The sequence below is a fragment of the Phalacrocorax carbo genome, chromosome 4 (assembly GCF_963921805.1).
Source record: "Phalacrocorax carbo chromosome 4, bPhaCar2.1, whole genome shotgun sequence".
NCBI classification, from domain to species: Eukaryota; Metazoa; Chordata; class Aves; order Suliformes; family Phalacrocoracidae; genus Phalacrocorax; species Phalacrocorax carbo.
This window is the reverse complement of record NC_087516.1, coordinates 73,006,203-73,150,381: the sequence shown is the minus strand read 5'-3', so window position 1 is coordinate 73,150,381 and position 144,179 is coordinate 73,006,203. Positions and strand designations below refer to the sequence as shown.

The window sequence follows — 144,179 nt, the reverse complement described above, 5'->3', positions numbered from 1 at the left end:
GAAGTAAAGGCCTCAAAAGACATGGTGGGCATGCGTGGTTATTTACATGATAGGCAAGGAATTTTAACCAATCATTTAACAAAATAACAATGAATATGTATTAGATGATTAACATCATCTGTATAGTTTCCCCCAGCAGTGTGCTGGTTTGTATCTTGCACCCGTATCTGATAATTTACATAATAAAAAAAAAAAAACCAAACCTGACTTTGTGTGTAAATTGGGCGACACACACCGGGTAATGGACCCCAGTTTTGGGGACAACAGTATTGTTTATCTACCTATTGTCTAGTTTGGTTTCACTTCATAACAAACTTGTTTATGACTTCCATTATTTTAATGTATCAATACAACGTATTACTACAAAGGTTTTAACTCAGTAATATGGCTCAGCACTTAAGTAGATGTGCTGTTTTGGCTGAGAAAGGGTTAATTCTTCATGACAGAACCTCTCCTACCCTAATCTAGAGGCTAACTCCACAAACCGTAGCATACCAAATCCTGTCATTAACTGTAATTAGTACCAGATACAGATCGAGCTACACTCTGAAAGGAACTGCAAACACCTTTAGTCAGTTATGTTTCACTCAAGGGATGGAGAAACAGCAACTACCAGATGAAAACATGTGGAAAAGCTATGTCAATCTGTATATCGCAAAGTTCAAATCACACAAACAATCAAATTGCTTTGAATCCTGTTGCCAAAAATTTGTTGAATCACAGCCTTACCTGCATAAGAAATGACAGGTTTCAGGATGTTCCTTGAGTTGCATGGACCTGCAACGCACCTTTAAATATTCAGCATAGGCATATCAATACAGGTTCATAAAACACAGGCCTAAAATAGCAATGCTGATAAGCCTTAAAAATATATAATTTTATTTTAATCATGTTTACCTTTCCAAACAAAGTCTGTGGAAGCATATGTTTGTTCTTCATAAAAAATTTAGGAGACTGAAGCACCAGGAGGAAGAAATATTTTTGAAATCAGAAAAATCACCTTGGGGAAAAAAAAAGAAAAGGATGGGGACAATTGACAGTAACAGGAACGTCTCTAACTTCTGAAGCAGTGAATTTCCTAGACAGGACTGAATAATATTCAGAGGATCTTTGATCTGTTTATGAAAAGGATGGAGTGATATTGCTGTCTGAGATAGCAGAATAAAGAGCCTGATGACCCCTTGCAGTTCTGTGCGGCTGGTGTTAAAATAAACCAATATAAAGAGCATTTTACAGATTACTCTTTTAAGAGTACCACAAGCAAAATATCATGGAAAGCAAATTGTTAATGCGTTTGCACAACAAAACATTGTGCAGAGTTGTAGTTTAAGTACTGTATAATTCAGGATGAGCTGGCACTTTCATTATGAAATCTCTGCTCTCAGCTTTAGAACGAAAACCTTCAGCACATTTTGTGTCAGATGTGTGAAACACTTTTTTTCCCCACTCCCACTGAAACACTGGCCCTCACTTTTTTTGGGATATGCAGGTACCATATTTTCCACAATGTGGTTTAGTTTATGTTCACATTATCAAATAACGGTCCTTCAGATAAAATGCTGTCACCGATTATTGCATTCGTGAAGAAGTATCTTCATCTGCTAGGAAACACAAAATTCATATACCTGATATCCAGCAAGGTCACTCAATGCGGCTGCTATGTCAATACCTCTCTTTACTCTGATTAAATTATTTCAGTGTTCTACGTAACAGTTGCAAGCAGCAGGTCCCTTGGAAACTAGCTGAAAGAAATGTTAACTTATTTAGTTGGGTCTTTTCACAGTGCATTACTCACGGGTGTTGTAGAGGGTGTGATGGTTAAAAATATAAGTATCTATATGTATATATCAAGTGCTGACTAGTCTTTAACATATTTTCAGCCCAAAGTTTATGCCAACAGTTAACTGGGATCATAATCATGTGCCCAAACACATTTGCTGTATATTATGTATATTATATTTGTCAGAAGACCCTGAGGAAGTAATAAAGTACCTAAAAGTGGTCATGTTCCCTTTCATTGGCTCCTAAATACTGTTTACTATTAAATTTTCTGCTATGCACTTCTTTCTTTCCTTCTTCTCAGTCTCCAGAAGAAAATTAAGGAAAACCTAGTTTCTGGACTGCACATTCCTTTCTTTTTTTAATGTCTCCAATTTGTCTGTGAGACACATGAGTTCTCAACTGGATGCTAAATATCAACCTACATACAGGGAATTCTTCACTTTAAATAAAAGGTTGCTTAAAGTCTACAAGGTGTGATTCAGATAACTTTAGGTATAACAGAGTTTTAGCCTATTTAAGTGAAAAGTAGACTTCCTTGGGTGGCTAAAAATGGTGACCAGCATCACAGCATTAGTTACTGATGCCTAGCCTGAAGAGCGCAATTCTTGTTCCTTCTGAGAATTCACATCTTCTTGTGAATGAAAGCCTAGGTCTCATCAAAGAGTGGTCTTATTTTGTAGGTATATTTGAAAACAGTGCTCACAATATTTGCATTATTCTTCAGAAAAGTTGCTACTTAATTGAGTTGTCTCATATTTGGGCCCTCCAGTCCCCATTTGGTAATATTTTAAAGCAAATATGTATTGAAGAAAAGCTTCGCTGTGTCATTTCCTTGGTAACATACTTCCTAATGAATCCTTTCATATAATCATGCATATCTTTATAAATATATCCTGAGCAATAAAACATGACTGAAATTAAGTAAAATATACTCTTAAGGTTGATTTAATCTCTTTTACCAAATACCATTTAAAATGAAAATTCTCTCATAGGATGTTCAAGTCAAAATGAGGAACATGATAATAAACATTGAGTAATAAAAATAAATTAAAAATCAAAGCTTTATGATATATTTTCCTATGAAAATGAAAGTGGCAAATTGAAAACAATAATGATGCTCATCCACAGCTACAACAGAACATCTCAGAATTTGATTTACGATCAGTGGCATCTTGAAAATGAGCCCTCATTTTACATTTAAAACCACTACCACTCAATCCATCAAGTATTAAAATCTTGATGTTGATTAATGACATTCTCTCACGCTGTTTCTCTCAATGAGTCTTCACAGAAATCAAAGCAATATTATTCAGTATGAAACTAGCATGTTGTAAGGTTACACACCTCCTCCATGGCCAGTTAGTTGCTATCACTGTGTTCATACGCAGCAGGTATTTGGTGGTTTGAGAAGCGTTAGTATCTTCACTGGAATACAAGTACAGGACGCACACTTTGGTGGCATTCAATGTTATGTTGGCACAGGCTTCAAGCACTCGGAGCAAGTGGGCTGAATGCAAACACTGACTGCAAGAAGCAGATTTCCAGCTGTGACGCTTTTGCCTAACAAGCTGCAGTGATGGAGCGGTACCATTCTGTTTTCCTATGGAAGCATCGATACAGAAAAAAAAGGCTCAGGAACTACTAAGATGCAATACTTTGTACCCCTTGTGCAAAACGAAGGTATAAGGTCCAGTAGCATACAGGCTAGTCTAAGCAATTTCCCTAGTGTCATTCCAGCTTTATTCCTACCACTCAGTTTTCCTTAGGTTCTGAGCTATAAAGTTTTGTATCTCATCCAAACTGCTACTACAATGGCTGATGCTCATCCTGCATATTTTTTATTCACATCGATGTTCAGTCCCACTTGCTGTTTGCATCATCCCTACTTACTGACAGACTAAAAGGAATGGAAAACCCAATGTAATTTTTGATTCCTCTTTCACTTATTCTATTGCAGATCCTCCATCTTGATCTGGAGAACAGTGAGGAGAAACTAGAAAGTAGCAAGGACAGAATATAGATAACCTGAAAATCGTACCCGTCACATCAGTTCAGACTATAAGTAATGCAGTTTCCTTTAATTTGCAGAAAAATAATTAACAGTAAACACCTTTTTTAACTGTTATTTCTTTTAAATCTGGATATGACTGAGAACATTTGCAGGGTGCCCATTTCAAAGAAAATCCAGTGTAGTTAAAACTTTTGACTTGGCTCCTGGGCTGCATTAAAAGGAGTGTGGCCAGCAGATCGAGAGAGGTTATCCTCCCCCTCTACTCTGCCCTGGTGAGGCCACATTTGGAGTACTGTGTCCAGTTTTGGGACCCCCAGTTTAAGAAGGACAGGGAACTGCTTGAGCCAGTCCAGCGGAGAGCTACCAAGATGATCAGGGGACTGGAGCATCTCCCTTATGAGGAAAGGCCAAGAGACCTGGGTTTGTTCAGCCTGGAGAAGAGAAGACTGGGGGGGATCTTATCAATGCTTATAAATATCTAAAGGGTGGGTGTCAGGACGATGGGACTGGACTCCTTTTGGTGGTGCCCAATGACAGGACAAGTTGGAACACAGGAAGTTCCACCTAAACATGAGAAAGATCTTCCCTGTGCGGGTGCCAGAGCAGGGGCACAGGCTGCCCAGGGAGGCTGTGGGGTCCCTTCCCCGGAGACATTCACACCCCGCCTGGACGCGTCCCTGTGCCCCCTGCTCTGGGTGTGCCTGCTCAAGCAGGGGTTTGGACGAGGTGATCTCCAGAGGTCCCTTCCAACCCCTGCCATTCTGTGATTCTGTGATTCTGTGATTCTGCGACTTGTGTGATGACTGGGACTAAAAACTGTCTTCTGTTAAAATCTTCAGGAATCTTTAGTACATAAGAGCAACTAGGCACAAGCACTCCTATTCAAATAGTAAAAATTAAAAAAAAAAGAATAAAACCTCTATAAATACTACCATAGTTGCAGGCTATTTCATACCTTTAGTCTTCAATGCTGAACAACATTTAGGTGCCAAGTCTTTCCTTAGAAATACAGTTATTTAAATTGGACAAAATGCATGACTTTTGCCATATGTAATACTATGTAAAAATAAGCTTGAAATAGAATATTTAGATGGTAACATTTATTTTCAATAAAATATTTAAAAGGCACTCAACAATAGGTTAAAATGCCATTCCACACTAAGTATTATTTACTCATTTGAAGTGGCTTTCCCAGACTATAAAAAATAATTAAAGTGTAAAACCAAATTAGTAAATATTAACCAAGGTCTTACACAATCTGACAAATTGATTTTTTGCATTACATTTTGACTGGATCAATTAGTATAAAATAAAAAAAAAAGAAACAGCCTATTAACGGCTCTGGAAAAAGCTCTGATTTTTTTTTTTTTTTTTTTTTTTTTGAACCTGTTCCTAATCCTCAGGGAGTTTGGACATCAGCTTCAGTGGATAGATGATGGGATCTTTAGTGCTTTGAAAATGGCTCTTGTAAAACCTTTTTCAAAAGAATAATCCAGTTTTTTAAACAGTAATATGGAATAGCTGTGACTAAACAAGCAAGAAAACACCTTCTGAGTTTAAATCAGCTACGCCCTTTTGTTTGAAGTGACAAGGCCTATCATTAAACAGAAGAATTTTGCTTCTCCACCATAACAGACACACTAGCAATCCGTTCTCACATTTTCACATTATTACCTTTTCACGTATAATTGGTTTCACACGTTTTTGAGGAGTCTCAGCTGAAAGTCATTTGTTTTCTCCCTAACATGCCCAACCCTGCACCATCACAAAAACTTTTTAAAAAATTCCAGTGCTTCAGTGTTCATCTTATGATTATATTCCACATCCCCATCTACTGCCACACTGCTTACCTCTGCAGAAAGTTTTCCTTCAATATCATGCATCCTAATATAAACCTTCCTTTATATTGTTTCAGAGTACAAAACTGGCCTCCAGCATTGTCATATAGTGTTTCTCTCCTTTAATTTAATCACTCTTTCTTAATCTTTTTAAAAGAAACAAAAAGGAAAATGACTGTTAATTGCTGAAAGAAAAGATAATTTGTAATATACATACATAAATTACACAGAGCACACATTAGTCTTCGGCCTAATTCCTTTCAGAAAACAAGAAACTTCAGAGCCAGAGTGGTGGAGAGAAAGAAGGGATAAGAGGAAAAGCAGAGGAGGAATCAAAGAGAAGAACAGTCTTTATTTTTTATTTTTAATAATCCAAAAATTGCAGTACAAGAATTCAATTAAAAAAGAGGGGGAGAAATTAGAAACTAATTTCAGAAATTAGATAAAAAATTGAAAGAAAACGGATGAAACCAAAAATCCTCCAAACAGAACAAATATGCAATCAGAGGTGCACATGAGAAGAAATGGTCCCCTGGAAGACCATGGCGGTAGTAAGGAGGATGGCGTAGCACCAGGCAGCATGTTCTCCTGAGCAAGGAATAAAAACACTCCAAGGAAGTGTTGGTTGTGGCCTCAAATCCAAATGGGAATGCTCCAACGGTATCTAATACTAAACTTTCTCTTTATTCATAGGGTGTATGGATGTATAATTAGGGTTAAACCCATAAATAGGGTAATATCTGATACAGACAGTAACACATGCATGCAGGATCAGATATTGTGCATGTTTAAAATATAAATAATGTATATGTCAAAAACTTCTAACCTTCATGATATAGCATATACTCATTACTTACATATATTATTAACATATGTACAGTCCTCCGGTGATTGATTGCAATGAGAATTTTAATGCTGGCACGGTGCCTTATTTGGAATCTAATTAAACCGAAAAATCTTCAATGTAATTTAGTAAACTTGAAATGGGGATAGTGCTGCTACTTGGTACTTAATAGTAGATGGGCATGCCAAGTGCTCCGCCTGAAGGGGGAGGACACAAACACTACTATAGACCCTGGCCAACATAGCTAGGAGAGGCATGGAGCAGGCAAGTGAGTCTGGGACCAACGAAGACAGCAACATTCCTGCAATTCCTCAGCCCCGCAACCAACACACGTCTCCTTCACTCAAAATACAATAACCAAATGAATTTTATTATCCCCCAAATGCCTAAATATGTGTCTCCACGTGCATGCAGAAACTCACTACTGTGGGCTGTGGGTACAGGACGATGCTGTTGCACTGCAAGTCCCAGACGAAGACCGCCAGATAGCTCCAGCCACAAAAAAAAGGGAGAAAAGACGACTCTGACAAGAAGGCAGGACCCACTTTTGTTCTCACTCACTATCGACAGAAACATGAGTGAGGCAGCTGGATAGACCCCAAGGGAGCAGAAAGAAGCAAGAAATGTGATAAACCACAATACGTGAGAAAGAAAAGCCAAGGCTGTCAAGGAAATGACAGAGACTGCAACTGGACGGAGGAGGCTCCACAGCAATTACGAGCCTAAAAAAAGTCTGAATGATAACAATGAGAAAACACAGAAGAAAACAGAGGGAAGGTCCTGGCCAAAGAACATCAAGCGAAAACACAGGTATCCAGATCCCACTGCACAAACGAGTAAAATTTAGTCAGCCTTGCTGAACTATATCTTATTTATTAACTTGCTTATTCTAGAAGTTATCTGTCAGTGCTTAAGAGGCATTTGGACAATGACAATAACCAATAGTTGATGTCTTAACTTTTGGTGAGCCCTAAAGTGGTCAGGCAGTTGGACTGGATAATCATTGTAGGTCTCTTCCAACTGAAATATTCTATTCTATCTTAAAATCTTCGACTTTGATAACAAATTCATACTACAGGTGACTGTGTCACTCTGTGTATCACTCCACTTCCATTTCAGTGTCTGATGATAAGCTAAAATAACTGTTTTGCCCTTGTAAGAAGGATTCCCTTGACATCTTCCTTTATGGAAAAGGGTAAATGAATCTGAAGTCATTTAGAGTGGGAGGCAAACAGCAGCGGTGCTCCCCTGGTGTGCAGCTGCCCCAGCCACCACCCTTTGCAATGCTGGTTAGAAAATTCTCCTGCAGGAGCAAGTGGAAAATCACCTCTGTCATGTCTCCCAGCTGCCATATGGCACAGCAGCTTGAAGAGACAAGGGTTGTTATCTGAATAGCCTCACTAGAAAATAAAATCAGGATACAAGCAAGGGAGAAGATGTAGGATTGAATTTCCTGCCTGCAAAAGGTGTAAACCTCAGGATTTTCACTTGCAGGTAGATATCCTAACATATACAACCACTTAGTGGATAATTATCCAGGAGTCCAAATTCATAGCAGGGGTCATTATCTCAGCAACAGCATCCTATTCATAGGGTAACATGGTTTCTGAGAACCTCAAAGAAACCTTATGATTTCTGAGAACACTCATTTGAATAGATATGCTCTAAAATTACATGGCAAACAGAGCAAAGAAGGGGTTGTCAAATGCTTCCAAAATGCATATGAGACCACAAAATCCCCAAGCAGCAGCAGGTGCTTTTACACATCAGCATTAAAAAAACAGAAAAAGAAAAAAAATCTGAATGAATACAGTCAGTGTAGCTGATGATAGAGAAATATAGCATTATGACTTTAAATTTGTGAAACTAGCACTCCTTCCCCACCCACGCATCCCTTTAAGTCAAAAAAACATTCTCTAAATTATATACTGGTGACACCGGGAACCGAAGCCACCCAATCATCTTTATGTTTCCCTGTCATGAGATAAAAGAATGCCTATAGGGCATATACAGCCACCTATTCAAGCTATCTATCAAAAAGTTTAATAAAGTAGAAAATTTTAAAAAAACTAAATGCCATTTTGTAATCAAGAAATTAGCATTTCTGCTTTTCTACCCACTTCTCAATGTGGAGTTTCATTTACTCTCTCTTTTCCTCTCTAGCACCTGTTTTGTTTCATTCCTCTTGCTAGCTGCTTAATTTCACCCATAAGGATGATTTTTCCCTTCTAAAAAAAAAGAAAAAGAAAAAAAGGAGAGTAATCATTTACTACTCATTACATTTCCTTAAACCTCATCATTCTTTTCCCTGTGTCAACCATTTTGTCACCAAAAGTACTTCCTCCTATACTCTTCCTTTGCAAGTAATAGTCCAAATGTGATGAACTTTTGGAAAACATTATCTTGCATGATGGCATGTATGAATCCATTACTTTATCTCTCCGGGTTATATTATCCCATCACATATGTGCTGGTTTTGGCTGGGATAATAGCTAGCAAGGGGCTATATTTTGGATTTGTGCTGAAAACAGTCCTGTTAACCCAGGGATGTTTTAGTTCCTGCTGCGCAGGGCTTACACAAAGCCGAGGCCTTTTCTGCCCCTCACCCCACCCACCAGCGAGGGGCTGGGGGGGCACAAGGGGTTGGGAGAGGACACGGCTGGGACAGCTGACCCCAACTGACCCAAGGGGTGTCCCACACCATCTGATGACGTGCTCAGCGTATAAAGCTGGGGGAAGAAGGAGGAAGGGGGAACGTTTGGAGTGATGGAGTTTGTCTTCCCCAGTAACCGTTACGCGTGATGGAGCCCTGCTTTCCTGGGGATGGCTGAACCCCTGCCTGCCCATGGGAAGGAGTGAATGAATTCCTTGTTTTGCTTTGCTTGTGTGCGTGGCTTTTGCTTTACCTGTTGAACTGCCTTTATCTCAACCCAGGCTTTTCCTCACTTTTACTCTTCTGATTCTCTCCCCCACTGGCAGGGAGTGAGGGAGCAGCGGTGTGGTGCTTAGTTGCCAGCTGGGGTTAAACCACCACCACAAGAAACACAGTGACTTTTGAACTTCAAAACTTTTTCAGCCCTACAGGAGCTGATGAGCAGGGGGTTTTTGCTTTGTCTTTCTTTGCACTGAATCAGAATAGATTTAACATCAGCTTGACCTGGAGACTGAATTGAATCATTAAGTAAGATTGAAGGCTTGTAGAAAATATGTGAAATAGTGTAGTGATATATAATGTAATGGACTCCTTCAAAAGCTCTTCTGTACAACTCCACAGATGCTGAGGAGATAATTTATTTCACTTCAGACTTTTGCTCTGTTTGTTCTTTATGAAAACTCCAGATAAATTCATACAAATTATAGGGAGAATTTTTTTTTAATAATTTTTTTTGTAGCATTGTCAATTATAGTTCAGCATACTTTAAAGACTCATTTTCTCTCTTTCAAAAATCTATTATTTCCAGGAATTATTCTTTACCACAATTAATATCTGTAGAAGTGTATCTTCAACATACATATGTAATTTTATACATTTCTGAAATAGAGCTTTAAAATATTACTAAGAAAAAGCAAAAAGTATGTTGCATTCTGTATAAGATACCAATTTACCTGTCTGACCTTTGGTTAAGTATTTCATTAGTCTATCGCTCCTAGCAGGAAGTGTTCTTTGGATATAGCATGTATGATTTAGTTCAGGACAAGAAATCCAAGTTAAAACAATTTTTACATCACTTAATGACTTGGCATAGTGGAGAATATTCCACAGATCACTTGATGGCAACACAGTTCTCTGATTATTCAGTGGTGGGAGTTTAGTTGTTATTCACAGAAGATTTTTTTATTGATTTCTTTATTTTTAATTTGTGGTGGCAGTTGTGGTAGGATGATGTACTTTTCACAACTTTCTAATCAATATGAGTTTTGGAGAAGGTGGATAAGGCGGGGATGCCTTATGCAACTTCTTTTCCCACCTAAGTCACTAACTCTGGTTTTGGATGGCTTCAATGACTTCTTGGAGTTGAGTGAGAGGAAACCACAACACATTTGCTGCTGTGTTTAGTCCTTCCTCAGTTTTGCTTTCGGGGAACATTTGGGATTCTTCAAGCAGTATTTTTTCTGTCTATACTGAGAACAGCAGCCAAGCAAAATATCTCTGCATATTTTAGAGTAAGCGTGAAACTGCATTAAATCTATTAACACTATTGCCATAGTTGTGGGTTTAATTTTTAAGCGTTTCCACCCAGCTTTTACTTTCCATCTTGCTTCTTTATTACACTTCATTACAACACCTTCGGTATTCCCTACTTTGGTTTCTGATGCCTTCTTCAAAAAGTCTTTATGGCACCTTCTTTGACACAAGTCTTTTGAAAGCTTTCCTGTCTGGGAAACAAATAGGAATTTCTCAGATCCTTTTCTGGGTGATACACTGATGAACAGCCAACCTACCTTCAGCAAACAAGTTGTGCTTAGGTTCTTCCAAGCAAGTACTGTCTTACCTGTTGCGGTACTTGTCACATACTGTGGGAAAGTTAACATTCTCTGGAATTAGGCTGAGCTTTGTAGTCTGAAATAAGTCATGTAGCATGAAGAAAGACTATAATATTAAATTGAAAATCTAAAGAAGAACATACCACTTTTTAGAAGGATATTAATTTATCCAGCTTTCAGCAGTTGCCCTAAACATCTGTATCTATCTTCCTATGAATATAGACAAGGAAGATGGTTTACTTAGCTTCATTACATTAGTCTACTGAAAGTTATTAACCCTTCCATAAAGAAGGGCTTCTGTCAGGCTCTGCTTGGTAACAGTTCACACAAGTCTTCTCAAACAAGGAGGGCTAGAAAATGCTTCTATAAATCACAAGCATCACCAACCTAAACTGCCAGTTCTTGGGAAAACTTGTACAAGGTTGTTTTCTGTTCAATGAAACTGAAACATAAGGGACTGGACTACTCATTCCTGATTGTGAGGACATATTTTAACTAAAGTCTCTTGGGTTCATTTACATTATTTTCACCTGTGATTGTCTTCACTTCTTCAAAGCCAATTGGGTTTTCTGGGAGGCAGGATGAGTTTTTCCCCTCGAATTGGCTTACAGGTAACTAAAATAACAGACAGTTCCTTTGGCTTGAAAAAGAAATCATTAGCTCTCCATGTCCTGATATGAGTCAGAATAAGCTGTGCAATTAATGCATTTTTTGAGCTACGGGAGTTAACCAGATGGACTATTAAAGTTCTTCCAGTTTGAGTCTTGTATCCTGTTTCCCATCTCCTCCTCTCAATGAAGAACAACTTGGCTCTTCACCTTAGCATATCTGAGTTTCCCCCTTCCATAAGGACTTCTTTTTTTCCCCACATCTCCTGATACGAAGATATAGGCAAATTCAGCAATACAAGAAAAATATCAGGGGAAAAAAAAATGTTTGTAACAACAAGTAAACTTAGTATAACAAAGCACGTCTATTGTACTTACCAGATGCTAAATAACTGAAAATACCTACAAACTATCCACCTTCCAAGTTATGTTTTTATGCACCCTATAGGAAATTGCTTAACTGAGGCTGGTATTTTTACAAAGCTTTCTGTCATTTTTAATGTCAGCCACTTCTTCAAATCCATTTGCATTTTCTAAACCAAACCAAAAGCTGAAGGTGTATTTGAGAGATCTTTTTCCAGCTGTTTGAAATTACTACTCTGAGCTGAAATCAATGTTCTATCAACAACCTGTTTTTTAAAAGTAATTTTAAAATATAATTTCAGCTGTTAACGTCAGGCTGCCCTTATATTCTTTCTCTATGCCCTCTTCTTTCCTTAAATCTGCCACCCATTCTATCTCAAAAACTGAAAATTAAACTGAGACATTACTGCTTAAACGCACTGCTAATTATATTGTTTAGATTTACAGTGATTACCTATTGCCTTCTCACAGACAAATAGGACTGGAGTTTGTTTCTTGTCAATGCTTGCCGTCTCTCTGAAAACCTGTATTTCCAGCCGTGAAATAACAAATAACCAATCTGCACCCCTTCTCTAACTCCTGAATTTCTGAGAACTTTCAGATATGAAAATTAACTATCTTAAGTGTGTCTGCAAGCTCTCATCTTATTGAGACTTTTTATTTTTTTAGTAAATAATTGTGGAAAGCTGTAATGTCAAATGTAAGTATGGAGGGGAGCGGAAGGGAGTAGACAAAGTGTGGAAAGAGATCAGCTGAGGAAGACTCTAATACTTAATAATCTTCCACCTTCACAGGTAAAATTCAAATCTTCAGTACCTACTTTAACATAAAACACCTCTGCCTAGCTTGAAAAAATATATTGATCTCATTTTTTCACACCCTTACCCTGTTTCTCATATTGGTTCAGAGTTGGTGGTCAAAGATATCTGCTGTGATTGCTGATGGAATTTCACTGCATCACCTGTAAGGACTCCAGCTACTCCATATTCTCCCACATACTGCCCTCACACCCATCTTTCCCAACGAACACAGGCTCTCTTGCATCCACAAGTGGAAAAATCAACCGCTTTTTCTGTATGTCCTGCATAAGTCGAGCTCTGTTAAGTTGAAGTAGTTGCCTATGTGCTGCCTACCCTTACAGCGCTAGTTGCAGAACTGAAATATGTATCAGTTGAGTATAAAGATGTTTTTTCTAAATACACTTTTTAAAAAAGGTACATGTGAGAGTATTTAGCTGTGAAAGCCGCTTCATTTTAACATGTGAAAATCAGAGTGAGATACTGTATCTAAAGCCAGACGATGATGTATCTGTACCTCTCTTTATAAAAAGAAGTCTTTTAGCACCCAGCTTGGAAATGTAACAAGATTTGTGATCCTTTAGCTTTAGAACAGCCCAATATTGTATTTTGCTGTATTTAAGTGTTCAACAGCTAACTGGCAAACTGACTACTTGATTGAGGAAAATACTTTCATGAGATGATCCTCCAATAATTAAAATCCTTAGCTAAGGGCCTTGTCCTGTGCCTGCATTTATAGAAGAAAGATGCCCACATATTATCTTTTAGCTGCATTTTAGGTACTTTTTTTAGCAAGTAAACCTGCCTACAAAGTAAGCAAGCTCCCTGTACATTTTCATCATCCCTCATTTTAGCTGTTGCTTAAGGCGTCTTTGAAGAATTAACAGAAACTGCTGTCAGTGAGAGGAACCAGTGGATTGCATCAATAAACTTCAATTTTACTTCCAGTGGTTGAAAAGAAGACCAAAACCTGTTTCTTTCAAACAAATGATTTTTTACTCAGCTAAGATGAGAACTCTGGTTGAGTCACCACTGTGAGTCTTGTGATATCCAAAAAGGAGTTAATCAGCTTTCAGTAGCACTAGAAGCATCATGTTGCAGCCCTGATACTATCAGCAAGTGACAGTATGGCCTGATGATGTAATCCTTCTAACTTTGTCTTACACGATTACATCAGAGCACCCTGCCTACACAGGTACAGGTGTAGGCCAACTGCATTTCCAACTCTGTCATCAGTTGTTGGTACGTAAACATCCTCCAACCCCCGTAGCTCTAGTGCAACATTAATTTTGCAACATTAATTATGGCTGATAAATATACTTGGAGGAAACATATTTTACTGCAATCGTTATTAGCACATGTTAACTTTTATCTAGAATCAGTGCATATTTTCATATTTATAAAGATCAAGATACAATATTTGATCATATTTTTAATTGTGTTTTGGAGAAAAATGTATAATTTTTCTTTACCATTTTACTTATTTTGCATCTTATTTCAGACACAAAATTAAATTTAAAATGAATTCTCAAGAAACTGGCTTAAAAATACCAAGCATGCAAAAAAATCTTTTATGGAGAAGAAGAAATTCAGAACTGTGACTTGAGCAGGACTTGGGGGGAAAGAGCTGTTATTCTGATAACTACAGAACATCCATAAGGTTCTAAAGAAGATAATTACAACAATTCCCACTTTTTCTTCACACCACTTCAAAAACCTGCAAATAAAAATGAGGATAAGTATCTCCTTTTCGGAACCTGGAACTCAAATAGACCAGAAGAGGCACCAGTACTATGTCATTTACAACATTACTTGTACAGGAGCTACACTCTTGTTTTTTAAATGGAAGAAGCCCACAGGCAGATATTACAAAGAATTCTGAAACCAGAAGTACAATTAGGCCTAGGGCCAACAGCCTGAAGCATGACTCAGTCAACGGACATAAGATCATAGATCAATATCTCTGATAAAAAGAACAAAAGCAGAAGTAAGCAGGCTGCATACAGGCAAAGAAGTAATGAGTAACAATATTTTCCTAGCCTAAGTTTGAAGAGAAAAATAAATTGAGGAGTATGATACATCAGTCATACGTTGATGTTATTGCTATATTCTTCTGGGGGAAAAATCCTTTAAAAATCAAGCTAGAACTGTGCTTTTTAATGCCTCTCTATTAACTGTGAACCTCAGTGATTTAATGTCATCTTCAGACCCTAACACTACATACCCATATATATAACTTTACCCATGTGAATAGTCTCAAAGATTTCAACAGGATAGTACATACACAGAATGCACAGCCAATATTTTATCTGAAAGGAATAAGTACACTGTAACATGAATGAATAATGCTTAAGGAAAGGTTGGTTTTGAGGCAACCTTATTTTAAAAAAAAAGTTATTGGGTCATTTCTAAGACAAGCATGTTCAAATGCGAACAGGCACAATCTGTTGGGGTCATTTCTTTTTGCCTCCGTGGCCTCAGCCGCCAGCTCTGAGGGAAGGGAAGCTGCTGAGCCTCCCCTTCCCAGGACACAGCTATTGCATATAAAGGATCATCTGCCGTAAAGACAGCATGCTTCACCCAGTGCAAGTCCTCTCCCAGGCTAAGAGACCGCAGCAGCAGTAGGCATTACAAAGCCAAGTGAATTTTTGAAAGAGGCAAGTTTCTTTTTCACTCTATGGAAACATGACAGTATTCCACTTTAAATAAGCGTTGTGGTTTCAAATCTCTTTGTTTTTGAACTTGCCTTAAGCTGCTATTAGAGTATTATTTCCTTTTTTGACAATTCGCTGGCATCCTGCTAGCACGGGTGAAGTCATAACTAAATTCCCTTCTCAGGACTCACTCTAAACGCGATGGGAAAGTAAACACCTTTGCACAATATTTTTTTGCTTGTGTGTTTCTCTAGTTGCTTTTGCAACACAAGCAGCTTTGCTCAGCAGCAAATCCTATTCAAGCAGTTATTGTGATTGCCTGCACTAACATGAGACACTCATTTAAGAAGATTACAAAATAATGATGAAATTGCAGCATTACAGCATTGTAAATCTCATCGCTGAGGACAGAGAAGAGCTCTCAGAAAGTAACAGATTGCTATTTCGAGTTTCTCTGTTTCCATTATCTGACTTCTCTGAACACAAAGAAACTAAAAAATTTGATATTTTAAACTTAATTGAATGCTTCAGAGGTAGCTGTGTAGCAGCATAGTACACTTACATTGTACTTTAGAAGTTTAGTTCCACCCCAGAGTCAACAAATGAATAGGAGGTGATTAAAATGCTCCTTATTGTACCAGTATCTTGTTTCATAAACATGTTGCCCCTTTAAATTAGCTTGTGAAAGTCAGGACACATCAGCTTGTGCATTGGCATTTTTGTACTATATCAGGTATTTGGGTTGGAAGTGCTTAAAATTATGAAGTGTCAATTTGTTGAAAGCCCCAGTAAGATAGCCAGTACTTTCAAAGTATATATTGTTAGCAGATATTCAGCAAAAAAAAGTCACAAACTTAGATTAATTACTACAGCCAGATTGGGAAGGCACCAAACCCATGGGATTTAGATGTTGGACTGCTCTTAATGCTCAGCTGAGAGGCTGAGGTTCAGGCAAACTGAAGGTGACTGAAATTCGTAAAGCATCAGCCCCATCGTGAAAGCAAACCTTCTGATCTTGCTGCAGGACACCTCGCTCCCCACAGATACTCTCCGCAAAATATTTCCCTTTTCAACCCCCTAGTTCCACACCCTTGAGGGGTTTGTGCCTTTCTATGCTGCACTGTGGGCACATGCTCTGCTATGAAAACGTGTGTCGTGGTTCAGCCCCTGTCGGCAACTAAACACCACGCAGCCGCTCGCTCACTCCCCCCACCCCTGTGGGACGGGGGGGAATTGGAAGAGCAAACGCAGAATAAAAAAAAACTTGTGGGTTGAGCTAAGAACAGTTTAATAATTAAAATAATAATAATCATTATAACAACAACAACAACTATAACAAAATAAAAAGGAAAAAGGGAAAAACACAGAAACACAAATGATACAACCGCTCACCACCCGCCAACCAATGCTGCCGGTCCCCGAGCCACAATTACTGCCTCCCTCCCCCGGCCAGCCCCTCCCAGGTAGCATACTGGGCATGACGTTACATGACATGGAATATCCCTTTGGTCAGTTTGAATCCGCTCTCTCAGCTGTGCCCCCTCCCCTCCCGGCTTCTTGTGCACCTGGCAGAGCACGGGAAGCTGGAAAAGCCCTTGACTAGTACAAGCACTGCCCAGCAACAACCAAAGCATCAGTGTGTTATCAATGCTATTTTCATACTAAGTCCAAAGCACAGCACTATGCCAGCTGCAGTGAAAAAAATTAACTCCATCCCAGCTAAAACCATGACAACGTGTAAGCTGGCTTCCTGTAGCATGGTGTAGTAAATGATTAAAAAAGAATAGCTGTTCTCAGCTTGGATGTACTGGCACTATTCACATTTGTAGCATCCTGACAGTGCCGTGAGTTACTGAGAGTATTCAGCACTCTCACTTGCCCCAGACACCTTTTCTGAAGCACCGAGCAATTTATGCCCATATTCACAAGTGGTTCATCCATCCAGGCTCTCACTCAAAGTATTCTAAAACACATTACCATATGTATAAGGCTTTATGTACAGATATTATATACACATTCATACATAGATATGTTTTAATTTAACATGCTTTCTGAAAAGGACAAATCTGAGCTTGTGAAATCCTTCTCCTACTGCAGTTAATAGTAAATAATCTCAGAAGTAAACCAAGATTAGGACAAAATGAGAAAGATTTGGGGACTTTTTTCACAATTAAACCTAGGTGAGGAGATTTTTTGGGGTGGCATTTCTGTTGAAGCTAGTAGAAACAAATGGTACTTGATGACAGAAAGCTATAATCTACTACCTTTGCCTCAGCACTGGCCCTCACAGCAAGAAATGTATTCCAAGGATAGGAATCTGCTAGAAAAACTGTATCTTACATGCAGACAGGAAAAAATCTTAAAAAAAAATGTAGTTATCCTTTCTCATTTATCAGGAATGCTCTAGCCATGAATAGAGCTATCCGAGTTATCTGTTTAGGTAAATCATCTTGAAAGGATTTTTATATTATACAATTAGCTTAGAGCTGGGTGGCGTGTCTCTTGTGGGTAAGGCAGCCGGCAGGAGCACATCGTCTCTCCACTCCCGGTAGGTTGCAGACCTCTGCTACTCCAAGACCCTCCACTCTGGGCCTGCAAAATATAAAAATATTAACAAACTACTGATGCAATTTGTTATACATTTCAGGAAGGTGGTGGCAGAGTGTGAATTTCCACAGCCCTCACAGCAGCTCTCGTGGACAGTGCTCGCTCATTTAGAATTTTATCTTACTTCCATCCAGAAAGGAGAGAGAGTTTTTTAATGTAATGAGACACTCGCAATGATTAACTGGTAAGGAAACCACCCTAAGCACTTATTTTTATTGTAAGGCACAAACACTTAAAATTCTTGGTCTGGTGTTTCTATTCTAATCAGTCTAGTTTTCAAGTAATTTGGGAAAACACATCTTTAAAGCTTAAAAGTATGCCTTTAAAAACAGCTGAACTTCTTTGGAAAAAACTTAGTGATTTACAGTACAGCATTCCTGCAGTTACAAGGAGCATTTCACCCTAAATGTAAATGGTTTACATTTGAAAAACAAAGTTAAGCAAAACATTATTCTGCTTTCGGATTTCCAATGAGTTTTGGCAGACAGCATATGTTCCCCAAAAGCATACTTTGGGGACTTGGGCCTTGACAGAAGGGAAGCACTAAAAGGATGAGCAACCAAGTGGTATATTCTATCTCTGTTTTCAGTAATGCTGTCGTTTGTAGCATTTGCAACAACAACAACAAAAAAATGATTATTCACAAAGCAACAGCTGTCCTTCTCTTCAAACTACTCTTAAAACTCATCCCTGTCATGATGTTTACAGAAATTTTACAATGGTTAGGCGGATGATATTCTGCAATTGCCACTTATTCCAAAGATGAGAATAATTTCATCCCTAACTACTGCTTCTTCTATCTCTTTTTTTTGTATTTGCCTTTATGAATAGGGACTATATTTTACTATACATTCCAAACCTGTAGGTAATAACGATAGAGACACCAGATATTAAAAATATTAAAGAAAGAGGAAATAAAATCATGTTTATTTTTACACTAAAGTGCAAGTTCTCAGAGAAAACTGAGCAAATGACAGCTAATGGCTTCTGTATTTACACTAAGTAATAATTTACTCCAGTAAGTTAAGAAATTACATCTAATTGTGTTTTTTTTTTTTTAGGTAACTACATCATATTAAATAATCTGATGAGTGAAATCAGATTTAAGTGTCAAGTTGAAAGAAATCCACTGAACTGGTCTCTTTCCAGGTATCATAGGAATAATAACATTAAACCGCAGATAGGAACAAAAGCAAACAAACAAATTTTAAAAATATCCATACACATTTCCAGCATAACCCCAGCAATTATTTTTGGGATAGATCACAAGAGAATTTCAGGCAAATTAAGAACTCTCTAGGTGTATTGCTGAGATTCAACAATATCAAAGCAGCTAGTTTTCATCAGCTGCCTTAAAACCCCCTAGCTATGGTTGTTTCGACCACAAGTCATATAAAAAACACACTTGATTTCAAGACTAGTATGTTTACAGCTCCAGGGGTAGAGGCAGCAAGATTCATCTATCACCTTGTCTCCACCTAGTACAGGTCTATCTGATAGGTATTCTCAAAATATCTTATCACACTGGATTTCTTAACACACAAACTGTGAGGAAATGTGGAGGTGAAAAAAGCTGTCCTAAGAAGCCTGTGCTTCAGGAACCCTTTTGAATAGTGGAGAATCACGTTCAAAATTTTGCTGAAACTTGAAGTGCTTCTCTCTGGGACAGGAATTTCTAACTCCCAAGACAACAGTCCAATCCTCAGGCTGTGAGCATGCTCTGACAAACCCAGATTTCTCCAATTCTGAGCGGTTGGGGACAGGGAAGAAGGGAAAAGAAATGGAAATACATCCTCCATCCATCTAAAAACAACCCAATGATCAGATTTTTTTTATTCATATCAGTGAAGTGTTAGAGAGCTGTACAGAATATTCTAAAGATAAAAATCTCCTCTGAATATGTATATAAAAGCTTGAATGATTTTTTTTTTTTTTTTGAGTACTTCCAGAACTTCAATGGTAACCCATGAAGTGCTGGGCTGAAATTGTTCAAACGGTAGCTAATATTCAAATAATCCATCAAAACCATATTTGCAACAGACTGGCATCATGAAAAGAATTTTGGATAAAGGGGAACAGATGAAGAGAAATAGCAAAGAGAACTCAGAGAAGCTGTCAAAGTCCCCCAGGACAGTTTTAGACAGAATTAGGACACCATTTGCAGAGAAAGTTGTTGTTATGGACACTGAAGACTCAGCCCCAGCTCCACACGAAGGAAGCAGTCAGAGAGGAACCCGGCTGTTCCGCTCCTATCGGAATTAAATTTGCATTTAATCTTCCCATAACCTGTTTGTTCCAAATTTTAAAGTAGAGATCCAGCGTCATACCAGACTTTAATCTTGGATCCATGTCCAGGTGAGAAAAAAAAAACATGGGGAGGACTCTCCCTAGCAAATATGAACAAAATTGGGAAATGGAGGTACATACAGGGCACTAATCTATGCTTCCGAGACACAGGAGTTAACGAATGACACTCTAAGTTAAATACTGACAGATAGCATTGGGTGGGTGCCAGGACAGGTAGGAAGACACCATCTGGGAGGCATAAGTGAAACTCTGGCAAAGTACAAGCCCTCTGCAAAGAGATGCTGGCAAGTGGCAGCTTCACAGCCTCAGCATGGTGTTTCAGAGCTTGTCTCGGCATTCCTGCTACTGAATCCCACCTACAAATCGTAGCACTGACTTATACCTGATTTTCCCTTGTCTTTGGTGAGTGCTGTAGACACTTTCTCTTCCTTTTCTCTCCTCTGCAGTCTTCATGGCCCAAATCTTGGCATAATTAACCTTTGATTAGAGATTAAAAGTAGCTTTAGAAGACGTAATTGAGGCAGATGGTTTCCAGAATACCACTATCTGTGGTGTTGGGATATTCTTAGTGGAAGCAAAACACTCTTAAATGCCCTACCAAACAAGACTGAAGCTTTTATTAATTCCAGTGGGACATTAGACCACGGACGCAGATAATTCTTTTTGTGATGAAAAGGGGGATAATCTGGCACGAAGTCCAAGGGGTGCTTTGTTGTTAGGAACCTCCAGCACAGCTGGGTGCAGTACCCTGAGAAGTTGGACCCTGACTCCTCACTCCAGCGTTTCCTAACGGTTAGCTTCAGACAGCTTCCCACCCCAGACTGTTAGCACCTCTGTATCACACTCTTGGGGACCTTCCAGTGCACAGTGTGGGGTTTATCAGCAACGTGGATATGCAAATTTCAATAGAAAATGCAGTGTCCAAGAATTAGGGTACACAGTGGTTTTCATAGCTTGAGCCATCGCCTGTACTCAGTCACCGGTTTATTCTGTAGTTACACAACAAATATTTTGAACCATCTGTAGAGTATGTATTATTGGCTAAACAGTCAATTTATCATATTACTATATTTCAAGATTGTGGAGTCAATATACTCTGGCTTTCTGACAGAGTTGGAGTAGGAGGAAGAGAGTAAATATTCCCCTTAGTAAGCACTAAGAGATATCATTATAAATACACACGGAAATACAGAATGCTAGAAACTAGCAACCAATTAAAGGTCTTATATCTCTCTGTTTCTTATCTCTATCTCAATTCTTATCTTATGAAACCTTTGATTAGAAAAGAAAAGACCATTCTAAAGGCAGTAAGTGGAGTTCAAGGTAGATAGCTGATTATAAACTCTCCAAAGGCACCTGGGGCTCTCAGAAGTAAGGATATAATTTAGAAGTTGATAATCTACCTCTGAGTCCTTCAACTACAAAACTCTCCACATTGCTTTAGATGATCTAGAGATACTGGCAGCAAGACAGTCACCTCAGTTCAGACCTCCACAAAATTGCCTTCTTCCTTCCAGAGAAGAGAGTCTTCCAACAGCAACATACCGCGCAGTATGGAGCTGTACACAGACACTTGGCGTTTCAGTAGTAGCCAACACATTAGGCCAGTCAGCCTAGCGTACTCAAATGAATTTGATAAAATAAAGTGATGGTGCAAATCCTACTTTCACCAAAAGAATGAAGTTGAGTAATTTAGGCCAGTGCTTACTATATTAATTTTTAACAGAGGCTCGCTAGCTAAGGGCCAGGTAGATACCTACAGCAACCACAGGCACAAAACTTATCTGTACCAAAATGCTTCACTGCTTTAAATCTGGCTTTAAAATTACAGTACAATAAAACAAGGCACAGTGATGTGTCAAACTGCAACAACAGTCTCCCTAAAACCAGAGCTGGCAACACACTCTACATTACTGGCTTGCAAACACACCTCTTCTTCAGATGTTTTAATGTACCATTCAACAAGTTATTGCAGGCCGCTCTGAACTGGTGTGTAGTTCAGGCAGCAGCTGTTAAGAAGCCACATAGGTCTACATGTAAATCACACATCTGCAGACTTCCTGGGAGAAATTAACACAGGTCAGACCAAGATACTCCTTGTTTTAAAGGCAGGAAAGGAAATGTAAAGCTAGGAACTACACTTTCTTAAAGTAATGGTGTAGACTTAGCACATTTTCTTCAACTGAGTAGCTAAAGTTCACAGACCAGCTTCAGTTAAAGCAGCTGACTGGAAATAGTGGTGGTTTAGTTCAGTCTTTTTTCAACATGCAGCCTCAGGGTGGGGTAAAAATGCTTTATTCAAAACTACATTTTAATTAAAACAAGACAAGGGGGAAGAGAGTTTTATGTATAAGTAAAGATGTTAAAGACAGCAACACACCCGCCTGATCCACTGAGATTGTGCTGTTTGAATTCAAGAGGTAGATTTGGGTAAAAGTGCAAAGGTTTAAAAAACTCTTTTAAACTCATGCAAATTTAGTCACCTCAAAGAACAAATTTTACCTGTTATTTGAAGACTTCTGGCTTTCTGGATGAAAATCTGAACTTGGCCACTCTGAAAAAAAGAAGCGTGTTATGGAACTGAGACAAAAATCTTAATGCTAAGCTCAGGCATTTAAGTGCTTAAAAGCTGAAATGCTACTCAAAGCTAGTAATGAAATCCTATCAACCTTTGACTATCTGTTAGTTCACAGCAATAAAAAAATTACAGATGCAAGTTTCCTAGAATGAGCAGATTAAGTATGAAGCAAACTAATGAATCAGAATGCTCTTGAAAGAGAAGGATGTGTGTTTCAGAGAATTTGTGTATGCAAAAACCTCTAAACTGGCATTTATAAACTTCAAATGCATTTTTATGAAACTAAAATTTTCATGCAGAGATCTAAAATCTCTACTGTCCTGTTGCCTCTCTCCCTGTAATACTGGCTATATCTTCTCAGCACAACACCTAGACCTTGCTTTAGTTCAGCTTTAATGAGCATTAAAATAAACTGAATCTTCTGTGTAGAGTCAAAATACAGCATTTCAGACCGAAACAGGAACTCACTGAAACTGCTGAACTCAGCTGCATCCATCCACCTTTAATTAAGGTTGCTGGAAGTGTAGGTATTCCCAAACTGCCTGAAACATGACCTGCTGAGGAAGCCAAGTAACCAGCAGCAGAGATTCTAATTGGAAATTATTTTGTTAATTAGTAAGATAGGAGAGAAGATAAACATGCAGAGAGATGACTTAGACAGAGAAAAGCGGTACCCAGGCAAACTCCGGTGGGACAGTGCTACAGGGGATCTCTTGGGAGAGGCAGGGGTGATAAAAGCCAGAGCTGTGACCAAGCACCTCCTTTCCTCCTCTGTTCAGGGAGACACCACTGTACATTTCTGAGAATGAACAGGAGAGGACCAAAGGTTAACCTGGTGTCATAACACAATCTACAGTACCTTGACCACTGTCCATCTCTGCGGGTCAGGGAACTAACAAGGAAGAGTGTGTCAAAAGCCTGGGCACTTTCAGTTATTCATATCCCCTTCTCCCAAGTATATAAATGTACTGAAAAAAATGCAAATTTTTAGTCATTTTCACACTGCATGCACATACATATATAAAAATACACACAGACACACACACGACATCGTTTTGTAAGCCATATAAAAAGGATAAGCTGTTCTTAGCGCTGCTCCAGAGCCTTCTGGAATTACACTGATCCTACACGCTTGCACTCTGAGAGGATGCCATCACAATGGAGACCAGTCAACCCACAGCACCCCACCAGCCAAGCAGGGGACAAGCAGGAAGCAATGCCGGGACCTCACTCCAAAGTGCCTGTAAATAAAATACAGGATGCAAAGAACTAATGGAAAACTAAAGCCTCCAGATACTGGGAAAAAAAAAAAAATTAAACAGGTGTCCAGTTCCAAAACTTCTACTTTTAATCTACAAAATGGAAACTTTTGATGGACATCAGGTTGCGTGTCCCTGGAATGAAATATGGATCTATAACTTTTATGAAAGCAAAGTATTTCAAAGAGGGCATGAAGGAGAAAAGACATTTTAAATACAATACCTCTCTCAGGAGGAATCTCTCTCAGTGTCAGTTCATGACACTGCAGACTTTGATGTTGCTTTGACAAATATTTTCTCTAAGGTGAACTATAAGTTGCTTTAGTTTTACCATATTTTTTCACTTTTAGTTTATGTAGGAATTGCACTGAAACGACAACCTCTACTCCCCCCAATAATTCAGAGATTAGAGAATAAAGATCATTTATTTTTCTTAAACTGCTACCACTTCTTATTAAGGTTATCCAGGCCATTAGCTCATGACAAAATATCTTCTTCAACATAATTTTAATTTTGACCTGCAAGAAGGAGCAGAAGTAAATAAGATACACTTGAAAGAGCAGTGTAAGTTGTATTTCTTATTTTTTTTTTTTTAAAAATAAATAAAACAAAACCCCCAGTTATTTGTCATTCTGACAAACTAATAAAGATGCCCTGATATTTTCTCTTTATTCCTCCCATTTTGGAGCGGCCTGCAGTTTTCAGGTGGTTGTTCTAGAATTTTGTCTCAAGTTCTTGGCTTAAATTTTTTTGCAAAAGGCAAGCTATCTCTTCATTCCACATTGCTTTGCAGTCTCAAAATAGTCATCTAACATGAAAACACAGTCAGAGCTGTTACAAGCAGAGCTGCCAAGATAACAGCAAGAAAATCCATCCTCTACTTTTACCTTGGTGCTAAGATATATATATAGTATACCATTTTAAAATATTTTTATTTAAACTGGATATTTAAATTCTAGATTGGGAAAAGGATAAAACAGGTGATAGAAGCTGTGCCACCTGAAAAGCCTCATGGCCCACAGCCACAGTTCAGGGTTTTTTTTTCTCCTTTAGTGCATTAGGTTAGGAGGAGAAATTATTTCCCTGTTCAGCCAACTCAATCACTCAATTTTCACTTCATGCACAATTCTTATGGTCTACCATCTCTATCTCCTCCAATTTTCTCCTTCCATTTAACTGCTGTCATTCCTTGAAGTATAATGTAATGGCAACTTACACAGTGGTATCAGAGAATGCTTTATTTCTTTGTTCTTGCTCTGTTTAACAAGGAATACTTGTCTTTTTCTGTGCATGCGTTGGGCCTTTTCTGTAAAAGGACTGCAACTCTTCAAGCCTCCATTTGAGCTGTGAGATTTTCTCCAAAGGTCCCCTAAAAACCTATATGTGTAATTGTACCTTCCACTATTTGAATGCTTTCTAAGACCTGAAAGTATGTGCTTTCTATCTTAATGGAAAACTTAAATCTTTTTTTTCCCTAATGATGTAAGACTGGCTTCTGGTCCCTTCATTTCAAGAATTTATAGTCATGAAGTTTTACCTACAGGAAAAGTTGTCAGCGGTCAGGGATGAAATTTACTCATTTATACCTCAGACAGCAGTTGATATGTAGAAATGAAAGATCCCCCAGTTCTGTACTCAAACTGCTTTTAGCATTGTTAAGAGGATGGGCGTAGAGCAGAAACAAGACTGTGTAGTTCCAATAAAAAAAAAAATGAAAAAACCTTTAAGCAATTTCTCTGAACCAGCCTATTAGATATACTCTGAGTTACCTTAACCTGGTGTAAGTGGAGATTAGTATCTCTAAGTTCACAAAGAAAGGTAAAAGAATGCAAGCACAGCTAAGGAGGTCAAAAAGTAAAAGCAAACTACACTGTTTCCAGCACCATTAAAGGAAGTATTTGATTCAGAATAGCAAAAAGATTTTTGTAGATTTTTGTAGAGTAATTTTGTAGATTAATTTCTTTGCCAAACCTCTGTTTGGCACAGGGCTACAGGAAAGCATTTTCAGCTCCAGCCTTTTTTCTCAGACTTGCAATTTGTGTATGCAGTTTGAGGGCCAAGAATTAAAGAAACTAAGAATATAATGATGCTAACAAAAATACCTTAAGCAAACCCTACCTCTGTCTTCCCCAATGCAGCACCAGTCTTCACAAAAGGATGTCAAAAAACTGTTGAAATAAAGGCCACCAAATCAGTGACAGGTTCTCCAAGTGTTATTCTTTCTGTACTGCTTGTCAAAGACCACTGCACAGCTCTGTATCCCATATGCAAACAGGAAACTTGACTGCACAGATACCACTGATATCAAACCAATTGGTATTAATGAGACAATAACTGATGATAATCTGTGTTGTGATGTTGAAATAATAAGAACCAATTAGACAGCCATATAATTAGGGATGCTGAGGACAAAACTGGTATCCTAGGCCATTTGCAGAACAGTTATCACAGTAATATGGCTTAAAATAAATTATCAAATTCTGCTTTTAGTCTTTTTTCTGTTATAGAAGATGGATGAAGCTTGACACAGTTACAAATAATACATCTTCTTAAACATGATTAAATGCTTAAGAATAAACAAGTAAAACTAGCTTGTTTGATGAAATGACACATTTTGATGCAATTATGAGCAAATTATCATCTTCGTATGTAAAGCTTACCAGTTGCTTCATTTGAGAAAATGAATAGAGAGATATAGGGATCAACAGTGGAGTGGATTGGTAGATCTTAGACTCCTTCCTCAGGAAAATACCTATTCATCAAAAAACTCCTAAAATGAGAGAATAAAAAACTGAATTCAATGCTATTGTCAGTGTAACTGGGGCAGGGAGTAGAAAAGTTAACAAGAAGATGTGAACATTTTCAAAATAAAACCTAAAATCCTGCACTTCAAACAAGAAAGGACTTCTTAGCTAATATTAAGATGGTCAAAATTAAAGACTATAAGGAGGAAAAACATTTTTTTTTTTTTCCTACATGGGAATCTGCAGGTCTCAGATCAGAGTGGATTTCTTCTTACTCCCCCTTCCCTAAATCAGGAAAAATACTGTTCTAGGAAAGTAACAATTATCCTTCATGGGTCTGTTGAAGAGAACAGTATTGTAGTCATATAATAAATAGCGTTGACAAAACAAGAGCCAAGTCTTTTATTCACTCAGCAGTTCAGCTGGGAGATAGATTTCCCAGCAGAACTTGTTTAGACTGCCTATCTCCACACAATTAAACAGAAGGCTGCTGATGGTAAAATTAAATATTCAAATATATTTAAAGGAAGGGGAGACTAGAAGGAGAAAGGCAGCATCCACCAGAAGATGGTGGCTCGCAGTATTAAATGATACTGTAATTCTAATCCCTGGACATACCCAGGGATCCTGATTAGTTACCATACATGCTGTTAAGCAAAGACTGTAACTCCAATCTTATCCCTTGGTTGTGAGCTCTTCTTATGCAGTTCCCTGCCCTCCTCACACACCCTGCTTCAGTACACAGCACTGTAGGACATGCTATAGATTCCCCTTTCTATTGCTTAAGTAAAAGCAAGGAACAACGGATAAACATTTCTTATTTTAGGAGGAGATATCAAGAAATGTGGCAAGAGTTGATCCTTCATATTTCTATAAAGTACTGACTTTTTAAAATGAGTATGTAAACAGACATTTTCATTTACTATTAAGTTAATTAAATATTTCTGATACTTTTCTTTTACCCTGTTTCCATTCTACCCCAAAGAGCTGATTTTAAACAGGAAACCATGGAGAATAAATTTTTAGACTTTACTCTTGACACTGTTTTTGGGCTTTGCTCCTTTTCAGCCAGCAAGAAACTGAACACAAAAGTAAAATTTAAGCTTTAACCTCACTATGTTTAGGCCACATTATGAGCCACATTAAAATAGAAAAATCTTTTATAGATATATTAATGAAGTAAAGAATGTTCTCATTTCCAAATCTAACTCTCACTCACCCCTTCCTGAATTTTGAATGTCTGTCGAATGACTCCTGACCTCAAGTTACTGTCTGTGTTCCTCTTGAAGCACAAGTTTTTAGTATTTTGTTCCCTAAACCTTGTCCTTTCTGTTCTGAGTAATATTTTATCATTGGGTTGTTTTAAAGTCAAATTTGTAACATTTATGAAACAGGAAACACATTGAAAATATATTGAAACAGAAGAATATTTTTTAACTAAATAATACAACTATTTTTAATATTTCAACTAGTGGTAGCATGATTTCTTTATATGTTGCTTAAAAGCTATTTTATTTGGGACAAATAAGCATTCAGATCATCAAAACCTAGAATAAATTATTTACTCACCGTCCTAAAGTAGTCTACCACAAAAAGTTATGAATTTTTATGCACATCTTATACCTATGGTGAAACTAGGTCCAAATCACTGTCCTAAGGTGATAACCTACCCAGGGAGAATGAATGATAGGCTTAGTTACATAAAAAATATTCCAGACCTTCCTTACAGTGGTACATTTGTTTGTTGTTTGGGTTTTTTTGTTGTTGTTGTTTTTAAACACAAGCAGGATTTGAAAGGCAGAACCCTACTTTAAAATAATTATAACAATATTAATCATGTAATCATAAGGTAACAGGTAATCAAAACATATCCCAGAATGCTGACAAAGCAGTTTTTCATTCTAATGGAGAGCTAGAGGATTTTTCTTTAAAATACTCAAAACTTTAGACAAAAGTAAAAAGTTTTCACCTCAAGAAGATAAGTTAAGGGCACATCAATCCTTTATATGCTGTGAAAGATAAAAATAATTGCTACCAGAGAACAACGGCTGTTAGTCATTGGTATAAAAAATGCTGGCCTGACATCTTTGAAAACTGAAACTATCAGCTTATCCATAAAAAAACCCCTCTCAACAGGGGCAGGAGCAATGTAAGAATTCAGATCTCTTCACAATCATTATGACTAATTCTGATGAAAAAAGGATTATATTGTGCTTATATTTGTAGAAGACTGATGTGCAGATTTTCACCAAAAAACCCTAAAATATAAATACTACGCTTACAGCTGTTCATGTTAAATATGTCTATCAGTTTATGCAGGAATGGGAACATGATACAGATACACCCACTTCCGTGCATATAAGCAATGATATATAATGACTAATGCCAGCTTCATTTGTTCTTTGAAGAACTCATTGAACCTTCACATATCAGTTTCTTCATTTGCAGTTGCATATTTTTGCAGTTATTGGCATACAGAAAAGTCTATTACTCTTTCAAGAGCATGAGTTCTTGAAGAATTTGAGTGTGCACAATATAGCCATTTGGGAAAGGAGGGATAGAAGAGAAGGAAAAAAGGAGTTACGATGTTGCTTCTCCTTGAGGACTTCTGCAGTTTAAGGTTTTTATTATGCATTTTTTCTATGTAAATTAAACTTTTTAGCAATTTGATTTTAATTTAAATCAAATTAAATTTAATAAGATTTCACTAATGTTCTCATTTAAATTTTAAATTACATTTCTTTTTGATAAGGAGGGCAAGACAGTAAGAGGGGCACTTAGAAACATCAATATGCAGCTTCCTCTCTCTCCCTACACTCAAGATTGTAACCAGCTACGTTTTCGTGAAAGGAGGGATATGTTCAGAGTTACCCAGGAAGGCTCTGGAAATAAACAGTTGTTCATGTGTCTTCTGTCAACATACAAGTCAAATCACTGCCAATTCCCTCTCTTTCCCATCATAGATTAATGGCCTCTGGGCAGCTGCCTGGGGAAGAACAAAGGATATGCCCATGTCACTGTTTGAAGCATTTGGTAGTAATACAACATTACTGCGCTAATATCTACTGGCGACAGCAGAAGAAACCAATAGTTCTTGGCTCTGTCGCTGAAGCAGACCCAGTCTTGCGGCCAAAAAGCTAATATTTTCAAGATCTGATGTGAGTACATTCAGCAGTTGCATTAGCTTAGCTTCTGGAGTTGGTTTTGCTCAGCCTGCATAAAAACTGTCCTGGGAACAGCAGATCACCTCTGAAAAGTCTCTTGTTGTATGAATTGTAAGTACATTGAGCTGTTAAAAATCCCTTTTTAAAGGTCACAGTGACCCTTTGATACTAAAGTTTCATTGCATACAAATGGAAACTCTTCCTACCTTCCTCCACCGGCCATCTTACCCCATCCCTTTCTCTAATGAAATTTCCTTTTTCATCTCTTCTCAGTTCAGTGGCAGTTGACATCATAAAAGATAGATGTAGAAACCTGCAGAAGAACACACTAACCTTTCATGCTGATAGAAGAGACCTTTTAAAGGTTTGGCTGCAGCCTGTAGATTCTACCAATGAGATTTGTGCTATCAACTTTGCAGACAGATAATGAATTTCAAGTATCCAAACATCTATACTGAACAAATCTCGTTTTGTTGTAAAGAGGGACATCAGGGGACCTCCTCTAACTCCCATGTACAGATCCTCCACCTGAAGAATTTACAAGGTTCTGCAGAAACCATATTCAATTACAGGGACCACAACTTTTTTTTTTTAATTATTGCAGCAGTGTCAGAGGCAAACTGGAAGTCCTTTAAAACACAAGAGTCCCCTTCTGGCACAAGTAGCTTCAGGAAAATCCTGTCTCAGACATCATTTAATGCATTTTACATTACTTTCACCACCTTAGTGTCGTGCACTCGGGTCACTGAAGTATTTCTGACTTCTTTCCTGTTCTACTTCATTTTGTAGCATCTCCTCAGGCGTGCAGGCTTTTGTGGCACATAACTCAAACACATCTCTCAAGCTGGTCAGTAGGCCTTTATGTTGAAATCAGCAAGGAAGTGGCAGGGTTTCTTATTTTTATGTTACTGCTATACAAACACATTTCTGCATCATGAGCTATTGAATTGAATTTCAGTGTTGATCCCAGCAGCATCACTCCATTGGAGCTAATATGATAGGTTATGAAAGTAGAAAATTATTCAGAGTTTGATAGGTCTCAGAATGAAACTGGTGAGAAAATCGTGCGGCAGCGCAACTTGCAAGGCAGACGGTGTGTTTAAGTTTCACTTCTGCGTAGAAAAAGGAGCAAATGCCAGTTGTGAAGTTCAAAGGATTGGCACTGTAGACAGGAACAGTTGAAGAGTTCATCATCATTGCTTTTCAAATACTATGTATGCACAGGAGGAGAGAGCATATTTTGGTAAAAAAAAAAAGTAATAGCATAACACACACGTGCAGTTGGAAGAGGGAATTTTTAGAGATTAGATCAAAGACACTGATCTACATCTTGTTTATGACAGCATAAGAAAAAACACCATCCATGTTCCTATCAGTTACATACTACCAATAAGTTTCCTATAATAATCAGGGCTATATTTATCTGATAATGAGCATTTCAGCATCAATACTAGAACACTTTTCCAGTGTTGTATATAACTGAAAGACACAAGCATCCCCTATGAAAAAATCTTTCAAGAAGAAAAAAGTCCTATAACATAACCTGGCTAGATTTAAGAGTAATGTCTTTTCTTGTTGTCTTTTAATTTTGTACAAGAATCTAATAGTTTCTCACCATCCCTCCCTAATAACAAAAATCTCTGTTCTATAATTGCAGGTTTATCGTGTCCTTAAACAATGAAACAACCTACATAGAATTTGACATTGCATAATGATTTTCAGCCTTATCATTCCAAACAAAACCCAAGTAAGCAATAAATCCAATGTTTATGAAATCCAGGATGTGTCAGAGAAATACATGCCACTAAATGAGGCTGTTCGGTATCACTTTATCTTGGTATTGCTTAGAAATATCATATGTGAAGCATAAAGCTGAGCTCCATCCCCCTACTGCAAATGCCCTCCGACTGGGGTAGGAAAAAAATGGAAGTAGCAGCATCTACAAGAACGTGCCTATGCCACTTTTACCTCTGAATCATTGCTTCCTTCCTTCAGTTTAACTACCCAAGTTATAGCAGAATAATTTGGTACATTTTGTGCAATGCTGAAAAGCTTTTTCCCCTCTCTCATTTGCATGTCCTTTGGCCACTTTTTTCAGCTCATGAAGTCAGAACATTATCATAATTTTGAGCTTCTCAGCAGTAAGGAGAAAAAAAAAACCATAATATGATCTTCTCTGTTAGGAGAGCAAGGAGGTAGAGGGAACAGATGCAGCAGCAAAATGTAAAATTGTTGCTTTCGGGCGATACCTTTCTGGCTTTGCTAGGAAAAAACCTCATGTAAATGGAGTGATTAGCTCACAGTATAGATCATTCATAAAAAACAGAACTTCTCTAGGAAGAGCTCACTTGAGAAAGGGTTCCTTTTGGAGACACTCACTGTTCGTGCGTGTCTTCCACAAGTAGGAAAACCAAAAAGAAAGTACATGCGACTGCTTCTTATCCTTTCTTGATGCACGCAAAAAACTAAACCAACGAACGGGTTGCACTGAGGTCTAAGTAAGCCAGATACAGGACGCCCACAGCTGCCGCAACAACACAGGGTTATGTTGCAAGTTGGTAACAACTGTGGGAAAATCCATCTAGCAGAGGCTGAAATTTCATTCTTGCCCAGCAAAGGAAGGGAAAGAAAAATTCTAGTCAATTGTCACTTCCAAGTGACTATAGGAGCAACTGTATTTCCTTGCAAGATGTGTATTTAGAACAGATGTTCAATCCAAAGCTCATATGGGTAACAGGTAATTTTATCTTCAGTTTTAAAGCATCTAGAGTTTGCTTTAACATAATAGTGATGAGAGATGCAGTACCACCAGCTGTAGAGCAGAAAAGGCTGAAATATTTCTATTAAAAGGTCAAACAAATACAAATTGTTCAAATCACATTTGGTCTGCATTTTATTAGCACAGTGAAACTATGGATTACTTGCAACACTACTCACCATGTGAAAACAAATGCTCTTTTATTGCTAGCTGGTGTGTTTCTTTATCCCATTTCTACATGACTATGTAGTTACCTCCTGAGATTCACATTTATATGTTCCTTAAAGCACATTTTTGCTGTTCATATTTTTTCAAAGTAGGAATATATTGCTTTTTAATATAGAAAAGGGCAGTGCGTTCTGCCAAGTCTTTCTAGCATTATCATCAGTGCATTTTTTTGAGGGACTGATCTTCTAAGAGTGTTCTCTGCTACTGGATCAGTGTAGTCTTCTGACCCTTAAGACTATGACTTGCATCCAAGGGAAGTGAACACATTGCCTCCGAAACTCCTATATTCCATTGTGCGTAAAGTAAACAAACCCTGAAGAAATAGTTATGTCAACACTTAGTTACACTGCAAAATTTAATTTCCTCTCATTTAAATATGACTGAAGAAATGAAATAGCTTCAAGAGCTGGTTTGTTACGAGTTTCTTCTTTATTTGGTGGCTCAGGAACTCTGAGGCATAAAAGTGCTCTCTGTGAATCCATGAAAAACATCTTTCCAACACCACCTCCTCACACAAAATAGCAGAAACCGAAAAGACAAAAACACCCAGAGGAAATCCTTACTTGGAACCACTTCCTTTTCAAATAGTATTTGTTGTGGGTTATCGGTCATTATGTAGACCTACATAACAGAACACAAGGTGTTTAATAAATACATCCTGCATACTTTGGAGCACTCCCCTTATTGTGAATAGTATGTTGTAACCACACTGTAATTAAATATTTTAAAGGATAGGTTGCAAAGTTTTATAATGCATTTTAATATCATATATTTATAAACTTTAGCAATTACAAAAGAAACAAACAGGTCTGCATACGTTACAACCAGGGAGAAGCTATTTTGTTCACTGAGAGAACAATGAAAAAAGAGACTTTTGCCTTTTTCGTTTTAAACTTTGTTTCCCTGATACAACAAGTAGTACCATAACAGAAGCATTTAATGGCACTATTAAGTCAACCACCTAAAATCAGAATCTATATCAATTACATTCATTATACTTAATTGAACATAATCATCTAAGATAACAATTTCTTGTACACTAATTAATAAAACAGCATGTCTTCTGGATCAAAAATGCATTCATTTATTTCTTTTGAAGGTAAGATATTTAGGGGACAGAAAAAAATCATAACTTCCATTATTACTATATCTGGATAGACTATTAAATTTTGTAATCACAGTGACTGTTCAGGGCAATAGATCTCTTAAGTGAAATTGAAGTTTCATGCAAATTTTGTATATCTAATATGTTGGGGGTTTTTTCCTCCTTTGTGACATTTGAAGAGAAAGACATGAATCAGCAAGGTTATTTCCATAAAAACACTGCAAGGAGTCACAAAAGAAATTTGAAAAGTGTCATCTATATTATGAGCAATCTTCAATAATTCTACATGTTTACACAGTGGTGTTCAAATATACAATTTCATCTCCTTAGGCGGGTAAAGAGCAAACCCTGGACAGATCAGATGGAGCGTCCCAAAAAATGCATTAACTGATCGCTTGGCCTGGATCACTAAAAGAGTCACTGATTTGCCTTTGTTTCAGGGTGCAAAATGGCTGGGGGGGGAAGGGAGGGAGCTTCATGTCTAAATTAATATCCACACTGAATAAAGCAGTTTAGAGATTCACACCTGAAAATCCTCACTTGACTATTGTTTACTTTGAAAGAAACCTTAACCAATTTTAAGTTCTTAGCCTTTGATAGCCAAATATCTTAGGCACCTGTAGGATTTTTTACATACAGCCAGAAGTGCATCCATCAGGAGGCACGCAGCTGAACAAAAGTAAGGAACACTTTCTTCCTGACATTGTAGAACCAAGACTATCCTCTGCTAGAGGAGGCTGAAATAAAGATGACCCTCAGCCTTGGAAGTCCTCCTAAAAACTGGACAATGGACATCTCTAAGACAAAATTATTCTCTAGCCCTCTTATTAAAGCTATTATAATGTCTAATAATAATTAAAGAAGCAATAGGCTAGAGGGAGAAAGCTCTAATCACTTTGTCATTTGGTAGCTATGTAGGTGTGCATCCTGAAGCATGCATTTCATATTGAATAAATAATTTCAATAATAATAAGTAATCTTTGAAGAAGGAAATGGAGGACTCAGACCTATACTTAATAATCAGGACACTTCCCTGGGAAGGGAGAGTAATGTGCATTTGGCCCAATTAATCTTTGATGTTACTCCACTTTTCATAACAAAATTAAATTCAAGAGCTAGAAAATACCACAGACTAACTCAGCAAAATAGTTTAGAAGGCAAAACCAAAAACAAACAAACAAAAAATAGCGAACTCCCATCACAAAGAAATTTGCCCCTTGATTTCACATCCTACGTAAGTGTAGGATTCAGTGAGCTCTGTCTGAGTGAACTAAGCAGGGGAAAGGGTGGAAAGAAGAAGGGAAGCATATGCTTGCATTCCTGAATCTCTCAATCCATCAAACAAACAAAACAAAGTGAGAAAAACAGACTAGACATCAATATTCAGAAAATAACTCTGTTCTGTTGATCACAAGGTGACCAAGAAAGGGGACTAAACTTCAGCTTCACAGGAGTTTAAGGACCATTCCCGCTCTCGGCATCTCCCTTGGGGAAGTTTAGCCATACATTGTCTATATGACACGCACCCACCCAGTATGGCAACCAGAGACGTCCCAGTTTTCACATACACCATATAACAAGTCTAGATACTTAACACAGTTCCAAATCTTGCATTGAAACCAACTGTCTAAACTGGTAGCTATTAAAAATGTATCGAAAAATAACCTTTCCACAACTACTACTGCCCCCTGAAATTATTCAGCATGCTTTCTGAACTTTAAGTGGCTCTAATGGTTTGTTTGAGAGACACTATTTCTGCATATAATGATTAAATGCACTTTTCTTTGTTTCAGCGTATTCAGTATGACTCAAGTTCTTTCACTGGAAGGCTAGACAAGCTACACATTTGAATGAATAAATAAGTCCACACGGTTGCATAAAAACTATATTAGTACAAAATGATAGGATCGGTCATGGCAGAGGCAGGAACAAAGCTCAGTGGTTGTGTTTCCCAGCTCTGAGTTATTTTAGCCAGTTACACACCCTTTGAAGTTTGAGTTTGTTTTTTTTTAAAACCTCCTTCTTTAACAACAGTGACTGAGCAACAGTTGTATTTTATTCACACCCAGATAATGAAAAAGATTTGGTATTAGCATAATTTCAAAAACCTCATCTGTTCCAACTTCCCTTAAGTTCCAACAACACATTTTAACTGAACAAACCTCTGTATTGCATATGTCACCCTAATATGCTACATCCTGCTTGGAAAAATATAATGTTGCTCTCATGAATCTCCCTCCACCCTTCTCTCCCTCTTCTCTCTCAAGCATTTCATTAGCAGACCTTTTCAGGCCTCCCTCTTCACAGCCTTTGCCTCTTCAAACAAGTGAACGATGAGAATCATGTTACCAAACTTCACCTCGGCTCTCCATGAGAACCTTTGAACTGTCTGTGTACTAAACACCCACACTTACATACAACAGAAATGGAAAAAACACAAACCAACTTTGATCCCCTCACCTAAACCTCCAGAGAGCATACACATGTATGTGTAAACAGCCATACTCACCTCTCGTGAATTTATCTACATAAACTTGATTTCAGACCAGCCACAACATATGACCCTCTTTCCCTCCCCTCCCGCTCCTTCTCAACACACAGAATTTGCAAGTTTCTGACCAAAATAAAATTTGAATCTCCTACTGTTTGGGCTAAAAATCTTGCTGAGACAGCATATAAATTTTCAGGATATATCAGATCCAAATTATAGCCTATTCTGGACTCTGATCCCTATTTTGGTCCTAATGTCATTTTCTTGGTTTGTAATTAGTAATATTATTTTAGTGCCTTATTAATAACTGCTGCCACAAACTAAATTACCATAGTTTCAAACAAATCATCTTCCAGAGACAGTAAAATAAATTGTGTAAAACACACACATTTCCCAGCTACAGACAGGTATATCATAGAACACAGTTTTTAATTTCATAGGCCTAAACAGATCAAGTTTGACTACCCAGTTATTAAGTGATTATACTTATTAATGAATTAAGCAACTTAAAAAAAATATCATTTGTAAGTAGTACACATGAATCACTGGTTCAGGAGCTCCTGCCCTTTCCCAGGAAGCACGATGCAAGTCACACCCAGCCCTGCGTCTGTTCTGTCTTGCCTCTGCAGCGCAAGCTTTTCAGGGAAGATTCTCTTATCTTTTGACATTCATAACTGCACAACACTTCACGATCTGCAGCCTTACACCATATGAATACTGCAAATCTTTTCCTGCACGCAATTTCAATGTATTTTGAGTTTTATTAAAAACATTAAGTCCTGTTAACAAACACGTGCTGGGTCTCAGTAGTGCGACAGGATTTCTTAATAAGGACTTTTAACAGGAATCCAAGGCTGGGGGTACATTCCTGTCCTGAAAAACATTAACATTTTTGTGAATCCAACAGTTCCATATCAACAGGAATTATTATTCAGTTTTATTTCTGTCATTTTTATATTTTTCAGCAAAGCATTGTCTTCCTTAGAAAGCAGTTACAGTAGAGAGAAAAATACATTTAAATTTTAATTTCTTTAGAAATGTTTGTGGAAATCAAAGTTACCGGGTAGACTTGAGGATGACATGAGCTATATCTGCTGTGAACAACGACAGAACTAGGATATGTTGAAACTAGCTTAGCTGGTTACAAATGTATATATAAGACATAGTTATTGTAAGCACTCTGAAACCACAGAAAAAGTTTAATTTAGTGCTGAAGAGCTGAGAGTGGAAAAACTAGTTTCCCAGCATTGTTGCTCAGAAGCCCAGAGGAAAATTTGAAAATGTATCCCAAATCAGTTTTGTTTCCTGCCCACCCCTCCACTTAAAATACTCTCAAGGCTGACACACCTTACTTAACAGCACTTTTTATAAGACATTTGCTATTAGAGCTTGGCATCATTAATTTTTCCGGAGCACACTGTCAGCGTGTGAGCAAGTACAAATGCGGAACTTACACATGTGCGTTACATGGTGTAGAGCTTGCCCTTAGCATTTCTCCACTCTGACAAGCAGGAAAGTCATTATCAAACTAGTTGATGCAGAAGCCTGAGGCTACAGTAACTAGTTAACCCAGTTTAAAGCTCTCTGTTTTTGCCAATATGTAGTTGGTTTATTTTTTAATTATTAAACTGCCTGGGTTTTTTAAACTGACTGTCAGCCTGCAGGTGTATATCAGAATTCCCTTTACATAACAAAATACCACCAAAAAAAAATCATTGAGAGTTCCTGTTTTTTCTTTTCTCTGGAAAAGAAGTCATTACACATGAAAAAAAGTACCCTTAAATGGATCTCAATTAAAGACAAAATTTATTGTGGGTTCAAAAACATGCTCTGAACCCATAACGAAGTTTTGTATTCCTTCCTTTCCCTCTTCCTTTTTTCACATAGCCAGGAAGAAGAGCCAGAGGCCACTAAGATCTGCCATCAGGCTGCAGCAGTAACAAGAGTTTCTGCCCTGGGACGGCTTCCCGACCACCCCTGGCTTCCGCACAAGGAGGAGAAGGCAGGGACGACCCCCAGGGCCAAGCACTGGAGCCTCAGCTCTGCCCCAGCGCAGGAGGCTGCTGCTCTCACCCTGGACTCCACAGTCCGACACCCGCCCCAAAAGGCATAGGAAGGAACAGTACGGGGGTCCTCCCTGCTACTTGGCACCTTCATATTTGATCCTTCTCCTTCCTGAAGGAAGGACAAGCACAGCCTCCCCCAAGCCCCTGCTCATTGCCCTTCAGGGCAGTAGGTTAAGCAGGTCCTTTTCTTCTCTAATTCAACTCTCTTCATTTCTCTTTTCCCTCTCGAAATCTATTTTGCAGGCTTATAGCACATTACCCCCATCTATCATCTCTTTCCAGCTGAGAAACTCTGCTTTTCCACATTTAGTTGTTCCTTAAACAGAAACTATCCCATAGCTTTACAGTTTATTGCTGTCCTTCTCTGAGCATATTCTAGACGTATTATATCCTTTTCGAAACAACAGGAATCAGCGCTACATGCGGTATTCAGAGAGATGCAGGCAAAACAGGGATTAATACATGATGTTCTTTTTTGTTCTCTGTTCCTTTCCCAACAGCCCCTAACACTCTTTCTTTTCAGATTATTACTGAGCTGAGGTTTTCACAGAACTATTTATCATAAACTCCAAAACTCACTCCTTAGTGATAATGAGGCTTCAACCGCAGCAACAGAATAAGCATGCAGAGCAAGGACAGCAGCAGGGCAGTGGAAAAGAAATCTCCAAAGACATACTTTGAGAGCTATACCCCAGGGCTGGCTTCTCAGTTTATGAAAGTTTACATTAAGAATTCAAAATTTGTTTTCATTCTCTGTGAGCACAAAAGCAGGGCCTAAGCAACTGTCAGGAAAAAAAAAAAAAAGAATAACGAAGTCAAAGAAAAATAAGAATGCAACACAAAGAGTGACTAACACATAACAGGATGGTTCAGAAAACATTGAAACCTAAAGGCTCCTGTGTCTCCCACCTCCCAGGTGAGTGTTGCTTATCATCCCTGCAAAAGGCATCTGATACTGAGGAGCTACTGCTGAACCAGAGCTGCTGCCAAACAGCTCTAGTGTGCTTTGTGGGCTAATCCACTCTCTCTGTCCATGTGCTGGTCTTGGATGCAAGCCAGCAGGACTCCCAAAATCTGAATAGTGATACCAAGTGAACTGTTTCACTTGAGCATTAAAGGCTTCCTCTCAGCCGGATTTATGATCTCAGCACAACACCATGCTAACTGCAGTGACATAGCTGCCTATTCATATTTCCCCAGAGGGCAAGATATGTGCTGAAGTCTGCTAGCAGAAGACCATAAAGACAGACCATGAGGACATGCACACCTTTTTTAAATATAGGACTGCCTGCTAGCAGACTGAGCAACTCTAGATGCTAGCCCCTGCTTGCTCCTTGCCTTTGGGCAAATCAGCTACCATCTTTCCTAGATTAAACAAACTATAAGCAGAGGGAATGACAAAGAGGAGTGACTCGTCTCATCTCCTTCAACGGTGGCTCAGCTACCAAAAAACTGCCAAAAGTCCCTTGAGGCACATGAGAATACCAGTACAGAGACCAGACCAAGCTACTTCTTATAAGATGCTGTTAACGCTCCAGAAAATCTTGCAAGAGAATAAAACACTTGAAGGGTGCAGGGAAATTGCAAATCTAACTTACTTTTTGAGAAACATTATTCATATTCATGGGAGCATGCATCTTGCAGTCAGTGTTGAATAGCCAAATAACACCACCGATGGACCACCACAGATTTGAAAACTGTGATGCTTTCTGCTGTGAAAGGCAGATACTCTTCCTCCAGCCCTTTCCAGGGGCACCAAGCGAGTAACAGGAGTACTTTTGAAGAATTTCCGTTGCTAAAAGTGTAAGAGACTACACTTCTTGCTCTTTTGGTCACCAAGAAAGTTGTCACATAATGCAAGACTCTGCTCAGATCAAAGTGGAAGAGGAGTCCGTTCTGGTGTGACAACATTCATTGCTATGGCAGATACTGCCGAGTCAGGAGGATGATGTATGAAGAGAGACTTCATAAATTCACTGAGAAACAAAGAAAACTGATAAAGCTTTTGAGAGAATGCTGCACTGGAAGATTATTAGATTTTTTTCCTATAAACAAAGATAGGCTGTGTCTACCACCAGATTGACTCCTTGCAGCTAAATCTGATGGATCTCAGTTGACAACAGTAAATAAATACCCTGTTCGAGTGTTATCTGCGTTATCACTGGCTTGCTTTGTCACTTTCTAAAGTTTTGCAGCCATTGAAGCTGGTTGATAAACGGCTGCCCATCAATAAAGATCATCCCTTAACTTCTAAGTTTGTCTCAGCAAATGCCAACTTTTTCCAAACCACTGAAGCACTTTATCAAAATTTAAAGCATGCTCATTAATTCAGGACTTCCCAAATTACCAGCTTATCTTAATTCACTCTATAAGATACTTGTCAGGTATTTAGAAGAAAAATTGACACCAACAAATCCTGGGGGGGTGTAGGGGTGCATGGGAGCTCAAGACGACTTAAAGACTGTCTTAGCTGAATATTCAGCCAACCACCCTGTGCCAGAAAATAGCATGGGTGTATCCAGAATCTGACACAAAAACAATCATGTAAGACATAAGCACTATCTGATGCACTCATTTTTCTTGGATTTTCGAGGCAAGATGACAGACAAGATTATCTTCATTTCAGGTCGTTGACAGACTTTAGGATGAATGATACAGGAAGCTAGAAACCATTTGAAAAGAAACCGGTATTATTAAACAGAAGAATCTAAAGCAACATAAAGGTCTTGCTACTGTACTTCATGACCATTTAGCCAGCCAGAAATCTATACCCAATTAAAGGAACTACAAAGATATTCTACTTGTTAGGGAAGCACAAAACATGAGGCAGTTTTGCGTTTTCTAGCACATGAGGTAATTTAGCTCACACACTTTGGTGCTGGTTTGGTGACAAAGCAATAACAAAACTTATTTCAACCACGACAAGTGATCAAGCATAGATAGTAATTCAGTTCCACATCATATTTGATGATGTTGACAGCCTCAGAAGGGGGAAAATCTGTAACTGCTTATTTGGCCAGACTTACAAAATGATGCGGGCATTTGCTACACAGCAGGGGGTGGCTTTTATTGGACAGGAGCTCAGCAGACAAGAAAGCTGTGTTTTGAAACTACAGATCTTGAGTTTCAACCCTGTTTTCTAGCGCAGGTCATACCGAGACAGATCTCTCTTTGTAACTTGTTCCACACTGCTGGAACTGCTACTGCAAGTCTATTTGCTCACATACATTATTAATATCAGCCTCGTGTGTCATCCCCCTTCTAACCTTCAGTCCAGCTATTTGAATTTCATTAGGCTATAACTAGAGTCAGTTGAAACTTGGCACTGAAGACAGACAAATTGCAACAATTCTCTTACCTCATTATTAAAGATTTATTACAGCATAAGATATAGAGTTTACAAACTTCATGTTTTTAAATGGGGAAAAAAACCCAAATGTTCTTCACTGGTGAGGACGAACTGTAGCACTCAAATACTGTTTTCTTCTTATGTTATTTTGAAGTACCTTGCAAAAAGCGGTCCATTTCTTCAGAAGGTTGCAGTTGCAAAGAAACTTAGTTTCCCAGTACAAAAGCATTCCTTTGGAACACATCCCGACAGCAAGAATCCAGAGCAATATAAAGATCTTTGAGAAACACAGAGAATTAAGGGTATAGTATATAGGATGTCCAACCTAGGTAATCACTTGTTCTTTTCTTCTTCCAAGAAGATGGAGAGATGGAAGACCAGAGACACCCTACAGCGTGCTGTAGCAGAACGTACAGTATTTCCCCCAAGAGAAAAAAGCCATCCCAACTTTTTTTTTTTAAAAGGTTTCAAAACAATGTCTCAGCCATTGCTCAAAAAAATAATCTTCAAAAACTAGGGTCAGATTAAGGTTAGCATTTTGACATTTTTTTTTCATGTTAAAAAAGCTTTGTGTGCAGGTAGAGTTGTTCCATACTTACAGCCACACAAGGTCCACAAAAGATATATTTTTGTTGTTGTTGTTCAGAACCTTTTTTCTCTTTCCATACTTCCACCCTCTAAAATGTCCTTATCTGACAGTAGTAAAACACATCATTAAGGTTTCTGACAAACATTCCTGGATGTTAGGAAAAACAGAGCAGTTAGTCCTTCTGTTAATCATAAGCCCTCTTTATAGTTGGGTTTAATGACAAAGTAATTCTCCTGTAGTTTTCTTAGTGGCTGTTTGCTTTCCCTTTTATCATTCACATTCATGTGCTGTCTGGTGCACTAGCTGTCCTTGACATTCCCTTATTAGGTTTACAAATAATCATTAATTTGTTTTGTGTTCTGCCTCCTGTTTCAGTGATATATAGGCATGTCATTACCTTTCTAAAGTGTATTCATTATTTTTATTCTTCAAAAAAATGCCCACTACTTTTCACGCAGGGTTCAAGGCAATTTGCATGGTACACACATAATGGCGTATACCATTTAGTACGTCTTCAAACTCTGTGTTATCTGTTCTTTAGATTTCATAATGAATGGACTGGTGATCTGAAGTCTTTCACTGTTTGATTGCTCTTTCCCTTGATCTGTTTGAAAGGCATTGCACTATAGTGAATAGAATATTAAACTTGGGCTCAGGCTTGATTGTTATTCTTCATTTTGTCCCAGACCTTTGTATTGCACCATCTCCATTTTCTTCCCACCACAGAGGAAGCAAGGCATTCTTAAGTATGGGTTTGTGCAAGGGTTTTTTGTTTTGGTTTTTTTTTGTTGGGGGTGTGTGTATGTTGGGGTTTTGTTGTTGTTTGGGGTTATTTTGTTGGGTTTTTGGGTTTTTTGGTTTGTTTGGTTGTTTTTTTTTTTTGGAGGGACAATCTCTTATTCTGGTTTTGTACAGTACCTAACACAGAGCTAGGGAATTAGTTGAGGCCTATAGACACTAAGGCCTAAGGCCTTCTTTTTTCTGCTTCCACTTTCTCCCATAGGCTATTTTCTATTAGTTTAGCTCAAGTTTTGAGGAAAAGTTCTTTGACATAAAGAGGTTGCACTACTTTGTGGTTTGAGCTCAGTGTTTATACCTGTGAATGCAGTATTAGTAACAACAGTAATTTCACCGAAGCATTTTCTACTATGTTGCAAAGCTAATACCAATTTGATACATCAGATGTTCTTCAAATTACCAGTTAAGTTTAAAGTCATCCTCAGACTTGTGTCTCTTCTCTGCTGAGAAGCTAGCTTGGGACAGCTTGCTTAGAATCTCAGTACTCCACTCTGGCAAAGTTTGCCAGTAAATGACCCCTTGGTAAGTCATCTGACATTTAAAGCCCTAGAAGACAAACATAAATCTTTTTATTATAGTTCTATTTTCTCCTCAGTTTTGATAACCTAGTTTATATAACTGTTGTTCTTACTGCTTAAAAAAATGCACAGACATTCTGGATAAAGAACTTCTTCAAAATATACTCTTGAAGAGTTAAATCCACACAAAACCAGTTCAAAATTTTACTCATATTTCTGATATTTTAGATGCAATATTTCCAAAATTAACACAAGTTTAATAGCCAAATAAAGGGATAGCTTTGACATGATTGTCTTCTTAAGTTACCAAGAAGCTCTTAAAGTAGTATGGGAAGAAGAACAAAGTAATGAGCCTGTAGCCATTCTCAGCAGAGTTTGAAGATTTAAGAAACTCTGGAATCAAAGACCCATTTGTTCATAGTATCTGTTGGATTTGTAATCATAAGGAAACTAAAAAGGCACGAGTGTGATTTGTGGGACTGGTGGAACCCAACCCCTTCTGAAAGGGGAATACCACCACATGTTTTCTGTTGCTGACAAAACTGAAGCGCTATTATGGAATTACTCAATAGTTTAAAAGGATTCATGGAAAAAAACATGAGATTTTTAATAGAAAGTGGTGTAAGGGACAGCTTGTCCAAAGTTGGGTCCCACAAAAGCCTGCAAATGTCAGCCTCATGAAATAATCCCATTTAAGTTTGTACAATATCAGAGGCCACATGTCATAGACAGTTAACCACAAATATTAGAAAAGCCATCCTGAAAAACAAAAGGACACCAACCAGAACTAAATAATTTTTCCTGTACTCTCAGAAATGGAGTCGGGCATGTTATTTAATAACTAGTACAGCCCAGGTGATGTGGTTTATCAGCTTGATGCTGGAATTGAACATGTAATTATCCAGTTCATTTTTTATGGTAGGTACATTTACAATAGATTTTGCCACTACCTTGGAAATCAAGACCAGCGCTAAGACTTTTTTTAAAGAAAGTTTCTATCTTGAAGAGAAACAGAGACCAAGATACAAGGCAGATCACCCTCTCAGTAACTTTAAAACAGCAGAAGTCAGATGACATCAAGAAAGGCATGTTAAAGAAAAAACAATTAGAGCAAGATTAATCTGATTCATACTGGAGAACCAGTAAGAATCCAGATCTCATGTTCTGCCTTAAAGAAAACAGTAATAAAAATCAGTTGTGTCACTTAAGTTACATTTTCTCATACACACTAAGCTAGTACTAAAAAAAGTGATGTGCCTTGTTATGTTAGTAGAACCCCATAATCAGGGATTTATTCAAAGAAATCATTAGACTTTGTATTCAGCAAAAGGAATTATCTGTCCTATACTCATAGCTCTGTGCATTTACATGATCTGTGCTGAATATCTTACTTCTCTTTATATTACTTTCTAAGGAGCCATCCTTTATTTTGCTCTGAGCCTTGTATCAACACCTGCACATGTGAAAACCAAGTGTAAAATGCAGTTGTGCCAAAAGTGAGAGTGTTTCCTACCCACTCTGTGGGTTTAAGGCTGTTGGGGAATCTGATGCGGAGTGTCTTGTGGCAGCCTTTTCCAACACAATCCAATTAAGGTGAGCCCTGTGCTGTCCTCCAGGTGATGTTCTAAAACTGTCATGTCAAAATTAGGAACCTCAGAGTTGAGTGAGATTTACTTTTTAATTCATGTTTCAATCGCTACCACAGTGGAGCTGAATAAACTGAAACTTTCATTTCTTCCCAGAAACAAATTGTTGAAAAGGGTTAGTTATTGCAATTTCTTGGAAGTAACCTCTTACAGTGACAGATTTCTTTTTTCTCTTCTACACTCTATTTGTACAAATGACAACAAGAACATGCAGTAGCATGTAGGATATTCACAACATTTTACTAGGGAATTATATTTGCAATATGCTTTTCAGCATCTTCCTAATAGGTCTCTGTATGTCTCTGTATTTAGGGGTTCATAACTCCAATGAAATTTTGATCTCGGCTGGAACTTGGCTAACAGATTCTCCACTCAAGAAATCTTTTTCATGTGAGCCTCAACAAAAACCAAACATTAAAAGGAACACATATGCATAGCTAATTGCAGAAATTATATTAAAACTGAAAAGAAACTGTAATTGTATCAGTTTATATACCAGTGGGAATTCTATAAGCTTTAGAACTGGAAAGCTTTTCTTAAGAAGTAAAAGCTATACAGAAGGAATACTTCATCCTTCCTAATAATTTTCTCTTTTAGTGTAAGCTTTAAGAGAAGAATGGAAGACTTTTTTGAAAGGTAAATTATCACATATCCATTCCTTTCCTTCAGTTAGCCAGGTCATAACTATCTGTACCCATGTTAATATTGGGAATATCTGAAATTACATGCAAGTAAGATATAATCAAGAATTATGTAAGTATATTCGATGAAAACTTGAAGTGAGGTCCAAAAGGTAGAATCAATCCACAGAAAATTCATGAGCAGAAAAAAAAAATCTTAACTTATTAAATAGGTTTTTCTATAGATTCCAAGAAAGTAATTTACAAAACAAAATACAGTAGTGCTGTGCATTAGTGGAATTAAAACCTGTTGATCAGTAGAACTAACACAAAAAAGAAAATAGAAGGCAACACAAGTTCCAGCTGCTTTCAAGAAGTTGTTTTAGTTTTCTTGTGGTTTAACCCCAGCCAGCAACTAAGCCCCACACAGCTGCTCACTCACTCCCCCCTGGTGGGATGTGAGAGAGAATTAGAAGGGTAAAAGCGAGAAAATCCACGGGTTCAGATAAAGACAGTTTAATGGGGAAAGCAATAGATGCACATACAAGCAAAGCAGAACAAGGAATTCATTCACTCCTTCCCATGGGCAGGCAGGGGTTCAGCCATCCCCAGGAAAGCAGGGCTCCATCACGCGTAACGGTTACTGGGGAAGACAAACTCCATCACTCCAAACGTTCCCCCTTCCTCCTTCTTCCCCCAGCTTTATATGCTGGGCATGGTGTCATATGGTGTGGGACATCCCTTGGGTCAGCTGGGGTCAGCTGTCCCAGCCGTGTCCTCTCCCAACCCCTTGTGCCCCCCCAGCCCCTCGCTGGTGGGTGGGGTGAGGGGCAGGAAAGGACTTGGCTCTCTGTAAGCCCTGCGCAGCAGGAACTAAAACATCCCTGGGTTAACAGCACTGTTTTCAGCACAAATGCAAGACATGGTCTCATACTAGCTACTGTGAAGAAAATTAATTCTATCCCAGCAAAAAACAGCACAAGTTTATCCAGTAAAACTTGACTGACAAAATGCAGTCAGTGTTTATAACCAAATGCATGAGCTTACCCACAGCATTTCAATGGAATCAGAATCTATTAACTGTCTGCTCATCAGTGTTATTTTGCAAGGACCACTCTCAGTCTCAAGGCTAAAGACACACTCAAAGTACATCAAGCACCAAATAAGTTTTGGTCATAAAGAAAGTTATGCTTGAGTAGCGTTGTAACAAATAAGCAAACCAAACAAGCAATAGCTCACCCACCTCCCGTTACCACCTTACTTAGCACCATCCCTCCTTCCACACACTAGGGTTTGAAACCTCAGATAATAAAAGCTGTCGTGCGTTTATTAAGGTCACGAACATACAACACCTGAACGATCTTAATATCCTTGATACAGCTCCTGAACTACACAAACTGGCCACACTCATCTTTAAGAATGTCAATAGTAGACATTTTATAACACAAGTATAGCTGACAGTGGCAGTATTTGCACCCTTCCTAAATGGCTCAGAGTGGAAAAAAAGTGAAATTCAAACATCTACGTGCATTACATCTTACTGAAAAAGACCTCAAACATCATGCCCTAGATTACTTATGTATCAGAATTCTCCAAGTATAATCTATAGCAGTTTTGAGGATCTAATTCAGACAGGCTTTCATGCATGACTAACACTAACCAACTTATAAATCTTGATGTAGAAGTTTAGCTTAAGAAAAACACAGTAATTTAATCAGTGCTGTACACTGCAGTTATATTTTGTTCATCACTACCCATAATACTGTATCATTAAGCATGTTTAATTCCACATAAAGCCGTCAAGCAGCGAACGCTAAAGCCTTCCTCAGACATCATTTAACCCAGCAAGCCTCAGGCACCACTGGAAAAGCGTGCAATTCAAGAACAGGGATAAATCCAAAGACAGCACGAGTTTGAAAATATTTCATGTCTCAATGACCAAACGTAACAAGATTTTATTAATAACAAAGTTCTGTCATGGATAATACTAACTATTCATAGCAAGACTTACTCCATAAAAGAACAGTGATCTTTTGAGATATATATTCTGTGTTAAATACATAAATACAGGCTGATTTACTCCTCCATTACCCCCCTTTAAGTTCCACTAGAACTGCTATAGCAAAATGTGGATGTGAGAGACTTCGCAACCTGTGAAAGTCTCTCTCCTCTACTCTCTTCTTCTGAAGTGATCAAAGAGGCGTCCTTCAGCCTCAGCAGAAGGTATAAACAATGTTTACTGCCTTGTCCCTTACAGGTCACTTAATCTTATCTGTCCTCAATCAAAAAGAGTGCAAGGGGGAGGTCAAAAACTACACATCCCACACATGCTCTCAATCTGCAGCTTGTCATCGTTTTAGATTTCCACGAACCTTGACAGTTCATCTTTCAAAATGTGAAATGAGAACTATGCAGCATCTACCCTATGTAATAAGAGAATTACTGAGGAAATCCTTATTTTCTTAGTGTAATAAGAGTAACAGACCATCATTCTGACATAGCAACAGAAACCCATTGAAGCCATTGCATCCGGCAACGATACAGGAAAGAACAATTTGTCTCTGAAGCAGCCTATCAATTGTCACTGATCAGTGACAGTGGAGAAAATGGTTTCCTGTGGAGTCCTGAGTCATTGGCCTGAACTTCTGCCACGTTCTTTCATTAGGCATTTGCCCACTGAACGGTTATTTTCCAACACAGCAAGAGATAAACATGTTAGCCATGGGGAGAACAAAAGGGAGGAAAAAAATAATAAACCAAACACGAAAACACACAGAAAGAGCATAAAATTTTGTGAATATCAGAGACAAGAAGTGGAAATAATCCTCGCCCCAGCACCCATAAAACACGAGAAGTTCTGTAACATGCTCCTTATAGGGATTCCTCTGAGAATTCAGAAATACTTGCTTACATCTGGTACTTCAGTGTTTATACCTCTATTTTCAGGTGGTTTTGGCCCAGAAATTTTTGTTTGTTTGCTCTTTTCTTACAACTTCAGGTATCAGGTGATAAAACCCTGAATTAACTGTTCAGTTCACCAACTAAACAAAATAATTTCATATCAACTGAACTCAATTATTCTATTTTAATTAACCACAAAAAGATCTAACCCATTAGAAATAGAGCGCTCTTTCATCTTCCAAGCAAGTAACAGTATAAACATGTATCAATTGTGAAATGGCGGTGAAAAATGAAACTTCCCAGATATTTTATTATTTTGATATGTGGAGATGCCTACTGCAATAACCAGCATTCCTGCAAGAACAGGCCCCTGCCATTTCATTAGTAGTGAAGTCATTAATGCAGTAGACAAAAAGGACCCCAATGACAAAACGAGCACTTCCAAAAGTCTGTTGATCAAGAGATGTCAAAGAAGCAGTGTTGTCGGGGGAAAGGTAAAACATGGTCACAAGGGAGGAAAAGATTGACTGTAAAATAAGTGGATAATTTTTAACTCAGGAAAAGTTTAACAAGGAAAAAGCCTATGCATTGTTTTGTCAAACCCTTTTTTGACTATTTTTTCCTCCTTCTAGCCATTGTCTACACTCCTTCAGTGCTATCTCAGGTGTGACTACATAGTCTATGCAGTCATTCCAGAGCTCAGCCTGTTCTAGCTAGCAGCAGCTGTGGGCACGTTGGCATTATCCAACAGCCTACAGATTTTTAGACTAAATTATATGTACAGTTATGTAATGGTCTGTTTCATAGTCCATTATGGACTTTACAATATAGCCCCACAGAGAACCTACAGATGGGAAGAATAATGCACTTTTTCTTTTGTAAGTGAAATTACATGTTCAGATCTCCAAACATTTGAACTGCAATTTAAGAGAGAAGAAGGTGAATTAGGAAGCAAAGATACTAAGAATTAAACAGTTGTGAATGTCTGTAGTATGGCTTGGCAATGACTGTTTTACTTAAATAATACATATTCAAAACAAGTCTCTTCAAAGGTTAACACTTTCCTTGCTCACTAACAAATAGCCTCATTCACTACAGCAATATCTACTGTTCCTTAAATCAGTTTACAAAACACTCTGACAGCCTCCAACTTTATTGAAACTTATACAGTTGGTGAGAGGTAGAGGGAGGAAATGGACACAATACTGAGGATGCAGTTTTATTCAGTTTAATGCAATCAATGTGAGCCATCAGTCAAAACTCTGTCTACATGCATTCAAAAGACAAATATTGAACAGTTCCCTCCCTTTGGGAGGATTAGTACCATTCACAAAACTAAATTCTTATCAGATACTAAAAATGCCTTCAAATTCATTCTCTAAAAAAACTTGCTATCTGCCATTGGCAGAAAAAGAACAGAATGTCAGTTTTACTCCTAGGATAAGTTCATCGCTATTTAGTGGCTACATTTATTTGAAATAGAGATGAACACACACACCCATAGCAAGGCACTGGAAAATGTAGATTCAAACTCTAAATCCACTAGAAGCTTTCCAGACAAATATGCCCTGTATTGTAGTATCTGCAGATATCTGCGCTCTGTCATTGTGGCCTCTGTGCCAGCTTTCACTTTCATAAGCTCTGTAAATTAATTCTGAATTATTATTGAAACTACTCCACCACAATTTAGAGCTTTGTAAGTCTTTTTAAACACTTCTCAAATATACTTAACTAATCTATAATTTTGTATTCTGGATCTGTGATCTTGTCATGAGGACATGCAACTGCACTGCAGAGAAATCACGATTCAGATGATCACAACTCCTCCCACGTTTCTCCTATTATACGAAGGATAGAAGATTATTTCACCTGCAAACCTTTCTTAAACTGGTTTTGTAAAATCTGTTTTTTTTTAAAAAAAACAAACCCTCAGCCTTTTAAGACATGTTATCTGAAAAAAATGTTCTTTTTAAGTTTCAAGTGAGTTTCCAGTCGTCTTTGTACAGAAATATACTTGATGGTATCAGCTGTGGATTAAAAAAAAATCCAGAAATTATGAAGCTTTTAAAATCCTGTACTTTAAAGCCTCTTCTCATAGAGCAGTTTCATCTCATTATATGCCAAATAAAGGACTAGTGTCAAGTCTCTAACCAATTCCTGCTAATTTATTTTTTTTAAAAGATTTTCAGAGTACAAATTCCTTCCTTATGTGACTTAAGGACAGACTAGTTTTATGTAGATGGAATGAAGGTCCTGTCCTTTTTGCCAAGGCCAAACTCAACACCTTGTGTGAAGAAAACTAAGAGAACTGCTTATGTGATACTTCCTTGGTCAGCAAGTAGGGACAGAAAGATTTTAGGCCCAGAAAGCCTTCCATGGAACACACTCATTGCTAGTTAATTCTGATTACTTTATAGCTGAAGGACTGAAACACAGGGGAAGTAATTTGAATTTTACTCCTAAAAATAAAGTTTGTTACTTCTACCTTATAAGACAACACATTAGTTCCACATCTAATCTGGGGACAAAATTGGTCATCACCCAGCCATGAAATCAGTTCTGAGCATTAACATCCATTTTGAAGGACAACATTTTTTGTTCAAAGATACTAACAAGCTCCTTGCACCAAAGGCATTACTGAGCATGCCACTGACTTCAAGCGAATGCCTACAGAAGTACAGGTATTTCTAGAAGAAGAAAAAATCTTAAACCATTAAAGATTTCAGTAGTATGAAGTGTGTTGTCAATGTTTGTGACATATTGCACATGGTACTGGAAATAGTCATGCCATTTTGAGAAGCATCAATTTAGGACTTCCTTACGATACATTTGCAAGATTTATTTTGGCATATGGGACCTGGTTGCTCTTTCCACCAGGGAATTAGTTCAGATTAGCATTTTTAGTGCTCTAGATATCTTTAAATGACATGCCACCCCCTCTTGACACAAGCAAGAGAGAAGCATGCTAGACCTTGCTATCTTACCCTTTTCTTCTCTCCCAGACACATTGGAAGATGCAATGCTTATACTGTAGGGTATCACATATAGATTAATGGGAGATGCTTAGAGACACATGTGGAATTTGCTATAGGGCAGTGTTTTATACAGAAAGTCCAGATAATGTTTTTGTTGAATCTTACTCCACAACCTCTAAGGTAAGCAGTATTCAGCCTTTCTGTCTTAACCTCCAATAACTCCCTGGCCTATACCCTCAGAGCTATTTCTCTAGAAAGCTGTGCCTCCAAATTAGGCTTTGCCTGAATTAAGGCAGTAGCTATAATGAATATTCATGGTAAAATGTGTACCTATCTTAAGAAGTTTGGGCATGCTTTCCAATTAATAACGCTTACACATTAAGGGCAGAGTCCATCATCACATTACTGTTTTTAAGCTTCCACTATAATGCCTTGATTAATCACATACACAGTACCTAGGTCTTAGTCTTCCTAATTAGAAACTATATCTCTTCTTTCTAAACTTAGTAAGAAAGACCAAACAATATAACCTGCTAAAGACTGATTAATAGCTTGTTGAACTTTCAAGTGCATGGAATTTCAGTTATAGACAGTGGCAAAAACACAGAAGACTATTAGTAAAAAAGGTTTTAAGTGAATCTGCCACCAACTAGGTTACCTCTATTTGTCTTGTACTGTTACCCTAGAGGCAAAAAGCATAGATGTTTTTCTCTATTTATCAGTCTAGATTCTGTATATAGATATATTTATTAGATATCCAATAGCGTAGGTACCTAAAAAGGAATTATAAAAAAAACTAAATGTAACAAGCCCCACCAATTAGATACCTATCCAGAGATACCCAGCTGGAAATGAAAGAGGGTTATGTCTGAGGCTTTGCCTCTCCCATGAAGGGCATCCAGACACTTGGCCAGGGGGTGAAGTGCTTCCATCCTCAAGATCCAGACTACAGAATTACCCCTTGAGGGCAGATAACTGGAAATATGCTTTTTCCCTTTTTAAAGCCAAACAGAAATTTTCTTCTGTCTCATGTAATGCTGTTCTTTCACCAAGGGATTCAAACCCTCAGCTTTCCAGTGCATACCTTTAAACTATGACAGGACTCAAAAAAACCCAAAACAATACACTTCTGTTAACATTAATCCATTAATTAGTGGAAGACAAGCAAAATCCAGTACACATATACCCCTAACAAGGTTAGCTGGGCCAAAAAGATAAAAAGCAATGGGTATAGCAGTAGCTTAGCAATAGAAATACTCAAACAGTTCGAAGTGTTGCTACTGAATGTCTTCACCACATTAAGCTGAGCGCACCACACAAGTTGTATATTTGGATAATGGAAAAAAACACAGCGGTGGAACCCTAAGCTAAAATCCACATTTTCTACTTCTTGGATGTCTTACATAGAATGTAACACAATAATTATCCCCCTCTTCCTTTAGTAAGGTTTCACAGAACATTTTCTATATCTAGTTCGTTAATAGTAACTACATCAGTGCATGCAAAGAACATTAACTGCTTACTGCCTCATTCAAACCATTTTCATATCACAGTAAAACGTGTGAGGGAGCTAGATGCACAAATAGTTCAGCCAAACAAGTTTAAGATGTAGAAGTTGAGTGTCAAAAACTCAAGTCAGAAAGAAAAAAAAAAAAAACAAAACCAGTGCTCAACAAGGTTAAACACATCAGGTTTAGGGACTATGCAGTAGAGTGCTTTTAAATTGCAATTACTTCAAAGTCAAAATCACCTTCATCTACTACTTCTATTTTAGAGAAAGGGGAATGTGTTTTGATTAGTTGTTTTAACTCCAGCTGTAATCCTAAGAAATACATTTTCTTAGTTCTTAAGAGAAGGCAGCTATTTACAGGATAGCAAGGGATTTTGTTTCTGTAACACATGTTTTCAGTTTGTTTGCACATTCATGAGCTGCTTTTTATGCCCATTTGAAGTAGTATTAAGTACTTCAAAAATATTACACATTTATGCACAAAAACAAGCGTTAATGCAAGATGATTTCTCCAAAGAGAACTCTGTAATAGAAGGCCATTCACTTAAAAACAAAAATGGTAAATTGTATATCTGTCTACTCCTTTCTGATGGTGTTAATAATGAGTATGAATAGAGAGAAAGCAAAGCACGTGTACAGTTCAATATAAAAAGAGATGTATTTTTTAAATGAAAATTTTTAGTAGCTCCTCATTTCAGGTACGTGCATGTTGTACTTACTCATCTAATCCTGCAGTGATTATTTTCTAGGATACATTTTACAGCCTTTGAAGCAGCTGAATAATTTCAAAAACTGTGAAGCAACTGTTACAGCATAACTTGACATAAAGTTTTAAGTTTGTCAGCAAATCAGTTCTACATCTACAGTAATATTGTATAACAGGTTATAGAGGGAAGGCTCATTAGATTTTTGTCATTTGAAGACCTAATATGGAATCAGTAAGTACCTAGCTGGGAAAAAAAACATGCAGTAATTAATGTACTGTAGTATGCATGCATTGATTTTTACATGGACTATATTTTAGCAGTAATAATGTCTGGCACCAGACTACAAATCAATAGGAGACATTACTGTGCTGTTGGTTTAAACAAAAGATTGTTTTCCTTAAATGTTTAAGCGGCACCAGAGTTCCACATCCCAGTGTTGCTATTGTAATGCTTGCTGTTGTTTTAACTAAGATTCTCATCAAAACCTATTTTGCCAGATAAATACCCAGTCTTGTACTAGGTTCTGTTCTTCTCAGAAGAAACATGCCATCAAATTTAGAAAAAAGCAAAACACTGACATCAGATGAACATGGGACTAAGTCTTCCGTATGTGAATACACTAAAGGATTTGCATTTGCCAGAGTTTAAACACCATAATGTTATGTTTCACTTTCCTTCATTGTTTTCTCTTAGAATTGTTAAGTGAGTTTCAGACTAGTATGTGAACAGAAGATGAGCAAGAGACACTGGATGAGTTTCCTAAAAAGGTGTTACTTAATATTAAGAGCAGAAAAGAGAGGAGTGAACACATCTGTACTCCACCAAAATCTCTAGAAGAGTGAGCAATGTATTCATTAGATCCAAAAGTGTGTCTTTCTATTATGGCTGGGAGAATTCAGAATTTCAAACACAGTAGTTACCCAAAAGTTACTAACCGTCAAAGAAAGAGAAAAGTTAATTCTGAAGGTTCAGTGTCTTCTTTAACCCTTGGAAGGCCTCTGTGCTGAAGGGAACATGGTAGGTAGCATCAGAGGACAGCTCCTGCCTTTGCTAGCTGTTCTTTGATAATTACGCAGGTGTAGACCCAAAACCTTGCAAAGGAGCTTCCAATGACCCCACAGTATAGGAGGGTAAATTAAGGGCCAACTCCAAAAAAGCTGTACTGAAGGAAGTGGCAGGCAAATGACCCAGGATGGAAGCTACTGGGGCCAAAGAAAGGCCTGGGTGTCCAGACCTGCAGAGTCATTTCATGAGCTTGCTTTTGTAGCCTTAAAAATTTTTTACGAAGTCACAGTTTGTAGGCTGTAACTTCACAGAACCCTGTTATAATGACAGCAAAGAAAAATATTACACTAGCAAGAGTTGTAAGGTATAGAGAAATCCAAGGACAACTATGGTACATATGGAGGATATTCTGCCTTACATAAGAAATTTTACCTAAGATTTTACCTAAGACTTCAGGTCAGAGCAGCCTCCAGAACAGTATAGCCAAATATTATGGCATGCTAAAAGTTATGCAGGCAGAAAAAAAGAATACTCAGTTAGGAGACCATTAACTGGTAACACAGCCCATTTTAAGAAGAAAGGCCTAAAAAAAGGAAGATTGCCTTAACTTAAGGGAAAAAGCAATCTCTCCCCCAAGCACCTCCACTTCTTTTACTTCCAAGGCAATACCAGGCCTGCTTCCAGTATGTCCTCATATTAGTAGTACACAGCCAAGAAGAACTGGCATGGGTAACTTAAAATCCATTGTCATTACCATTTGACACTAGCACACAGGATTAAGATGATGGAAGTAATATATTTTCCACTTTTTATACTGTGGTTAGTATTTCAGTATTTTTAGAATGAAGAAAACAAATGGGATTATTATGTATGTTTAGAGTATGAAGAAAATCTAAAAATCAAATTAGCACAATAACCTTTAAGAGAAAGTATGTATGCAGCCTCTATAAAGGTTGCTGCTAATACACAGGAGAAAAAGTATTATTTGTCCTAGAAAGTCTTCAGATTAGCCAGATGGTTCTCTTACATACCAAAAGATTAGAGTTTAAAGGCTATTAGGGACCTACAGATCCCATTTCTCTCAGCAGGTGTTACAAGCACACAGTTCAGGGGAAGGGGGGAAGAGCTCCTGTGATCTCACCTTACAGTTCTTTTCTAAAATACATTACCAGTTTCAGAAATATTCAGCCAATATTTCCATAGAGGGTTACGATTTAACTGTTTTACCATATAACAATAGATTTAAGCCCAGAAATACACACTTAAGAAGTTTGTTATATCAAGGACCTAATATTAGGAAATACTGCTAATTTGAAATTCTACCTCAGAATGAGGATTGAAAGCATTCAGCAACTCCCAGCATTTGACTTGCTATTTTTAGCCAGGAAAGTGTGTGATCTAGTGCAGCACCATTTGCTTTTTAAAATTGATTGTGCTGTCTTCTCACTGGTAATAAATATACTATCCTAACACCATTTACATAAAAATCTGGAACCAGCACAGCATCAAGCTCAAATGCAGAACATCAAATCTGTGTTTGAGTGACCTTTATGTATAATGTGCCCACAAAAACCTACTAACAAACAAAAGCTTTTTCAGGGCTGTCAGGTTTCACCGATACAAGTTTAGAAAGGATAAATCAAGAGAGCAGAAAAAGGAGTAGTATCTGGTGGAAAAATAAAACAAAACAGCACTCTTGTGAAGACAGGTTAAAGAGGCTCCAGCATTACACTCCCTCTGATCTGTTGGTTTTGGTATTCAAGTGGTTGAGACAACAATCATTTACATTTCAAAGAAAAAAAAAAAAAAAATGAAGCTTGCTGATGATCTTCCACAGAGTGTGGGTGAGACTGCCTAATTCTGCATGACCCGTATCCATGGAAGCAGAGGAAGCACCTTCACAGCCCACCCTTCCCAGCATCATTCATGCAACTCCAGCCCCATCTCTCACCCAAAGCAATCACATCTACCGGTGTAAAACCTGACTCTAGCATAAAGGTAAACTGTTTCAAGATGACAAGGTCCTTGGTATACCACTTCCTAAGAGTATCAATACAGCTAGTGGAACTAAGCCTAGGAAATATAAACAATGGCAGGTTGTTCACCTGCAGATGAAGAAATGAAGTAGTGAAGTGATTCAGCTAGCATACATCTTGACTTCACTGGGGTTTTCTTCTGCAGGTGCTATTAATGCAATGAAACAATCTAATAATTGATGTTTGTCCATGTTCATTTGAATTTATCCACAGCAGCAGACGTCAACATACCGCCTAACACTGGGTAGCAATACATTTCTCAGAGGAAGATCTGAGCACCTAACTGCCGAATTTCACTATCTTAACACCTTGGGAGAGCAGGGAGGATGGACATGACCATTCTTAAGAACAGAAAACTTGTCTAATGGGCCCAAATTATTGTTCCCTGAAGAAAAAGGAGCAACACATACAAAGAATGACTAAACACTGGCTGGTTTATTCAAGCTTTACACTGAGATCCAGTTTAATGCACATTTGAGAAAAAAAGATTTGCTTTGTTTTAGTTTCCTAGCATGTTTCCCCCTTGCTCACTGCTTAAAAGCAGATCATATGAGATTAGGCCTCAAAGGTTTTCTAGGAAAATAAACATGTGAGATGTTCTCTTTAGAAGCAGGGTTGCTTCTGTTAGAAGATACACCATCATACCTCTATATGGGGATAAAAGAGGGCACCCATTTGTTTTCCCTCCTTTTACTCTAAAGGTATCTGTTTATAATCCACAACACTTAGCTGAACAAATTTTCCTGCACCCTTAGAAATAACATATGAATAGATATTAACAGATACGTAAATAAAAAGGGGAACACATCCTTTATTTCCTCCTTGGCAACTTAATATATTCAAAAGAATGTCTTTGAGACTTTTCCTGGCACTAGCAGCGTAAGACCAGACTTTGGCATCGGGCACAACAGTTATACCCATTTTCTCCGGTGCAATTTTAAGTTCCAGTTCTAAAACAGAGCACAAGTGGGGTGTCTTATCTTCCCCAATTCAAAAAGACCCTCAGTCAAAAATAGCCTTAGTGAACTCTATATCAACTTGATAGATAAAACAAGAGTCCTTACATTTATCCTGCCTCTTTCTCTAACCTCATGCATCTAAAAAAAGCAACTTGTGTCTGTCTGAAGGATCATTTCAACACAGTATTTAGTCATTATAGGTTTAAAAAAAATAAACCTTTTAAAAAGTGAACATCTAAACACTTTGTTTTGTTTCTTTACGGGAGTAAGAAAAACAATGTGAATTTTCCCCCCTTCACATCTCCCCTCTTTTCTTTAACAAGAATATCCTATTTAGTTCCACAGTCTGAAAATGACCTTTTATTTCAACAGCTCTGTGGGCTCCACTGCTTGCAGAAACAAACATTTTCTTCCTGGCACAATAGCGACTATTTTAATATTCTCTTCAGACTCTCTTCATTGCAATCCTAATAAACACATTCAGGTTTATGACTAAGAGATCCTACCAGACAAACGGTAGCAAGGTTACAGCCTCGAGCTGGTGACCTTCGGAAGGCTTGTTTTCCAGAGCTGCCTGATGGGGTGAACATTCCAGCCGTGTTATTCATTGAAACAGGAACTCCAAATACTCCCCTTTTCTAAACAAAGTCATTTTACTTTGACAACATATCATCAGTGGCTTTCTTCTGTTCATCTCCTAGGTCAGGAAAGAAAGGTGAACAAATCCCTGATTTTAATGCAGCTATCAACTGAAATTCAATTTCCACTGAATACATATTTTGAATATTATACACACATACATATGCAGTGGCATTAAGGCACAAAGGCTAAACATATCTGTCAGATCCAAACTGGACTGGGATGGAGATACAGCACTTTCAACTACAGTATAAAACACTTCATTTGACTTCAGCTTGCAAGAGTTAAAGAAGGGTTAGGTCAATCAGGTTCATGCATTCTGAATACCGCAAGCCTGTAATGATTTGCCTGCTTTCTTTTCAGGAGGATTTACAACTTGGATTATACCCCACAGAGCTATACACAGATGTGTCCTTCCATGTGCTAATCTCCCTCTTTTGGCACAGAGATTTTTTTTTTACCTCTAAGATAGTGAATTTGGACAACAGAGAGGGGCCCACCATTGTTTTGTCCCACACTGAGAAAGCTGATGCCATCACTTCAGCTATATATGGGTTTCATATTTGGGTACTATTGCAATCCAAACTTAAAAGCCACCTCATAAAACTTCAAGTATTCCTCTTTTCTGCCTGAAAAGCAGACAGATTCAGCCCTTACCTTACATCCTAAAAGGGCACCTTTGATTTGCCAGGAAACACTCAGAAATTCAGCTTGCTTCAGCACAGGGAATTACAGGGTACAACCCCAAGCAAATTAATAACACACCAAGACTAGGTCACAGTGTCTTTGGCATGGTTTTGAACAGGGCAGTCACAGATGGTCTAGATTCTTGTATTAATACCTTCTTTGAAGGCACACTTTTAATTAACTGTGGTAGAAAAAGCAGATATGCCAGGTATGGAGAGCAAGCCTCATGTTCTTCTAACCACTGTAAGTTAAAGTGAACACAGTTTAGTTTTATAGTGTCCTTTTCATATAGTCCCTTCCAGGCCACTGAAGGAAGCTGAACCCAGGATACAGAGTTGATGATAGAAACAGCATCTCCATAGATGTCCATGGTTTTCTATGGCTCTCCACTAAGTCCACCACCTATCACCAAGGTGTGTTGCCAAATCCTGCAGCACAGGGGAGTATAAAATAACAGAAGAACAAAGGGACATTTATCTGCTTTGTCTTTCTCCAGATTATCCCAGAAATTCTGCAATATAGCTCCATGTAATTTAGGTTTGTATATGTGTATCTCCTAGTAGGCAGGCATATATTTTCTGTTATGTTCTGCCAAGTAACTGTAAGTGTTCTAAATGGTGCTCTACAATACCATGCATTCATGTTATTAGTATATTTCTCAAAAAGAGGATTATTTTTCCCCCTCAATGTTAAAATAATCTTTTTTGTCATCTTTTAAAGTAACCAGCTGCTTCCTGGCAGGATCGCCTCAACTGGTACCACTATAAAGTTATTTCTTCAAAATATTAAAATTCAGGGCAGCCTTATTTGTTGACACTGCAATAATCTTAAAGCTACTTCTGTCAGTCTACATAGCCCCTACACGTGTTTTCTTGAAATGATGCAGTGAGGGCAATGCAGTACCTTTGCTTGCAGTTACATTTTGCATAAAGGAGTCAAACTGGGAAATGGGAACAAGTTATACCCAGGACATTCCAACAACACAGAGAGACTCTACAGATCAAGAGGTAAAAAGTGGCATCAAGATCAGTGTCAGTGTCTCAGAGGATAAAGCAGAACAGAAAATTAGTTAAAAAAAAATCCTACAAGGTAAGAGGGCAAACACGCAGAGATGTTCCTCAAACAAACAGGGTTAAGCAAGCTGCCTTAAGATCTGTGCTTTTCCCATCCAGACAGTGTTCTCCAAATCCAAGTCACTTAAATACAACTGGAATTATAAATCCACTAATATTTAAAAGGTAGTTTTCTTCCCCTGTCAAAGTCAGGGGGATTTAGTTGTCCAAATCGCAGTTTAGAGCCTTATCTGTGTATGGCCGAGAACACCCCATCATAAAACAATCCTTTAACTTCTAATTTAATTTTAAAGTATTTAGTGTAGTTCCAAGCAAGCAACTCTTGCCAAGCGGCTGTCAGATCAGAATGTTGTGCAGTATACTCGACAGTAAAGCTAGTGTAGTAACAAGAAACAAACCCAAGACTTCGTGCTGGAATAATTCAAACTCTGCCAGAAGAATCACCCAATAAGTGCAGCAGTACCAGAGCTGTGGGGATTCTTATTCATGCATACCTATACTCTCACAATTATAATCAGGCACCCTATTGTTTCAGGTGCTCCTCAAATTTAGCTTTAAGAGTTATACTTAAGCTACCCTAAATAAAAAGTAAATCTATATTTTAAGAGTGTGAATATAACTAAAAACATGGAAGGAAAAAATCTGCTTAGAACAATAGGACTGTAGAATTATGATAGTCATACTACTCTAATCTGCACGATAAGGACATTTTTACAGATCCAAGTAGTTTTTCCATTCATAATTCAAGGGTTATCTACACTACACTTAATCTACTTCCCTCTCCCCTCCTCTGTCAAAGTTGTGAACTAAAATACAGGCACACCATATTGGTGTGAAACCAGTTAAGTTACCAGGATTAGTCATTCTGATGCATATTCTGTTTTATAATGCATCTGTATTAGGCAAAGGCATTTATATTAATGCAAATGTCTTAGCTGAGACATACTACAAACTGAAAGGAAAATACAAATATCTCAGTGATTAGAACAACAAAACATCTAAAGGTGAGACATTAAATATAAGAGGACTGGAGCCGGAAGTCAAATTAGCTTAAGGGCTTAACTACACCCCCTGGAATGAAATGGTAGCCATTGTTGGAAATACAAAGCAGACAGACAAGTCTAATTAATGAATAGAATTCTTGTGTCTTTTACAATAGAGCTTTAAACCATTCCTACTCAGCAAGCCCAAAATGATTTCACTAGGGGGTACAGGGGCTATTGAGCTGAAATAGCAGCTGTTTTGCTCAGCTCTCCTCGCGTCATACCAGAACCCCAGGGAGCTTTGTACTCCATGCTAGCATCCCCCTCGCCCCTCCCCTCCAAAAAGTAAACTTAATCATAATATCCAAGTGAAAAAAAACTCAGGAATCAGTTCACATCTCCATGTGTGCTGCTTACCAAGTTTTACTGTCTTTTGAAAGCATGTTTCAGGGTCTGCTTTCCCCTCCCTGACCTTGCCCAGTCATGTCTCAGTGAAGTACAACCTTTGCATGTTCACAAATTCCCATATTCATAACTACCAAATGGAGGTCTATAAGGAAGACTGTTTCACATTTAGGTTTCCATACACCTATCAAACATTTTCTGAACCCTATAAAAAGTTCTAAACTAAGACAGGTCAGCCAAAGTTTATTAAAGCATCTGTGCGTTCCAGCACGGAGTTCAGGAATCTTCAATGCAACATTATTCAGCCAATTTAACAAGATTAGCCAGCCTGCTTTTTCCACTTTCTGTCATTTCTTCTTCCATAACAAGCTAGCTTGTAGCTCAGGGAAGCCAAGCTCTTTTAAAGCTTTATTCTTTCACAGCTACTAAAGTACAGCATTTACAATTGGGAGCTATCATGTCAGAAGCACAGTAGTTTCTCACGGGTCATTCAAAGTGTGCTTACACAAACCAAAACAAGAAAATAGAAAGGAGACCAGGAAGAAAGGAGACTAATTAACAGTTCTAAATTTTAGTTAAACTCTGTTCAACCTTCTGCTTCTCAGATCCAGCTAGACAGCTAATAAGCCTCATGGAATTCTGGCTCTTAATTAACACACAATTATTTCTCCAGAAGGATTAGAAGTTTCACCAAATGCTCAAGAAGTCAGTTTCTACAGCTCAAATTAGATTACTGCCCACATTTAGGAGCAAGGGTTACTGCTCCATATTCCATCTGTAACGGACTATTTTTTTTTTAAATGCATTCACATCTTTAAAGGATATAAAGGATGCCTGCGTTTTCATTGCACAAAGCTTCCCTTCATGCAAGCATGTAACATTCACGGCAAATAATTCAGTCACTTGACATGAAAGAGGTAACAGCCGTTAACGTAAGCATCCCAGTTATATATTAACTGTTTGAAAGCAGAACAATCTGTGAGCAACTACTTTTCTGAAGACTAATCCAACATTTTATAGGCCAAGGTCCGAGACTCTCTGCTCCCTAGCAAGGAGCTGATCATCACAAGCAAAATGCTAAGCAAAGCAAAAACAGTTGCACCAGCAACTTACAAGGCATCGTTCACATTGGTGGAAGTTTGTGGAGTACGTGGCACCCCTCCCAAGGTAGGCCACCTTCTTTGCTGGCAATTAGTCCTGTTTCACTTCTAACTAAACATATGCAGTCCATTTTAAAGGCCTGCCTCAGTTTTGTGAGAGCAGCAGCAGGAATGAGTTTTAAATCGCAACACTGAAGCACTTGCCCTTAATGGGACAGTCAGTCCTCGGACATTTCTCTTCCCCCACCTACAGTTGCCTTCAAGCCAAAGCCAACTCTCATAGTCTTATGGTCATACAGATTCCTTCCTCAAAGCGCAACCATCTCCTTTCCTCTAAACAGACTAGATGTCTTGTGCTCCTTCTGACAGCAACTTGACAAAGTAAAGAAAAAGCAGCTCTATGCTGAAATTAGTGTGTGCTATGCTGGAAAGGCTTTGAAGACTGACAAATCAGACCAGCTTTAAAACAACTGTACTAAGCTCGCTCATTGGCAGCAACATGCTAATGGTTAGCCCTTAACACCTTGTTAATAATTTTTGCTGCATGCAGAACCATCAGCCTTTCACACCTCTGTCCTAAACCAGCTGTGAGTGGCATGCAGCACCACATAGCTGATGGTGGTTCTTCATTGAAGGGGTAAATGTGATCAGACCTGACTGACAGCTCCTCAGTCAGGACAGCCGGGGCTGAGACAGGCTTGCTTTGCTTCTCTGACTTTCTTCCTCTTTGAGGTTTCTGTGCACCTGCTCCCCTCCACCTCTCCAAAGTGGGGCTTGTCTGCTTCCAACAACACTTATCTTGGTTTTATCACTCACACCTGTGCATTTGGTAGGACACTCTGCACATTCACCTGGCAACTTTTGGTTATTTGGATGTTTCCTATGTGCAAATACACTCATCTTTGTTGTCCCTTTGGTGGTCACATTGGTTATCTGTTGTATCTAGCTATGCCATTAGTGCTACAAAAGTACTCACATACTGGTTTTTGTTAGCCATCTTAGCATGTTCTTATTTGGGTCCAAAGCAAACTACTATTAATTACATCCTGATTAACACACTTAGAATTTGTAGGTGTCATAAGCCTTTGCTTTAGCTATGCCTAGATCTACAACTCCCAGGCTAAACAGGTGCTCTTCTACCTGTGGTAGCAAAGAATTTCTTCTCCAGTGTGCGCTATACATTGCCCATATTGCATTAACTTTTTCTGCTAGTATGAAGATAAGCTAAAGTGATACTAGGACAAGACTACAGAGGTGGAAAAAAATATCTTTTTTCCATGAAAGAAAGTTCAGAAAAAGCCCTGATGATAATTTTGAAATCAATGTGTTATTTCTGATAATGCAATCTAAATAGAAGCAGGGATTGTTACTGTATTTACACTATCAATACTCAAGACTAATTCTTGCCCAGCACTGATGTGGTCTGCTATTTTGGAATATTATCCCCCTTATTCCATCCACAGACTCATTCTTTAAATCCATGAAATACAGTAATAACAACTGGTCTAATATATTTTGTCTATGAAGTACCTATTTGTGCTAAGTGACACCAACACTAAGCAAACACACACACAAAATTTTTTTTTTACTATTTCTGCTTTGGCAGCAGTTGTTTTACCCCTTTCTAATTTCCCACATCCATAAGTATTTTATAAACACAGCTTCTACTGAAGAAAAACAGTGAGTTTTTGGCCCACATTTTGAAGGCTGTTTGTTTATTCCCACCCCACCCCTCACACACACAGAATACAGACACGGAATTTAGCTCAATTTGAATGTTTAAAATAGAATAAGGAAGATTGATTCTTTGCAAGGAAATTAAACAATATACTCATTATCTGGAAGCAATAGAAAGCATGCATTTAATTTAATACTACATACATTTTTATTTCCATTATACCGGTTTCATTGTGGCCTGCCAACAAAATTTTCAGACTTGAGGTTGAGTTTGTCTGGAAAAACACCCAAAGTTTGATGAAGACACAGAAACAAGACCACAGAGTTTGAAGAGAGAATCTCTGTCTGGGCCCAGTATTTTGGTTGTTGAGGCTGCAGCAAAACCCCAGAGAAAGAGATGGGTAACTAAAACATAACTGCTTGGATGTCAGCTTTCAAAATAAGCTGATATGTGTACTTAAAGTGCCCTTGTAAAACAGGACTTTGCTCCAAGCAAAACTCAATACCTACTCCGCTCAAGCCGCTAGATAGAAATAGTTGTCCATGTAATAAAAGAAAAAAGCCAACATAACCTATTAATCATCTCAGTTTGCCATAAAAATGCAGTGTAACTTATATCCCCTAAGCAGGCCTTCAGATCCCTCTTTCACCTCTGTCCGTGACCCTGCTAAGCCAGCCGCTAATACCACCAGAGACTGCTGGATATAGCTCAACCACTGTGGGTATATTTCCAGCCAGCTGAAGCATCATGAAGTTATGATCTGGGAGTCCCAGACACCTGGAGAGGCAGCTGAAGAGGGTCTCTGGCTGCTCAGTACCTACAGAAGTCCTGTAACAAAGTCCATAGACTAAAGATCTACCTCCAAAACTGTCAGCCTGGTTCCTGATCCCAAGACTGACCTCTCCAGGCAGCACACTCACCGTAACACTCCTGGTAGTTGAGCCCCAAATCCTTGTCACCCACCACAAGTATCTGTATGCCAATTCTGCAGCAGTTTCTGATGGTTGGTCATCTGCCAGAAGCAGAAAACACATGGATAAAGCCAAATCATCAACTAGAGGAAAAACATTGATCCAGCCATTCATTTCCAAGCTCTCTGAACCCTGTTGAATAAAAGAGCTCCCCAAGCACCGTGGCAGAGCAGGGCCTGCATTCCCACACGCCATGGCCTCATGCTCACAGGGCCTGTTGCAGTGGCTGTGCACCCACCAAGGTCTTGCCTGTGACCACCGAACCTCTATGGTGCCAGCACCTGCTGGAGCAGGGGCATAAGGGACCCACACTAAGGAGGGACTTCATCTGAGCCTGGCCTGCATGAGATATTGCCAGGGCAGGGAGAAGGAAACACATTAAAAGACTCAATGTAACAAAACTGACTTTTTTGCATGATAGCTCTTTAGGTTTAGTGAGGACCTGAAGTCAGCCCTGGGGCTCACCCTTGTAAAGGTTCATTTTCTCCTCCTCCACCTTCTGCTCAAATCACACTGCCAGCTGTAAAGACCATTTTGGCTACGAACAAGCAACCTTTAAGCCAGTTACTGGGCCTAGGCTTAAAGAGCCTGTGTACCTACAAGGAGCTGGTAGTCCTCCAAGTGACATAGGGCCCAGGCCACCCACAGGCAGGACAGGACACGTGTGAGCAGCAGCCTACTGGGGATGGGTACTGCCACTGCACTGGGTCTCGCTACAACCCTGTCTGAGGCGCTGTTAGACCCTGTCCTCCCGGGGTACCCCCATCTCCCAGCCAGCTACCCAGAAAAAAAAAACAACAAAAACAACCACAAAACACCAACATGAAAAAAAATATTCAATGGCAAAAAATCAATACTACAACAACAAAAAAACCATGCACAAGTATGACATACCAGGAAATCTAGCTAGGCCAGCAAGATTCATCAGATGAGGCAACCAGCACTGAAGGAGCTGCTGAAAGACAGTGACACCAAAGACCTGCTTCAGGGAGTCACAGAGACCAAGCCCTCCCCTCCTGATACCTACATAGGCAGCAAAACACCCCCAGCTGCCTTATCAGGGGTGGCACCCCAACAGCCTGTTAAATCCTAGCTACATTTCATGTGTGCTGATCAACAAATAATTGCATTATACTTTCAAGCTGTGTGTATTCCACTTCCAGAGCATCTTTGCACCTGGCTACAGGCACCCAGATAAAGCAGCCCAGAAGGGGAGTGACAACCACTTACACGCAGTCAGGTGGTAAAAAAAGTCACCTTCCTTAAGACAGGAATCATGTTTGGTGACAAGCTCATCACTTTTGCCATTAGGTACTGCTACACCATTCATATACAGCAGAAACCCTGGTGGTCCATCACAGTATTTTCACTTGCCCATAGGACAGGCCCCATCAGTGTCTGTCCTGGCATTGCTTCCCATACGAAACAGGGTGCCAGGCTCCTCTGTGGCTTGGGTACCTGCCCAGCCACTGATGCTACTACATCGCTGGCCAGCCACAAAAATAAGTGAAAAACCTATGCGGAGGCATGTGTAACTCAGCCACTGAGTCTGGTGTTATCAGCTGTGAAGGAACGTGGTGGCTGCAGTTGTCATGTAGAATAGAAATAACTATTGTGAGCTCATGGCTGCTCCAGATTTTTTTTTTAATATATGTAGGCAAACTAAGCTCTACTGCTGGTTCTTAATTTTTAAACATTGACCAGTACTTTTATTTAATTATATATGCCTTTAAAATACTGTTCATGAGAACTTACTAAGTTGCCACAGGACCTTGTGGGTGTCTTCCCATTAACATTTCTTAGACTTTCCACAAAGGTGTGATTTATGGCCTTATTCTGCAACCACCCATCAGAAGGATTTTGAATTCACTGAGACAATCTGCGTGAGTAAATGTTTCTCATGTACATTAGTGGTTTCCAAGTCAGGCAATTAACTTACAAATGTTTGCAGGCTCCTGCTTCAATTTTTTCATACTATAGTCAGGCACAGTATTAATATCCAGTACTGAGTCTAATAAGATTTCATTCCCTTCTGGGGTTAATAATGAACACAGCAGGGACAAAATCAGTATCACTGTATTAACTATCATTAAATAGGGTATCTAAGCATCAGCATCATAGAGAATGAAAAGCTTAGTGTATATAAAAAATTTGTATTTGTCTACTTATCTCATTCAAATTCTAACTTTAACATTAAGCCTATTAATTTTAAAATTAGTAACATGCAAACACATAGTCCATGGCCAATTAAACTGAACTCGACTATTTCACATAATTGCAGAAACTGTGAAAACCAGAAGTAAACTTTGTTTCAGCCAGTTTCAGACAAGTATTTTAGGTTTCTTTTCATTAATGAAAAAAGGTGTCTGAAACGATTTTAAATACGGAATCCTCTAAAGAATTTGACCCTATGTATGACCATTTCAACTAAAAAACTGAATCCGTACTACATAATATAATAGTAAGATTAAATTTTGCTATGTTCCTTCATTAGCAACATGCATCTGTGTAAATACTTAGAGTTATCAAATCTGAGGCACATATTATGTCTGGTCTAGCACATGGAAGTCTGTGGTAGAGGGTTCAAGGCCTATTCCCCACTGGCTAACCTTGGGCACTTAAGTGTTTGTGTGGACAAGTAGGCTCCATACAACCTGTCAAGCCAGCAAAGAGAAACAAACCCAAACCATGTAAGTGTGAAGTCACCTCCACACAGGATAAAATGGTGGCAGAATCACATCTGGGGGGAAGGAAGGAAGGCAGGAAGGAAAAAGAGAAAATGCCTCTTTGTTAGGAGCAAGTGAATAAAACTGAAGGAGGAGAGGACACACACAAGGCATCCCAGCTCCCCACGTGCTCAGGGCAATGAACTTCCCCGAGCACTCTGATAATCCCACCCAAATTACACTGGGTGAAAGGGAGAAGGGAAGAGCTAACATCTCCTGCAGTCTTCTCCCACTACAGACCCAGGATACAGATAAAAGCATGAGACCACAGGTTGCACAGGGTGGACACAACCCAAACTTAAGTGATGCCTATGCATGGCTCTTCCCTGCACTCTTCGTTAAAAGCTTGGTGATGGAAGGAGAGGCACCACGTGAGCACTGATCAACCTCAAAATGCACAAGTCTGCACAGTTCCGGTCTGAGAAAGTTTATTTATGGCTGAGCCCTACTTGGGAAGACCCGCTACCCACTCATACTGTTGCAACAGACTGCAGCCACTCCAGTTTTAAAAGTAATCCTGCTGTTCTTAATGTGAACCACATACCAACACCGTAATTAATACTAGTTGGCATTTATTAGCAGTTTGAGATACAAGACAGTCTATGGGCTTAGAAAGTGTGGCCTCTTAAGGCAGGCCTCTTCTGGAAAAAAACAAGGTAACACAGCAGAGATATGCAATGAGACTTTACTTGCAGCTTTGTAATCTGCCTTTTTCGAGACTGGATCCGCAAGTGAAATACACAGAGCAGTAAGATAAACTTTCTAGGACTACATCCAGATCATCTTTGAATACTAAACATCTTTTAAAACACACAATTAAAATGGAATAGTTTCATAAGAATCACAATTTATCTTCCCACATAAATGAGAACAAAATTAGTTTTAAATATCTCAGAAGCAAATTTTTTTCTCCTTCAGAATCACACAAGGCTGAGGACTTTTTGAAAAAACAAAGGGATTGACAGCGAACACCTGCAAGCATCTGTAGCCACATGCAATTCTCATTTACAAGTTTATTTTCCTCCCTCTTCCTCAAAGTAATCAAAATCATCTTTTTTGCTGGAAGACCTATGGGGAATCATTGCAAGGGAGTTGTTCTGAGAGACGATGAGGTGAACCAGCTTCCTCCGGGTCCTCGGTCAGCATCACCTCCACTTTAATACTGGCAGTGCACGGCTCCTGGTAAACCTTTCTTGGTGTCGCCCCAGCGGGCACTGGTGGCACATGGAAATGTCGTTTGGACTGAATCTAGGTTTGCACCTCTGCCCAAGGGCTGACTCACTCGACCGACTTCCCCTCTGACCGACCTAGCCCCATTTCATCTGTAAGAGTCAAGCTGTACTTTAGGTAAGTGCAGCTAAATTTGGGAGATGATAACTTTATTTCTGCACGTCCACTCAATTAATCTGTTCCTGGACTGTCAGAGATAATAATTCTCCAAGAATTAGCGATTAAGTCATACACTTAAAATTGTTTTCTAAAACCTCCTATTGTCAGCCGAGAACTTTGACAGTGATTCTTGTCATTACAGCTCGTTACCCTTCAGCATCATCACATTCGAAATAAGGATTATGTTTTCGCTTGTTCATTCACAGGACTATAAATGTAGTGGAGGGATTACCACTTCGTATTCTACTTCTTATTTGCTGGAACTTTCCTTAACTAATTTTCCCTCGGGGACCTTTGCAAACATATATTTCAGTATTCCTTTATGGTCTTTTCTGCAAATCCTCCTCATCTTCGTTATTACTATTGAAACTATTCACTGTCTTTCCCTTTCAATTTTGTAAAAACCTTAAATTCCCTCCCCACCCCAAATTGTTTCAGGGCTTTCACTTCTGATTTATATCAGATGGGCTAAAGCTCTAGTTTTCTGTTTTGCTTAATCCTAATTAATCTTCTGGCCCACACACAAATGATGCCTATTACCTCTGTGGCAGCTTTTGCTTTTGACTAATCTAGAAATACTCATTTTCCTATATATTTTGTACTAAAGGAAGTTGTCTTTAAAGAGGAGCAACTTTGCTCTTCAAACAATCAGTCAATACCATGCAGAGATGGAATCTGCTTTCATACAGCCCTCCCTGCATCAATCCGGGATGAGGCGTTTTGTACTACCTATGAACCAGAAGACTATTTAAGACAATTTAACCACGGTAGGACATAAATATTCAGATTAAAAAATAAATAAGTGAATTGAGATGATTTAGAAAAAAAAATCAGAAAGGGGAAAATTAATCCTGATGTAAAGCCAGCTAGTTAAGCCTTATTCTTACTATATAGCCACCATTAGCCAACCCCTGCAGTTTCCAGATGTTTATTACAGGATATGCCTGGACAAATCTTCTTTCATAAAAGCTCTTTGACACAAACACATTAAACTTTAAGTACCTTAACACAAAAGCAGACCTTTAAAAGGAGGTTTATTTGAACAAACCTTGTTATATACAAAAACAGCTGGAAAGGCAACAGAATGACAATGAAGTAAAACAATACCTACAGACAACCGGTTAGTAAATCTCCATCTTCTCCTCCTTTAGGCACAAAAGCGAACTCCATACACCGTCAGCACCACGTACGCAATAGTCCTGTTAAGCTCACCACTTTCTAGAAGATTAAGGGCCTGATCAAAAGAACACTGAAATCGCTGAAAATCTCGCTATTTTCTTGAACAACTTTGGATCTGGTCCATACTGACTCCGTAAGAATAACTGCTCATAACAACTCCACTTAAAGCTGTAAGAAAACAACTCTGGTTATAACCTCCATAAAAATACAGTAAAAAGGAACACATGCGTTCCTTTCTATTTACTTTCCATAATTTTTAAAATGGAAACTTCCAGCATTTTGCTCCACAATATAATCTGGTTCATTTGATCTGAGGAAACAAAGGGAAAATACAATAAGGCATAGAAGCTTGGTTCCCTGTTCTGAGATGTATCATTATTCACAGTGAAAATAACTACTATTTTATCCCTCAGTTTGATGCTGAACCAAAAATTATTTGAGAAAAAATGGGGGGACAGTGGGACATACGTTTTCTTTCTGGAAAACGCTCTCCGTATCACTGGGACAAGGCTCCTGGTTCTGCATTTCTTCCATGTACCAACTACCTACGGGCTTTTCATCACAATTTCACATATTCATTAAACCCAAGGTCAGACTTCTTTAGCTGACAGTTTTACTTCCACTTGCACATATGTGTGTGTGTGCATGTCTATACATTGTAGAGCAAGGCCAAAAAATGGATATAGCATCAAACGATGAAAACAAGGAACATGATTCCAAAACATTTTAACTAAAACTTATGCTGGTTGGATACCGAACATTCCCAATTTCAGGCAAGGCTTCTACTACTTGCAGTGAGTGCCAGAGAAAATACATTTCTATTGTTCCTATAAGAGACAAAAAGACAAAAAAAAAACACCAAAAACATGATCAAAGAACGGTTGTCCACTGGCTGACAAACACACAGAGATTTGTAGGACAAATTAAGCAGTGTCTACAAGCAGGATCTCATCTTACCCCAAGTAAATAATCTGTGTCAAAAACTCCAGTGATTTAAGTAGGACTAGAACAGATGCCAAAGTTACGATGCTCTTGTAGCCAGAAAGGTTAAACCATTCTGTACATTTTTCTCTACCACTCTCACAGACCGAAAGCTATTATTGCCTAATGCCACATTTGGCAACCAGATGGTACTGAGGAAACCTCTGTTCTAATTTTACAGGTATTTTAATAAATTTATACTAGGCTTTTTAGATTACTAATATATGATTAGCATCTTCTATACATGAGTAGATAGATTATATATATGCTATCTGATCATCCAGCAATAACAAGCTGGATCAGGTTCAAGCTAAACATACCACCACAATCCTAGTAAATTAGACAAAACAAGCAATATGGAACATCTACTGCCTTCTTCCAAGTCAAGACAGGTGTTATGATCCAGCATACAGCAGACAAGCAGTAAACCTTGCCACTAAAAAATTATCTATATATTCTGATGACATGCGAATAAGCCAAAAATGTTTATATCAGGCTGTATTTTGGCCATGGCCCCAGCATTTTTGATGCAGCACTGGAAGCTCCAACGCTGCATTTTTCAAACTATCAAAACACACCAAGTTCCTACACAAAGTTCCCAAACTTGGATGCCCAAAGCAGACATTTCTACGTCAGCCTCATTTCAGCAGGCAGGCTTACAGAAAACCCTTCTTGGATTAGACTCCTACGCAGTAATGAAGTCCAACTCCTGTATAGGACCTTCTTACTCATGGACTGAATTCAGTTTTTTCACAGGGGAGAACTAATATTACGCCCATTATACATACATAAAGACTGAGGCATGGAAAAGTGAAGCAGTTCTTCCAAATCACCACCACTAGCAAAGCAAGAGCACAATCCTGTCTTCTAACTTTGGTACTACATCAAATGGCAATTTTTGCCATTCCCTAAAAGCACATGAGCTCTGGAAACTGTTTTATTACAGCAATCACCTCTAGAAATTTTCAGAACCAAATTATTACCCCGAAAGCTCATTTTGGCAGGAAAAAAAATACGGTTACAGACATATATTTTTTCTAGCCCCATTTTTTGTGATTTCTCATAATAGAATACCAATCAGGTATCATCCTCCCTCTTCCCACAGAGACCACAACACAAGGTGGTTATTTATTACCTACTGAAAATTCTAAAAAGGGACATTAAAAATTACAGTTTTATATATACAGTTCTGTAGATAAAGGACATCTGATGATGCTATAATTTTCTGAATTCTGGTCAAGGATTGTCCGTTAATATTCTTCAGTAGTGCCCTGTAAGCCTATAGTTACACTGCAAAATCAATGTATACAACTATTATTTGGCTTTTCTATCTTTGCTTGCAATAAGAACCGCATTTCTGAAGCTATTTATTGGCACTTTGGTAATGCCGTAAAGGTTATTTCTTCCTTCCTAATTGTGCTTTTGTTCCTTTCTGTGCTGAGCGAAATATGGCAAAGGGTCAAAAGTATATATCCTTTCTTTCCAGCAAATTGAACACTATAAACTCATTTCCTGGTCACCTCCAGATTCTTAGAAACAACAGAGTGGTGGAAACTGAGGGATGCAAGTGCTCCCCAGATCCCTACTGCCCAACACTGCAGCAGCATGGGAGAGCTGCAGACAACTTTCTAGCACATTCTTCCGGAAGATGCTTAAAGCCAATAGTAGACCACAACCAGTACTAGCAACAAGTTGTTCCAAAATATTCCCGCTCTGCTCCTGACACTGCCTTTTACAGAGGGCAACAATCTCCTGTTACCAAGTCTCCCCCAATTACAGGGAAATCTATGAGAATCACTGAAAGCCAGCAAACTCAAATGCTTTTCAAAGCTAAGAAAATCCAAGCCTTCCTACAAGATTTCTATCATCTTCCCACTCTACACTAAATCACATTTACACAGCTCCTTCTTCCATTTTACACTTCCCACAACTTGAGTCCTTCCTGTCTTGTCTTCCTTTTCCCTCCTTTTCCTGCAAATCTCTCTATTTTCATGCTTAGCTCGCATGGAGTCTGCACAGCACCTGTGTTATATTTCTCTCCACTGATTACTTCTTTAAGTCAGCTCTCTGCCTTCTGGAGACAGACACTCCTCTCGTGACCACACAGCAGTGCAGATTACTACGCAACAGTACACTGCATCGCTACTTTTATTTGTAATAAGCATAGCTCCTCTTTTGCCTGGGCATTACACTTCTTTTTGCAATCCAGCTGCTGCCTCCCACAGCTGCAGGATTTGCCGGACCATCCCTTCAAAGCAGCAGCTGCTGCAGCTCGCAGCTCTCTGGAAGCGTGGAGCACAGCAAGGGTGCAGCAAGCCTGCTGCCGGGGAAAGGATGCTCTCCCTCCTCGCGGCAGCAGGGCCCTGGACTGGTACTTGGCAGCCGGGAGGAGCAGCCACGGAGGAGATCCAGCTGCTGTGCTGAGCTCGGCCACAGTGGGGTGACCCTACCAGTCACGGGTAACGTTTTACAGTCTTGAGTGGTGGCGTTGATCAGCCTCTCCTGAGAGCTTGGAAGTGCATTGAATTAAAAGACATTGCCTCTCTCTAGAGGCAGGATCGGTTTTGTATTGGCCGTTGCTCCTGCTGAACTCAATTGCAGCTGCGTCCCCCTCTCCCCCTGCACACACATCTTGCAGTGCCGTCATTTCTTTCCACTCTCAACATCAAGGTTCATGTAATTACATATAAGCATATATATATGATTGTATATGCATGCGTTACTTGAAAAAGATTTGCATAGTAAAGCCTGCAAAATGAGAAAACACCAGTATTAAAGGAAGCAGGTGTGATTCAGCAGCTTGCTGTGGGCATATTAGGAGACAGTCACATGTGGCTGCAGACTTCTTCAGTGCATATCGTGCCAACCCTCCACTTCCTATAAAACTGTAATCACCTCCGGAGCATTTCTCGTCACGCCCAAGTGCTTCGCAAGTATTCATCCATTCATGTCAAAATACACTGGGCAATACTGTTACAGCTCTTCTTAAAATGGAGGAACTGGGGTAAACATTATATATGTTAACACACAATAGCATTTGGCATTCAACGGGCTTGACTACGAGATCTTTCTTCTTCCTCGTGCATTGTATACTGCAACGGAAGCTGAAGTCCCGCAGGTACCAACCAGCTCCGATTCCGCATCAGCAGCACTGCTCGTTGTGTACTCTGACCAAACACCGAAAGCTTTCTTGGAAAAGATCTTGCCTCGGGATAAAAGTCTGGTACCGTTTGAGTCCCTCGTTCCAGTGAACAAATTGCAGGACTGATGGGCAGCAGACAGGGATCTTTTAGTAGCAGATCACCACAACCTACAGGCTCACTAGAAGCACCATCATAGGTAACTTTGAAATCAAACATTTCTTAAGTCTGATTATGCAACTCGCACACTTTGTTAATAATATTTCCAAAGTTTTGCTGAGTGAGGTGTATCATCCCTGTCCCCCATAGCTGCAAGATCCTGCTGATCAGAGCAACCTTGCAGCTGCGTGAGGCGGTGGCTGCTGGGCCAGCACAGCCCCCAGAGATCCCAAGTTTAGCATGGACTTCTGTTGAGAGAGACGATCTTTTGTTTTGATTTCTTAATTGAAAAACTGTAATTGTAGCAACACCAGGCCCCAACTTGCATAATGAATAGAGCATGGACCATTGAGATCTATAGCACAGACTACTAGTACTTCACCTAATTAAGTAGGAGCCAGCAGTTGTGAGCTTTTCCCTATGCATATGTAAAGCCTGCTGATAAAAAGGGAAGGGGAACTCTAACAGCTTTTTTGTTGTTAGGCTGCAGGATCTTAGGAAGCTGCTGAAAAGTCTGGTAGGCTATTTGGCTTTGTGGTTACAGCCTGATTGCGCTTGCTTTTAAGTCTAAATGCTTTTTTAATTTTTCTCTCCTACCATTTGTTTTGCTGCACTTAGACTTTTATAGTCATTTCTCTCTACTTTAGTACTCGTGACCTCCTTTTTCTGCTATTCTATATGTATGCTTTTCTTTTTCTACTTTTTCCTACTTCCCTACCACCAGTGGGAGTAGTAAGTGTATGGATAATAAGTGCATACATGCTTTGAATCTATATCCAGCTCTACAGAGGAGCCTGCAGAGTCCTAGAAATAATTATTCTGAGAAAAATTGTGTTCATCCTCCACAGCAATTGCGTGGAACATATGAACTTGCACAGCTTCTGTCATGAAGTCCAGCCGCTAAGCAGGAGTTGTGAGAAGAGATGTCTAGTACAGATTTTTCAAGGACCAACGTATAAATTTCTGAGACTGTGTAAGCTGAGGCTTTTCAAGGACTTACCACTTTGGTGTATCTTCCTGAGAATGGCAAAAAGCACTCTTGAGACCTCCATCTGCTGAAGTCACTCTTCCAAAATGCGGAGGAGGCAAAATTTCTGAATTGACTCTTGCAATATTTTTAGCAGGGACAAAATAACGTGTTTTCCTCGACTATTGCCTCATAAATGACCGAACTGCTTTCCAACTGGAACTTCCTCGATACTTGGATTGAGCTGGGTAACACTATGGAAAAGCTCACATAGCCAGATGCAATCTGAGGAGAAAAAGCAAGAACCTGAGTACAGGGTCTTATAATGTGAAGACTCAAATAGAAAAATGCAGTCTTAACTATTGGTAGCGAAAGTAGCTCCACCTACAATAGGTATAAAAATACAGATGTGCGCTCTCTTCCTCAAGTGACTACATAATTATAACTTTGTTTTTCCCATCTTTCCCCTTTCCCCTCCTTGTTGGTGCTTTTGTTATCTGCTGTGTAGCTGGTACGGTGACTCAGCTGATAGAATTATGCTGGAGATTACACATACACGGCACACCGTGGCCCAAGAATGCAAATTCTTCTGGGCAAACAATCTAGGGGTTTTTCTGTGGTTTTTTTCTGCCAAGCACTATACATAAAGTATTATAAGGATAAGAATAAAAGTTTTATATTTTAACTACTGGCTTCAAGCTGAACCTCAAAACAAGCTATGCTTTAGTTCAAGGCTTGAACTTGCTGTTGAAAAGAAAATCAACAGAGCGATTTTCTCTATCATGAGTAACTACATTTACCTATGGCTTTGAGTGTATAATAAGAAGCTTAACAGAGTCTCAAGCAACTGGAGTTTTCCACTGCAGTTTTGTCCTCATTTGCTCTAGTAATCATTCAAGCTTAGCAGCATTTGTTAAATTCAGATACAGGTCAACTGTATTTCGGTGAAGTTCAAAGAAATGGGTGCAGCTGATTGAGCTATATAGTAAAAAAAGGAATTTATATGTAAAATAGTGGCTTGATGATGCCCATCTTGATAAATGTGATAACATTTTGCTTCTCAGCTGATGCAATACCATGTTTCTATGTATGGAGTAAACTATCTTTCTGAAATTTCTAGTTAGATGATAAGTAATTTGCTTTATTGAAAAGTATTTTGTCAAGAAGTATCTTCTGCGAGGTCAGCTAGATACAGATGTCATCTCTCGTCTGCAAGTAAACAGATAAATTAAAAGGAATATGTACTTTTGACTGATCGTCTTGTGTAGTTTTCCTTGGTCTATAATGTATCGGCAGCACTACAATAAGCGTTAAGTTCGAGATTGACAGATTTGCCACTGATTAATAGATTAAAAGTAATGGGACATGAGGGAAGCTTATAGGAAATGGGCCCAACGTATGTTGGTTAGTGTAAAGCCATTCATACAAAAACGAGTGTTTTGAAGTGACCAGGACTTGGCTGGTCCCATCTGGACACTGTAAAAATGCCTGGTTGCTAGAAAATCTGGTGCGCTTAACTGTGGAAAAAATAGAGTTTTCTCGTATTTATTTATGCAAACTTGAATCACTTAAAAACATGCGTCACGGAAACAGGCTGGGATTTTCTGGTTTGGGGGATTTTTTGTTTGTTTGTTTGTTTTTTCCCAATAAACATTATGAGATACTGAAAGCTGGAGAAGGTGGGATAATAGCAATGGGCTGCACCAACCTACTGTTTCACACTGAACAGCCTCTTGCTGCTTGAGTGAAATCTGTATGAATGTTTGGGGGCAAGGAAAAGGAGGCAGAAGCTGGCCTTAAGAACCCCATATAGGATGCATCCACTGTAATTCTGTCCTGGACTGTCCTGCATCCACTGCAATTCTTATTCAGAGAGACTCCCGGCACCTTCTGGAGAGGCTCCATCATATCTGATCACTAGTGCAGTACAGAGCATGTAATGAAGTAATACTTTATCTTCATTTATTAAAACAGCTGTCTAAGGTCATAAATACAACGAGTTGTTTTTATCACCAGGAGTCCTCCCATAAGCATGAGGATGATGATTAACACCATATCTCCAGTTCTGCTTACATTTGCAACCTCACAGCAGATGCTTGGTTCCAGCGTTGTTTAAAAGCCATCAGAAAATGTCTTGATCCCTGGTGACCTCTGCAAGAACTTTGGTGGCTGCTACATTGATCTGACCCAACGAGCGCTCCTCAGGCAAACACGAAGGCAGGCTTTTTTTATTGATTAGTCAAATGGTCTAGCCTTCCTGTTTTGTCTCCTCATTGGCAATTAAGAGAGAAATCCATTGAGGGAGTGGTGGCAGTGAACCTTTCCCTCTGACACAAATAACCTTAATCAGGCCTCTTAGTTAATTTCTGAAATTGTTCTGTATCGACCTCTGTTTGAAGCAGGATTTTCATCCTACGGCCCTATCAGTAAAACATACACATCTTCCTGTTAGCAAAGCAGGCTTTTTCTAATGGTGACATCTCTTACTTCTTATTTACAATCCTAATCACATCATTGATTCCAGTAATCTTTCCTGCACTAAAAGCTGTTATTAATGCTCTCGAAGGAGAACCTGGGTGGGTTTTGTTGGGGTTTTCTTAAACCCAGATAATTAAAATTAAACCAAGTAATGACAATGTAGGAGACTGGGGGGGGGTGCGTATGTGTGTCCAATCCTCAATGTGTTCTTAACATCCAGACAGTAAAGAGGCCACGATGTTCCTCAGCCTAAAACTAAGACAGGTACCTAAAATAGAACCACAAGGTCATTTCGGTGACTCAACTAAACAATTGGGATTAGTTTTCTACACCCAGAGCTATGATTGTCCAGGTTAGGAAAGCGACTGTTTAATCCAAAACACAGCATTTGGGCACCTCCTTACTTGTGTGACTCCTTTTGTGCCTGAACAATGGAAATACTACACTTGGGTAACGGGAAACGAAGCATTTCCTCACTTCTTCCCCAATTGATTTAACCCCCCAGAATGAATGCATTAATCTTTTATCCCCATCTCCCCCATCTCTGTTTTATACTGTTTCATGAAATGCCAGGACTTGTTTGCCCTTGGGAATACTCCTAGCGTATGTCACTGACTTCATCACTACCCTGCGATGAAGGGCAAAAGAACTTGGTTGCAGGAGAGAGGAAGCCTGGGCCCTGGAGCACTAACGCAGATTGAATCTGGGGATAAACCCCCTCCTTATCTGACAGCTCTTCTTCCCCTTACGCACGTGCACTCAGGTTTTCGTGTTGATTCACTCTCCCAGCCTGTGTGCGTTAAACACCAAGTCTTTCATCTTTAAGATAATCTGTGAGATTTAGTAAATGGAAATGCTAGGGAACTTCTGGTTTAGCAGGAGTATTATTTATCATATGTTCTCCTTGCTAGAAAATGCCCCTTTGTACTTGGGGTGCCAAAGAGGCACGTGAGGATTTTGGCAGGGAGGAAAGGTCTGACTTACCCAGGTGCTATCCCCGTCAGCGTCGTGGATTTACAAACCTGATGTCATCTATTTACATTTCCAAATCACAGCATGGAGCGAAATGCAGCGATACGAAAGATTAGTCTTCATTTGGCGAAGTAACTGCCAAATTAAATGATGACAGATGGAAAAACTAAAAGCCACGGTGTCAGGGGTCCGATGATAGCCCTCTGCTTTAGCAAGAGGTAAATATATAAACCTCAGCTGGTGCCTGCAGAAGATACGTGTCCAGTTTAAAGACAGCCCTCGGACTTTTTATTTAATCAATACCCCCTATCAAAGAGAGCGGCGTACAGCATTAGAACTAAAACAGTGTTATTAGAAAATGATATACTGCACATTAGGATGTATAATTCATGTCGCCTTCATTTGCTCAGACCGTCGTGAAAATCCATAAATCATTTTCTCGTTCATGTATCGCCTAAGTGCAATTTGTCATTTTGCATTAGAGGGCTGCCTCAGATCGTCGCCGCTTTTTAATTCACCGCTCGGGGTTTAACGCGGCGCGGAGCCTGCGGAGGGGCCCGGCGCTGCCCCCGCCCGCCTCGCACAAAATGGAGACCCGGGTGCGCTGTGAAACGCGGTGGGGGGGGGGTGGCACCGCGGGTGGGGGGCTCCCCCGGCGCCTATCCGTGTGTGTGAATATATATCTATATATATGTATGTATGTATATTCCCGCGTGGTTGTTGTCCCCCGAGTCAGGCCGTCTTTACGAAAGCGTTGCGTGGGTGTCGCGCCTCGAGCGCGCGTGGGGAGCGCCCCGATGCCGCCTTCGCGCTGGGGCGGGGGGGTGCGCCGCGCCGGCAGCCCCGGCCCCCGCCTGCCCCCTTACCTCCGGCCCCGGCGGCGGGATCGGTCACGGCCACGGCCACGGTCACCCCTCCGCTTCCGAGGCTCCCCCCCCCCCCCGCCCCCGGGTTTGGCCCGTGGGGCCCGGGCTGCCCGCTTTCCGGCGAGGCGAGAGATGCCGCCCGTTCCCGGTGCGGAGGGTTTGCAGACGGGCGGCTTCGGGTCACGTTAAATCCCGGGAAGGGGCCGTTTCTGTAAGGGCAGGCGGAGGCACCGGCCCCCCGCACCCGAGTGCGGGAAGGGCACGGACTCCCTGTGCTGGGAGCTGGTGGCAGCGCCCGGTCGCGCTCCTGCGAGGGAGGGGGACGCGGCGGGCTCCCCACCCGCGGACAGCGGCAGCCCGGGGGTTTTCCTGAAGAAATCCGTTTTATTGGAAAACACCCACCGAAATCGACCCGCCGCCTCGGTTTAGCTCTGCCGTAGGCGCGGGGGCGGGGGGGGGACGGGGGAGGACAGGATGCCATTTGGGGTGGCATTTCCCTGCCTGCCGGCGGCGGCTCCCCCTCAGGCGGGCGCGGCTGCCGCCTTCCCGCCTCTCCCCCTCCCGCGGCGAGGCAGCGCCGCCGGGCCGGGCGTCAGGGCCGCCGCAGCCGCACGCGCCGGTTCGGACGTGAGGGCGGTAACGGGAGACCTGCGGGCGGCGAAAGGGGGTGCGCGGGTGTGTGAGGGGAGGCAGGAGGGGGAGCGCGGGGGTGCCACAGCCGGGACCGAAGCCCCGCCGGCCCCGCGGAGCGGAGCCGGTGCCGGGGGTGCAGTGCGCCCCTGCCGCCGCTGGGGGGCACCCGCCGCCCGCGATTGCGGCCGCCGGCGGGGGGCGGGGCGTGGGGGGCTCCGTGGGGCACGGAGCGGGGCAGGGCGGCGGTGCCCGGGCCGGGGTCCCGACACGCACGGCCGCCCCGCCACCGGCCCCACGCCGAGGTGGGCTCGGCGCGCGGCGGCGTGAGCGCGGCTGTGCCCCCGGCTCGGCTCAGGCGGCCGCGGGACCCGCTCCCCGGGGCGGGCGGTCCCGGTGCCGGCGCAAGTTGGGGACGTGAAGCCCTTGCGTTTCCGCCACGGGAAACGCGTCCGAGCGGGGAGCTTATGGCAGCGTATGGCGGGGAGCCGCTGCTTGCTGCCGGATTAAAGGAGGGGGGCAAAGCAGCAGCCTCGTGTCGCTCTTTACAAGCAATAAAATAACGTTTTGCAAAAAAAAAAAATCCCAAAACCCAAGAATTACATTTCATCCTGTTTATTCTCACTTCATTTGGCAAGGCTACGGACGTGGATCCCCACCGGTACAGAGCCCGGGGGCAGTGCGGGGCGCCCACAGAGCCGGGGTCCGAGCTGCCAACAGCCCAACCCCCACCCACCCGGTCCTGCGCCCTCCCCTCGGAGCCCGCGTAGCTTCGCGGCCGAAGGCGTTGATCAGAGCCCGGCTCTCCGAGCCCTTGCCGTGCCGCAGGCACTGGTGGGAGGGTCGGCTTTACTCGGCGCCGAGCTGCCTCCCCGGCGGCTGAGGGGCAGGGGAAGGAGGTGGTCCATCGCTGGGGGGGGGGGGGGGGGGGGGGCAAAGGGACACCCGGGGCGGGTGGGAAGGGGGCTGAAATCCGGGGGAAGCCGCAAGCCCCCGACACCCCCAGCCCCGTCACCGGGGTTGGGAAGGAGGGGCACAGCGAGAGCCCACACCCCGTACTGGCGCGTTTCTCTCGAAAATAAATCGGTGGCCGTGAGCTGGGTCTTCCTGCTTATATCCCCCCCGGTGATGCCCTGCCGCCACCCTAGGTAGGCAGCGACAACACGCGCCCGGTTTCCCCTCTTCCCCGCAAAGTCTCCTGTTACGTTAGTGGAAATTCCGAAGTGTAAATCGGGGAAAATTGGCGCAGGCTGACGGCACTTTAAATTGGCTGGAGCTGGAAATACTGCACAGACGCGCGATGGAAAGTCGCGCTTTCTCCACTGTCAAATTAACTAAGGCAGCCCATGAGGGGGCGGGGGGAAGGTAGGAATAATCATCAAGTTTCCCCTTGTTTATGCTTCTTCTAAAACCGTTGTGCGCCCGGCCTCGGGTAGGAAAGTTAGTGGCTGGTGGAAACTCCCTCTCCAAGGAGAGGGTTGTTTACGAATACCGGTGTGTGCGCGCTGACGACGAGCGGTGATGTCCTTACCCAGCGGCTGCGGCGGCGCAGAGCCGCCCGCGGGGGCGGGCGGGCGGGCGGGCAGCGGGGCGAGGGCAGGGGTCCCCGGGCAGGGGTCCGCGGGCAGCCGCCGGCTGCCGCTGCGCGGCCCAAGCGCACCCTGCCCGCGCTCTGCCCGCCCGCCTGCGCGCCCTGCCCGCTCTCTCCCGTCTGTGACGCGGCCTACTTGAAGTGCGCCGCGGCCAATGGGGCGCCGCCCCCGGGGGCGTTGCTGCCGGCTGATTGGTTGGCAGGAGCCGAGCGCTGCGCAAAAACAGAAAAGCCGAGCGCTGCCGGCTCAGAAACTGCCGGCAGAGATCAGAGGAGCCGGGGCCGGGGCCGGGCGGGCCGGGAGGCGAGCGGCGGCGGCAGGCAGAGGCAAACAGACAGACAGACAGAGAGAGGCTAAAAGCAGCAAGAAAGGGAAAAAAAAAACAAAACCCTGATCAGCACATCCATAAAAAGCAGAGTGATGATGAACGTAATGATAGCAATAAAAGAAGAAAATGAAAGACTATTAATAGAAGAGAGAAAAATCTAAAATCTTTAAATAATAAAAAAAGATGAGATCCCAGAGAAATCAGGGAATGAAAGTTTTGGGTAGCAAAGCTGTTCTCTGCCTTTTTTGATATGAAATCTTTTTGCGGGTTATAATTTTTCCTTTTTTTTTTTTTTTTTTTTAATTTCGCGGCTCCTGCCTTTTCCTTGCATCTAAAGAGGGCATGTCCACCGGCTCCTTCAGCAGCATCTACCCGTCCAGCTCCCACCAGGAAGACAAACCGAGGACAATCTTGAAATATAAAAATTTCCTCCTTGGGATTTGCTGCTGCTGCTGCCGCCGCCGCCACTGCTGCTGCCGCGGTGCAGTGCCAAGACTCTGGGAATAAATAAAAGCGGGCTACTGTGTATCTCTCCATCCATCCAGCTAATAGCTATTATTAGTTGGCCGTTTATTTCGAAGATCACAGATGAAGTGGGGACGCCTGTCTTCTTCATTTGGTCAGCGTGTGAAACAATAATACTCGTAACAAAAAGGAGGGAGATGGGGGAGAAAAAACTCCTAACATGAATCAGAAGAAATAATATCTAGCATCCCTCCCCCTCCCCAAACCAGCCTCCCCCCCTTTCCTTCCCCCTCCCCCGATCCCTCTCTGTCGCTCTCTCTCCACACGCTCGCAGGCGCGGACGGACACACACGCGCGCACACACACACAGACAGACACACAGACATAGCTAGACGCGCACAGGCACACACACCGTACTGTGTATTTTCGGAGGAGGAGGTGGTGGTGGTGGTGGTGGTGGCTTTTGGAAGAGGAGGAAGAGGTGGTGTTGGGGAGGGGGGATCTCTTTCCCCGCTTGGAGATGATTGTGCTATTCCTCTTTGCCTTGCTCTGGATGGTGGAGGGGGCCCTTTGCCAGCTCCATTACACGGTGCAGGAAGAGCAGGAGCATGGCACGTTCGTGGGGAATATCGCCGAGGACCTGGGCTTGGACATTACAAAACTTTCGGCTCGCCGCTTCCAGACGGCGCCCAACTCCCGCAGCCCTTACCTGGAGCTCAACCTGGAAACCGGGGTGCTCTACGTGAATGAGAAGATCGACCGGGAGCAGATCTGCAAGCAGAGCCCCTCCTGCCTGCTGCACCTGGAGGTCTTCCTGGAGAACCCCCTGGAGCTGTTCCGGGTGGAGATCGAGGTGCTGGACATCAACGACAACCCGCCCTCCTTCCCGGAGCCCGACCTGACCGTGGAGATCTCGGAGAGCGCCACGCCGGGCACCCGCTTCCCCCTGGAGAGCGCCTTCGACCCCGACGTGGGCACCAACTCGCTGCGCACCTACGAGATCACCCCCAACAGCTACTTCTCCCTCGACGTGCAGACGCAGGGGGACGGCAACCGCTTCGCCGAGCTGGTGCTGGACAAGCCCCTGGACCGGGAGCAGCAAGCGGTGCACCGCTACGTGCTGACCGCCGTGGACGGCGGGCAGCCCCAGCAGCGCACCGGCACCGCCCTGCTCACCATCAGGGTGCTGGACTCCAACGACAACGTCCCCGCCTTCGAGCAGCCCGTCTACACCGTGTCGCTGCCGGAGAACTCGCCGCCGGGCACCCTGGTGCTGCAGCTCAACGCCACCGACCCGGACGAGGGCCAGAACGGCGAGGTGATCTACTCCTTCAGCAGCCACATCTCGGCCCGCGCCCGGGAGCTCTTCGGCATCGCGCCGCGCACCGGGCGGCTGGAGGTGAGCGGCGAGCTGGACTACGAGGAGAGCAGCGTGTACCAGGTGTACGTGCAAGCCAAGGACCTGGGGCCCAACGCCGTGCCGGCGCACTGCAAGGTGCTGGTGCGGGTGCTGGACGCCAACGACAACGCGCCCGAGATCAGCTTCTCCACCGTCAAGGAGGCGGTGAGCGAGGCGGCGGCGCCGGGCACGGTGGTGGCCCTCTTCAGCGTCTCGGACCGCGACTCGGAGGAGAACGGGCAGGTGCAGTGCGAGCTGCTGCAGGGCGACGCGCCCTTCCGCCTCAAGAGCTCCTTCAAGAACTACTACACCATCGTCACCGAGGGGCCGCTGGACCGCGAGCAGCCGGGCGGCGACGCCTACACCCTCACCGTGGTGGCCCGGGACCGCGGCGAGCCGCCGCTCAGCACCAGCAAGTCCATCCAGGTGCGGGTGAGCGACGTGAACGACAACGCGCCGCGCTTCAGCCAGCCCGTCTACCAGGTCTACGTGAGCGAGAACAACGTGCCCGGCGCCTACATCTACGCCGTCAGCGCCACCGACCGGGACCAGGGCGCCAACGCCCAGCTCGCCTACTCCATCCTGGAGAGCCAGATCCAGGGCATGTCCGTCTTCACCTACGTCTCCATCAACTCCGAGAACGGCTTCCTCTACGCCCTCCGCTCCTTCGACTACGAGCAGCTCAAGGAGTTCAGCTTCCAGGTGGAGGCCCGCGACGCCGGCGAGGAGCCGCAGCCCCTGGCCGGCAACGCCACCGTCAACATCGTCGTGGTGGACCAGAACGACAACGCCCCCGCCATCGTCAGCCCCCTGCCCGGCCGCAACGGCACCCCGGCGCGGGAGGCGCTGCCCCGCGGCGCCGAGCCGGGGTACCTGGTGAGCCGGGTGGCGGCGGTGGACGCCGACGACGGCGAGAACGCCCGCCTCACCTACAGCATCCTGCGGGGCAACGAGGCCAGCCTCTTCCGCATGGACTGGCGCACCGGGGAGCTGCGGACGGCCCGCAGGGTGCCGGCCAAGCGCGACCCCCAGCGCCCCTACGAGCTGGTCATCGAGGTGCGCGACCACGGGCAGCCGCCGCTCTCCTCCACCGCCGCCATCCAGGTGGTGCTGGTGGACGGCGCGGCCGAGCGCCCCGGCGGCGGCGGCGGCGGCGGCCTGGGCGCGGGGGCGGGCGCGGGGGGCGGCATCGGCGGCGGCGGCTCCGGCGAGCATCGCCCCAGCCGCTCCGGGGGGGACACCTCGCTCGACCTCACCCTCATCCTCATCATCGCCCTGGGCTCCGTCTCCTTCATCTTCCTGCTGGCCATGATCGTCCTGGCCGTGCGCTGCCAGAAGGAGAAGAAGCTCAACATCTACACCTGCCTGGCCAGCGACTGCTGCCTGGGCTGCTGCTGCTGCTGCCCCTGCTGCAGCCGCCAGGCGCGGGCCCGCAAGAAGAAGCTCAGCAAGTCGGACATCATGCTGGTGCAGAGCTCCAACGTGCCCAGCAACCCGGCGCAGGTGCCGGTGGAGGAGTCGGGCAGCTTCGGCTCCCACCACCACAACCAGAACTACTGCTACCAGGTCTGCCTCACCCCCGAGTCCGCCAAGACCGACCTGATGTTCCTCAAGCCCTGCAGCCCCTCCCGCAGCACCGACGCCGAGCACAACCCCTGCGGGGCCATCGTCACCGGTTACGCCGACCAGCAGCCCGACATCATCTCCAACGGCAGCATTTTGTCCAGCGAGGTAAGGAGGGGGCGCCCCGCCGCCCCCCGGCCCGGGCCCCCGACGGGCGGCCGCGACACCGCGGGCTCCCCCCAAGCCCCGCGTCGCCTCCCGAAGCTCCCGCCCCTCCGCTCCGCTCCTCTCCCGGTGGGAAAAGGCACTTTGCTTTCCCCGTCGCCCTCCACTTCCCCTTTAATTCCGCCGTCTCTCTTCTCGTTGGCCTGTAGTACTTTGGGAGGCTCGGGCGGCAGGCGAGGGGGGGGAGCAGTGCGGGGCAGCCCCCCGCCCCACGCTCCCTCTCACCCCGGCTCAGAAACTGCTGCAGCCGAGGGTGTGCGTCCCCCCGTCCTCCCCCCCGGTGCCTGTGAAGGGAGCTGGCCCCGGGCAGGCAGCACCGGGGTGCAGAGACCCCCCCATAGCCCTTAGCTGCCAGCGGCTCCCCCGTGGGCTGGGGGGTTTGGGGGGGGGCGTGTGTGTTTTACTGCTTTCCGCAGAATTGCTGCGGCTGACAGTAATGACATGACGTGAGGTGTAATCACCGGGGGTTCTCAAGCAACCTTTTAAAACTTTGTCTTTTTTCTCCCTGAAATCTTCTGCATGTGCAAGGAAGGCTTTGGGGGAACCCCCCTTTGGGACTGTGACAATCTCTACAGTTAGCAGGAACTTTAATTAATTTGTGAATTAGGGTTTATTAATTGACTTTTCTTTATCCAAACAGCTCTTTACAACCCAAAGCTGAGTTCGCAAAGGGAAGCATCAGGAAAGAGTTTCTGTGAAATCATACGCAGAGACTTCATGTCCCCTCCTGTTCAACATGTTGCCTGTGTTGTGTGCCTAGCGTGCAGGGAATTTCTATCAAAGCACACGCCATGCTGTAATACCGCCCTGTTAATCACTTTCTCCTGGGTTAGCTCGTACGTGCTCTCAGGACCTCTTGTGCACTGTTGAAAACAACACATTCCCTCTTAACATGAATGCTGAAAGCTGAATACGGTCCAGTCTGGCAAGGGTGGCTTGAATGATATTTTCTAAAGCATTAAGTTTTGCAGTAGAATTGCTAATATTGGCCTGTAGGATTGTCCTTTTCCTCAAAATGTCTGTAAAACTCTGTCTTCTGTTGCTTTTTTGAGGACTCAAGGGTATTTCAATGATTTTCTTCCTTAGGGTGCAGTAACTGAGCTGTCTCCCCCTATTTTTATACGCCAGAATTAAAAACAGGCTGAAAACTAGATGACAATAAGTTGGTTTTTGGGTTTTTTCCCTCAAACTAAGCAGTACACAATGCTAGAAACAGGTCTGTTGATTTTTGTGGGAGTACTTGCAATGCTTGACAGCGTGCATGGTGTGAAAACGTGTCAGAATCTCATCCCAAAAAAACTCGGGGGAAAAAAAAAATCCCTCGTGCCTTCCCATCTGTGTGGATAAGAGCTGGGTTTTTCTTCCCTTCCATCCTAGAAACAGATTGTGTAGGCCTACTTGCAGCTAAACATTACCATTTATAGTGAATATGGTGAGCTGCTCTGGTGTATTTTCTGACGCTGGTTGCAAAAATATCGAGAGTTAAAATATTTTCCAATATTTTCTTTTTCCTAGACAAAACATCAGCGTGCTGAGCTCAGTTATCTGGTTGACAGACCCCGACGAGTAAACAGGTACGAGCCCCTTAGCCTTGTTTTCCAAACGCATGCTTTAGCAAGTCTGAATGGGGTGCAGAAATGTGTTTACTGCAGATGTAAAGTAGTAGTAAAGCAATGGGAAATTGAACGTGTGTAGACGTACTGGACAAAACACTGTCGACTAAATGAGTTTGAATTACGGCTTTTCTGAACCGGTTTCAAAACCAACTGAAAAGAGAACAGAATCTCGTTTTGTGTTAGTCTAAAACGTGCTTTAAATACTTATGAGCGCTTCTGTCGGGTCTTCCAGAAAACATTGGTCTCTCTGATTTAAAATGTAGCTATCCAGCTTAAGGAAATGCTACCAAATTATTTATGCCGAGTACCTGAAAACCAGGAGGAGCTGTAATGCTTACTGTCCGTTTCGGCTAGGCTACCGGGGTCTGAAAAAGCCGGTTTTGTTTATGATGGACAGAGCACCTCTGCAGAAGCAGTGCTGCAGGCAGGAGTGGGTGAATGCAGCGCCGTGTTTGGCCATGTGATGGCAGAAGAATGTTTTATGAGTTCCTCTTTCATGTTTATTCTAATGTAAAGATGTTTCTGTGTCTAGTTCTGCATTCCAGGAAGCAGACATAGTAAGCTCTAAGGACAGTGGTCATGGAGACAGTGAGCAAGGAGACAGTGATCATGATGCCACTAATCGAGGTCAATCCTCTGGTAAGTCTGATAAGAGAATGGAAATAGTAGATCTTTAAGTAGGGAGACTAGAAAGAACAGTTATTTATAGGAGTATAATAGAAGAGTGGCATAAATAATGTGAGCATTTCATATGGGAGGCTGGGTTTAATTCAGCTTGCTACTACAGTTACCTGGGCAAGGGGACAATTTTGAACCCCCTTCATTCACAGGGCAGAGTTTCTTTTATTCATTTGGTTGGGGGGGAGGGTGTGGTATGTTATTCTGCATCATCTGCTGTAGCAAAACTTCCTCCATGTTAAAACAAAGTTATTGGTACATTTTTGTAGCGCATTTATTTCAACGGCAGACTTGCAGAAGTTCAAAGCATTAGGCAATTTTGTTTAGTAGGCACTTCAACTGGCACGGCAGTGTGAAGTGCAGGGGGAGTTCCCAAGGGAAAGAATGAACCCAGTGATTGAATGACAGCCAGACTGTGAGGATTTTTGCTGGGGATCAGTAGAGACACATTGGGTGCGCTGAATGTGTAATACCTTAGCGTTTTCTAAGGAAGGACTTCTAATTCAGGTTGAGGCACCATATATTATAAGTGATCTCCATGTTAATAAGGCTAAGGTATTCTTAAGTACATTTCTTTCAGTCCTGACAAAGGAAAGAAATGCTTTAAAAGGCTATGAATTGCCTCGAAAATACATACATTGCAGTGCTATTCCCATGTGCAGGGCTTGCTCTCTTTGCTCTCATACTGTCAGCTTGCTTCTGAAAGGGACATTTGTTTAGAGCCTGTGCATTAGAATTCATTCTCACCCTCGCGCTGCATTTTAGCCACAAATGCTTGAGCTTTCTTCCCTATCACAGTCTCCAAAGTCTGGTACGTCTTGAGTCAACACAGTGACTTCTTTCCCCTTCCTTTCTCTGTGCTCTATCGTGTATAAGGATTTGCTACAAGTGTGTCATACAAAACACTGCCAGAGTCTCTCCAGTCACCCATTTTTTCCCCCTGACCCCCGCCTTGGAAGATAGCAGGCCGAGGGACTCGGTACTGTCACAGCAGTGCTGCCTCACCCCCGCGCTCTGTTAACGTCCTCTATTTTCTTGCTGCTGTAGTCACTGTGCCCTTAAGGATGGGAAACCCAGGCACCAGGGGAAGAGGAGGCTGCTACAGGGCCCCTTTATATTGCTGCAAGTCATTAATATGCAGACCTAATGAGACTTGAGAAGAGCCAAGAGTCTCCGGAGCTCCCTGCTTCTTGCAGAGCTTCATGCTAAGTGAACAGAGTGTCTATTTTGTGTCTGGGAACCTGACAACAAACCAGGTCTTGCCAGAAGTTTACATCTGAACACAGAGCCTCTTTCATTTTTGGCCTATATATGGCATATGATTTATTGTTGTTTTAAAAAGCCATGTATTTAGGCTCCCCCCACCCTTTCTTTCGCACTGTTTCTGATGCAGCAATCAGTGCTACCGAGTTATAAAAAGCTCCCGCTCCTCCTGCCCTCCCTGCATTCAATTTTTTTTCTCTTACGCATTTTACTGCAGCAGTCATCTCAATGAACATTTCAATCAGCTTAGTCCCTCAACATAATGAACCATAATAACCAAACAGGAGAGAAAAGAATAAACATCTGCAGAAGGGGCTGGATTTGACTGATGGTGGGAATATAATCATATAGTTGCACATCAACTGAAAGCTATTTTCTTTTAGATGCTTTCGGTGCTGTTATTGTTGTGCCTCTGCTCTTTATTCTTTCTCTCCATTTTAAAAGTAGTCTATCTCAGATACGAGCACTGGAACCACTGTCAAACTTGGCGTTAGTCCTCAGCTGGGTAAATTCTTCATTTTCATAATTTCTGTTTTATCAAACTTGGGGAAAAAGCTATACTTTCAAAATAATTTCAAAATCATTTAAGAATCTGATGCCATTTATGAACTTCTATGTCTTCAATGGTGATTACACATGAAGTAATGAAAGGTGAAAATTAGGTTTGGTCTACTCACAATCAACAGTTTGAACTGAAATCTCAAATACACAGAACTTCCCACTTAATACATTGATGCTGAGAGTTGAGAATAATTTGCAGGCACAATTTTTCAAATGCTACTCCCAAATAAGTATTTAGATATGAATCTCTGCAGAAACTGCTTTAATCTCCTACATACATATAATATAATATTTCTGTAAGTTTTGGGCTGAATCCTGCTGTCGTGATGCAAAGAACGTGGCCCTTGACCTCAGCGATGACAAGATATTTTGATATAAAAACTTCACTCTTGCTATTAGCTTTTGGTGATGAATTTTATGGGGAAGAAGAGGAGCATAAGTCTCGTTTGATCTTGAATGGCTAGAGGAAATATCTGAGGGAATGCCTTCTCAGTTTTTCACTCATTCTGGTGCTGTATAATCAATTCTTTCTAAATTATTGAAGGAAAACACACTGCTTGACAACATGGCAGAAGTTTGGGCTGGTTTTTTCAAGATGTTACCCGATACCATGCAGCATCATATTTGTTTTCAAAAGCATTGTATTTGCTTCCAGAAATATTTAGTAGGTAATTCACATCAACAAATAAAACTCACTCCCTACCAGTTTTAGTCAGCAGGATGTTCTGCTCGCAAAGCATCTCTTTACTGTTCTGTACACGAGTTCTGCTACTGCCACCAGTGACCAGTCCTGTGGCACACAAGTAGCTGTTCTACAGTAGTCCCGTGCTAGCCAAGCTGACTGTCAAATCGTGGTCAGTTATTAATTGGGAAGGAAAACATGCAGGGTGAAAATTTATCACCGTGTCATAGATTTATCCTGCACGATTATTTGGTGAAATTTCTGAACTAAGCTCTTCTGTGTATCATAAAATGTGTTGTTATGTTTTGAAATAAGATTCTAGTTCACCTTTTCAAAAAATATATTCTATTCGTAGTGTTTTAATCGTGGTTTCAAATGTGCTTGAATGTATGTAAGGGATTCATATCATTCCCATTAAAGTACCACCTGAATGCCTCAGAATTATCCTCACTCTTACCTGCCTTAACGACCATGAAGTACAAAAGCACTGTCATCTGCAGTTGGCAGGGAATGGCAAGTAGTGGGACACTCAAGAGCCTGATTTTTATGGATCGAGTAGTCCTTTCACTGACTGGACTAGGAATCTGAGCTTTTTGGAAAATGACTTTCCAAAGGTGAAGAAGTGCAATAAGTTTTTGGCAGACAGAGGAGGGGTTTCTCAAAGCCCAAGTGCATGTTCTAGTTACTTGTGCCCTTCTTTGTCTGAAAATTGTTGAGACAAAAGCTGCTATTTGTGGTAGAACAAATGCAACTAATACAACACTACTACCTATTATTAACACACTGTATTTCAATCATGTTCTGTAGGAGTAATTTCTAAGCATGAGGTTAGTTTATTTCCCATGGTTGATTAAATTCTTGGCCTCCCTTGTGAAATTGACGACTTGGGTGCCAATTAATACTCTGCGTGTGTGTATGTTTAAATTGTATGATTAGACACCTGTCCTGTAAGATTTGGACTCATGCCATCAACTTATTTCATATGGTTGCTCACTAGCTATTCAGCTTTCTCAAGCTGAACATGCATAGCTCTTCACGATATTACCTTTGTTTCACCTTTTTCACTGAATTGGCGTGATCTCTCAGATGCACTTCAGGAAGGAATATCCAAGATGCGAAGCTAAGTAAATGTACTGTCGTGTATGTACTATAAAATGCATCAGCTTGTTTGATAATCTTCTCTGTGCAGTACTGGAAGGTATCCATTGCTGACTGGCTCAGAGCTAAAATTAGGCTTCCACTAGTGGACTTGATGATGGGAATTGATAGGGGTCTAATACACAGGCACAGGGAGAAACATTGCCTCACACCTTTTCAGTACAGGTTGGATAAACCCCAGGAGGGTTAGTATGCATTATTGCGTGATTGCATGAAGAGCTATGATACTTCACTGTTCATGAGGAGAAGAATTGGAGAAATCAGAAGAAGAATTTTAGTGATAAAGGAGCAGAGAAAACCAGTATTCCTTCTGAGCCTATGCAGAGTGATGGCTAAATCCTGTTTTGAAGATCACTTGGGCTAAGAGTCTATCTTGGATAAAGTGAGAGTGAACACGAAAATGGCTTAGAAAAGTGCTTTGACTCAAGCTGATGGTGGTTTCTTTTTCTTTTTTCCTCTTCTTTCCTTGGGCTGCATGCTTAACGTTCACATCTCAGTGGTCCAGATAGGGCTTTGAAGTTGAGGTTTGGAAGAGATGAATATTGAAGATGTTTGAGTCTTTATTCATGTTCTCGTGCAGATTAAGTCAGTTTTATCCAAGGCAGCAGACCAATTACTTAGCAAGAAAGAATGATAATAACTCTGTTTCATGAAGTCCAGTTCTTCCGTAAAGTCTTCTACAAAGCAGTTTAACATCATTATCCTTGTTTACTGACACAAAACATGAATCATAGGGAAATGAGTAACTTGCTCAAAGGTAATGTAACCAAATGGATAGTTGTTCTGGTGACGGAGCTCTGAAAAAGAGGCCTGGTTCCCTACATCACGCCTGTCTCGCATCTAGCTAGCTTAAAAGAAAAACTACCACAGAAAAAATGGGAGAAGCCATTTAATTCCAAGTAAAAGCCAAAGTTATGAAAAAATGACATGTGTTGGGGAAAGAAAAGAAAACCCTCTCAATAACAACACTACAAAAATACTTTGTCAACATTTAATTTGTATTTTTGTTTTTTATTACATCATTTACTCAGTAATACATATGAACGTGTTCACTCATTGCTCTAAAGGCTTGGTGCATGGCTCTTCTCCCATAATTAAATTAAGAAAGCATACATTATTTAAAAATGGTTTTAGGCCTAATTTTTGCTTTGATCTAAACTGTCTTTCAAACCAATTAGAATTCATGCACATAGAAATTTTTATTTTCTCCTTTTGAAACATGAAAAGGAAGCAAATTGGGAATATGCTTCAGAAATGCAACACTACCAAGTATCTGATTCAAAGCACCTGAGTTCAGGAAATTCAGATGCAGATGTAAAACTCAGTATTTAACTCCTTTCCTAGTTTTTGGTTTCCTTTGAGGGAGGGGCAGGGGCTTGTTTGCCTTCAAAATCTGCAAAGTTAAGGTTATGTGAGAGCTCATGTTGCTCACTGACCTATCTAGTAATAAGACTTGAACAAATAGGAATGAACTAGTGGCCTTTGCCATGAGCTTTTGTACGTGTGCTGTATTTGGAATAGTGCAATGTTTATCTTTTTTCAGCGCTTCTGTGCGCTGTACTATCTATTTGTACCCACAGAGGACATTTGAAATTCATAATTCAGAGTCACCTTTAAAATCTCAGTTTATCTGCATGCAAGGTCTAATATGATAACTATATTTAAAAAAAAACCCAACATTTTTCTTTAATATGGATTTGCAATTATGGTGGATAGTTCAGTTCTGAAGGATCATACCTATAACCAGATTTATGAGGGAGATGAGATGGAAGTGTTATACTGCTGAACATTTCTTTTTGTTATAAATCAAGAACATGGTTCTTGGTGTATGAAGGAGTTCTGTGCCGAATGTCTTCCTTCGTTTATCATGCTATATCCTTCCTTCTTGGAATATAGCAAACAAACTTCCTCCCCACCCCCCATTTTTACTTTTTTCAATTAGAAACAGAGGATTCTACGCCACGACCCACAGGAAAAAGGTGGAGGAAGAATAGCCAGCATTCGCATCATAGTCAGTGTAAATATACATAGGCGCCCAGGGATTTCAAAGTCAGACTGCTAATTTGAATTTATTTTCTGTTAAAATACTAAGACCGAGGGCTTGGTTCTGCACCCATTAAACTCTTAGGGAATGTTGTGACTGATTCAGGTAGGGGCAATACCCAACCCAGGCCTCTCTGAACGTTTTGTTCTCATCCTAAACAAGCATTTATATTCTAGCTGTGTGTTCCAGCAGTGTATATTAAAATTCGGATGTGTATGCACATAAAAATATTTTTTTTCTTTTACAAGTTCTCATCTTCAAGGGGGAAAAGTTTGTCATACAAGCTTACATTTTATATCCCCTGCATTCATTACTTTTTTGATTCAAAATCCTGATTTATAGTGGCTATAACATCTCTTTTATAATAAGCTGTTATATAATACTGTTCAGTGCACTGCAGTAGACAAGCACTATTCAAAAGGGAACTAAAAAAATAATATTTGGATAGAGACATTTTGCAGTTTAGCAGCTGATGTGAAAACAAAATAGTAAAATGGAGGGTAATTTTCCAGGGGAAATAAAAATCCATGAAGGGAAAAAAAGGGTCTGTCTTTGAAGATATGTCTTAAAACCAATATTATTACAATATCTCCCTCCCCACTGACTAACGAATATAATTTAATATTTATCCGCAAGTTTTTCTTTCTCCTGCTGTCTTTCAGGAAATGTTGAATGAATATGGTCACTGATACACTGTTAGCAAAATGTAACTGTAATCATTTTCCTATTAAAAGTAGGGCGGTTTGTTGTTTACATGTAACTTTGCTAGGAAGCCTGAAGACTGAAATAACCATTTTGTCTTAATTGTCACTTAAATCTTCTGAATGGCAAAAGGTTAGATTCGTAAAATATGTCTTTACTTCCATAAGAAATGTTCTTGTGCAGACATTTCAATACATAAGATGTGTACACACACACACAGAGTTATATATTAATTTCTTTCTGGGAAGCCTGCAGCTAAATCTTTCTTTTCAGTCTTTGATAGCTACTACCACTACAGCATTTAGAACTATACCATTTGTACGCCTTGCCTGATGATCTTCAGCTGATTCCTTAATCATATCTGCAGTTCACGTTTGCATTCTTCAACAGTTCACTGATCAGTAATTTATTTTCAAACTCCTGCATGCCAATTATCAATGCAGGGTTCTAATCGAAACTGGACCTAGCTTTGTATGTTACTTTATTTAAAATTAAAGTCATTATGAAGTGAGATCAATAAGAGATAAAAAGCTTTTTCTTCATATTTTTTCTAAGTGACTGTCTTTATACTCAAGCACTTGTTGATAGCTCAGAACGATTCATGCTTGCTGAAGAGATTGTTTTCTGTAGTGTGAGATATCACATAAATATTACTAATACAAGTCAAATTATGGTTTAAAACAGTGGTAGAATTCTTAATACTAATCCTCACATTGGAGATCAAGCTAATCCAGTTCTTTACAATGTTGGCCAGTGAATGAGCTACATTACATGAATCTTATTACAGCTGTTCAAAATTTTTTCCTATTTCTCATGCAAGTAGTGTCATTTTTTTTGTAATTCTAATGCAATGCTTGTAAATGCAATGTTTATAACAGATTTAGTTCAGTTTTGACATACACCTATTCTAAGACACTCAGTTCTCTTTATAAATACAAGAAAAGGTATTTCTTTACTGTTCTGCTTTCCTGTACGATGTTGAACATCAACTTGGAGACGCTGGCATTTATTTTACTCTATGCCTATGATTTCATACACCATTCCTCTCAGAACAAGTGTAATCCAACAACTCACCGACTCACAGTCAGGAAATATTCTTTTGGAAGGCCGATCTGAAAGTAGTCAATAGAAGCGTAGCTTGTAATTTGAAATCTTAATAGCATTAAAGGATTTGTAAGCAAACAGTTCCGTGTTGGCAGGGACAAGTGTTTGCTTATATAGGGGAAGCATTAACAATTTTGTCAATAGTATCCACAGCCATGTCACATCGGGCTACGGCTACCTTTGTACCGCTAATTACAGTAATTTATTATAGGATTCTGTCCCATTACTTGGATGACTTGATGATAGTAAGGACTGCTGCAGTAGCAGTGAAAACTATCTCTGCAAGAATGATGTAGCAATTGATTAAATAGGCCATCCTGATCACTTGAGAGCTGGATTCCTACTTTGTAAGGTCTGCTTTTAATATCAGTAGGCTCTATCTGTATACTAATGTATGCACACATGGTTCCTTTATAGGACTCATTAATATTTCATTTTCATAAATGAAATCTGTGATTCCTCAATCAGGACATTTCATTTCTTTGGTCAGAGATACATTTACATAGAAACAATGCCTTCGTGTTCTTAAACAAGCATTTTCAACTGATGAATCACAGACATCAACCTACAAGTGGCATTGAGCCTTATTTGAACGGGTGCTAAACAGTGAGATCTGCAAGAGATCTTGTGAGATAAAGCCACCAATACCCTTCTTCTTGTGATATTTTTGTGTGTGTGTGACATTCTGGCATTTAGTTATGCTTATTAAATTGTGTCTTTGACTTCTGAAGACTGGACAATCAGATTTTTTTTGTTGAGGAGACGAAAGTAGTGGAAGAAGTTCTTAAGACATTTCTCTTCCCACTTCTCTCTTTTTCTCGGCGTAATCTTTCTTATCTGTCAGCAGCAGTTCATGATGCTGAAGCTTATATCTGTAGTTTCTCTTTCTCTCATGCTTGCAGGCATGGATCTCTTCTCCAATTGCACGGAGGAATGTAAAGCACTGGGCCACTCAGATCGGTGCTGGATGCCTTCCTTTGTTCCATCTGATGGACGCCAAGCTGCAGATTACCGCAGCAATCTGCACGTACCTGGCATGGACTCCGTTCCAGACACTGAAGTGTTTGAAACACCAGAAGCCCAGCCGGGGGCAGAAAGGTCCTTCTCCACCTTCGGCAAAGAGAAGGCCCTTCACAACACTCTGGAGAGGAAGGAGTTGGATGGACTGCTGTCTAATACCCGAGCGCCTTACAAACCACCATATTTGAGTAAGTACTATTCAAAAAGCTGTATGAAAGCGTTCCCTTTGCGGGAATAAAAATTAGCTCTTTCTGCTATTCATAGTAGGAATAATACAGACACAATTTTAGGAGCAGTGGGGAAAAATGGCTTCTCTTGGATTCAGGCACCACTGAAGAAGGCATTGTTCAATGCTTTTAGGAAAAGACAAAACATTGATTGTTTTTACTGTGACATGATTGTCGACAACAAAAGTAGCAGCTGATATTAGTGGGGGAGTTGCTCAGTTTTGTTTTCTGATGCTGGAGTATATTCACAGTTTTCTTGGATAGGTGGTTTAAACACTGTCATTGCCAGGCTAACAATTTTTTAAGACTAAAAGTCGAGAGAACTGTCCTAGGAGCTTCTTTTTATGACCGAGCAGTATCTTGCGAATAAACAGTATGTGTATTATTCTGAAGTAACTATTAACGTAGTTCTCTTTAAGGGTTTGGAAAGAAGATGACAAAACTTTTTGCCTTTGGTCTGATCGTCTCTCAGCTTACGTAGTATCGACTTTTGTCAGGGCTTCTCCATGCCTTCTGTCTTGTTCCAAAATCTTGCCTCTTTCTTTAGTCACCTTTTGACTATAGTTGGGTGGCATGAAAGAGTGTGATAGATCTCAAAAAGACCTTCAGAATTCCTTTTGGAGTATGCGCCAGTTGTAGAACCCTTGAGTAATACTTTGATCTAATATGTCTTTTCATTCTATGTAGCAGCCTTCTGTATTTTATTAGAGACTGTAATCTCCTTGACTTCAAGAGTTTATGATGTTTATCTCATCCAAATAAGCCAAAGACATTAACATTGCAATACCAACCCTTTTTAAAGCAACAAAAGTCTTTTAGGACAGCAGATCAGGGTAAAAAAAAAAAGAATCTCACTGAATGGTGTTAACTTATTTATTTTTATAAATCATTCAGTTGTTCTGAAAGGTGCTGCACTGGCAGTGCTGGCGTGTGAAGATCTTTGCTACAGGTCATTCTCAGCACAGACAGCTCAGCTCTCCCTTCTTAATTAGCTGTCCAGGTATTTCAGTCCTTCAGAGGTCTTTTTGCCACTTCACTCTAGATTTGCTTTACTGAAAGCTTCCAAATTTTGATACCAGTTCTGATAGGTGAAAGCCATTCATAAAAAACCTGTCCTGAGACAATCAGCTTATTTTGTGAAGGTTAAAATGTCAGGTGTCAATCATCTGGTCAGACTCTAAAGACCAATGTGAAATTTCACTTAGCTATGACCTAATGACTCATGACTCTGTCTTTCCCTGTCTGGTCTTCCATCATTTACCTCTAAGAAGCATTCTTTAGTACGAAGCTGTAATCTAGCAGTACTAATTTCATCTCTGTCACTTCACTTAAAAATCGGATTTTTGTAGCACTGATGATCTAATCACAACGGAGTTCTGATGCAGTACATGCATTACAATGATGATTGTATCTGGTGATACCACAATGGTAGTTCTGTTCTAGGCCTGGAAGTTTTATGTCAAATAACAAAGTAGTATTTATTTTATTGATGGGATTTATTTTATTGAAGGATTTTAAATTTTGTTCAGCTAACATTAAGTAGTATTGTTGAACAATGTGTTTACTTATAGACGTTGGTCTACTTTTTACACTTTTCTGGTATAAGGGCATAAAAAGTTGGAGGTAAAATGTCGGAGGTAAATTATATAAATGAATGAGTGGTATTATGTAATCCACACTTGAGAATCCGGATTTAGTTTTGCTTTTTTTCTTTGAACTTCAAAGCTAAAACTGCTACCAAAAAAGGGTATTATTTCTCCCTTCTATTTTTGCTTATTTACTATTTTCTTTATCAAAATTTTAGATTATAATTGTGTAGCAAATAAGAGGAGCAAAGAAAAGAAAGTGAGCACAGTAGTTGTAGCAATGAGCAAATAATTCATTATTAATAATGTGTTCAGTGAATAAGGCAAGAGGGATGCATAAGAGGAAGCTGATTCAGGAAGGAGCTTTAGTTGAGCCACTGGGTAATTGCAGTTGTAATAAAACTAAATTCAGCTTCTTAACAAAGAAGATCATATCAAAATCAGTTTGTCAGTAGAATGATTTTTTTAAAAAGTGATTAAAATGTATGAAACAGCACCCTCATATTTAGCAAAAATACTGTATAAAAGTTGCAGCATTTATGAAGACTGCCATACGAAAAACTAGTAACGAAGAAGAAACACATTGCAGAACACAAAAACTACTTGAACTAAAAAGTCTCTTTAAAAAAGAAAGATTCATAAGCAAAATGATCAGAAAAGAGTGTAAGTTCTAGCAGGTAAACTTTAGGATAGCAATTAGTGGAGATGAGAGGGACTTCTTAGAGTAAATAGCCAAAGGCATGCAAATAAATATAGACAGTTTTTAATATATCCAGTGTAGTAAGTTAGGAGAGAATTGGTGGGTCTCTTCAGCTGCAGTTAGCAAGGACAAGGACATTGCGGAGATCCTAAACTGTTTCTTTGCGTTTGTATTTACCAGAGGAGGGACGGAGAAATAAAGATGGGCATATTTAGGAAGACACGCATCCCAGGTAACTGCTTCAAATAAATGTGCAAGACTGAGTCATGGAAGAGGATGTTGGTGAAAAATCGGCTAAAACAAATAGAAGGAAGTCAGTGGATTATGTGTTTCTTTGATTTTCAGTTTCTAACAAAAGCTAGTAACCAAAGAATGTCGCCAGTTGTGTTTATCATTAAAGAAGGTACTAGAAAATCTTGTAAATTAGAGACCAGTGAGAAACCTTAGCACAGGACATAAAATTGTAACTTGGGGGTTTTAGGAACAAGGTAGCTGGCATCTGTCCAGGAAAATTGCATAGGAAGATTGTGACTATTAGAATTCTGACAGTGTGGGTGAGAATTAATCAATAGAGTGTATTTGAACTGTCAAAAAAACCCTTTAGCATAACTCCTGTGTAATAGAAGAAGGTACTAAAGTAAGCAAGTGTTGTCATGGGGCAAAGCATTCCCAGACTCTCGGTGCCTAAGAGAAAAAAATCATAAGGATAAACGGAACATTTTGGCAGAAGCAGAGTTCCCCAAGTGTCTATGCGGAAATCCATGGAGTTTAAAAAATTGTCTGAAACAGAAATGAGAAAAAGGGGGTGGTCCTTGCAGATGCCGTAAAATAATTTAGGACAGTCAAGTCTCTAATTGACTACATGCGCCCACATGGTGTAGTGAGGCATGGTCAAGAAAACCCGGTCTGCTTCTGACGTAGCTTGCTCTGGAATTGAAAGCTGCGGAGCAGTGTCAGCACGATGGAATAGCTGAGCGAACTTACTCGCTTAAGCTGTGCCGTTAGTGCAATAGGTACAAATGGAAACTGGTGGCTCTACGCGGAGCTTTCACTGTGCCGTATGAGTGTATCTGCCCGAGTTTGTGGCTGCTTGGTGATTCCTGCGCTGTGTTCCAATGGGTACGTTCGGTGCAGAACCTTAGAAAAGATAAATGAGGAAGGCGATGTATATTATCATGAGAAATTTGAACTTTTCCTGAGAAAAAACACCATGGAATAATTCCCTGAAAAGTGTCCCCCAATGTACAAAGCGAGCAAGAAGGAAGCAAAATGCCAGGTGGTGAAAAGGAATCGAACTGCAAATGCACTAAAAAGGTGTTACAAAACCCTTACACAAAGCATCGCTATGTTGCTCTAGCCAGTCTATTCGTTCCATAGAAATGCAGAGCATAACGGCAAAAATACTGAAAGAATTTCTGTGCAAAGTCATATCAAGCTTAGGACTAATTAATTTAGACAAGCTGTGATAGGGACATGAAGTAAACAGGAGACTGCATGAAAACAGAGAAGGTAAGCTGGGCACTTTCATTGGCCGCTCTCAATAACAAGAGAGCAGCAAGGCAGCAAAACAATTGAAGGACAGCCAGGTCATGAACTGATAAGATCATACACATTTGATAAAATGATACACATTTTACACAAATAATACAGTAATCTGTCGAATTTATGATTATGGGGTATGATTGAAACCAAAGGCTTAACAGTGGGGATTTGGGTGTTTGCTGCTTTGTTGTTTGAGGTTTAGGTCATTGCATGGATAAACGAAAACAGCAGCAGCTATATGACAAATTATAATGTAGAAAAAGGTATAAATCCTCATACTTGAAGGGGGTTCTTTATGTCCCATTATCAAATTTTCACCTTACTGGTCTAAGCCATTGGATTTATTCATATGCCAATTGCCATGTAAACATACATATTCTGTATATTATTCTGAGCAGACTACACCAAAAGTAGATCTCTCTGTACTAAACTAATATATTTTGAAGAATATATTTTTATATATGTTTTAAGTATTCATTATGAATACAAGCTATAAAATTGTGATGGGATCAATAAACTGTAGGGTTTTTGAAAGCAATTTTCTCATAGAGTGACTCCAGGATTCTTCCAACTTGCATATTCTTCTTACTGCATAATGTACACTTATTTTTTCTTATTCACCCATGCGATTTGAACACTGCCTTTCTGCAAACAGTTAAGAAAATTTCATAATGATTTGAATGTTCATAAAACGTGAAAGAGATCCTGAATTTGACTGGAGAAAATAAAATAAGTGAAATAACATTGTTGAGGAAAACAAAATGTAGCTTTTGAACAATCCCTATATTTTTAAAATAGGTTCTAGCCAATTCTATCTAATTTTTCATTCAGTAGTGGTTATATTAGCCATTATTTTTATAAGTATTTTTACTGTAGTGACCAAAAACCCTAATCCAAGATTCAAACTCTGTTGTACCAGATTCCGTAGGTTATCTAACAGAGACTGTCTTCACAATGAATATCTGATCAGTCTGATTCTGATCTATTTTCTAATACTTCCAGCCAGGCCCTGAGATGGCAGCAGTAGGAATAGCACCATGACATCCATCTCAGTAGTGTTCTGGTCTTTTTTTTTTTATTCTCGATCATTCTAGATATGCATTTCTTTTATAATTATTTAGAGCTTCCCTAAGGTTATATACTGACGTTAGTGGTCGAACATTTTTTCTTCCTGTTAAGAGGTCAGGATTTTTTTTTCATATATGAAAACAGTCAAATATTGCCATAATACCTTAACTTCCTATGTAGAAATGTTTATTTTGCTCTAAAAAAATTGCTTTGGCATAGCTCAATCTTCTTTGGAAGCAGGTTAAAATAAACTACACAGAGGCACAATTTACTACGCACAATAGCAGTATTTATAGAAGGAGACTTGCTGGAATAATAATTGCGTTCTAGAGTAGCCCCCCAATTAGCTCTGCAATATTTTCTACATACACGCAAGCATCTTCATCTTCACTGATAAAACTATGTCATTATCACAGTAATTATTGCCAACACCATCAACATATTTTATGGATGAATCAGGATTTTATCATGTTAGGTATGACGTATACATGGAGAGAGAATAAAAGAGTTGGCCGCCTAAGCAAGGTGCTTTGGAAGGGAAAAGACCCCTGTCTTTGGCTAACTGTTTTGATTGACAGGGCATGGTTACTAAACATCAGCACTACCTTTGACAGATGCACATGGGTCTAGGCTTGCAGTATCAAATGATTTGTGTTGAGACTTGTTTGTATCATCCAAAAAATTCAAAGGTAAGCATGTCCCCATTCCATGCCTCTGTTTCTTAGCCCGGATAGCTGTTGACTCGCTCTGCAGCAGAGGTACCATGAAGGTCTGGATGCAGGCAAGGAGATGGGGCTTGGCTCTGAGCACAAGTCCCTCTGTTTATGTGGAAGTATAGATGTAGTCTAAGGTTCTCGTCCTACAAAATATTTGTGACCTGCTCAACTTGACCTGTCCAAGTCAAGTTGGTTTACAAATAAAACTGAAAAGCTTTCAAAAGTCTTTGCACAGTTGAATGTTTAGGAATTGGGCCATCAATTTACGTCAAATCGACTACCACAGAACTAGCACAAAGAGCGGTTTAACTTACAATCATTATCCATCTCCCTGAATTAGATTAGAACAAATGACCTAGAGGAGAAGAATGTTCATGTCTGTATACTGTATACTGGGACACATTGTCTCACAATCCTTTGATTATTTTTCAAAGGAATAAAAAAAAGCGCATGTAAATATTTTTGGGGTATTTTGATCTAGTTAGGATCATAAAGGCCTATTTCTGTATGGCAGGATATGTAACACAACATTTTCTGCTTATGTTTAACATAAACATATGAAGAGATATTTTAAGCAAGAAGTTTTTACTATTTTGGAAAACTCCCTCCCCCCCCCCCCCAAAAAAAAAAAAAAGAAAAAAAGGAGGAAATTACAATTTTGTACACTTAATATGATGGAAGAATAATCTTCTTTGTTTTTTTGTTTAGATAGATCTCATTTTTAGAAACTATTTGTGTAGTTTTATCACAGCTATGATAAGACATTATTGCATTACATTTGCATGAACATACATAGCAGCTATTTTGAATGGGTCACTTGATTAATTTTTTAAAATGAGGCCTGTCTACATTTTTTCCTTTTAAAATTAGCCTGCTTGATTTCTAATAGAGATCGGGTAAGCTTGTGAGCTGTCTGATCCCTTCATTAATCATTTTTAACTCAAGTAAAAGCAAACAAATTAGCACCAATAAGTTGCATGTGCATATTACAGTTCTTGGGATAAGAAGACAGAAAACATTGTAATGCTGGATTAAAAAAAAAGAAATTGCATTGAAATGCAATTTTTATTGGTGTGAATAAACAAATGCATAGTAAAAGAGTTGTTCATTACTGAATAGTACAGTTTTGTGCTCAAAAAGGATGTTAAAATTGTATTTTTCAACTTTAAATCTGATCCACGTAGCTGAATATCCTGCATATTCTGTCACAGACAGTGGAACTTCTCACTTATATTCAGGAATTTATCTCTGGGACAGCATACAGCTCTCATTTCTGCACAAATGAGAATGACTTTATACATGCAAAATTGCTCAGCAAAAATGGAGGCTGAGCTGAAAAGCCAACATCTAATAATGCTAAGAAACCTAATTGAATATTTTTCCTTTTCTAAAAAGTCTAATAGAGCATTCCCATTTTTGCTGCACCGGAAATGCTACAAGATGTATTCGGTTGTATCTGAAGTGGCAAACTTTAGGTATATCTTCTCTATTAGGTAAATAAAGCTTACAAAACAAAAAACCCAAAGCTGAAATAAAATTGAAACAGGTAATACTAATTGAAGTATAATAAGGGGAGAGCAAGATTATGTTGTATTTCTACTCACTGTAGGTCCTTTATGGTCTTGAATAAACCACTTATAATGATTCTCATGATTCGCAACAATCACAATGATTGTTGCGTAACTACCGAAAGGTATTTTTATCTCACATTCATGACTGGTTTGCATTCTTCATCTGAATGCACTCCTCTTGCAGCCATCGTTCAAAGGGAAGAACGCTTACAGAGTGTTACTGCAATAACAGAAAGGAAACAGGTAATTCAGAAAGCAAAATTAGAAAGGAATATATAAATATGCAAACGTGACTTGGCTGTAACCCAATAAAACCTATAAATTACATTATTTTAATCAATTTTCATGAAAATAATGGATATAAGAAAAAGAAATAAACCTTCTTTTAATTTTAAAGCGCAGGTGTTAGCTCTTACATTTAAATACTATTTGCTTGGATCTCTTGATGTAATTGTGATCTTGGACAGATCTAACAGTAACCTGTACTGTCGAAAATAATGATAACAAAATGTACCTGTTATTAGGTTTGCATAGCATCTTGTATCTTAAATGACTCTAGAGCTCTTTGCAACTACAATGCAGAAAAACAACTGAAAAAGTTTAAAAAACTTGAGTAACTTTTATTTGAAAGAAAATTATATTTTTATTTTGTCTTAAAAATATTTCATTTCAACTATTCCTTTTCCACTAATAACTGTAGAAGTCTGTATTTGCCGGTTCTGACTGGAACACGTAGAAGTCTATATCTGACTATCTCAGACCGGTGCTATATTTATTCATTTGTCAATTTTGAGAGTCCTTATGTCTGCCGTGAATATACCATCTGTGGAGATTTTAGTTTTTTTAAATAATGAAATACCATTTTCTGTGTTCCTACCAGTGGAATATGAAAAAAACAAGCAGGAAGTTTGCTTGAAACTTCAGGAGTAGTTTTTGAGATCCCTGTGTAACACTGGTTTAAAATTCCAAAATGCCTCTTGTCCTATAAATTTAAATCCTATGACAAAGGTAATTTAGCCCCTTATGGACATGAGTCTCTTTGGAAAGCAATGAGATGTTTGCAGTTAACATTTTCAAAGGCACTAAAGTTATTTATTTTTGATAGGCAAATTCTATTCATTATGAATAAATGCTGTTCTTAAGTGTACAACCTCCTTATAGTGACAGTCAGGAGCTGGAGAATTGAATGTGAGCTTAATCTTGGGTCCACGTGCAGCAAAGCCTTTTCCTCTCTGCTTGCCTCTATCTGAGGAACTCCTTGGCCTGCACAGCAGAGGAAGTTATCCTTGTTTCTGGCTCTTTTGCTGCACATAACTCTGATTTTCCACTGTCATTTCCACTGCTTTAATTTTTGAGGGCTTCCCTTCCTTTTTTTTTTTTTTTTTTTTTTTTTTTAAATTTTCTTGACCAAAGGAGGGAAGATAGGGAAAGCCATTTAAAGAATTCAAAAAATAGCCAGTAAAAGAAGGAACTGCAAACTTACGGTGTTTGGACATGCACACTATAGGGATTGGTGTTGCTGTTTATCTGGCAAACCTGTAAACAGCTCTATTTGTACACTAGCCACTGAGAATCCACAGTTTCATGCTAGCAGTAGGATGACTGCTGCTGGGAAGGAGCTGTCAATATATTTAATTTGTTCTAGAAACATAGTATGGTGAAGTCAGAAGAGTGAAAAATGATGTATTTGGTACCTTCTTGTAAGACAGGCAGTAGAAGATACAGACAATTAGAATATAATTTTTAACTTCAATATCTAATAAATTGTTGGAAGAACTAAATCCAATGATAGTAATCAATGTGGATTCACTGAAAATCCAAACTCCTAAGGTAATTTAATTTCTTTCTTTGATAGGATAATGGTCTTTATTGGTTGAAGAAAACACAGTGGACATGGGGAAGCAAATCTTCAGAACTTGCTTCCTAAATTCTGCCTGAAAGTAACGTGCATGTATGAGTTGCAAGAGTAAATCTGCATTTCTTGCATACACATGAATCTATTTTGTATGTGTAAATGATGTTACTTTACATGACATTTTCACAGGTAATCAGGAGTAATGTGGATTAGAAAGAAAAAAAAATGGATGCAGAGTAGATTCACCAAAGAAGTTACGGGGATGACAGACTCCTGTTTTAGCAAGTGACCCAAGTCCTCTGACTTTATCTTTTCACCTCCAGCATCATGGCTGCATTCAGCACTGGAAAAGGATTCATTACGAAAATGCTTGAATGCAACCTATCTTTATTCATAAGGAATTTGTAGATGCTGATATTGTGGATTCATCTTATGTCAGAGTAAACTTCTGTCACTTTGTGACTTCTTTAGTTGCCTATTTGTGCTTTAATTTGACATCCATCTACTCTCAATTGGAATTTAGATGACAATTGAATGTAGCTGCACACAGCTGTGGGTATTGATAGTAATCGAGATCTAAAAAAGTTCTTGCTTACAAATGAGGTGCAGTAATAGCCTTTTTTCTGCTCTGCTCGAGTTGAAGTGCTGTGTGCTTTGTACTTGCAATATTCTTTATGTCCAATATGGCTACACTGCTTCTAATTAATTAAACAGGATCCTTCCCAGCACTGGAATGTTAGGGTCTGTACTCTTACACACTCTGGCATGCCTTCAGCCCGTGTCAACTACCTTTCTTCCCTAACAAGCCCTGGACATGGTGCGGGCGTCCGAACACGGGCCAGAGACCATTCCTGAAAGCAGACCGAATATGATCGCACTATATGGCCCCCATATACTGCTTGATATGGCTGAGAAATTTTAATAATGTGGATATAAATCATTCCATTCTGGTAGTCTTAAGTGACAAAGAATAGTCATGGGCAAATTTCATTCATGGATGGAAACTGAGCCAATATGGCTTTCTGAATAAGAGAATCTTTGAAAGGATTGTGAGAAGTTTATATGATACTCTTAAGTATGTTATCCTGGTAAACTGGGAAGGACTCTCTGAAACCTGAGTGTATGATGCTCATGAAAACCAATGTTAAGTACTGTTGCTTTAGAAATGGAAAATAAAACCTTCACAAAAAGAGCGGGGACATACCTGCCAGATCCTAATGCCACCTAATCCCTGCTAGGAGAGGGAGGGGGTGGAAAAAACATCATGGCAAAGGTAAATTGCAGAGGAATACACAGTGTGATGCTGATGTAATACTGTAATGTGTGTTACCTCGTGTAAGAACAAGTAAATTTAATTATTTCAGGCAAAATCCAGCATGATTAATTTAGGCACCTCTGAAGGCCACCAAACGGTGACTTGTCCGTGACTTGCCTGCTTCTCCCTTGAATCTATAGGGAACTTAGGCACTTTAGAGCAATTTAGGAGGAATGGTTCATATCCCTCCTCTTCTCCCCAGGGCACTGAAAATGTTAAGTCACATTGTAGCCAGCCTTTAGTGTATTCTGCCTCGGTTAACTCTCAAACTGACATGTTCATTTTCAGGCTTGTCAGCTTAAAGAGATGTATATTGTAGATTTCAGATTAGTACAATCAAATGGTGAATTTTGGGGGGAAAAAACCAAACCTAAAACCACACAGAAGGTTGAGGAGAAGAAATGATTTTTGTGTACAAATACATAAGTGATTTCTATAAAAAAAAAAAGGAATCAAATACTGGTATTGCCAAGGATACTACCAAAATTATTAGCTTACAGTGCCCCAGGAACAATGTGAATTTGTTACTAGAACATGTATGCAGTTAGAATAAGTTGCTGATGGAGAATTCAGAAATATTCTTAGGGAATATGCTCCGTGCTAAGCTTGAAATACATCAGGAATAATTTAGGAGTTATTTAATTGGTCTTAATATAGTACATAATTATAAGAACTCTTGCAAAATTAAATATTCCATGATTCTCTAAATATAATGGTGATGTCATGTATTATCTTCAGTGTTTTCAGGTAGATAATACAGTTTTAACAGTACTGAGAGACAAAAATGCTTTCTTCTGCTCACTGTACCTTGTGGGGAAACTGTCTTTAGTATTTTTACGGTACATTATACAATATAGCTTAGCGCTTTCTGTACTGAATTGTAGTAACTAAAAAGCGTTGTTTCTGTAGTAAATAATGGCAACCAGAGATAAATCAAATCTGACATGTACTACGCCACTGGGCTGTTGCTGGCAGTGAAAAAAAATATGTCAGCATTTAGAACAGAAAATCAAATGCACATAAAAGTACCTTATGTGCCATAGAACATTGATGACAAAATCCAGGACCTGATTCAAAAGAAAATCCTTCTTAATCGTGTGTTTAATGTAAAGCACATGTTGATTAAGGTCAGTGCTTAAACTTAAGGCTATGCTTGAGGATAGTCCTAAACAGAGAGAAATTTTATCTGGCGCTTACATGAACTGGGACTAGGATACTTAATCTTAAGACCTTAAGTACTTTTTTTTTTTTCCTCAGAGAATCAGCTAAGTCCAGGTAGAATTTAAATCTCAGAGCATTCAATAGCACCTGAGAAACATTATTTCAGTGACTGTCATGGTGTATCAACGTTTGTATCGGGTATCCCACTGCCATATGAAAATAGTTACCAAGACATGTTCCAAACATCAAAAATAGCTTTTAAGTATGTATTTTCTGATCTTGAAATGAAGCCAATATTAGTGGCAATATGTGTCAGTCAGAAATTTGGTCAATAAACTTTTTTCAAAAAAGAGTGGTAATCTGTTTAAGTTGTCGATACAGAAAACACTGTTCAAATTCGTAAAGTGGCAGTTTTGTACTAAAGTGCAAAGGACAAACAAAGCTCTCTCCCCCTTTTCATGCAGTAGGTAATACTGTTTGTCATCTTTACTAGATTATGGTCAGCGCAGTGTCCACCACTGTCAAATTTTGGCTTGGCTGGGAATCACTGTTTCTTGAACTGATTTAAATGAATATAGACATGGAAATGAATGCACTTAATGCAAGACAAAAGGAAAGGACAATGTATGTGGTTACATTGTTTACTTTATACAAAAGACAGCTTTTTGGCATAATCATCTTTGTTCCAGAAGTAAAGATGTATTCTCAAAGGAAGAAAAGATTTTAATGGTCTGTGGCGTTTATTTATTTAGCTAAAAGCAAGTCTGTTTCCAGAAAAGATTCAGTACAACAATTATAAACTTTTGCATTTTGGCCTACTTTATTTATTCACAGCCTGAAGACCTAACGCTCACAACTCTAATTTTTTTTTTCACATGAGATCTGGGTAATTGTACCCATCAGTCTAAACACTGTTTGTTTATTTTAGAAACAATATTTATATTTTGGGTTTTGCAGATGCCAGAGAGAAGGTTTCAGTCATATCGAATTCTGTGTCTTTATTAGGGACAAATTCCGCTTTGGTGCAACTTACATGATCACGTGCAGGAGCTTCTCCTGCCGTCCCTGTCTTGTCAGATGCCAGAAATGGCCAGACACAATGTGGTCATGTTCTTACCTAACTCCCTCGGTGGCCTCCAGGAGCCTTCAGGCATATACAGAAGCACATAAACAGTGGCCACGGGAGCCAATGGGCTCACTGACATTAGGGGAGAGTTGGCCTTTATATTTCTTTTTTATTTTTTAGAGTAAAAAAGTAAGTATGTTCTATCTTCCTTTTTTTTTCAACTATTTGATATAATACAGAGTTAACAAAACCACATTAATTGTGTAAAATGTAAGAGGGGCATCTGGATCTCAGGCTACGTTGTCCAGGTGTGCTCTACAGAATACGTAGATCTAAAGCACAAAGTCTCTTAACTAAAGCTGTGAAAGAAAATAAAGTTCCCCATAAACTAATTCATGAGGAAAACATGTATGAGAAAAATATTATTTTCATATTTGTGTACCAAAGTTTATCAGACTGGACAAGACAATCTCTTTTTATAATGCCATTAGTGGAGTTTTCATAAAGTATTATTAGCAATGCTTTAAAAAGCTTCTTTAAGTAATAGCTCATTAAAAACAAACAAAAAAAACTTTATGGATTGCAAAAGATACTGAATTGACACCTGCAATGACTGGAATACTTTTTTATCCACAGAACATGGGTGGCAGCAGAGTAAACCCCATCCTACATCCCCCAGCCCCAGCCGTGTGTCTCACCCTTTACCTGGATACACCACTACAAAGGGTGAGGGAGCTATGGTAGTTTACTCTGCATTCCCATTCACTTGTTGACCTCTTTCCAAAAATATAGTTGCTGATAACTGAACTAGTGCTTCAGGTTAACTGAAACAGCCAGGTTATTTCATATAGAATACCTCCTACCGCTACTTAAATCCTGGTCTCTCTTCAATTGGGCTGAGTTAAAACAAGAATGCTGAATTTGCAGTCTGTCGGTTGTCACCAGAATTATCTATTCCTGGCTCTGTCAAAGCTAATGGGACTTGGTGAAGGGCAATATTTCATCTGCTACAGTTAACATATAGACTGTAAAGCAAACCATAAAAATATAAAGAGAGATAAAATTAATAATGCAAATTTAAAACCAACATTGCCATAATGTATATGAGGTAATTAACTCTTTTGAAATTATTGTTAATGACAAGTGAAAGGCATTCACTGTAAAGCCTGAATAGCTGGGCTATTTCTGAGTGGAATGCAGGAGGTTACAGCCTCCCGTAATCTCTGCATCAGTTGCAGTGTTGTGTGGGGACCACCTGATCCGCATCAACGTGGCGTGGTGAGGCACACCTTTTTTTTACAGGGGACCCACAAGAAAACACGTGCTGCATTGAGTGCTTGCATAGAAGCCCATATCTGAAAGCCCATATGAAGACAAATATTACTTAGATATTGTGCTAACTTACAGCATTTGGATCTGAAATAGCAAGATAACAGTTTACGTACTGGCTTTCCCCCCTGTTCTCCTGTTTCATAGCTTGCTTTGATTTAAAAGAGAGATTTTAGGTTCCAGTGTCATCTTTCTCCTAAGTGAAGGGGGACCAGCAGTATTTCTGTAACAGTAGCAGCATGCCTGGCATTTGATATTCTTTGGAGATTTTTATTATCTACGGGTTCATTTGGATCTTTAGGCTGTTGGCACTTGGGGGAACTCAGCAGTCATTCTGTTATACTGGACACAATGCTGTGGGAGTTTGTGGAGCTCTCAGATATGGTATGGAATGAAAATGACAATAGTTAGAAAAGGTATAGAATGAGTCTTTTGCTGCTGTGGTTGCCAGCTGTGGCGGGATGCAGTGGGCCTTCTCTCCATCCTAGTTAGATCAGCTAGCAATACTAAGCAGGGGGGAAATTTTATTCAGGAGTCTGAAGGTCTTCCAAGTACAGGCAATCACTTCTAGGGTTTGCCAAAAGAGATGTATATGACTGTATTCATGGCTGTAAAGTAGTGGTCTGACATGAAGTTTGGATGCTATAGGATGATTCACAACAGGGTGAAGGGAAGATTTATTAAAGAGACTAGGGCTTTGCAGTATTTCCTGTTCATTTCTGATTCATAAGCTAGGAATAATCATTGCATACTTTATTTTCTCTTTTCTGTTTCTTATGTTAGTGCTTTTCATTCCGTTTTCTGTTCATCTACCTCTGATGTCTCTACATGTCTTCTCTTGTCAGGAGGCTTACTAATGCCTACTGAGGAACAAATGAATCTTAATGTATTTTTTCTGGGTTTTATTTGCAGTTTTTATTGCAATTCCATACAAATTTTATGCATTAAGCGCTCTTACTGTAGCACTCAAAATCTTTGTTAACGTCTCTGGGGAAGGATCAATAGTCAGTACAGAACAAATCGTGTACCCTAAGAATTTTAATTGGAATACCTGTGATTAGTTAATCATCTTGTTCACCTCAAACACTATTAGAATATATGTACAAATAGTAGGATTACATTAACAGAATTATGAAACTGCTTATTACTAAAACCCTCGTTCTAACTAATATCCGTACTCACACAGACTTAAAGCTTCCCTATGCACTAGTTTGAGAGTTCTGAACAGGAGATAAAATAGGGCTGAAAGAGAGCTGTGATCTCAGAGGAGATATTAGGCACCAGAAATTATGGTGTTCTTGTTCCAGCTCTTACACTGACTCTGATACTTCCATTTCTATAGCACTTGCCATCTCTGGATCTCAAAGTGGATTATAAAGAATAGTGATTTAAACCTTCCTGCACCTCTAGGAGATAGGTAAGCAATATTATTCCCATTTTACAGATGGAGAAATCGTGATACAGAGAGGCTTAGTGTTTCTGATTGAAGTTTATTTATGAACACACATGCATGCACACACACAGAGCCAGAAACAGATGTCAGAACTTTCATTGCCCTCTGTTTTAAGCTAAGTCCATCCTCCTTTCCATTTAACCTCTCTGATTTATATTCCCCATCTGTAAAAGGACGGAAACTGGTATAGACATGGAGAGATTTGCTTGCACATAAATTTATGTACCAATACAGAAAAGAAAAAACATAGAGGACAAAAGTTGCCTTTTGAAGCCAATGCATTTATGTGTTGTTGGCAGAGGATATTTTAGGATTTGGGAGAAGGATTTTTATAGGTGGGGAGAGTTGCAGGTTTTCTGCACCCTGATGGGTAAAGTTTAGTTATTGCTATAAAATGGCCCAATTGTTTTGTAATATAAGCATATTAACTGATATGTAAAAATTTAAAAGTACACTCATTTACAAGGCAAAAGACTAGACACAGCCAGTAACTCAGTCTCTGTATTATCTGAAAGAATATCATAACCAGATTTTGCTGTGCACCTCAAGTGCCACATCAGTGCCACCAATGCTCTGCGTCAGACAGGAGCAGAAGGACAGCAGTGCTGCATGAAAGCAGCGGTCGCCCCGGCTGCATATCTGTGTAGTTTTCTCCTGTGAAAGTCCTGCTATGTCTGCACTGCAGCATGAGCTCCTCAACGGCAGACAGCAATCTAGACTACCGAACTTACATATTTACAGGAGAACTGAAATTATTAGTCAACTTTTGGGAAAAGTTTTGAAGATCAAATCTGAAGTCTTGTTATTGTTATTACTATTATTGGAATGATTGCTTCTTGTAATATTTAAAAAGATATTTTAAAACATGTCTAGAAACTTGATTGGTCTGATCATATACTGCATCAAAGCATCATGAAGATTCTGATCTCATTAATCTTAATGACAATGTTAAAAAAAAAAATCTTGTGGAAGCTTTTAAAAATCCTTTCTAATTCTGCTACTAATTTGCTACAGAATTGAAACATCCAAAACATAATATGTTAGATGTTTTAATTTTAATGTTAATAACACATCCGGCAATTGTCCCTATGTTGAACAGATAGCTCATGCAGAAACGTTTTTTGCATTTTTCTGCGTGCATCCTATGGCATAGGCAGGCTAGATCAGACAAACGTACAACACCCACGTTAACATTCTCCTGTAAGTAATCTAACTTCCCTGTGATACCGTAGATATATTTCATATGTTTACTAGTGAATATATACAGTGAATAAGTATGGCTAATGTACATATTTATGTTAAATGGAACGGAGACTGGATGTGTCTGTGTGTCAGCATGCAAGCATCAACATGTATATATGGCTGGCTTGATTCAAAGATTCATTCTAAAGTTAAGATTCCTTTTTGTTTTAGTTGTAACACTTCATGCAGCAAAAATATACTGAATTTCAGGTAGGGATTTAGTTGATTTGGAGCTAAGGTAAAACCTGATTTTATAGTTACAAGCTTTACTAAATATGACGATGATGATGATAATACTTCAGCAAGTGAGTTAGTTCCTTGTCTCAAATTCATGTGAGACAGAGATCAGAATTTAACCCAGGGTCTTCCTGAACGCTAGAACAAATCATTTGTTACCTTTGCTCCCAATTACAGTTAAAATGGCCAGTGTCTTGAGGTAATATAGCTACCACAGCTGGTGGATTAGGATATGGGTTTGCTAATGCATTGACCTTCCTTGTCTGTGTAACACGAGTTAATTTCCAGCCTGACAGTAAATGCTGAAATTTGAATTGTAGCACTAATGCACCATTTTTTCGTCTCTGTCAAACCAGACTAAAGGGTCGTTGGGTGATGAGGATAATGGTTCACTTTGAAAGAGAAGGAAAACCAGCTTCTGAATCTTTGGGGGATTCTAGATCTTGCTTCAACTAACAAGCTGAACTAGAAAAAAATAGGCTTGGAAATTCCAGTAATATTGAACCTGCAAGTCTGACTATTTGCCTTGTTCTTATACCTATTCTGTATAGGCACACTGGAATACTTGCCATGACATGTTAGACAGAATAATAAAACAGCATGTGAAGTTTGGTTTTCAGGCTATCAAGCCTCAGAAAGACTTTTCTCTGAAAAGTGAATCAACATTAAACTGTTTGCTACAATGGGAATTTTAAGTGACAGTTTGTGGCAAGTTTTGCTTGTTTCTCTACACTCTAAGAATTACTAAACCTAAGAACTGTTGGAGACTGACTTTTTTTCCCCCCCTCTCAGAAGTGTCTTTCTTTCTTTCCCGCAGCACGGAAAAGGATATGCTAGTCAATTCTACAGGACTTACCTGAAGCAGCATGATTTGCACAAAAGTCGACCAACAAAAAGCATCAACTTTCAACTTCATTATCTTGGCCATCCAGTTCTGTGTAACTGAAGGATTTGTGTGCTGTTGGAGACATCATGGCCAACAATAGGACCTAATTGCTCTCAGCAGGCCTGAGAAATGAGTTGAAATGTGTAGAACTGTAGAAACTTCAGAGGTAACTGATCTTGCCTCTCTGATCAGTGTGTGCCTGTTTACAGCACTATATATCTTTCGCTCTCCAAAATGTCACTGAGCCCTTTAGATGTTTATATTCACCACAAGAAGCCAATCGTACAGATAAAAGAAATGTGCATTATAAATGCAATATCACTGTTTTAAACTTGACTGTTTTATATTATTTTTGTGTGATCGAGTGTTCCCCAAACTATTCCAACTTTACAAGAGAGATTGTGATCATGTTCTTTTCACCCGTGGGTCATAAAAATGTTGTTAATCTGAAGACCCACAAAATTATCAAAGACATTCTGTAGTTTATACACCGTGTTGCAAAGTGTTTACTGTACTATTTCAAAGCTTCTAAATAAATATAAAATATATATATATTATATTATATATAATTTTCCGAAAAACGTGGTACAACTTAGTTGATTTTTAAATGGATTCATACAGTCTACACCATACACTAAAGTGAGAAGGTAATTCAGGGTTCCTAAGCTATCCTTGCTAAAAACAAAAAATAAAATAAACCTTTAATAGTACTTCCCCAATATTCGTATTTTGGTCAATCCTGTTTTTCTTGTTGAAAAAAAAAAAAAAAAGCTGTAAGCAACAACATTTTGTCTAAAAGTTGTAATGAATTTTCAATGCCAAAGATGCAGCTGTCAATATTACCAGAATGAGCGCTATGTACTATCAGAGGTATAAATCACTCTCCATTATTTTGATTATATTTCTACGGTTTTTAATTTGGAATCACAAAATCTTTTATATGGCTCTATAAACTCACCTGTATATGTTGTTAAAAAGAACACTGGGTGTCTGTACATTTTGCAATGTAAGATATAATGTAAGTGAAGTTAAGTATTTTAAGAAAATCATCCCAAACTCATAAGTATGCATACATACATACGTACATACACACACACAAACACCCACGCATCTCTCTCTGACATAGTTTTGTGAAACTATACAAATATATTGCCTAAAAATATTTCTCTTGTGGCTAGGAATAGTTGTTGATAGAATTCAAATTACAAAGGCAAAGTATATGCCAAATTATTGACTCTCTTATCACAAAGGAGATTTGAAATTAAGAACATGGCACATTCTCAGCTGACCCCTCTCCCGTTGGAGTTAAAATGGGGTTGGCTACCATCTTTGTTGGGAAAAGGATTAAGCCCTTGCATATAATCTTTATGTTCTGTAATAATTCTGTGGTCTGAAACGGTATCTTAGAGCGTTTCTTTTCTATGAAATATTGAAAAAATTAAAATTTCAAAGGTAAAGGTTAAAATTACTTTCATGTCCATGGAGTTTAAGTACCATTTACTAAATGTAAAAATCTAGTAAAATGTTTTTTTCTTTTTTTTTTCTTTTTGTGTTGTGTTTTTTTTCCCCACTGTATCTTAATATGTCAAATATTGAAAACAAACGAGAGAACACTGTGTTACCAACCAATGCCTAGCCAAATTCGACCAGATTCCTAGTGATGATTCAATAATAGAGTAAGACAAGAGAAAACCTCTCACTGAGTGCAGTGGAATTTGGATCATGCCGTTATATAGAAATTCTGATATCCCCACCAATGCTGCCACAGGACGAATGTGTGAGAAGCTGAATTCAGCCACTGCTATGTCATAATAGAGTTTGGGTCTCTTCCTTTTAGGTTGTGGTTTTTTTGTTTTGGTTTTTTTTTTTTTCCCCCCCTGTTTGGTTTTGGGTTTTTTTGTTATAATGAAAGTGTCTATTAGATAGAAGTATATAAATCACCTGTATGGAAACCATCCTGCTATGGATCCAAACAAGACTCCCGATGAGTTTGTGAGAGCTCTTTGTACCGCTACTGGACTGAGCCCTGAAGTTGTTAACTGAATACTCTGAACAAAAAAATAAGCTTGTTAAATGCTTTTAATGTGTACATCTAGCACATTTGTATAACTACAAAATATTTCGTGGGATCCTTTTGAAATTTATGTATTATACAAAACACAACCAAAAAAAGCCCCAACAATAGCTATTGATTTGAGCAAACACAGCAGTGAAGTGTTTCCTAGTCTAGGTGACGAGGACTTCCAGTCATCTACAGGCTTTGTTAATTTCTTTGAAGAAAAGCAATGAAATTTGTGACAAATATTTCATTTAAAGGAGTTTGTTAAATTTGTGTTTCTGCTTTTAAAGCAAGAAAGTCCTTCCCCTTCTTAGAACTGTTTTTATTTCCAAGTATCTCTTTAATATTAGACATATACCGTAAAGTAAGGTTGTTTTCAGTCTTTGGGAAGAATGGGAAATGTTTTTCCTTTCTATTTCATGGACAGTTGAACTGTTTTTATTTACTGAAACTGCCTTCACATTTTGCATGCCATTTTTTCTGAAAGACTTAACCACATCATACTCTGTCACTCATTTCCATACCTGAACTCTTTCCATGAACAGTGTGTGTGATATACATACCTTTTTTTTCTTTTGTTAATTGTTAAATAATGTAGACATTGGTCCACGTATGCACAGAAATCCTGAGTTCCTTGGGAGAGTCCCAGAGGGAATCATGATAGGATGCAGAACTGCTGAGGAAAAGGAAGGTTTTAAGTACTACAGCCCAGGCCCCCGAGATATTTAAAGACGGAGCTTTTGACAATTTCCAGAGCTCACTGTGAATTTCAGTATGATAACATTTGATGACACAAGCTTTAGGACACATTAAGAAACAGTACATAGCTGCTGTATCCCAAGAAAAGTGCTGAGAAGCATATTGGGCAGTACAGAGGTTCAATTTCTCCCATTTCTTTGTTTTAGTGGGGAAGATACCTGTTGCATCCAGCCAACTCCCAATTAAATTGGCTTGTCAGCATCTCCCATATATTTCATCCTGCTGCTAGGTGCCTATCTGCACTGATAGGTATGTAAATGCCTTTAAACACTAGCTTTTGTATTTGTCTCTTCCTTTAAGCTTATGGGATACAAATGTCTAAGGACTCTGATTTGCATATTGGACACAAATGTAAACTGAAGTAGTCAGAAAATGTTCAGATTGGATACCAAGGGGAAATATCTATACCCATAAGCTGGGATAAGGAAGGTTCTGAAATCTTCATTAAAGGTTTAAAAAAATAATTCAAAAAATACCTGTCAGGGATGATATAAGTGTACTTAAACTTGCCTCAGAGAAAAAGCATGGACGAGTCTCTCAGTCCTGTTGTTCTACCATGTTCCTAGTAGGGCATGCTAAGCTGTGGATCTGTACATAGCTGTAGGGATAAGGATGTTCTGTCCTTCAGTTAGGTATCAGAAGCAACATTTAATGTTTAAATTTACAATTTATGAGCATAATAGAACAACCTGTCTGTGTGAAGAACTGTCTTTGGAGTAAATTCGAGTTCCAGCACAGAAGACAGGATCTTATAAAGATAACAAAATGGAATCAGATCCGCAAATCTTTTTCTTTTTCTTTCAATTCCTGATTTAGATATGTAGCAATGGGTTTCTAAGCAGCTTGCCTATTCAATTCCTTCAAAACCAGACTTTAGTTTCCTCTAGACGGGTTCTTCCAAAACTTAGAACTACTAAAACATTTCACGACTTGAAATAAAATTCCAATTATTTAATGCAAGCTTTTACTAAGCTGCTATTAAGAGAAAGAGAAAAAGAAAAGAGGGTTTTCCATTAATATATTCTCAGCTGATTTGAACAAAGTGTAGTAATTATTCATCAGTATTGTTACAAAATTAAGTGGAATGACAATGCACAGATAAATACGATCTGTGAAGATTATGCTTCCTGCATTATAGTCACTCTATATGTGTGTGGGGAAGTGTGTGTGTGTGTATATAATTATAGTTCAAAATCTGGTAAGTTGCCACTGGATTTTTTTCTTACAGGAGTAGGCTCCTATCAGTAATCGCAAACAGAAGGGTAGAAACACATTTATGATACTACGAAGTTAGACTTGTTCCTTAGCGTAGAATGGAGTTTTGCATTCAAGATTTGTATTCAGCCCCTTCTTCATGCATTATACCCACAACCAAGCACACATTTCCATATTTGACTTTCCAAATTTTACCTGCTCATAGTGGTTTTTTTTTTTCTTTTGTTAAGAACTATCATTCCTCAGGGTAAAGGGTGGATAAATAGCTAGTCTTCCTAGGCTGATAAATTGTCACTGCAATTTTGCAAGGCTGTTAAATATTTGTATGTCTTGTATGGAGAAAGCTGATCATATCCTGCCATTGTTCCATGTTCAAGTCTCGAGTTGTATGGCATGGGGACTTTTGAATTAAAATCTATACAGAGGCGTAGGGGCCAAAATAAGCATCTTTGAGATACATTTATTATTGCAATTTGATTGCAAAACATTGGCATCAGATGTCTATAAAGAATAGAAAGTTGTTTATTCTATTTGCAGTAATGTAGAAGACAGCCAGTAAGACTTTATTATATTATGCTATGAGAAATTCTGAAACTGTGAGTTAAATCCATTGCACTGATCCCTACAATCAGAGCTCAGATTCGTCTTAAAGAGCTCCTTCATTTTATTTTGTCTCTAATCTGCTAATTTGCCTTGGTATGAAATGGATACATCTATATAAATGAATACACACATCCATTAAGATCCATTGTTGAGCATCTGTGTTTTTGTAGATATCCTCATGTGTAAGAAATGAGCAAGAACTAACTTGGACAGCTTTCTTGAATTGAAATTGTTTTTGAATTTGAATTTGTTAATAAAGTTCATTATATCGACAGACATCAGGAAAAATGAAATCTATGTGGGTGTAGTTCTCCAGAAGGCAAGTGCTTCATTTAGGAAGCATCCTGCCAAAATTGTGTAAATGTGAGTGCTGGAAATCTTGCTGAGTCAAGATGAAACACACTGTGCTGAAGCTTTCCTGTTTGCTGTGTCAGCACTGATTGAAGTGTCCTCTGGATGTTAACCACTTTAGCCAATCAGAAGGTATCAAAAAAGGCACAACAGTTACCATTCTTACTAAAGACAGCCGAAGGCAAATAGGTGAATATATACTCAAATATTTATGTATTTCATACAATATGGAAAATTCAGTTAAGCCAAACAATTAATGAAACAGTATGCTCCCAAATACGTGCACTTCAAAGACCAAAGTTCATCTGATGCTCAACTTAAAAGCATATTTTGGATAACTCATCTCTGGGTCGCATTAACAGCAGAGTAATGCATTGTTTAACAAAGCCTTATGACAACACGGTAAAGGGAACGTAACCAAACCAACCTTAAGTTTTAGAAGTCTCGGATCCAAACATTCAGGTTGCACAACTGAACTGTATTTTATATGCATCAGAGCCTAATTCCATTAAAGGCAATGGCCCAAGCCACAGTGATTTGAAGGGAGAGCAAGAGGAAGTTTTCATTTCTTTCTTTATGCACATGCCTTTTTAAGCAAGAGCAGCCTACAATAAAATTATTTGACACCAGAAAAAGGGAAACTTCACTAACTCTGCTTTTAACAAGCTGCGCAATCAAGTTTGGAAATTTGGACACGGCTACGTGTCAGTTTAAAACAGACATCTTTCTAATCATTTTATCTCAAAGCAAAATAACACAAGTTAAATGATATCACTGTTTGGATTTTCTAAGAGGGCAAAGGCAGAAATGCAGTCCTGAAAAGACATAGTCATGTTTTCACTATGCGGAATGGCAGAGAATTAAAAATTCATTGGAGCAGAGTATTCTTACACCGCCATAGCTGTTGGTTGAAAATGTGAGGAAAGCAAGCAAAGAAAATACCAACCTCAACAAGGAATGTTTCGGAAAGTTTTGCTTTGCAAGGTAACAAACAGATCCCAATATCTCCTTTCAGACCTCGACTGAAACACGTTTCCTATAATCTTTTCTGGTCTAACTTTTACTTGGAATATAAAAGCAGTCCTCTGAAGGGTTTGTATGTTCACCTCAGTGCAGGGGGAGGTATTCCCATTTGATGAGAATAAAACAGAAAAAAGACCTAGATGAAGTCTGATGTCAAAATTACCTAGTAATTCCATCCCCATCACCACAGATTTTCTAGACAGGTATCAGAATAATTTAGGGCAGAAACTTTATGGGATGCTGACAGAAGAGCAGTGGTGTGGCACTGTTCTGCTGTGAAGAAGAAAGAGAAAGAAGAAAAAAAAAAGAACATTCTCTGCTTTTCCTAGTCTCGCAGATGACATTAATTGGTACTTAAATAGTGCTTTGTTCAGGAACATAAATATCATGAAAGAGAAAGATTTCACCACGAGAGCAATGTATTTGTTGTGGCTTATGCTCTCTGCAAAAAAAATGATGAATGCAAGTAAACATTCTGCTGCTCAAACCCCTGAAGATGAGGCTAAATGATGCCCTTGGAGCTCACGGCCATCCAGTTTTTGTAAGAAGCTTGGTTTTATTTATATTCTGACTGTCAACAAAGAAAGAGAAGAGAGACAGAGTGCTGGAAGTAAAATATAGTTAATTATTATGATCTAGGGAGATGATGCAATATACCTTGTATTGATATCATTAAATCTCACTGAGCTTCTGGAAATGATCTGTTAAACAAACAAGCAAACAAACAAACAAAACCCCCAAAATAAAAAATAAATCCGCTTCTTGACACTCCAAGTACACATTTAAATTAGATCAATCACAGCTGAGTTGAAAAATAATGGCCTGTGATGTATTATATTCTTTCTTACACCTATTTCCAGGGACCAGTGAGGGACAGCCCTGGGGACAGGGATGGGCTGGGGCTGAGAGGGGCTGTTGGCCTACGGGAGGGGGTCAGGATCAGGCCCAGAGCAGGGAACTGGGTCAGACACAGCCCTGGGAGAGCTGGGCTGGGGGTGGGCCCTGGCCATGGCCACCCCGCGGCACGTGAGGGAGCCTCTCCCCACAGCCCCCAGTAGGATGGGGCCACCCTTGAGTGTGCTGGTGCTGAGCCAGCCCCAGGCCCCCAGAATGAGCCCCCAGAAGAGTTTCTCACCCTCCTGTGAAAACTTAACAATTCACAGACTTCCTCCCCAGATATATCACTATATTCTGCTTCAAATATTACTTTTTAATGGATGTTATTTCATCGTGCTTTTTACCATTTATGTCAGCTGTTTTTTGCGGATTCCTAGCATTACGTAGAGTTAAGTAATAGACATGTCAGTTTAACTTTTCAGTTACACCTTTATAATTATAGGTGGAGTTCAATTAGCCCTTATCATACAGAAATTAATATCAAGTTTTCTGGGTTTGATTTTGCTACTTGAATTCCTGTTGTTACTTCCTGTGTGGCAACACAGGAATTAATTCCTTTTTATTACTAATGAAATAAAATTTTGTTTTATTTAGTAAACCTGATCCAAGAAGTACCACTTATCCAGAAAAAAAATCCAGACAAAAGCAGGTAGTTTACCATTTTTCTTTTTTATATAAATGATTTCCGGACCTCCAACTGTTCAGGGATAAGGTCGTGAAATGGAATAACAGAAAATATTTGAAGTCTGCACGGTGTTTTACTGGACTGGGGAAATGTCTTTCCTGTTTCTATTCTACCTGGAGTAAACTGGAAACCACCACTTGCATGCAAACTTGTCAGGTGTTTAATTCTTTATTTGCAGAGTGAAATCTACCATCTCACTGAACACGGTACTAAGATTCACCGATCTAAAGCTTCAGGAAAAACAAACCCCAAAATTTTACTGTTCTCATCTGAAAAATAACCTTGAGCACTGGAAATTCTATGCATAGCTGAAAATTGAAAAACCATTTTTTTTTTGGAGTTAGATTTCTATTGACTGCTGCTGCTCTGTGCGCTTTCTATCCTTTATTAGTAGGCAATATATACTCCAGTGTTATGACGGATGCCTGTATCACTATCCTTATTTTACTGAAGCATAACTGAGAAATTTCATAATGCAGTTTATTGCAGAGGTGGGAATAGAACCTAGTTCCTAAATCAAAATAATAAGAAAAAACCCACCACAACAACAGTGATTATAATATAAAATAATGTAAAACCACATGGGTGCTACAATACTGAGATCTCCCCACATGCAGGTTAATGAGCTAACTAGTAGTCTAGAGAGCAATATGTAATTTGGTGCCCTTGGTCTCTCTGTCAAAAGAATATATAATTATTCTTTGCAAAATGGGACAGCTTCAAAGGGAAAAAAAATGAAGAGCTCTTCATCTTTCCACTCAGAGCCTAAATCCTTTCGGATTTGATGATTAGGGTGGGTTGGGAAAAGAAAATTGGGTCTAGATCCCATCATATAAAAGAAGCATTTGTCCTCAGCGGCCAGCATCATGGGCAAATACTGTGATCAGTATGGTGTAAAAAGGGCCTCTATCAGCATTTCTTTCTCTGGTAGTTTTCTGTTTAATACATGTCTTCGTAGAACACATCAAAACAGGGTTCTATTTTGTTAAGATGTTTGTTAAGATTTTAAAGACTAAGTACCTAAGATTTCCAAAGCAGACGGTATGACTTTTGGAATATTTTTTCAGGATGTGAGAAATCAGTATTCAGTTTTCTCCATCTCAGATAATTTCTGCATCCATATCCAGCTTAGAAGAATTTCTAAACAGCAAGTTGGAGGATTATCTCCTGTTTTGCTGCTCTAGTCTACAAAAGTATTTAAACACCTCTTGGTGCAGGAACTAGGCACATGTGCCACCTTCTACGGCTAATCACTGATTAAATATAGACTCATTTGCTTGCTCTCCAGTGTGTATTTTGTACTGTGTAAAAAATTTTGCTCAGTAGATATTTGCAGATGACACACAGAGTGACACTAGGCATATAACAGAACCATTAGAGAGCTTGCCCTCTTGCCAAAGGGAGAGATCAAGAGAGCAAACCACACCTCACATATTAGTCATATAGATGAATGTATTATCAGAAGATACTCAGACCATAATGGTGGCGAGGGCTGTCTAAAAGTCCTACACTAACAGAATGCATTACTGGGAAGGACTTACCTGGGAGATGTTCAGAGACTCTGGACAACTGGATAAATTTCCAGAAGGCAAGTCTTTCCTAAGTCATCCTATTGATGACAACATAATTACTGTACCAGTTAAGTTGCGAAACAATACTTCTTCGCTGTTTCCCTGGAATAGATACCCACACTCCTATTATAAACTGGAAAGACAAGGAGGAAAAAATAAAATAAGAATGTGGCTTATGGAACTGCTGGTATAAAAAGAGGATTTGCTCAGCCCTCTGACTCCTGTGGACTACTTTGATGGCCTCAGACATCCTGGGGCTGTGTCTCACCCTGGTTCCCCTCACCAGTTCTAATGCTGACCTCCACCCGTGGGTCAGTGTTCCAGCCCTTCCTCGGCCCAGCCCTGTCCCCAAGGAGGTGCTTGATACCAGGGCTGGGGCCGTCCCCGGCCGCCTTCTGCCTGCCCTGCTCCAGGCTGGGGCGGTGGGATGGGCCCTGCCCTGATTCTCCCAGGGAGCCCCCAGTCCCGAGGGAGCACCCAGCCCCTCAGCACTCTGACACTGGGAGGTCGCTGTTCCCAATTCTCCTGCCTTGCTGCCGGGTCAGCACTTTGAATGCCATTACCAATACATGTTTATCAAACCTGTTCTTGCAGACTGTACTAATGCCAGGCACAACATGCCTCCGTTGTAAAAGAGAGATTCTAAAGAGATGGAAAAAGGAATATTTCATTTTGAGATGAAGTTTTATATTTCCTTGCTGTTATGTTATTGTAATATACTAGAGTATTTAGATTGCAGAATAATAGCTGTTTCAAATAAATCAAACAAGAAGATTCCCTGTGCATATGCTGTCACTAATGTTACTCAAGGTCCTTGTTTTATCGTCTTGGTCTTGCTTGGCAAAGAAAGAAAAACCTTGCACCTATAACAGTTCTGCCTCTCCCTCTTTCCCCAACCTCCTCCCCCTCCAAGACACTTAAACCGGCCTGATAGTACCTTGAACTAGTAAGATAATGAGAGAAACTGTAGGAGACATATGAAAATAAATTCATTTGAAGAATTTTGTACATTTGATCATGTGCAGGTAAAATCCTGCTTCAATTCGAGTTCAGTCTAAATTAGCCAAGGAGAATAAAGGTAGGTTCTTAGCCTAGTGTGTATTTGGGTAATGCCAGTCTACCACAGGGGAACACCTTACCCTGCCAGGTCCATTGTGAAGAAGGTAAACTGACCGATTAATCTAAATACAAACATTTATGTAGAACTACAATTTTATAGTTGAGTGAATATACATAATCAATAAATGCAAACTGAATTAAAAAGTGAGATACGGGGTTGTCCCTCTCAAAGTCACAGCACAGAACTCACAACTTTGAGAAGAAATGAGGTAATTAAAAGTGTATCTGAATTACTCACTCTCCACTCTTGATATAAGCTGGTTATACCAGAATTTTGTCAAATTTTCAGCAGCCATCCAGGCTATATTGCTAGAAGTTCAGATCTCTCCCTGCTCCCATCCTGTTCCCCAGATTTGTGTTCCCTTAGGGCTTTTGAAGGAGAAAGAAGAGGGTAACAGACTGTTCTGTCTTGCTGCTGGTGAGAATACCTCCCTGGATTGATCTTGTATTTTAACACCCTGTTGTAACCCCCCTGCACTTTTACTCAACCTACAGAAGCTAAACTGGGAGAAAATAGCTTGCTTAGAAGATCAAAATCTCAGAAGGCTTTGAATCCTTAAATAATATGGAAGATCACAAGAAGCCCATTCAAGTTAGAAGAATCTGTTCATCACCTTGAGTTATATCAGTACCATCCTTCTCTTTATTGCCCTTAGAGTGTGCAGAGTCAAAGACAAAATGGCATAACAAATGACACTCTGTGGCCTGCTGATTTCTGGCTGCCATTTGTACATTAAATCACCAGCAGCTGTCATGATCAGAAAGAGTGGTAGTCAGTGTTGGAGGGGATAAACATACACAGACAAAAATGAGGGCTTGATTCCTTAGGGGAAGAAAGCAAATCGAAATAGAAATGGAGTGGTACAGACAATGCAGGTGGTGAATGAATAACTCACAATGTTGTAAAAGGAATATGGGGCAAGTGCTTTATAAGGATCATTTACATATGTCAGTACTTCGGCCTGAATTTGTATCGTGTGTTGCCTCTCAAAAAGTGAATGGAAAATGCTTTTAAATGCCAGGCATTTGTATTAGGATTGTTTACAAGTGCTTATGTGGTGCGATAGCTACAACAATAAGCAAAAGTTTGTGGTTTCAGAAGGTTACAGCTAACTCTTCTGTTTGGGGGATAATGCCACCCGCTTCTCAGCACAGTGAGCTCACCTCACCAGGACGTCACCGTGGAGCCACTTTTTGGCTACCTTTCTTTGAATGAACCGGGGAGCAGGCCATTGCCATGGAACCACTGCTTGGTCTGTACTCACGCTGAAAAGAGGTTTCTTGGAAAGAGGTTCCTTCACAACTCAAAACCAAAAAGATATTAGTTGTTGAATGTATTTTTTGTTAAAAAAAAATCTTGTCTCCACAAACTGACTTAAAAAATTTCTGAGCAACTGGAGGTCAAAGGGTGCCAGGTATACTCAATGTTTTTCAAAAGTTAGTTAGTACATTAAAAAAGAGTCTGACTTCCTTTCTCCCACAATTATGGATGCAGTATTTCCATTATCTTTATTTCAATGTTAAGCTTTCTTTGTTCAATAAACACAGGATACATTTACAGATGTCTGCTGGGAAGGTACCGCAAATTTTTCTTCTTCCTCCCTTGGCTGAATATTTATGCAATCCATGCTGTGCACTGTTTTGCAGGTAGGAGCTTATGCATGAAAGTGTGTTGAATTCCTCTTGTTTGTAGATAGGGTACCTTTCAACTGATTGAGTCTTGCCTGCTACATCTGTTAGCACTTCACTGGAAAGTGTCTTTCCTTGATGGCCTGTCACTCTTCAGGAAAGATCCTTCCCTTTTGTTCCTAATCTCTGCACAGCATTGCTTTGTTAGATGGATCACTTCTCCAGAATTCACAATCTTTAATAAACACATCATCGACAAAATGCTTTCATCTATTCTTTAGATTTTGTAACGTCTCTAGAAATTATTTTGCTCCTTCTACGTGTTTTGCATAAACTTGTCAGCAAATCTGTTTACCTCACTCTCAGAGAACTAAAGTTTTTACTTTTTAAAAAAGCTTTGTTCTTCTCCCAGCTCAGTAACTATTCATCAGATGGCTTGCATTCTTTGGCGGTGGTTTTTTTAACCACTCACCGTGACAATCGAATTGATCATACACAAGCCCAGGGCTCAGATATCCCACTGGTATCAGTGTAAAAGAAAAATCCAAGATCCAGATTTTTATTATATGTAAAATACCTGCAGCAGAGTCTTGAATTTTTAAGTTTTAGTTTTAGCATGTGTTACAAATTGACACCATCCAATGTTCCCATGCAAATATACTTGACATTCTGTATTATACATAAAAGTTACTTGCACGTATCATAAAAATTCTGCTTCATATTATATGTGAAGTGCTGATCAATGAAATGCACGCAATGTATCCGTACAAGGACAAAATACCTTTTCTTACTCATACTTGGGTGTGGACATCAGATTTTTATTTATCAGTACTGGTAACACAATAGCACATAGGGGGCCCATTTATAGGCAGAGCCGCTTGTACTGGTGAATGCGCAAACCCACCAAGAAAAGACACCCTCACCATACTGACCTTGCAGTTTAATTGTTAAAGTCAACAGCAGGATTTAGACAAACAAACGGAGACCACAAGGGAAAAATACCCAACAATGAGAAGTGGGAACCTAATCTATACAGTACTGAAATTCAGTGGTACTTCATAGAAGACACGCAGGAAAGATGGCTTGCTGGCAGAGGATGAGCAGGGATGAAAAAAGTTGAAGATGAGAGCTTTTCTCCACAGAAATATTAAGCCCGGTACTTGTGTAAGACCAGAGATCTGTCGGGGGACTCACAGCCTTCAGAACTAATGAAGACAAAATGCTGAAGTTAAGATGTGGCTGACCTTTTGGAAATTCACAAGTTTCAATTGTGGTTGCATGTCATAGCCCAGGTCCATCCCATCCAAGTTCAGACACTGACATTAGGTGACCTCATTAGGATACAGCAGTAAGGCATATCATTATATATGTATAAAAAAATCCAGGGAAAGAGAGAAGAGTATCAGGGGAAGTTAAAACTAAAGCGGCACTGAAATGACTGCTGGTGCTGCCTACCTGGCCAAGAGGGAGCTGAAGAAAACTGTGCTCCAAATTTTGATGCTTCATTTTAGTGTCAAAACTTCCATACCATAAACTCAACCTTGGGAGCCCCATCTTCTAAAGGCCCAAGGCAGAGAGTCTTCTTCAGAAGCTGTACATTGACCAGAGAAAGCTGCATTGTTTAAATCTTGGCTAAACTGAGTAATTGTGTTCGTACACATCATTCAGACATTGCTGCCAAAGTCAGAGCCCTTACCTGGGAAGTGTAATGGGCATGCCCATCGTCTCCCCGCATCCACAGCCCCAGCTGGTTTCCTTCAGGTCACCGTCACGTGCACAGGGCACGCGAGGTGAGAGTGGCTGCATGCTTGCCCGTTTTGGAGATCAGTGAAGTACATTCAATCAACCTTTTCCCTTGGGACACACCATCTAATATAGGTCTCTCAGATACTAACTGGGCAGCCAGTAGTACTTTAAACTATAATCTGTTGTGGGGCTATTAAACAGTGAAGATGGAGCTTTTTTGCTAGTATTAAATTTTATTTTCTTTTTTACATTGCTGCTGTTATTTTAAAATAGAAGATAGCAGCTAAAGTTTTAAATCAACAACAGAAACTCAAATAGTTACTGCAGTTCATTATTAGCTTGGAAGAAAACAGAGCAGCGATTATTTCCCTAATTGTCCTTAAAGTCATTATTACATATGCAAGTACAATTTGGCACTCTCCAGAGTCTTTCCCTCATTACACTGTGTGATTCACTAAATTACACGATTGTGATTAGTGCGGCAATCGGTGTCCAAGTGGTATCAGGCAACTACTGGGCTCCTTTTGCAGAGGTCAATTTAATTACATTGTGCATGACAGAAACCAGGCCAACTGAGTATTGCCTTTGCCACCAGCAATTGACACCTGAGTGTTAATGAGCTGGTAATTAAGAGTTGGCACAGACAGGCACATTTTAGTGTTTGGGACTGGGATTACCATATGCTTCAATGCCTCTATGCTAAAGGCCTGAAGTTATCCATTTTCTAAAATATACCAGATTTTAAAATAAAGGCAAATGATGGCATTTGCAAATAACAAGCAAGAAAACACTTCTAATCAGGACTGAATGCTGCCTCTCATGAACTTCTGAGAAATCCCCTCTTTCTACTTGTAATCTTTTTTGCCAGCATTTTATTTTTTGTAATACATGCTCACCCTGGGATTGCCTATAATTAAAGGGGTGTTTTAAAGTTTGTTTAAAAGTAAACAATTGCTGTTATTAATTTCACCACTGTAGTTTGGCCTAGAAAATTTAATCAGAGCTGAACCCGTATTGAAAGATCTTTCTTACAGTTTAGAAATCAATGCAATATCTTTCTCAAAGAAGAGAAAAAACAAAGTTGGTAAACATTAACAGACATGCCTTTCATTACTAAGAGTCTATAAATACAGAAACATTAGTTGTACATTTCCTGTTTTTTTACTGATTTCCTTAAGGTGTTCCAGTATCTTTGAGGGTCCAGACTATTGTCATCTGCCGTTAATTAAAACAAAGTCTTGTGTTCCAGCCTCTTCACAATATAGCTTTATAGAAAAGTCATATGCCTCTGCATTTCTATATATCCAGAATGCAAATTCTCTGATCTTTGGTATCATTGATAATATTGGTTTTAACTTTTTGTGAGGCTCTTCTCAGCCGAACAATGATTACCAGGCTCTTCCTAGAAAAACAGAAAAGTGTGGGTTTGCCTGCAGCATGTCACCTAGGGAGAGTGAAACGGCTGGCTGCTTCTGCAGAAGGTAGTGGGAGAGGCAAAAGGCAGCTCCGCTGGAGTTGCTTTCCCAGTGCCTTTACGCTCCTTTGAAAACAACCTCTACATACTGTCTAAATTTATGAAGAAGAAAGAAGCTGATGAAGGAGACTGAGTTTAAGGAGAATGGAAAAATCACTGGCATGAAGGGGAGTGTGATGACAAGTGTGTGTGGGAGGCAGGGAAGGAGACTGGAAAATTAGAGAGAAGGAAAAGCTGTATGGTAGGGAAACCACCTCTGAAACATAATCCAGAAACATAATTCCCAGAAAACATAATCCCAGGAAAATTAGAAGGAGGGAGAAGTAAAAGCTGTATGGTAGGGAAACCTGCTCAGAAACATAATCCCAGAAAATCAGTATTACCAGCACTCATGATTAAGTTCCAAATATTCCAATTTAACTTTATTATAATGTTCCTCAAGTCCTGTGACTGTATGCAACTCAACTTTAAATTTTAAAAAAAATATATTTCTGTCAGAGAGATGTTAAGCCAAGTGCATCAAGCGAGTAAGGTACACTCCAATGATTTTTAGCATTTTTATGAGTTTCATGAGGTTAACTCTGCATGTTCAGTGTAAGGAATACTACAAATGTACTGGTTTCTGTGATGTAGCATGAATAGCATTTGTGGCTATAATTAACGTGTCTCAATTTTGTCATGTAATAGGGTGATATGATACAGTCAAACCCCCACAATTTTATACCATTCATTATCATATAAAAAAAAATAATTTGGTGAAGACCTCTTGATGCATGTACCTATTTAAAAGTTCTCTTCCATATCTCTTTCAAGACGTCTTAAGCAAGTAGTGTTGCTACAGACCCCTCCTTCCTCAATAGCCTGTAACAGCCCCCAGCAAGGAAGGTACTTAAGCTCTGGGAGGGTTCTTCAGAGCTCACTTCAACTAACCCACCTTGCAGAGTGCCTTGAGGATAAGAAGGGGCCTGCCACACACCCCAGCCGGCCACAAGCTTTGAAGATGTGGACCCCTTGTAGCAGCTACATTTCTTCTATGTACGCAAACTGACTTGGTGCAGTGGCTTAGACAATTTTCCCTTGGTTTTACGTATCCACAGACTGTTCACATCAGATGAAAAATGTATTCACTTTACCAAATCTTAGTTGTGGGATTTACTCCTAATTTTCTTCTTTTGAGGAGTTTGCTTTTTTCTGCTGAACCATCCGTAGGACATATAGCCTTTTATATGCAGATTGCTATAATTATGCTTTGAAATAGCTTTGAATTCCCAGTGGCTTAAAGTAGAACATGAAAGGGCAAATGTTACGCTGAGCTGAAGGATATGAAAGTGGCACGTACATCCGTCTAAAATGAGATATAGGGACGAACAGCTCTTTACACAGCAACGTCAGTTCTTGGCAGGTTATTGAAGGATCTCTGCAGCCACAGAGGCTGCCTTGGGCAGCACAGAAACGCTGCCTAGGGATAGCTTATCAGCTTACATTTTTCTTTTTTAATACCAGGAGGTGAGCAGGTGCTAAGCGAGGCGGGAGATGCAGGCTGTCACGAAAGCTGCAATCCTCCCCACCACAGGCTGGCCCCAGGCCCCAGGCAGGCACTGGCCTGCTGCCGCCCCGGGGCAGTCCCCCACGGTCATGCCTGTTATATTATTTGATCTAATATAAAAATATTATATTTTTAATACCCCTACAGGAGGCTCTGGCCCAGAGCACCCCTTACCCCAGCCCCTGGGGCTGCCCTTGCTGTGACTGCACAGGCCTGAGGGTGAGGGGCTTGCACCTCTTCATGGTGGGAAGCCACAACGCTGCCCACTGCCTTCTGGCTTTATTTACTTATTTATCACTTTATCTTTTTGTTTACACGGCGAGACTACTGCTAACAGAGAAGAGGTGCTTAAAGCCAGCCCGTGGCATGCTGGGCAGGCACCAGTGGGGCTCTGCCTCTCCCCCACGGGGGAGCCCACGGCAGGTCTGCCTCCCCAACATGGCCAGTGCTGGGAAATGGGGAACGTACAAGCCCTGTTCCACACCATGCTGTTTTAGCAGCGTAAAAATGTTACATTGGGAAAGGAGTTCCCCACTCCAATATCGAAAAGCCACACAAATTCTTCCTGTGAATGGAAATATGCCAGGTCCCTTTATATGCAAAGTGTTTTCTCAGGTGTACATTTTAAAGCAGCTAGATTAGGTGCATATATATTCCATTTTTGTTTAAAATGTATTGTCTACAGAATTGTTAAGGTGGCTTCTTTTCATTCGTGGTTGCACAGAAAGGATTTGCATTCAGGCCCTCTGAAACACTTGCACGCTCTTTTAAACCGTTGAGCCGCGCAAAAGCGTGAAGTTTTCTGTTTCGGACTTTTTAAAAACTTCCTGTAAGTTACTCGATTAGCACCTGAAGGCTTCACGCCAGGTGTCCATTTTGCTGGCGGGGGTGTGAGGCGAGACCCCCCACCCCGGCCTAGCCTGGCCGGGCAGGGCGAAGGGCAGCCGGGGGAGGCGCTGACCCCGCAGCGGGGGGCACGGTCCGCCCTCGGCGGGGAGATTTTGGAAGGGGGGAGGGGAAAGCCCTGCCAGGGAGCTGCAGCGGCGGCCAGGCGGGTCGCGCCGAGCCATGCCGAGCGCGGCTGGCGTTAGGGTCGGCGGGGGAAAGGGGCGGCTGCCGGCTGCGGTCTGGAGCCGCGGTGGGGCCCCGGGAGCCACGCCTCGCCCGCTGCCCCGGGGCTGAGCCGCCGGCCTCGGTCACTGGAGCTCATCCGTGACGTGGCTGTGTTCAAAGACGACAGAAATCGTTTAGACTATAACAGTAGGAAATCTGGCTAATAGGTATCGCCTGCGCTGGAGCAGACAGCTCCGGCTGCGCGGGCTTCGCCGGCTGAGGAGGCAGTGCCAGGGCGGGGAGGCTCTGGCGGGGCTGCAGGCGCCAGGTGCAGTGCCAAGAGCTCTGGTCACATCCTGCCCCTGGGGGAGGTTAAAAAAATAAAACAAACAAACAAACCCCAAACCCCAGTGAGGTACTACAGCCAAGGGGCTGCTGCAAGCTTGGGGCTATCTAGGATGGTGTTCCTGAGTGTTGCTCCAGGTGTGTTTCCCTTCAAGGCTGTATCAGGCGTTGGACCTTGGCACTGGGGTGTTTTTTTTGGATGATAGACTGAAGACAACCTCTGCGCTCTTGTTATTGATATGACTCTAAAAATAGTGGCATAATAAATAATGAAATAAAGCTGAGTAGAAAATAACTACTCGGGAGGTAATACTTTCTGAATCTTGAAATTATTTATGTATATTGATGAAAGCTTTTTTTTTTTTTTTAAAGGATTGGAACAATAGGAGGTTTGCTTTGATTAAGCAGAGGCTTAAATCTAAATACTTAAGAACCTTGCTCTGTTATGGTCAAGTGGTGGTGGCTGTGTGCAAGCTTTGGAAATATTCCCCCCTTCTTTTTCATTCTGCCTCTGTGGAAAGGCTCTGACTTGATCTATCCAGTCTGAAGACTTTAATGGATGGGCCAGTTGACAACCTTCTTTTTCCTTCAGTACTTAGAAATGGACTGGCTGTGTTCAGAGGTTATAAAGGAACAAAGAGGAAACTGAATGTGCGCTAGAATTTGGTTGTGTTATAGCTAGATTCATTAAACTGGTACTGAGCTATCTGTTGTTATTGTTGGTATGTTGTTGGTATGGTTTGGAGGTAGAACAGGAAATTCAGTAGTTCCAGATGTTTGAGAAGGGTTTAAATACTTGACAGATATAATGAATGTTACTCTTGGATGGATGCACTATTTAGAGCAGCTCCCTGAACCTTTTTGATCATGCACCCCTAAGAGAAAAAAAAAATAATGCACACCCAATGAATGTATACTCATATATTGTACTCTGAACATCGCCCCCCGCCTTCTTCCCCTAGCTTTATATACTGAGTGTGATGCCATATGGCAAGGAATATCCCTTTGGTCAGTTGGGGTCAGCTGTCCTGGCTGTGACCCATCCCAGAATCTTGTGCACCTGGCAGAGCATGGGGAGCTGAAAAAGTCCTTGACTGGTGTAAGCACTACTTAGCAACAGCTAAAACATCTCCACATTATCACCACTGTTGCCAGCACAAATCCAAAACATAGCCCCATACTAGCTACTACAAAGAAAATTAACTCTATCCCAGCTGAAACCAAGACAATTTATAAGTTATATACATGTACTACTGTATTAATATATTATGGACATACACAAAAACAAAACTTAAAAAAGGATGAGATAAAAATGAAACAAATCCTGTTTTTAAAATATTCTTGTTTTTCTTTATTAAGGGTACAAAAATATTATTTCCTGCACCCCTGTGTCTTGTCTTGCACACTCCCTGAGGTGCATGCACCCCACTTTGGGGACCACTGACTTAAAGCTTATTTATAGTTGACCAAGTAAAGAACCCACCTCTCAGTGGGGTAGAAAGAAGAGATGATGTAATTTGAAATAAGTGCTTTTACGACTGCAGAGTTCATTGTCTTATATCTAACACCCTCTTTTCCTTCCCCCCCCCCCCCCCTTCTCTGTACTCAAATTCTTCACTAGGTTATCAGCTTTATGAGGTCAAATACCCTAATTCAAATTCACTGGCAGTGAGAACTGAATTTGGCTCAGCTGTAGAAATACTTAATGAACTTAGTTATACCCTTTGCTGATACTCTCTGCTATGATGGTTATCTTGCAAGTGCTTCCAGAGTTCAAGTTTTGTGAAGGCGAGGGAAGTTTTAATGAAGTCCTTAGATTGCAGCAATAGCTGAAAACTTGGTTATTTAAAGTTTTTTGAAGAGATCTTGAGATCAAGACCTATTAATTTCTGGGAAACCGGACACAAGTTTGTATATTGAAGTTCAGACATGTGTTCTGTGTTCATTTTATGTGCTAGTTATTTTTTTTTTCTGCTGATTGCTGTTCTTCTGCAATGAAAAAAGTGACAGGAGCAGCAGTCTGAACAATACTTTTTCTTCTCTGGCAGTGGGAAGCGAGAGGGAACTTAATGAGAAGTCTGATTTATCTGGTGAGATCTCATATCTTAGAATTATTTGGTGTAAGACTTTGCCTTTTGCTTTTAGTGAAGGAAATTATTTAAAAAAAAAAGAAGTTGTCCTTGGCCTACCACTTGAGAAAATTGCATGAAAATCCTCATGGAAATGAGAAAGCAGTAGGACATACATTTTCATTCTGAAAGTGAATCCTTGCTCCCAACAGGTATGTAGTAATTTCACTCACCCTACCAAATGAAAGATGGCACACTTATCAATGTTTGTTAGGAACAATAGTTAAGAAGGTTGGTAATTCCTTGGTGAGGGGTGTGTTCAGCAGCTCATTGGTCCTATAACCTCACAGAGAACTGTTCTGGTGTTCAGTGTGTACTTTAAAGGGCTAAACTTAAAAGGGGAGATACTGCATGCCCACTCTTTAATGCAGTGCAATGCAGAGATCCTTGAGCTAGCTCAGATGTCTCCAGCGTGAAATCCTGCACTCAGTAAGGAGTTTTCCTCCCTGCCCTCCTGCCACTTAAGATAGATGCAGTCCTGTGCCGTAGCCACTCTCTTACTTCTGGGACCTGAATGGTGTCTTTGCATAGCAGGATGCTATGCTGACTTTTTGATTAACTTATTTGCTGTGATCTCTGGACTGGGATGTGTGAACTGGTGTCTACATACATTATGGCTCCTGAAACTTTCTCTTTAGTTGAATAATCATTGCAGAATCTTTACATAGTTTCCAGAGCATGATAGAAGTTAAAACCTGGATTCAGAGAAATGAGTGCACTGAATGCAAGACCTCTCCAGTTAACTGTCAAGGAATGCTGACTTAAAACAGGATGCCAGTTTCTATGCAAATCTTATTTTTCCGCTCATGATTTAACTTTTATTTATTCATTACATAAGAAATCTGGAAAGCAAAGTTCTGATTTAGGCAATTATCATGCAAACTGGCATTGGGTTCAGATAGCGTGTTTTAAATTGTAAGAGGTGAAATATTCAAAGGAGTGACAAATGTTTTGCTGATCAGGCAAGCGGAAGGGTGTATGCTATGTTAAGCTGTGGCTGGACAGGGAAGAGAAACTGTATATGATGGTCTGGCTGCTCCTGTGCTCTTGGGCATGTTTTACTTTCACTGGAAAGGGAAAGAGGGAGGAATTGCTCCTTTCCTAGTGTGCTGAGACTGGGGAAAGCTCTGGTGAACAGGGTGAGGTGGTCAGCTAGTGAGATGGGCAGCAAGAGGAGATCCTGCTTTCAGCAGGGAGCCACTTCAGGAGTGATGACAGACTTTACCAGGGACCTAAGAGAGGATTGTCTGCTCACCCTGAGAAGGGGCTGAAAGCTGTTGGGCTAGTAATCAGGATTGGGAGGGACCTCTCCCCTTATTTCAGAGATGTCAGCAGGGGGATGGAGACGTTCCCCCTACCTCAGCAGTTTCTTTAGTCTGATCACCCACTGGGTTTGGGATTCTCTGTCTGCTTACATGCTGTCTTGCAAAATGATATCTTGGTGCATTCTAATAAAACACTGTTCAAGTCCATAAGCCTGCTCTCTTCAAGAGGCATAAAAAGATTAAGCAGTGACCCCTCCAAGTCTCGCTGAGCTCAAGTCTCAGTATGGTTCTGGATTTTCTTTCAACCTGGAGTCTTTCCTTTAAAGTGGAGAAGAAATTTGAATGGAGGAAAAGAGGAGTGGGAGTTAATTTCTTTGAATAACAAAGATGCAGGCTTTGAAATGTAAGTTACAGATGCTTGGCCATTTACTTCTTGATATATAGGGGGGTTTAGTGTCTTCTGGTGCATAAAAATCTTGGTTTTCTTTAGTTAAGAAAAAGACTACTTTGGAAAAGAGAAAACTGTAGGCAATTTAATTCATAGAGGGTAAGGTTTCTGAACTTGTCTGATCAAAATAACCTCACTTAATTTGAAAGAAATTGCATTTCATACTGCTGTTTTTAAAGTACCTGGTTATTGTTGTTGCATACAGTAAAACTGCTGCTTAAAAGTCTTTTTCTGTGAAAACTCCTTTAATCATACTGTGGAGAAAGTAATTTTCCCTAGTGCTATCTTCTTGCTTAATAGATATCCATCTTCCCCACTATATTTCTGAGCTCAGATATATATATAAGCAAACATGCCATTGGAAGGTTCAAGAAGTGATTTAATGATTACAACCCTTATCTACCCTTCTGATTGTTGAGACTACTTTACGTTAGACTTATTTTGGGGTTGCTACACCGATGGCTGCGTGGGCTAGTATGTTGCATCTTGCTATTGAGTGATTTATTTCTTTTAAAATTTACGCTTAAGATTTGACTATGTAGAAGAGAAGGTAGATGCCAAAACTAAAGCTCTTAATTGCTTGCTATCTTATAAGAAAATACAAACAGGTGGACTGATAAGTACCACTTGCAGGGTGATGTCTGTGGGTGTGAACACTGGTGGGCTAAGTCCCATGGCTTGCAGGTAATTCATTTCATAATACGTCGCCAAGAAATTTGCGTACTATGAAATTCATTTCATAATACCTCACTGAGACTGTGATTTGCCTCAAACATTCCTGAGGCTTAAGATGGTGACCTGTAGCATGTGCTATGCTGCTCTTTCCATTGAGCCTCTTCCTGTTTCTTGTAGATGCTGTAGAATAAATAGGAAAGGTTGGATTTTAAGGACTGAGATAATTTTGCTATTAGGCTGATTTTTGTAGTCAGAAGAAATGAATATGCAAACTCACAAACTGACCCATCCATTCTGACTCTTTCTTACTGTGCTTTAACAACAATAAGCTTATATCGAAATCTGAGGTCTTGACCCCCTCTTAAATCTCTTTCGTCTCTCTTATCCTCTTTTGCTTTTGGCAAATCACTTTGACTCGGAAGACTAGGTTATCTTTGACATGAGAGTTGTGCGTCTATAGTGAGAGGCAAGAGTCAGAAGGCAGCTCCATGCATCCACTGATCCACAGCCTAATATTCCGCTTGAAATGCAGCTGTGTTGGTTAACAAGGTACCCTCTGCAGGCTTGATCAGAAGCACGCAAGGTTGTGAAATGCCTGCAACTGGCTTCGTTTCACCCTTTTGTAGATTGGGAAGCATCAGTTTTGTTGATTTTAGTATCTCAGGAGGTAAACTATGGTAATTAGTCTTAGTGATTCAGATCCTGGGTTACAACCATGTGAAAGAATGTACACCCATTTGCGTGCAAGTGAGCTACATACTTTATGATGTTTCACTCATAACTGTTCCCTGAAGAAACCAGAATAAAATGCTGCGTAATGAATTAGGAGACACGCTAAGATTTGTACGGCTCTCAGAACAGTAGAGGGGCCAGACATCCAGGTGCTGTTAGGACCACTCCTCATCACACTGAACCTTGATTCTCTTGGGAATCACAGAGCCATTACATCCTTCACATCCAGGAAAGATGGACTTACATGAGTCTGTTTTGTCAGTCTCCAGGACAAGCAGCCCTGTATGGTACCCTGTAGCTCCTGGAGATTGAATCATCCCCTGCCCTTTTCTTGAGTCTTTCACATGTCTGTGGTGGTATCACCTTCAAGAGATGTCACGCCGTTGAAAGCCTGTCTTCTCTCAGCATTTCAAACTGGTGCATGGTTGGATGATGATTGCTATTTGGCTCTTTCTGTGAGGAGCTAGGTTTGAATTGATGGCCAAATTGACTTTTCATGCGCAAATTTGGGCATGACAGTGAAGATTTACTTCTGAGCTTTGCAATAAATATTATAATTATAACAACAATTATTGTACAAATAAGAGAGCTGGAAGAAAATTGTTAGTCTAGATGGGGAAGTACACTTCATTTTGTCCTCTGTTGCCATAGGTGAAGTGGGAAAGTGGTATCTGCCTGTGGATCGCTTATGTTTTTTGTTTAATCCCGGGAGCAAGGAAGCCTGGAGAAGCCCGGAGAAGCCCATCCAGCTCATTTTTTGAGTGACCTGATATGTAGTTTCTGTTCAGGTTAGTGGTGGTGGTTTGAAGAGGTGGTTTGGTTTTTTGGAATAGCTTTCTTTTCAGTGCTAGATAGTCTTTCAAAACTCTCAGTTTTCAGAGATGAAATATATAAAACAACTTGAAAAGTGAAGTTCACAGTGAATATTCCAGACTAACTTTAAGGAAGATCTGCAGAAACCATGAAAGCTAATCAGATGAGTGCTAGATAAAGTCTTTTTCATGGATTTCATTACATACCTGATGAAAAATGAGAAGGTAGCACTCGTTTATTTGGTCACCTGGATTTTGATTAATGACGAGCAGAAGGAACTAAACCTTCAGAATATTGTTGGGATGTTGTCCTTGAAAGGAGGAAAAAAATGGTAAACTTCATTCCCTGCAATGTTGAACCTAAACTGTACTGGCAGTGCTTGCAAAATAGTAAAAAGGAAAGATAAGAGAGAGACAAAACTAACCTGTATAATACAATAAGATGCTGTGAACTTTCAGAATGTATTTGCACATATAGCAATACAATTTTCTTTAAAAAAGGGGAGCAACCCGGATGTCTTCTATTTGTTTCCAGTTCTTCCTTAACTCTTTGGACCTCTGAAGAACCTGATCCTGCATACTGTTACTTTCTATATTAAATTTGGAGTTCAGTGTTTCATTTCTGATATAAATTTGGATTACATAATTGTTTTGAAATAAGCTGTAGCTGACAATTATTTGAGTTGCATCACTTCTGAGGAGCAGAAGAGATGATTGCTTGTAAGTATGAAAGACTCATACTGGGGCAAAGAAGAAAGCTCTAATGTGCTCAGAACTAGGATGTATGTATACATATATCTGACATTGCAGAAGTATTATAGAAGGACAAGAGTTAGGAGTTTATTTACATAACTCTAAAACACCTGCTATCCCAGAAAATGTGCTGGATTGAAAGAAGTTGCAAGTTGTTTAATGTGACAGAACAAAAATCTAGCTGCTGCTGAAAACAGACGGTGAAAATGCAGAACGGACGGCTGATATTTAATGAACAGTAGCTGTGTATTATTGAACATCAGAAAAGGATCTATATAGCCAGATTAAAGACAGATGACCTTTTTAGAGTTTAGTTAACCTTTTGGTCACTTTTGAGAGTTATCACTTAAAAAGATAAAGGTCAAGCTGGAGCTTGGTCTTCATATATTATCTTTTTCTGCTTTCTTAAGGAGCTATAGGAGTTGTTCAGTTTAAAAAGAGTAGTGTGTGGAACACTTCTGTTTTTCTAATCCTTGTCAAAATGATTTTGAAGGGGGAATCCTTTTCTATGAAATGGATGGTCCTTGACCGTTAATCTTTTCAGTGTCTTCCTGTTAGTGTAACAAAAAAAAAATATTGTGAAAGAGGTCAATGCTTCATCTAAATTAATGCATTACTTTTGAAATCAATATAATTATGCAAACTTGCACTGAGTAGCCTTTTTTTAAAAAAACAGCAGTAGGTAGGAAGAAAGACAAAATATTGCACCCAAGAACTCCATAATGAAAACCAGCAATTGTATCGCAGTTACTTATGGATTGATAGATGTACAAGCTTCTGATCAGCCAACTGCTTGTGTACGTGGCACGCTGGTGTATAGCCACTCCAAAGGCGGCTGTGGCTAGTCAGTTCAGCATTTAGGTAAAATTGGAAGCCTGCTTCAGGCAGCTGTTTGACTAGTTTCAGCATTTGGGTTACTCTTACAGATAGGCAGAATACTTTCTAAATTTCCTAAGGCTTCTTTCATCTATCCTTCTTTAGCTGATATAGTCAGGATAAAAATGACATTAAATTTTGCATCACCCAGGAAAGACACACATATATGACTAGGTATCCAAGTATTTGGCTGGGTGCTTTCAGTGGAAATGTAATAGTTCTCTGCCAGAGTGAATTTCATACTCAGGTGTAGGGGAATAGACAGGGATCGGCGACCGGAAGATCACGGGATGTGACGGAAAGATAGACTCCTCCCCATAGGAGTGGCAGGAACAGGAACCGCAAGAGCTATATAAGCGTGTGACGCAGCTAAATAGATGGACATTTTGTATCCATCATATTGGTGTCTGTGCATCACTGTCCCCAGGGTGGGTAGAGCCCTGTGTCCCGGAGGTATGCGGCCCAAGATAAGTTCTCCCGTAGAAGCGTACAGCTACACCCAGGGAAGAGGGGCTGCATGTGAGAGGTACAAAAGCTGCACTTGTGCCTTCCCTTCTGCCTCTCACGAGAGCAGCAGGTAGGGAAACTGGACTGATTGTTAGAGGACTGTCAATGGTTTTCAGCATATAGACTTCACAGAAAATAAATAACTGCTCAGTAATTGCAAATAACGAAATATTTGCCAATGACCAGGGTTTTTTTTCAGAATTTTAACTTAACATTTGCAATGACCAAATAAGTCTTCTGCTAAAATTAATTTTAGTGAATGCTTTTGAAAATATTTGAGTGTAATAGGAAAATAACTCTTCCATCATCGTTCTTGCAGACTGGCGTTCTGTGTGTTACGCAGGAAGTAGCCAAGTGAAAGGATTTCCAGGCCAGCTTGAAATTAAAAAAAAAAACCAAACCCGAAACAAACAGACAAAAAAAACCCAACCCCAAACCACATGTAACATTTGTAACATGAATAAAAATGATAGTTTTACAGGCTGTGCGCGTGTTGACTCCTCACAGAACTGGAGACACAATGCATATTGCATGGATACTGAGTTGTAGATTAAGAATGTAGAAAGGGCTGCGGGCTACTTGCTCTTTCCTTTAATCAATCATTAACAAGGCTGACTAAGAGAAAGACCTGATTGTCTTTCCATTGTATCTAACCAGTTGCTACACCAGGTCTAACCAAGGATCTTTCTGCCCTGCTGCCTCAGAGCTTGCAGTGTTCACCAGGGAGAGTGTGAGGAGGTGCAAAGTATGCATTGCATGGGCTATACACTGCTACCCTTGGCTGGCATCTAGCCATCTGGAAGTTATGTCTGGGCGGTCAGGTTGTGAAGGTCACACTAACGCTCTTCAAATTGATCAAATCTCAGATTTGCTGTTCTTTGGCAGTGACTTCCAAAGTTAGGAGGAAAATTTGCTTGAAAAACAAAATTAACTTCCTTTTAGACCTCCTCAATGATGACTTTACTGGGGGCTACGTAGTTCTTTCCCCCTGCCCTGCTGTAGAAGAGAATGGTCTCCTCTTCAATTTCTTTATACGATGTATAATTTTGTAGACTACCGCTCTGTCTTCCCTAGTTTTCTCTTCAGATGGCAAACTAATCTATGTAATCCCTTTGTAAAGAAGATTTTCCCATACCTTTGATTATCCTCGTGACATTCTGCATCTCTTCTACTTTTTTAATCTCTTTTTTTGGAATGGCATTAATAGAACTGCATGCAATATGAATTCATAAATGTGTGTGTGGTCTTTCGGAGGGATATCACGATGCATTCCAGTTTACTGTTCCTTTCCTAATAATTACAAATCTTCTCTTTGTCTGCTTCTGAACAGTGAGTTAATTCTAGTATCTTTCCTCAGTGGCAACTCTCCCTCCTTAAGTGTTTGTGTGAGGCAGAGACCAGGTTTTTTCTCCATGTACATCTTTGCATTCATCTTTGTCCTCAATCATCTGCTTAAGGTACTCTCCAACCTGTCACAGTAATCGTCACCTCTTATACCATAAACTCTCTACCCTACTTTCATTTCTCTTGATGCGTCATCTTCCTCTCTGCCCCATCCTAGTCACTTGACTGCATTGAACAGTGGAGTACCACATATATTTCAAGGACTGTCTTAGCAACTGCTTTGAAAGGACAGTTTATTTTTTTCATTAATTAATAAGTGATCAAAGGATAGGAAATGAAGGGTGGGATCTTCTCTCATCTAATTACAGTTCAGTTTCTTTAGGTGCCTTTAGTTAGGATTTGTAATTCCTTTTTTTTTAAATAATAATTTGTAATTCAAAGTGTCTAGAAAACATGAGTATACTTTATTGACAAGATTATCCACCTGTTCCCTGACCCTTTCGAAGGGCTTCAGCTTGAACTGAGAAGTAATTTCTTATCCTAAGCAAATCACTGCTCTTTCCCTGGTTTGTGTTTGTGTCTGCTAATTTTCCTCTTTTTATGGGTTCTATGTTTTGCTTTGCACACAAGCGATGGATTAAAATTTACTGTTGTCTTGAAACTTTTTAAAGATTGTTACATGGCAAATAGACACAACTCCTCTTCCATATGTGCGCGTGCAGATGACGAGTTATAGGATGCAGTTATTCAGCATCTTTGTATTCAGATTCCCTTAGGACCATTTGGATGAACAGCTGAGTGACTGTCCCAGTCACTTGTTTTATGTTCATTTCCTGAATTTATTCTAAGATGTTTTCTACTGATAAGTGGGTCAGGTATTCTGA

The 144,179-nt window shown here is 40.1% G+C and overlaps 1 protein-coding gene and 1 long non-coding RNA gene across 5 annotated transcripts; one reads left to right on the top strand and one right to left on the bottom strand.

Annotated features, from left to right (window-relative positions):
• Positions 1-16,386: 16,386 nt before the first annotated feature.
• On the bottom strand, positions 16,387-26,307 carry LOC135313296 (uncharacterized). Its single transcript, XR_010372914.1, has 5 exons — positions 26,252-26,307; positions 23,549-23,842; positions 22,799-22,850; positions 20,679-20,773; positions 16,387-17,974 (listed from the first exon to the last, which is right to left on the bottom strand). It is a non-coding gene; the product is annotated as an uncharacterized LOC135313296 (long non-coding RNA).
• Positions 26,308-83,095: 56,788 nt separating this feature from the next.
• Positions 83,096-117,222, top strand: PCDH10 (protocadherin 10). 4 transcript variants are annotated; one of them, XM_064450451.1, is made up of 7 exons: positions 83,096-86,840; positions 88,413-88,471; positions 89,046-89,152; positions 97,608-97,913; positions 111,169-111,258; positions 113,204-113,278; positions 115,611-117,222. In XM_064450451.1, the coding sequence occupies exons 1-6, from the start codon at positions 84,231-84,233 to the stop codon at positions 113,236-113,238; spliced, it is 3,207 nt and encodes a 1,068-aa protein (XP_064306521.1). In that variant the 5' UTR covers positions 83,096-84,230; the 3' UTR covers positions 113,239-113,278; positions 115,611-117,222. The 4 variants fall into 4 exon arrangements, with proteins under 4 accessions (XP_064306521.1, XP_064306523.1, XP_064306524.1 ...); XM_064450453.1 differs by lacking the exon at positions 113,204-113,278; XM_064450454.1 differs by lacking the exon at positions 111,169-111,258 and having other exon boundaries at positions 83,097-86,840.
• The last annotated feature ends 26,957 nt before the right edge of the window (positions 117,223-144,179 follow it).

Coding starts and splice junctions, on each gene's coding strand:
- PCDH10 (XM_064450451.1), top strand. CDS start 84,231: ATGATTGTGCTATTCCTCTTTGCCTTGCTCTGGATGGTGGAGGGGGCC. Junction 86,841..88,412: donor GCAGCATTTTGTCCAGCGAG/GTAAGGAGGGGG, acceptor TCTTTTTCCTAG/ACAAAACATCAGCGTGCTGA. Junction 88,472..89,045: donor AGACCCCGACGAGTAAACAG/GTACGAGCCCCT, acceptor TTCTGTGTCTAG/TTCTGCATTCCAGGAAGCAG.